This window comes from Girardinichthys multiradiatus, chromosome 19, assembly GCF_021462225.1.
Source record: "Girardinichthys multiradiatus isolate DD_20200921_A chromosome 19, DD_fGirMul_XY1, whole genome shotgun sequence".
NCBI lineage: Eukaryota > Metazoa > Chordata > Actinopteri > Cyprinodontiformes > Goodeidae > Girardinichthys > Girardinichthys multiradiatus.
This window is the reverse complement of record NC_061811.1, coordinates 12,400,551-12,544,729: the sequence shown is the minus strand read 5'-3', so window position 1 is coordinate 12,544,729 and position 144,179 is coordinate 12,400,551. Positions and strand designations below refer to the sequence as shown.

General features: G+C 40.9%; 3 protein-coding genes across 7 annotated transcripts; 2 read left to right on the top strand and 1 right to left on the bottom strand.

Annotated features, from left to right (window-relative positions):
- Positions 1 to 43,359: 43,359 nt before the first annotated feature.
- On the top strand, positions 43,360 to 66,271 carry slc35f4 (solute carrier family 35 member F4). 4 transcript variants are annotated; one of them, XM_047393133.1, is made up of 7 exons: positions 43,360 to 43,747; positions 61,384 to 61,684; positions 62,358 to 62,577; positions 62,653 to 62,778; positions 62,863 to 63,055; positions 64,885 to 64,974; positions 65,537 to 66,271. In XM_047393133.1, exons 1-7 carry the CDS (start codon positions 43,519 to 43,521, stop codon positions 65,776 to 65,778), a joined length of 1,401 nt encoding a protein of 466 aa, XP_047249089.1. In that variant the 5' UTR covers positions 43,360 to 43,518; the 3' UTR covers positions 65,779 to 66,271. The 4 variants fall into 4 exon arrangements, with proteins under 4 accessions (XP_047249089.1, XP_047249088.1, XP_047249091.1 ...); XM_047393132.1 differs by having other exon boundaries at positions 62,358 to 62,778; XM_047393135.1 differs by lacking the exon at positions 43,360 to 43,747 and adding an exon at positions 50,894 to 51,126 and having other exon boundaries at positions 62,358 to 62,778.
- An 8,245-nt stretch (positions 66,272 to 74,516) lies between these two features.
- ap5m1 (adaptor related protein complex 5 subunit mu 1) lies at positions 74,517 to 84,158 on the bottom strand. 2 transcript variants are annotated; one of them, XR_007035217.1, is made up of 9 exons: positions 83,967 to 84,158; positions 83,165 to 83,819; positions 82,078 to 82,305; positions 81,863 to 82,002; positions 81,297 to 81,382; positions 81,084 to 81,196; positions 79,356 to 79,452; positions 79,097 to 79,264; positions 74,517 to 76,044 (listed from the first exon to the last, which is right to left on the bottom strand). XR_007035217.1 is itself a non-coding variant. In XM_047346212.1 (8 exons), the coding sequence occupies exons 1-8, from the start codon at positions 84,032 to 84,034 to the stop codon at positions 79,182 to 79,184; spliced, it is 1,470 nt and encodes a 489-aa protein (XP_047202168.1). In that variant the 5' UTR covers positions 84,035 to 84,158; the 3' UTR covers positions 78,184 to 79,181. The 2 variants fall into 2 exon arrangements, 1 of the variants encoding a protein (XP_047202168.1); XM_047346212.1 differs by lacking the exon at positions 74,517 to 76,044 and having other exon boundaries at positions 78,184 to 79,264.
- Positions 84,159 to 89,341: 5,183 nt separating this feature from the next.
- Positions 89,342 to 108,944, top strand: exoc5 (exocyst complex component 5). The gene is made up of 18 exons (XM_047345940.1): positions 89,342 to 89,561; positions 89,886 to 89,980; positions 92,151 to 92,298; positions 93,715 to 93,909; positions 98,627 to 98,691; positions 99,780 to 99,808; positions 99,899 to 100,008; positions 100,180 to 100,224; positions 100,331 to 100,471; positions 100,549 to 100,631; positions 100,712 to 100,921; positions 101,014 to 101,161; positions 101,255 to 101,363; positions 104,371 to 104,491; positions 104,600 to 104,686; positions 104,805 to 104,913; positions 105,031 to 105,246; positions 106,934 to 108,944. Exons 1-18 carry the CDS (start codon positions 89,535 to 89,537, stop codon positions 107,120 to 107,122), a joined length of 2,127 nt encoding a protein of 708 aa, XP_047201896.1. The 5' UTR covers positions 89,342 to 89,534; the 3' UTR covers positions 107,123 to 108,944.
- Positions 108,945 to 144,179: the final 35,235 nt, after the last annotated feature.

Below are 144,179 nucleotides of genomic sequence, written 5' to 3'. Positions count from 1 at the left end.
CTGTTAAAAGTGCTTAATTCCTGTTGCAACAGCATAACCCAGCTGTTTTCAGTGCACACTCAATCTATTTGAGAGGCAACCTTTGAGTCCTTTAGATGTTCTGCAAGAGCTATCAAGGGAGGGTAAACATTTAGAGATCTTTTTGCAATGCTGACAAGTATGGTATACTCATTGGAAGGAGATTTTCCTCTCTTGCTTTAGTCTTTAGTCAGGTTAACTAAGACAGAGAGGCAGATTCCATGTTGTTCATACATTCAGTTACTCTTCTGTTGGAGACTTTGTGTTTGCAGAAACTCTAAAAGCAGAGAATTCCTTGTGGTCTTCCACACATTCCTTCAGCAGTGCTGAATAGCTGCACGACTCTTTGCTATTGAACAGACCACAATCAGGAGTGTGACATTTCTAAACATCTCAGACACTGGGACACCCCCACTCCATTCCCAGTTTTGCCGGAGCATCAGTCATTAAAGAGTTGGAGATGATTGGAGAGATTTCAGTTATGCTGTCATTTCACAGGTATAACTTACTAAATTCTATTTCTACTTGGCACATGTCAAGGGGCAGAAAAGCAAAAAAACAGATTGAAAAAAATATTAGATTTTCCCTGCCTTGCATTTCTCAGAGTGCTACAACTATCTGCATAAAGTATGTTTCCAAAACTCTTTGTGAAATTGCTGCAATGTTTTATTAATTTATACCTCTGCTTTTAGAAAAATGTTCTAAATGTTTATTTTAGTCAATAGATCGAAAAACCAACAGACTCCATGTGATTGTTATGAAAAAGAAGGATGGCTATATGGGTCAGAAATACTTATTTGTAAATGTTGAGTTGGTTTTTTTTTTTTGTTATTATCATCTTAATAAAATTAAATGAAATGGAAAAACTAATTTTTCTATAGTTGCTTAATAACCCTCATCACTAACAGCTGTTGAATAACTGCGCACACAGATATTCTCTTAAGAAAGCCTAAACCTCACTTTTACATTGTTAAAAATTCAGGTGAAGGTGTATTCACATGTTTTATAGACTGAGAGAGAGCGCTGTAGTTGATTGGTAAAAAAATCTTTTAAAAATTCAATTTGCTTAATAGTTGTGCACACAGTGTATATGGACTCACTTGGTCAGGGCCTCTTTTACACAAATTACTGCATAAATGCAGCTTGGCATGGATGGAGGCGACCTGCCTGTCGCTCTGCTGAGGTGTTAAAGCTCAGGTTGCTTTTATAACGGCCTTCAGGTCGCCTGAATTGCTGGTTCTGGTGTTTCTCATCTTCTCTTGACATTATTCTTTATTAGGTCAGATCACTTCACTGGGAGGAGGGAATGCTGCAAGTCACTGACTGGATGCAATCTGCTGGGTTTCCTTAGACAGAAAAATGTTTTATCCAATTTGAATAAATAACTAACCCTGACTGCACTGTTCAATAGTTAGGATTAATTGGAATGTATGTACCTGACTGTTGTGAAGTGCCTTGAGACAACATGTGTTGTGAATTGGCGCTATATAAATAAAACTGAATTGAACTGAGTTGGCCAATAAAACTCAGTGATATTATGGTTATTAAAGCAGGTATTTGTACTTTTGGCAGTATGGAATGTTGCCAAGTCCTGTTGACAAATTAAATCAGCCTCTCCATAAAGCTTATCGGCAGAAGGAAGCACAAAGTGCTCTAAACCACCTAGTAGACTTTGGACTTGATAAACAGTGGATCAACAGCAGAAAATATCATGGCTACCCAAATATTCCCTGACTGAAACTTTACATTGCAGCTTAAACAGTTTGGATGCTGTGCTTCTCCACTCTTTCTCCAGGATCTGAGACCTTGATTTTCAAATAAAATACAAAATGTGGCAATGCGTCTCAATTGCTTCTGAAGAGGGGAGGATGGCCTGCACTTGTATTTCGCTTTATCAAGTTCCCAGAGACTCCAAAGCTACAATCAGTCATCCACCCATTCATACACTGACAGTGGTGAGCTACAATGTAGCCACAGCTGCCCTGGGGAAGACTGGCAGAAGAGAGGTTGCTGAACATCAGTGCCACCGAGCCCTCTGACCACCATCAGCAGGCAAGGCAAGTGAAGTGTCTTGCCCAAGGACACAACGACTGAGACGGACAGAGCGGGGATTTGAACTGGCAACCCACCGGTTACAGGACCAACTCTTACCACAGTCGCTCCATATTAGGTTGTGAAAGATGGTCAGATGGATTTTCTAGATTGAAGAAGAATAACAGCTTACTGTTTAGGGAGAAAGTAGGCAGCAACAGGACTGGAACCTAGGAGGACAGAAAGAGGAGGTGATCCCAAGGGAGAAATCAGGCAAACAGAGCTTTTCAAAGAAGTCAAAAATGATGAATAGATTCTACTAGATTTACCAGGTTTAGCATCAGGCTTAGACTATTTGTCAAAAAGCTTCTTACATCTCTAGAGATCTGATGACCTGATCATCTTCAGGTGTGCTCTGGAACAAAGATCCTCTATCAGACAGAGATCTCACATACAAACAGTTCACACTCACATCCACCAGGATCATGACAGTGGCCCCCTAGAGGTGTGTTCTCTCCCCACTCCTCCCGGTACACAAATGATGCAGTCAGTGGATCAGTCTGTGAAGCTCCTAAAGTTTGCATATGAAACCACTGTTATTTGTCTGATCCAGGACAGTCTGCATACAGACAGGAAGTGGATCGACTGGTCTACTGGTGCGGTCAGAACCACCTGGAGCTTAACATGCTCAAGACAGTGGAGATTATGGTGGACATCCAGACTAGTCCAATACTGCCTACCCTCAGTATCCTCAACAACACCATGTTTACTGTAGATCAGCTCCAGTTCCAAGGAACCACATATTTCTCAGAACCTTAGGTGTTCCTCACATATAGACACTGCTCAAAAGAAGGCCCAGCAGAGACTGTTCTTCCTGCCGAAACTTAAAAAGTACAACCTGCCACATGACCTGCTAGTCATCTTCTATACTGCCATTATTCAGTCTGTCCTGTGTTCCTCCATCTCTATGTAGTTTGGCTCATCTACAAAACAGGACAGGTCCAAACTGCAAACAATTAGGTCTGCAGAGAGGATAATTGGGGCTGACCTTCCCTCCATCCAGGACCTGTACACCTCTAGGGTCAGGAAAAGGGCAACTAACATCTCTGCAGACCCCACACATCCTGGACACAAACTGCTTAGACTTTAACCTTCAGGTCAGCGCTACAGAGCACTATTTGCAGAAACCAGCTGCCACAGAAACAGTTTCTTCCACCAGGCTGTCTTTCAGATGAACACAATGGACACCTCATGGCCAGTAGTAGTCAGCTACTCTGCTGTGAAACAAAATAAGCATATTTGTACTATTGGATACAGCTGTCTGAACAACCAAAATAAACATCCTTGTTTTTCTTGGTCTTATATAATATTCAGATTTTCCAAGAAACAAAATTTGTGAATTACATTACCTGTAAGCAACAGTATAATCATCAAAATCTATATACAGCACTTGTCCTTAAATTTCTGGAATAACCTTTTTGACCTTTTCTGTACTGGTAAAACTCAACTGGTAATTTTATTTTGTGTAAAGGTATTTTAAATAACAGAGCAAAAAACTGTTAATTCTGCTCTGTCTTACAGGAAACAAACATGATATTTGCCAGCAGCAAACAAGGAAGCAAGACAGACTTTCCCCTCCATCTCGCCATCTGCTCCGTGATCTATCTGTGTTTTCAAAGGTGCACTAGCTGACAGGGTCTAATAAGATCAATCGAATTGTGTGCACTATAAATACATGCAGATAAGACAAGTAAACCTGGGCCTAGCAATAATGTGGGCTTATCCTGTGTTGTTGGGGGGGGTAGATGGATCTCCATGCTGTCAGATTGTGAGACAATTTTCAAGGCGCCTCATTGCTCTTGCTAAAACCAGGAAGCTCGATGGTATTAGCAACATGTCCCTTTGTTTGGTGTCAGAGGGGGAAGGAAAATTGCAATTCCTAATGACATTTATTGTACACACATTTAAAGATTTATTCTATATAAGGGGTCTGGAACCATGTTAGTTGATGAAATCAGTTTTCAGAAAAGAAGTAACCGGCCTTTTTATGAATTCAGATGGAATTTCTGTGATTAAGAACAAAGAACAACAAAAATCATGTTTCATAATTATTTAAGGAAAGATCAACTGGATGAACAAATAAAGTGCACCAGGGTGTGCAGAGTCTCCAAATGCTGTGGAAACTAAATGGGTGACTCTCAGAAGTTGGATTGCAATTGTAGGCAACATTTCCCTTTTGCTGTTGACCCCTCATTTTTTAGGACTGCTGTTTAAAGGTAAGCAGATGAACAACATTAATGATGTCCATTCATCATTGCAAGGTCAGCTTTGGTTTCCTTCACAGTGAGGCCTTTAAGGGGTGCACGGAGACTTTGAAGGATGTCATTAAGAGCTCGAGTGTTCAGTCACGATGTCACAAACAAAGTGTTTGAATCAGCTCATGTTGATCCTATGCGTTGATACCAGGAAGACTCTGGGAAATTATATAATATGATGTGAATCAGGATGGACCACCTGGACAGTGGTACCAAACAGGATAAGGCAGTATTTCACACCCAAACGCTGCTTTCCTGTCATTAATTAGCTCTGACATCCCATGAGAGCCTCAAACATCTAAAGCCAAAGCCTTATAAATAGGAACTAATTGTGCTTTGAGCAAAAAGCTGCATACTTTATAAGGTGATTAGCATTATGTCACAACATGGTGTTGCATTCAAACAGGTGGAATCCTGTTTACATTTCCATAGCATATTTTTATCTCAGACATGTTTTTGTTCCAAAGCTGTCAGATGTCATCCTGTTTTCGTCCATGTTGGCATTGTTTCATATTTCTAAGGAAGTCAGTCAATATGTTAACAGGCAAATAGAAGTTATCTCAGCCTAATGTGTCATAAATTGCTCATTTCCAGACACTGTTTTTATGCAGATGTGTTTCGGACAATGTAAACCACAGACTGGGAAAAAGAAAGAAAAAACAATATTGCTCATTTTATTTTGATTTGAGAGTCAATTAAAGGCACAGAATGGGACATTCAGGCAGATATGAACAACAGCTTCCAGTGGGTAAAACTCCAATATAATAAGAGCTACTCTTGTAGTATTTAATTTTATTCTGAGACTTAGATTAATGCATCAAGAAGACTCTTGAAGCTGGCGGTCAAATAAAGTAGAGAAGACTGTCTCTTTTGGGAAGCAACTGTAGCTTTTTCTTTGTCTAAAGTTCAGCACTACAATTCTGGGCTTAATGGAGTAGCAAGAAAACCATTGTTGAAAGACCAAAACTGATCTAATTGGCCAACATACAAAATGCTATGTGTGACAGAAAACTAACACTGCACATCATCCATCGCCTATGGTGAGACATGGTGCTGGCAGCATCATGCCATGTCATGCATTTCTTCAGCAAGGACAGGATAACTGGCCAGATTTTAAGGGAAGATGTGTGGACTAAAGGACATTCCTGAAAGGAAACCTGTTAAAACCTGCAAAAGACCTGACACTGGTGTAAAGGTTTACCTACGTCACAACAACCATAAACATCCAACCAGAGCTACAAGGGGATGGTTCAGACCACATCATATCTATGTTTTAGAATGGCCCTGCCAATGTTCATATCATATCTGTAAAAAAACTTAAAATTTAATGTTCTCCTTCTCATCTGATTGGTATGTGCTATTTTCTAAAAGGGAAGGAACAGAAATGTCAGTTTCTAGGTGTGCAAAGCTTGTAGAGACATACTCCAAAACTAATGTACAACACTCTTTTCAGATTTCACAGAAAATGCCTACTATAAATGGTAGCTTGTAGATGCAATGTGAAAAAAAATTGAAAAGGCTTAAGTTGCACGAGTCCTTTTAGAAAGTGTTTATTTTCTCTGCCTAGAAAAGAAACCTTGGCTTATATTATTCGTGTTAAGTGGACAAAAAGCAGCAGCACCACCAGCAGCAGCTGGCGGTCAGTTCAGAAAGGAAACAGGGTGTTTGTCTAAGATAAAATTTCATCACCTTCAGAAGTAGCAGGAGACAAAAAAAAGGCCTGTGGCAATATAGAATAGGGGGGAAAAAACAACACGGAGAGTGAGTTATCATGGTTTCTGTCTGTGCCGTTGGTAAAAGCTATTGGGTTTATAAATGAAGAGCAAGCTGTGCAAACTGCGCAGAAGTAGTCTTGCAGTCAGAAAATAGGTTATACTCAGGCCTGCAGTGATACCCTAAACTCCATTAAGAGGTCCCACATGTGGAGCGTGTTCCTAAGTTCATTCATGAAGCTCTGGACAGTTAATAAAATGTTTTCAAAATCTTTATTGCGGTAAAATTCCCACTTTATATAAAATATCCCAAATTAGGTTGAAAATAAATACAAAGTACAAAGCTTTAAACTCAAACAGGTGCACTTCTGCAAGCCTCAACATGTTTCCCTGTAAACTTACAAGATATTTTTGCAATCTGACATGTTATTAAAAGAGATAAAGAAAGCAGAGCCTAATGGAATATACATTTTGATAACTGGCCAAGATTGATTAGCAAGGAGATTACATTCATTTGCAGAAGACGGAGACTCTTGAGTAAACATAAATTCAATCGGCCAGGGAGATTTACAGGACTAAAATCATACTTGAGTGCAGTGGTTTATTTTTTCAGAGAACATAATGTTTTTACAGAACCTCAAATTAGTTTTTCGCCCTCGGAGTCGAAGCAGAAGATTTAAAAGGCCCCCTCAGAAAGCAAACACATCTGCTACATTTAAAAAGTAACCCACAGACAGTAGCTGTGGATTATCTGTAGAACCATCATGAATATAGTGCCTTATAAAAGTATTCCCACCCTTAAATATTTCCACATTTAGTCATGTTACATCCAAAAACATATATATGTTTTACTCTAATCCGATGTGATGGGCAACACAAACTGGTGAATTAAGTGTGTGGCCTGCATTTGTATACAGCCCCCACTACATGATAAATTTATTAAATTCCATCACGATAGCATTCAGAACTCACCTGATCAGTAAACTAAGTCACCTGTGTGCATCTAAGGGTAAAAACAGCCATTCTGGATAGGCCTCAGAGGTCATCTTTTTTAAAGAACATTGGTGAAAAAACTGTATCCTGAAGCTCAAGGATCACAGCAGAAAGGTCAGGTATGAAGTTGAGGAGAAGTTTAAAAACGCATTCTCTGGTCAGATAAGACCAACGTAGAACTTCCGGGGCTACATGTAAAACACGATGTGTGGCAGGAAACTAACAATACACCACGTATGACCCTGAACACACCATTCCCCAAGTGACATGGTGGTGGCAGCATAATGCTGTGGAGATGCGTTTCTTCCAAAAGGACAAGGAAAGTGGTCAGAGCTGATGGGAAGATGGATGAAACTGGAGGGCAGACCCTAAACATACAGCCAGAGGTACAATAACAACAACATTAAAATGGCCCAGCCAAAGTCCAGATCTTACCGCAACTGAGAATCTGTGAAAAAATTCAAAGCTGAAGCTCACAAAAACTTTCCATTCAGTCTGACTGAGCTTGAGCAATTTTCCAAAGACAAATTGGCAAAAAGTTTAGTCCTTGGATCTGCTGAGCTGGTAGAGACACACCCCTAATGACTGTAATTGCAGCAAAAGATGGTTCCACTAATGCAAATACATGTCACACCTTTACATTTTTATAAGCAAAATAATTGAAAACCATGTATCCTTTCCCTTCCTCTCATTATTATGCACTACTTTATGTTAATGATTCCAATTAAAAAGATTGTGAAAAGGAATGTGAAAAAGTTCAAATGTTAGTCCCAGTACAGCTAGCTCCAGTATAGCTGCACATTAGGTAAATAAAAAAAAACAAAAAACTTTCAGATATCTCCAAAAACTGTAACAAAGCAAACATTTTTCCTTCAATATTCAAACTTCACATGATCCTGAACTCTAAATATTTACTTCAGATACAGAGATTATAAAACTTTCATAAATCAGAATCCACCTTTAATCTAATCTAGACTTTCCAAACTAAGTTTAGCATTTGAAAACTCACCAGTTTCTCCTTCTGGTCTTCATCATTTTACTGTTGTGACATTTACACAATTTTCCTCTTTTTTTAATTTATAGCAAAGATTAACACTCAAAGTTTCCAGAATGTTTGTTGCCTATGGCTATTAGGATGCAAAATAAATCCACAACAAATAAGAAAAGCCAATTTGTAGAGGCTTTCACCACTTGTGCTTTCTTTTTTGTGTCCATTTCAGTATATTGACATTTTGGTTCAATAGGCTTGAATGCATTCTTGCAGTAAGATAAGATAAGATGATAAATATTACTTTCATGTATGTAGATAGCAGCATGCCGTCATCAACTAATTATCTTCAATGATCAGAAAGTCTGTAAGCAGAAGGAGCAGCCTATCAGAATCTGTCCAAAGGAGCTAAAATTGATTTGTACAAGAAAAACAGGCAAGAAATCTGAAGAGGATTGGTATATTTTCTGAATGTGTGTTGATGCTATGAGATGGTTTGGATTGTTATTAAAATAAAGAGTAAAACTGACCCATTTTAGTCATCAGGGCAAATAAACCCAGAAAAAAAACTTTTTAAAGGTATATGTAGGAGTATATGACATTGTAATAGAAAGAGGAAACATGCAGAAGCAGGCCTTGGCCTGAACAAGTACTAGGTGAAGTTCATGTGTGTGCAAGTGTTCATGCAAACTCTAACTGCATAAAATTGTCCAAAGAGATTTATTTAATACATTTATTAAAATAGTTTCAGCTTGTAGAACAAGAAACAAGGAAATGAGAGCCGAGCAGTGAGAGGGTGGGTGGAGGTCAAAGAGCAAGGGAAAGTTAATAACTTGAAACAATAAATAAAACATCCGTCGGATGGGAATTTGGCCGCACTGCAGCTTTTTCATCATCGAAGGATCCATTTTGGGGCAGAAAATGTGTTGCGTACCTCGGTGTCCTGTCCCTCCTGAACACATTCTGACAACAGAAGCTTAAATTACTCAAGGCAAGGTGTATATCTGTGCTTCCTCTTGAAGTGGGCCGTCAGGAAGATGGCAGACAACCAATCTCAGATGGTGCTGTGCCTTCAGGGGACAGATAAATGAGGACCACCAGGGTGTGAAAAAACAGCCTGACTTTAGCACCGAGTCTAAAGGCTGAGCATGCTCTTTATATTAATGTAGGTTAAGGCTGAAGCAGGAAGGGAAGTCTTTAGGAAAAAAGACTGCAGGAAAGATTTTCAGCAACTGAAGAGTATTTTCCATTACCCCTCAAAAGAAAATAAGCAAATAAATAAACTAATTCCAGGCTGGTGAAGAAGGGTTGTGAGAAAGAAAGTCTAAAGTAATTTTTCTCACTCTTAAATCAATGAACAAACCAGCAGTGAGTTTGCAGAAATGCATGAAACATTTGGTGATATCTAAACATATTCAAGGATATAATGGTTAACTCATGCAGTTTATTGTGAGGACATTAGATGTTTCAATATATATTTTGTGCTTTATTAAGAGTCCATGTCTGATATGATGTAGCCTTGTAAAACAATTCATTCCCCTTAAATCTTCTCACATTTTGTAACTTTATAACCACTTACTTTAATGAATTTTGGGGGGATTTTATGTGATAGACCAACACTAAGTAGTGCATAACTGTAAAGTGGAAGTAAAATTATATATGGTTTACAACAGTTTTTGCAAATGAAAATCTGAAAGGTGTATTTTCAAAAATCATCTCCATAGAATAATGCTGTTGACAGATTCTCCCACCTAAGCTGTGGATCTCTGCAGCTAATGTTCTCCTTAGCCAGCCCGTCTCTTCAGGTGAACAGCCATGTCTTGGTTGGGCCAAGTTGTTACTAGGTGACTTCTGTCTGAACTAGATTTTAATTTGGTGTACCTGAGTAAAACAGGTCTGAATAAATATGTAATCAACATGTCTAATTTTCCTTCCTCTTCTCTATTATGTACTGTTTTGTGTATATTGTTGTCTGTTACATAAATTCCTTGGTAAAATACATTCTGGCTGGGAAATGACAACATTTTAAAAAGCTTTTAATATTCTGAATAAAAGTTTTTGGGATTTTAGTACCACAACTAACACCAAATCTGAAAACTGTTTAATGTGATGAAAAACAGAAATTTCATCCAGTCTCCAAGAACTTTCCAGAAAAATCAACTTTGATTACTTTCAGACTTGACAAAAATGTTCAGCTGATGCCAAAGGCTTTGATCTCCTCCATGAACCTGTTTGAAAATGATTTAAAAAACAAGCTCAGAATCAGCGGTAAAATCAACACAGTTCAGGTCTTGCCTTTGAGTGCCAGAGCTGATTGGAAAGAGTTGTTAGGAGTCAGAAGGTGTTGTGTTAAGCTGCAAGTGGTTGAAACAAGCGGTGTTGAATGAACACAGACCCATAATGGTTTCCCCACACCCTGGGACGTGAATGAGTGAAAATGTGCAGTCCTAATTAGGTGAAAAGAAACAGAGCTGTGCCCTCCGGGCATCACAGCAGAAAGAAGAATGAATCCAAGATGGTGAGCCGCAGACGTCATCAGACGCAATCACCCAGCATGCATGCCGGATTGGTTTCCTGAATTTACGAGATGTTCACCACATCCTCGCCTAAAATAAGAAGTATTTTAGAGTGTGATCCAAACAGGACAGATTATCACCTAGATTAGTTTTAACAACAGAGGCAGAGGCACACTTGCTGAAATGAATGTATTGAACCAACAAGGCCTGAGGGAGTCTGCTTACAAACTGAAAAGCTCAGAGGATGCAGTGGGCTTTTTCTGGGGAATACCATCCCAATCTCCAAGAAATTTCCCATAGAGATGAGAAGCAGATGTCTTTCTTTATCCCGTCTCACCCACTGGCCGTCACACAGACTCTGCTTCGGAGTCTCTTGATCGTACAGTCGAACCTGGCCCTCCTTCCCCCGAGGGATGGGGGAGGAACATGAGCACCATGGGAAGGGTAGCTGTCCTTGAGCCTCAAACACATGACGGAGGAGTCCTTTTTTTTGTGGGAGGCGCTGCCTTTAGGTACTGAGCTGTGAGCTCCCAACTTTCTCATGGAAAAAGGCAAACAAGCAGATTTGATAAAAACATCATGCTCTGATGATTCCTGCTGGCAAGTTGGCTTTCCTTGGGTGGACTGCAGTTGCTTTGAATTTACTATTTTGTTCCCAGTGTTGATCCAAGGAATGACCCTTGACTTCTTCCAGGAAGAGGAATTACGGAGTTCAGATGGGAGAGACTGGTCAACTCCCCCTCTTCTCATCGCTGATTCGTTCGCATTGAATCCTCTCAGGGATAAAATGCACCTGCAGTTCCCGCGGGCCCTAAATGCAGCTTCCCTAGAGCCCTACTCTTTGGCTCTTGAGGCCCAGCTCTGACGTGAATGCAGTGGCTCACAGAGTAAACAGACAGAGACGATCTGTGGACCACTCACTGGGTGTTTGGTTGTGGTCTGTAAACAGTTTAGGAAAAAAAGAGGAGCAGGAGGAATGATGATCCTGAAGAGACCAAAGGGAAAGATACAAGGCTCATGGGTGTCTGTTGAATGTCTACAATGCCATGCTGTGACATGCAGGATAAGGTTCTGAGGAGTCTGGATAGCCTGGTAGACAAGTCCTCTTTAAATTGAAGCTACCAATTTCTGTATGTAATAAAACAGGATTGGTCTTGGTCTCTCTGTAAGCATCTATGAGACTTATCTTTAATTAACTGTTGTTTGACATTAAAGTGGCAACTGAAGTGCAACCTTTTAATGAGAAAAAGTAATAAACTATGACTATAAACAAATTAGACTGAACTTAAATGTGAAAATCAAAACACAGGGTTATGTGTTCTTAAGAACAAAAGGAGTAAAGTAATTCTAATCTAAAGAGTGTAGAAAAAATATTCATACACCTTTTTTAAAATTTCATGGAAGTAAACTGTCAAACTTCAAATCATATATTGGCCATTTATGTGACAGATCAAAACAAAGAAGTAATTCATAAGGAAGAAAAATAATGCATGATTTTAATTTTTCCTTTTTTTATAAACAGAAATCTGAAAAGTGTGGTGTGCACCCCCGCTCATGGGAAATGCACATGCAGGGACTGATTTTTTTGGCCAAATCTTCTTTGTGAAATAACTAAAGCTCAGTCAGACATGTTAGAGAGCAGTTATGAACATTATCTTTAAGGCGGTGTCACAGAGTCTCAATTGGATTTGGATCTGGTGTTTGTTTGGACTATTCTAACACCTGAATCTACTTTGATCTAAACCAGTCCATTGTAACTCTGGCTGCCTGTTTTGGGTTTTTAACTTGTTGGAAGATGAACTTCTTCTCCAGTTTTAAGTCTTTTGCAGGTTTTCTTGTTAGATAGGGCAGGTATGCTCAAGGTAATGTCCAGTTACTTATTATTTACTATTATTATTATTAGTTATTTTTTTCATTTCAAGTTTTTTTCAAACAGGGGCCAAAGACCTCAGCGTTGGTCTCATTTGACCAGACCACATTCTCCCAGCTGTTTTGCTGTGTCCCTTAAATGGTGTGTGGCAAACTGCAAAAGACTTCTAAAGGCAGTTGGTTTCTGAACAAGGCACAGTACGGTTTCTTAAAACTAGCTATTTAAAAAAATATATTCTTGAGTGGTTAACATCAAAAGGAAAAGTAATGTGGCTGTTAGGCTTTAAATCAGATCTTGCAACAACCACAACAGAAAATTGCCAGATGCAATCTACTATACAGTAGTTTGAGGCAGTTTACCAAGTTTTTCTCACCTTATTTCCATTTCTGTGCACATTCACAGAAAGGGCGCATAATGCTTCTTAAAAAAATCACATAATGTGCCCTCATGTGCATCATCACATTGTAACAGAAAAAAAAACCAGAGAAAACTTTTGTGTTGACTCAGGCCTCTCCTATACCATTATCTCAGGGAGCTTGCAGGGGCCCCTCTTGGTTTTTGAGACAGTGGTGGCAATCCACTTAGTGTCTCTGATGGAGGTTTAATTAGGTTTATAATATACATTATCTTGACAAAATGTGGCCATTGGGGATCCCTTTTTGTGGCATATTTTACCTCTCTCATATTTTATCTCTCACTATTTTGAGGTCCAAGAACAACACGTGGAGTAAAAGTAAACAGTCAAATGAATAGAAGACAGTTCTGGCTCCAGAATATCAGAGGAGGATCAGTTCCTTCATCATCGGTAAGAATGACATATTCAATTGGATATTTGATTAGTCCTCTTATCAAAAATGGTACAGCTCACTTGGTTCTTTTACATCCACCCAGTCCGCTGATGTTGAACAGGGGTGATGTCAGGGCCGTTCCAGAAATCTAACGTTAGCCTTCCTTACCCATTCAAAAACCGCTTTCAATGTGGATTTGGGATCATTGCTCTGTTGAAACCATCTAGCTGTTGATTTCAGGAGATACTAAAGAATTTGGACAGTTCTCCTTCATTACTCTACTCCACTTTGTGAAGCAAAACATACCCTCAGCATGATGATACCACCACCGTACTTGACAGTTGATGCATTGTTCTTAGGTTTAAAAGCATCATATTGACTCATCAAAACGTTAAACTTGTTTTTCTGGTCAAACTGCCCAATCTTTGTCTTGTAAGCACATTTGACTTGTCCATGTTTATTTTGGAGCAGGGGTAGATGTAAAACTCCCTTCACTGTGAACAGTGACACTGGTGTCCAAGCAGTTCCCAGTTTATGATAGGATTGAGTGTTGATGGTTCCTGAGTTGTTTGTGAACATCCTGTCAAATTGTCTTTTATCTAAGGGTATAGCAGTTTGATTCAGATGGTTGAAACATGGACCCAATCATCCTAAACACCCATCAAAACTGTTTAAGGGCAGAAAAAGCAGAGCAATACTAAGGTTCTGGAATGGCATCCCCATAGCTCTGGACTAAGCTGTATTAATATGACACAAACCAATCTAAATGAACTCTACAAGTTCTTCCAAGAAGAGTGATCAAATATCCAGCGAGAATTATGCCAGAAGCTTGCTGATGGATGCAAAATATGTGTGGTTTATATCAACTTGTATAACAGTTAACACAACATTAGTGGGGTCATGCATACATACAGTGTTTGAGCTTGTAGGCATTTATTTGACCCTGTGTTCACTGGAGAAAATCCACATTTTAATTTATAAACCCAATTCTTGCTTTAAAAACTAACTGTGGTTGTTTATTACGTCTAACCAGCATTGACGTGTTCTCTGAGAGGACCTTGGTTCTATTCCATCAAACCGTTGTGTACTGTAATACACTTTGAATACTTGCACACCACTGCGTCAAGACTGTTGAAATCACATTTTAAAAGCTGCTTATGACAGCTTGTTTCTGCGCTGCATGAAAAAGAAATTTGTTGATGCAAATTAGATCTTAGAATGCCATAATGAGCAAAGCACATCTACGGGTAAAAGATCTGGCTATAGCAGGAGGTTTTTGAGATGGATTACAGAGTGTGGCAGGGCTCATAAGGCTGTGTTTATATTCTTTGCTTCACTGTTTAAGTAGGCCTGAATGACCCCGGATTAAAAAGGAGGCTTAATGGCAGACAAGCACACACACTGATAAATACACACATACACAAATGACAGTCTGGGGCCAACAGTGTTTGGATAGTGCAGGTCAAGATGTGCATAGAGCTTCCATATCAGCAGGACTGCTACAGTGTCTCCATCCTCACAGCGGTTCATGTCTCCATCTGCAACAGCTCATTTACTATACTAAAGTTTGAATATGTACAACAAATTCTGCAAAGGTTATGCACAGATGAAAGTGTCTGCAGTAAAAATCTCTATTTATTGCTCTCTATTATGTTACAAGGCATTCAAAGAGCATGTTCAGGTACAGTGTCTTACAAAATTACAAATTCCTCTAATAATTTTTTTACAATTTGCTGTATTACAACCACAAACTTTATTGTATTTCATTTACATTTTATATCACAAAACAACATATAGTAGTGCATGATTGTGATGTGGAAGACAAATGATACAGGGCTTTCAAATGTTTTCTTGCAAACAGCTGAAATGTGTGGAATGAAGTAGTGTTAAGGTTATCCAAGTCTCATATCTTGTAGAACCAACATGTGCTACAAATTCTTAATTTCAGTTTAGTTCATTTAGAACAATTGCCATCTTGGGACAGTTTAAAAGACAAACGGGTGAAATTCATATTCAGAAATTCACAGTATGATGAAATCAGTCCGGTGCAATCCAAACAAATCATTTAAACAGATTTGAATTCAATTACATACGTGGTGGCGCCTGATGCCTTGCAGCAAGAAGGTCCTGGGTTTGACTCCTGGCTGGGGGTCTCTCTGCATGGATAGATTAGCATGTTTTCCCTGTGCGTGTGTGGGTTCTCGGCAGGTCCTCCAGCTTCCTCCAACAGTTAAAAACATGACTGTTAGGTTAATTGGTCTCTCTACATTGCCCTTAGGTGTGAATGGGCGTGTGCAAGTTTGCTTGTCCTGTGTGCCACTGTATTGCCCTTTGATGGACTGATGACCTTTCCAGGGTGTACCCTGCGTCTCGCTGGATAGAGGCACTGTGACCCTGTAAGAAAGAAGCGGGTATAGAAAAGCAAGGAAGGAAGGACTTTCAAGTTTGGTTCTGGTCATGACAAAATGTGATCAATTTCAATTTATAGTGCCGACTCAAAACATTATCTATCTAAGGGAGTCCAGCTGATGGATTTAAGACATTCACTCTGTAGTAAATCTTATAGGCAAGCATGTGGCGACAGAGAAAAGGAATTATGCGTTGACCGAAACCCTTGTTGCTCTGGCTGTACGTTCAGGGTCTTTCCACAGGTTATTCTCCTAGGATTGCCTAGTTCAGCACATCTTCCCATCAACTTCTACCAGCTCAAAGAACCTGCTGGTGAGAGTTGGATTATGTCAGTTATAGCAGGCAGGCATTCATCAGGAGTCTTTGTGATCAGAAAAGAACCGTTTTTTGTTAAAACTTTATTCACTCATCCATCACATTGACATATTTTGGAGCAGGACAACTGCCACTTTGCTATAATGTTCCACAGTAACCTAGGGGGTTTCTCCTCTTCCTCTCTGCTCCACCTGACTGTAAAGCAAAACCAGCAGACAGGCACCTGCACATCCACCAAAGTGCAGATGGAGAGATTGTTTAGACGGCTGATGAAAGCTTGGAATTTATGTGACACTGTGGTCTAAACATGGAAATGTGAATGCGCCAGGAAGCGTGAAGAAATACGGCTCTGGGGCACTAAATGGACTGTTATTGATTGCTAAGATAGAAACCAAAGGGGGTTCCTCCTTTTCCTCAATGGGGGGATGGAGAGAAACCCCACATCTGTCGTTTTTAATGGCGCAATTCCAAGTGGTCCCCACCCCCTTCTTCCTTCTGACGTCCTCCCTGTGGCTTTCCTCCTCCTCCTATTATTCCGGCTTTTTCCTGAGGGGACATATTCCCACAGTGTGACCAGAGGGAATCTTGATCTTGTCTGTCGTAACATCGTCCACTTTCACCGCAGAGATACCCGGCAGTTTTATGGCTCTGCTGAGAGCTGAGGGGGAGGAAGGGTGAAACTTAAGGGACAGGCTTTCTCGAGGGAAAGACCCCGGCCACTGCTGTCCCCTCTATATGCTGCCCTCCGTATAGAAGATAAGATCTGGCACGAGTTCTTGGAAGTGGGTTTTACACACTCACGAGACACAAGGCATTATATATGTGCCCCCCCTCCCTCTGTCCCTCCTGAGAGGGCTCTTATCTATGTGAAGAAGTCACTAAAGGAAATGCCAGCTTAACTGGAGGATCCTGCACAATGACGCTAATGTCGTGTCTTTGGCGACGAGGGATTAGTCCTGTCAGTGCTGAGAATATGAGGCGGCATGTCTTGTAACTATTAGTCAGAATGCCTTGTGGCATTGTGGATGGTGTGCTACAAGACCTGACCTTTGCACTCCCCTTGTGTTCAGGATCGAGTTACAGACCTCACAGACATGGCATGGAAGCAATAGGAACAGGCTGAGCTGTGCAAGCCATAAAAACGTGCTCATGCATCGATGGACCTTCTTTACTCTGAGCAGGAAACACAAATTTGCAGATGTTGAACAGCTGCGAGACATCAGAAACAACAGCATTGGGAATAAGTGATTATGAAATATAGTATTTAGTTCAAGCTGCCGTGTTTTACATCTAATGGCTTGCGAGACTGAACTCTGCTGCATAAATCAGACTGAAATAAAACAAACTAACTTTCTGAATGCAGAGCCACTGCACAGAAAGTTAAACTGAGAATGTTTTATGTTTATACCAGGATACTCTCTATCCCTAACCCTCAACCCAAAACAGACAAAACACAAGAAGAAAAATTATATATTTTTCTGGTGCTGAAATAACGTAGGTAAAGAAAAGGGACCACAGGATCAACTTGCAACATATAGTCCCTGCTGTTCATACCACTTAAAACTTTTCCACGTTGTCATGTTACAGCCACAAACCTCAGTACATTTATTTTATTACATTTTTGGTAGGTTACATACCTTTAAAACCGAAATTATTCCTACACTGGCAGATTTAGATTAAACTGATCTTCATTCAACCAAAACATTGGTCATCTCTCAAAAGATATAAAAATGTGAAATAAGTATTAGTTGTAACTTTGATTTTTTTCCTTATTCTATTAACATTTTATATATGCATTTTGAGATTTAATAATTAACTTCTCAACATTCAGTGGAAAATCGTTATTATTTCTGACCAGCTTTTTGCCTGTTTCCACTTGTATTTTGAAGTGGCATTTATCTTTAAATGATGATCTTTTGGTGATGAGCTCTTTGAGGTTGGAACATTAAAGTTCCCAGTTGCTGTTCATCTAATCTAATATGCAAGACATGTAAGGCTGGATAAACATGTAACCTTCGAGCTGGTCTATCACAAAAAATCTTAACAAAAGCATCGAATCTGTGATTGTAGCGTGAAAAAGTTCAAGGGCTGAAAATACTATTAAGACTTCTTCTAAGCCAGCAATCAAATTTCTGAACGTTTCCTTTCAAGGAAGCAGAAAACGGGAAACATTGCACAATACTCTGGGCAGGAATTTAACAATTGTCATGACAAAATAACAAAAGATGTGTGCAAAACATGAGAGCTTCAGCACTCAAGTAAAAAAAAAAAACAACACATTTTAAATAATTTGTTTAAAAATCAGGACAGAACAAAGAACGTCTGTAATCTTATAGTTTTATTTTGAAAAAAACATTTACAGCTTTAGTAAAATGTAAAGGAAGTAATTCAACATCAATGCCTCATAAATGCAGAAGCAGTAAAGCCATGAAACAGTAAAACTGGCAAACTACTTTTAGGACATTAAAGAAATAATTACACATCTGTTGTTATTTTATTGAGAAGAAAATATAGATTTTTCTACATTCCTTAAACTTGGTTGAACAAATACATCTAAAGTAAGAAACAGCAATAAAAGTTGTATACAGTTTATTTGCTCTAGTTTAAGGTTAGATTTCAGAGTTGGGTGACTATCTATATCTATATAGATAGTCTATATAGATATAGACTATCTATATAGATATAGATAGTCTATATCTATATAGATAGTCTATATAGATATAGACTATCTATATTGGACAGAGCCTTAAGGAGAATATTTGTGCCCTGTCTCTTGGATGAAATTTCAAAGTTTTAAACTACAAAACTAAACAAGCAGATAAGGATTGTGCTACAGAAAACCATCTCATACAACTGCACTAATCTTGACACTGATCCTTCTGCTCCATGTGACCTGCTATATAGTGAGATTTTATCTTCATATAAATTGGAGTTTGGACAGATTTCAGCTCTGGGAGAGTTGGCAATCGCAGCTACATCTGCAATTGCAGCTAATCTCAGTTCCCAGAAAGCAGTTGGGAAATGCTGGAGCAACCTGACTCACTCAGCAAGTAAATAACAAATGTCATGAGGTGCCAATGCGATAACTTTTGGATCACGCTTCGCTGATTCTGGTCATTCTGCGGTGAACTGGCTGAAAAAGGGAGAAGAGAAAATGAAGCCATGAGAATCTTGGGTTGTGCATAAAATAAAAGGTATAGAGGGATTAGTTAATTAACAGGAATAATTAACAGGTGAAAAATAAAGCTGCAGTAAAGAGATGCTTATACAGGTAAGATGTTCAATTTGGGTTCCTTTAATCTGCTCTGTATTACATATATTAATGAATCATCTACAGGTCCTTCTCAAAATATTAGCATATTGTGATAAAGTTCATTATTTTCCATAATGTAATGATGAAAATTTAACATTCGTATATTTTAGATTCATTGCACACTAACTGAAATATTTCAGGTCTTTTATTGTCTTAATACGGATGATTTTGGCATACAGCTCATGAAAACCCAAAATTCCTATCTCACAAAATTAGCATATTTCATCCAACCAATAAAAGAAAAGTGTTTTTAATACAAAAAACGTCAACCTTCAAATAATCATGTACAGTTATGCACTCAATACTTGGTCGGGAATCCTTTGGCAGAAATGACTGCTTCAATGCGGCGTGACATGGAGGCAATCATCCTGTGGCACTGCTGAGGTCTTATGGAGGCCCAGGATGCTTCGATAGCGGCCTTTAGCTCATCCAGAGTGTTGGGTCTTGAGTCTCTCAACGTTCTCTTCACAATATCCCACAGATTCTCTATGGGGTTCAGGTCAGGAGAGTTGGCAGGCCAATTGAGCACAGTGATACCATAGTCAGTAAACCATTTACCAGTGGTTTTGGCACTGTGAGCAGGTGCCAGGTTGTGCTGAAAAATGAAATCTTCATCTCCATGAAGCTTTTCAGCAGATGGAAGCATGAAGTGCTCCAAAATCTCCTGATAGCTAGCTGCATTGACCCTGCCCTTGATAAAACACAGTGGACCAACACCAGCAGCTGACACGACACCCCAGACCATCACTGACTGTGGGTACTTGACACTGGACTTCTGGCATTTTGGCATTTCCTTCTCCCCAGTCTTCCTCCAGACTCTGGCACCTTGATTTCCGAATGACATGCAGAATTTGCTTTCATCCGAAAAAAGTACTTTGGACCACTGAGCAACAGTCCAGTGCTGCTTCTCTGTAGCCCAGGTCAGGCGCTTCTGCCGCTGTTTCTGGTTCAAAAGTGGCTTGACCTGGGGAATGCGGCACCTGTAGCCCATTTCCTGCACACGCCTGTGCACGGTGGCTCTGGATGTTTCTACTCCAGACTCAGTCCACTGCTTCCGCAGGTCCCCCAAGGTCTGGAATCGGCCCTTCTCCACAATCTTCCTCAGGGTCCGGTCACCTCTTCTCGTTGTGCAGCGTTTTCTGCCACACTTTTTCCTTCCCACAAACTTCCCACTGAGGTGCCTTGATACAGCACTCTGGGAACAGCCTATTCGTTCAGAAATGTCTTTCTGTGTCTTACCCTCTTGCTTGAGGGTGTCAATAGTGGCCTTCTGGACAGCAGTCAGGTCGGCAGTCTTACCCATGATTGGGGTTTTGAGTGATGAACCAGGCTGGGAGTTTTAAAGGCCTCAGGAATATTTTGCAGGTGTTTAGAGTTAACTCGTTGATTCAGATGATTAGGTTCATAGCTCGTTTAGAGACCCTTTTAATGATATGCTAATTTTGTGAGATAGGAATTTTGGGTTTTCATGAGCTGTATGCCAAAATCATCCGTATTAAGACAATAAAAGACCTGAAATATTTCAGTTAGTGTGCAATGAATCTAAAATATATTAATGTTAAATTTTCATCATGACATTATGGAAAATAATGAACTTTATCACAATATGCTAATATTTTGAGAAGGACCTGTATATACTGTAGTGTACAAAAAAAGCAATGCAATATCAATGTGCAGTATCGCTATTAAGGACTGCTTTGATCCAATATTTGATAGGCTGTTATACTTCAAGTGACATGCATTCAACTCTAAATGTCAATAATCTATCTGATAATTTGGATGAACTTTGACTGCCCTTGATGCCGACACCTGACATAGAATTTAATGGCTAAGATGCTTAAACCCGTAGAGACCAGTGGAGATGTGAAGTTAACAGGAAAGAAAGAGCAACATAAGAAAACTGTGGGTTAATCATAGTCTAGATTATCAGACACCTACAACAATAACATTGCCTTTTCATGTTTCTTATTATCATACTGCCCTGGTGTGGCGTCTTTTAACCTGTTAAGCCCAAAAGGGTTTTAGAGCAATTTCCACGTGAAATTACATACCTTACTTATAAAAGTATAGATCCACAGTTATAAGGGTCCATGCAAACCTTTGGTACCTGTGTAAAGGTAAGACATAAAACTAAACTTTTCCAGTAGATCCACTATTGCAATTGTTACTATGTCTGATTTATTTGTGATGAAAATAAGAAAACATTATGGGGTAAGAACGCTGTCAAAAACAATGTTTATGTAAAGACGGAAATGTGTGCATATTAGTCAATAGTTGTGCATAAGTAAAATCCAAAAGAGGTATTGTATATTTTCTCTATAAGAATACAAAGTAAAATGTTACAGCTTCAAGAAATTACAAAGTTCAAGTTTACAGTTGTGGTTTATTCTTTATAAATACAATATGCTATAACAGATTGTGAATACGATTTCTTTTCTTTGACAATACGAATTTACATCAGCGACTTGGTGTCACGTGATCTCAGGCTGGTTAGTGGAGCATAGTTAGTCGATTGGCGTTGCGCATGCGCTGTCACACTCCTCACCGCCAGTAAACGTAGTGCCAGAATGGGAGGTAATTCAGTCTAAAATGAATATTAGGAGCAGAGGGGAGATAGGGGGGAAATCAAGAGTATTATAAATAAAGCATTGTTCTTATTTTTATGAAATACAAAACTAAAAAATAGAATACAGTGGGTGGAGTTATACAATGATGTACAGTAGGTGGCGGTATGCACCTCTGAATTTGTTGCGAACCGCCAGCAGAAGAAGATGAAGCAGGGGCACTAGTGCTAAGATGACGGACTTATTTTGTATTCTTATAGAGAAAATATACAATACCTCTTTTGGATTTTACTTATGCACAACTATTGACTAATATGCACACATTTCCGTCTTTACATACACATTGTTTTTGACAGCGTTCTTACCCCATAAAAAATAAACCTTTCTGAGCCTCGCCAAAAGTTTTTTCCAAATGAACATTGCAAAACACTATGGAAATCCTTTGGAATTCCTAGAACCCCCAAGTTGCATCCATCAACATCTTTACTATAATTGCAGCAAATTTGCAGCAAACTCTGCACACATGGAATGAATTCACACAATTTCTTAAAATACAAGAATTTATTAACAAAAATAAGTCAACTCAAACATATTTCAATCAACAAACTCTTTAAATGGTAAATAAACTGAACTTATATAGCACCTTTCCAGTTATAGAGACCGCTCAAAGCGCTTTACACTAGAACCACATTCACCCAATCACATTCACTGACGCTCACACATTCATACACTGATACGCAGATCAGCAGGCAACTTGCCCACATAGAGAAAGCTGGATTGAACCCATAACCTTCTGATTGCAAGACAACTACTCTTCCTACTGAGCCACAGACGCTTTTAGCATGCTAAAGCAATCCAACTAAACTACCAAGCAGCATTAAAGAATAGACTCATGAGCTATGTACAATATAAACAAGTTGATAAGATTATTGAAAACCATGGAAAAAAAAAACATCGAAAGAGTGATGCAACATTACCATGCAATGTTATTTATGTTTGAGAACCAAGGATTATCTTGAAGAATCTGGAAGTAACATGAAGTTAGTCTTGGAATTAACTTAGACAACCATTCACAATGCAAGAACAGATAAAATATTATTTTAATAAAATAATGTTTTAAATAATGATCTGCTGAATAAAACCAACCTTCTGGATGACTAATTCTCAACAGGGTCTCATTAGCTGCCTTCATTAAAATAATATTTAAAGAAATATTATTTAGGGAATATTTTGGAAAAAAGCCAAATCTTTCTGCAGAAATGGGGCTTAATGGTGTTTACTTAGTTATCAAATTTAGTAAAATGATGTTAGTGAAATAGTATTTACTGGATTGAAAACTAAACCTTTCTGGGTACATATTATTTGGCAGCAAGCACGTGTCCTTACCTGTTAGCAGTGAAAGCTAACATAGGAAGCTTATAGCTTAACACCAGAATCAAACACACACCTTTAAAAATACCATCAATAAAAGGGTTAAAATGCATAAGCGCGGACGGCGCGTTATGGCCAATCTGTGTTTAAAATCACCTTTTAAATAAAGTTTGTCTTAACTTTAAAAAACCACAAACACAGAACACAACCTGAACACGTGTGCTGCAGATATTCTGCTAGCACCAAGATAGCTGAATTCAACACAAACAAAACCAAACTTCATAAAATGAAAAACGTTTAGATCATTTCAAACTAAATCCCTTCTATCTCTCTTATTCTGCCCAAACACCAAACCTCGTGTGAACGTGTTGAGTTGTCCGGGCGACGACGGAGTTACGTCCACACTCAACAAAGGGTTAGCTTCCAGCTAACCTCCGGAGCAGTGGCTGGAAGACGGCTCGTTCTGTCCGCTGACCACACTGCACATTCCCGCGGGATGCGGCTCCTGTTGTCGTCTTCTCATACCGGGAAAACCGCTCCAACTGGCTTAGTAGAGACATGGTCTCTACGGGGAATCCTCTGGGACACAGTTTGCTTCTGCAGGCCTCAGAGACAAAGTAAAGCAATGCTTATACCTTAATTTCTTTATGAATGAAATCACCGGATACACAAACAGTAATTCATCAGTACTTGTGGATATGATCGCGTGATCTTATGACACCCTTGGATCCAGTTTGAAGAGTTTATGTCTTTTTGCCAGCAAAGAGACATTAGCGCGCTGGGCCTCCCTTATCCCGGTTCCGCAGTGGAAGAGGCCGTATGTAGCAAGAGCGGTGCTTTTATTTGGGCAGTGACGTCACAGGAAGTCCGCAGTTATCCCGTTTCCTCCTTCTGGAGTTGTGCTGGAAGTCGGTTGTTGGGACCCAGCCATGGATTTCAACATTAAACCATCCTCTCCTCAGCTTTTGAGAGCTCAAGCTTTGCAGCATTCTCTCTTTGAAGAGTCATCTGGTGGTCTGTCTGTAACTGAAGATATCTTTTAGCTTCCAGTTGTGATTTCTGCTGATACAACAAGGTAAGCTGACAAAGAACATCTGAAATCAGAGCATCCCTAGTCAGATACTTAGTGAAGTTTACCAACTCCTGAATCCTCTCATCACATGCAGCAAGGTCAAACTGATTTAAAGCATCCTGCTCATCTGGAGACAAACGGATGAATTCATAATGGAGTTTGATTCCAACATTCTGGCAGACACTACAAAACAACAACAAAGTTATCAGAATATCTCTAAAAGCAACAACATTCAACAAATGTATGTCCAGCTATATATGTATATTTGACTAGACATATATTGGAAACATTTGTATGATTGTAAAAAGGGCACAGAGTTGATCAACCTGTGACTTGTGACAACACTATGCTCTAAGTGTTACAATGCTACTCCTTTCGCTAAGGATATTTTGTGATTTTAGCATTAATTTTTCACCTTTCTTTGGAGGGACTAATGATTAGACACTACTCTTAACATTTAAGGGAATTTTGTTTAAAATGCAAAGGAAAAATAAAATTGCTACACCTCCTAAGGGTAATAATTGCAATTTGGATTTTGATACACCCCCTTTATGGCAGGGTGGATTAGATTAAATTTGAGATTTAATCTGGCAATAAATCATGTTCTTTCAAAACATAAAACAAACTATAAAGTTCCCGAATGGATACATTTGAAAGTTCCAGAAAAGTTTGTACCGGAGTTTTGATGTTGAAATCCATGGCTGTGGGTCCCAACACATTAATGAAAGCAGTTGCTCATTTCATCAAAATGACTTTAATGGTCTGCTTGTTTAATGCAACTCCCTTTTGAGAATTTCTGCATCTGTTTGAACATAGTGAATCATAAGTGTACCAAACCACATCATAACCTTAACATGCCCCAAAACATATGTGCAAATATGCTTCTTTTTGCCGCTGAGAAGTCAGTGCCTCAGGGAGAAGTGCTGGCCACTGAAATTGGCAGGTTGACCACAGGGGGGCGCTCTAGTAGTAACAGTTAGTCATAATAGAGTGATTGTAAAATATAGCACTGTGGTTGTACTTTCATTGTTGAGCTGAAATAGGTACATCATGTATTTGTTAAACTGCAGGATCAGCTGATGCTTTTAAGAAAAAAAATCATCTTCAAAATACAAAATTACATTTTTAAGCAGCATGACTGAGTTTTGTTTAATACCATTAGTAAAAGGGAGAGCTCAGTAAAAATAAATGAAAATAAAAATAAATGTATGACAAATGAGCAACCCATATTCAGTATGTTGTCAACAGCCATTTTAAACATTTCAAACTTCTGTTACCTTAAAAGAGCTGTAAGTTTTAACACAACAGGAAAGGCAAGATATTTCACATTTTGAAAATTCTTTTTGAAGGTCTTTTCCTTCTCTACACAAATCCTGCTCTCAGGTAAAAATGAAAGTAAACTTCTTCTGGAGGCAAAGAGTAATTGTTTGCAGGGTTTTACAGAGAATAAAAGTTCTTCCGCTGTTATGTGGGTGAAGAGATCATATCCAGGGCTTGTGTGAACATGAGTTCAAGTGTCCTGAGTGTGCAAGAGACAAAGCAACAACTGAGCGGATGTGGTGCTTGAAGCCCCTACAGTGTTTAATGATCTACCTCTGCATATTAAACAGGACTAGTCTCTGTTTTTTTCTTTTTTTTAAGTCTCTTTTTAACACCCATATGTTCTTCTTGGGCTTTGACTGTTGATTGTAATTTTACTCAATTTTCTTTTCTTGTATTGCTTTAGTGTTGCAAAAATGTTTTTTTTTGCAACACAAGATAATATAAAAGTTAATATTAAAGATAATATAAAAGTTTTGAAGAGATAATAAATAGCTACAAACTTCAGCTAAAAGCCAGACTTAAGACATGTGTTTTTAGTTTCCTTAAAAAGATTTAAAGTCTCAGCTGCCCTCATGTCTACAGGAAGGCTAGTTCCTTACCTGAGAGCTACAATAAGAATAAGACACCTCACCATATGTTTTATATCTCACTCTAGGTGCCATCAGAAGACCATTTATAATACTTTAATATTGACTGGAAAAAAGGGTGGTTAATAAAAGCCACATACTTGTGTTGCTCCAAGCCTCTTCCACTGAAAAGTGTCCATCTGTGCTGGGGGGCCAAATGTCTTCCATTCTTCAGTTCATGTTTGTGGGCCACTCAAAACCATTCTCAATGCATCAAATGGCCCACAGGCAGCACTTTGGACACCCGTTGTTTAAACCATGAACATAAAATGCATTTTTTGAATTCTTTTGGCCCAGCGATGGACTGGCAACATGTCCAGGGTGTACCCTGCGTCTCACCCAATGACAAGTGGAGGTGAACACAGTCCCCCAATTTGTATCAAAGTCAAGAGTTAATTAAAGCTCGTTCGTACGTTCGTTCGTTCGTTCGTCGTCCGCTTTATCCGGGACCGGGTCGCGGGGGCAGCAGACTCAGCAGACACGCCCAGACGTCCCTCTCCCCAGACACCTCCTCCAGCTCCTCCGGGGGTAGCCCAAGGCGTTCCTAGGCCAGCCGGGAGACATAGTCCCTCCAGCGTGTCCTGGGCCGTCCCCTGGGCCTCCTCCCGCTGGGACGTGCCTGCAACACCTCCTGAGGAAGGCGTCCAGGAGGCATCTGGTATAGATGCCCGAGCCAACTCAACTGGCTCCTCTCGATGTGGAGGAGCAGCGGCTCTACTCCGAGCCCCTCCCGGATGGCCGAGCTCCTCACCCTATCTCTAAGGGAGTGCCCGGCCACCCTACAGAGGAAGATCATTTCAGCCGCTTGTATCCGGGATCTCGTTCTTTCTGTCATGACCCAAAGTTCATGGCCATAGGTGAGGGTAGGAACGTAGCCCGACCGGTAAATCGAGAGCTTCGCTTTTCGGCTCAGCTCTCTCTTCACCCCAACGGACCGGCACAGCGCCCCCATTACTGTGGCAGCCGCACCGATCTGTCTGTTGATCTCCCGCTCCATTCTTCCCTCACTCGTGAACAAGACCCCGAGATACTTAAACTCCTCCACTCGAGGCAGGAACTCTCCTCCAACCTGAAGAAGACAAGCCACCCTTTTCCGGTCGAGAACCGTGGCCTCGGACTTGGAGGAGCTGATCTTCATCCCAGCCACTTCACACTCGGCTGCGAACCGCCACAGTGCATGCTGTAGGTCTTGGCTAGAGAGGGGCCAGCAGGACCACGTCATCTGCAAAAAGAAGAGACGAAATCCTCTGGTCTCCAAACCAGACCCCCTCCGGCCCTTGGCTGTGCCTAGAAATCCTGTCCATAAAAGTTATGAACAGGACCGGTGACAAAGGGCAGCCCTGCCGGAATCCAACATGCACCGGGAACAGGTCCGACTTAGCGCCGGCAATGCGAACCACACTCCTGCTCTGTTTGTACAGAGACCGGATGGCCTCTAATAAAGGGACCCCGATTCCATACTCCTGGAGCACCACCCACAGGGCATCACAAGGGACAAAGTCGAATGCTTTCTCCAGGTCCACAAAACACATGTGAACCGGTTGGGCAAACTCCCATGAACCCTCAAGTACCCTGTAGAGGGTTTAGAGCTGGTCCAGTGTTCCACGGCCGGGACGAAGACCACACTGCTCCTCCTGAAGCCGGGGTTCGACTATCGGCCGGACTCTCCTCTCCAATACCCTGGCGTAGGCCTTACCAGGGAGGCTGAGGAGTGTGATACCCCTATAGTTGGAACACACCCTCCGGTCACCCTTCTTATGTAGGGGGACCACCACCCCAGTCTGCCAATCCAAAGGCAGTGTCCCCGTCCGCCACGCAATGTTGAAGAGGCGTGTCAACCATGACAGCCCCACAACATCCAAAGATTGAGGTACTCAGGGCGGATCTCATCCAACCCCGAAGCCCTGCCACCGCAGAGCTTTTTCAATTCAATTCAATTCAAAGATACTTTAACCACCTCAGTGACTTCAGCCTGGGTGATGAAAGAGTCCAACCCTGAGTCCTCAGCCTCTGTTTCCACCAGGGAATGCGTGATGGCAGGATTGAGGAGATCTTCGAAGTACTCCTTCCACCGCCCGATAATGTCCCCAGTCGAGGTCAGCAGCTCCCCACCCCCAAAGTAAACAGTGTTGGCAAAGCACTGCTTCTCCCTCCTGAGGCGCCGGACAGTTTGCCAGAATCGCTTCGGGGCCAACCGGTAGTCCTTCTCCATGGCCTCGCCGAACTCCTCCCAGGTCCGAGTTTTTGCCTCTGCCACCGCCCGGGCCGCGGCACGCTTGGCCCCACGGTACCCGTCAGCCGCCTCAGGAGTCCCACAAGCCAACCACAGCCGATAGGACTCCTTCTTCAGCTTGACAGCGTCCCTTACTGCCGGTGTCCACCACCGGGTTCGGGGATTGCCGCCGTGACAGGCACCGCCGACCTTACGGCCGCAGCTACGGGCGGCAGCATCGACAATAGATGCGGAGAACATGGTCCACTCGGACTATATGTCTTCAACATCCCTCGGAATCTGGTCAAAGCTCTCCCGGAGGTGTGAGTTGAATACATCCCTGGCCGAGGGGTCCGCCAGACGTTCCCAGCAGACCCTCACTATGCGCTTGGGCCTGCCAAGTCTGTCCGGCTTTCTCCTCCCCCAGCGGATCCAACTCACCACCAGGTGGTGATCAGTGGACAGCTCAGCCCCTCTCTTCACCCGAGTGAATTGATTATATAATTGTCAGCATTATGTTAGAAAGGCTCTTATTTACACTTTAGTTCAATTTAGTGCTAACTTTATCATAAGAGAGAAAAAAAGCACAACAGAACCTCTTTAGAGCCTGTTGGTCAATGTAATGTAGCAAAATGTCATTATGGCCATTATGTCATTAAAACTGTCTGTATAATATGTATTAGAATAATAAATAAAAAAGAGTTAAGAGAGTGTTTTTCAGCAATGTTTATGTCTCCTGGTTGATTTTCACCTGCACCTAAACTCCAGCCAGCCTCCTCATAGCAATACTTTCACCTTTTAAAACATGCAAACTGTTATGTTATCAAGCTTTGTGCAAGTCCAATAGACCATGTTGTTTTATTGAGCTGAGGTCACGTTTATGCTTGACAAAATAAAGTAACAGTGGATGTAAGGCTGACTCAGTATGTTTGCCATTGTAAATGTATCTTTAAAATGCTTAAAACATTATGGATGAATTACAATACTGTGCAAAAGTCTTAAATTATCCCTTTATTTGTAGCCAAACTTTAGGCTTTCTGGAGATCTATCAAACATTTTAGGGTGGATTTTGATTGATTTCAAGGGAAGGAATAACCTGACTATTTTCAGAGTGCTGTGCATTGTTTTTTCTGTGTTATATAAGCCACTTAATTTCCCACTATGAATCATTCAGGGATGAAAACATCAGTTCAGGAGCACATAAAACACAACTTATCAAAGAACTGACATAAAGTTGTGACGTAGTGATTCCCAACAAAGTAACTCCCAAACAACTGGTGTAGTAGTGGGAAACTTGGCACCAGTAGATTAGGGATAATGCATTGCTTTTCAGATACTGTGCATGTACTTTATTCCTGACACTTGTTCTTTTTCTTCTTGTTCTTCTTCTTCTTCTGTTTGAACTTTTTGTCCATCACGACTACAGACTTCATTTTAATGGGATTACATGTGAGGTTGTGTATAGTTAGGTGGAAGCAATACACTCATACAAATTTGTAAAGTGTGGCATAAATATGTATATACACTCCCCTTTGGTCATATGGTGTTTTAAAACATTTGCAGTGGTAATATTTATAAGACCTCAGACCTTTTGCAGGAAGTGAAAAATCTTCTTAACAGATTAGAAATAAAACCCCACTGTATCATGACCTTTCTAATTAAAGTTTCACAAACATGGTGCTTGTTTGGAAATTATATTTAGCCAGGAGGATCAATTGACGAATAGAAAAATATTTACACTAGAGTACACAATAGAAAGGGGTACCTTTTTTCTCATCTGAGAAACCCAAAGGCTGTGGTATAGAGATTGTTGGGACCACAGCCATGGTTACAACGTGAAAACTCTGGTACAGACTTTTCTTGAACTTTCAAAATAAATTGCATTTAACCAACTTCCAGCACAACTTCAGAAGGGGAAAGGGGATAACAGCGGACTTCCCATGATGCCACTGCCCGTATAAAACCCCCACTTCTCCCACAAGTCTTTCTCTTCCACCCGGACTCCGTGCGAGGCTGGCTGGAGAGCAGCGCGCTAATGTCTCTTTGCTGGCAAATAGACATAAACTCTTCAAACTGGATCCGAGGGTGTCATACGATCATCGATCATATGCACTGAGTTAAATACGAATGAATTACTGTTTGTGTACCCGGTATTCACTAACATAAAAGGGAAATTCAGGTATAAGCATTGCTTGATTTTCTCTCTGAGGCCTGCGGAAGCAAACCGTGTTCCAGAGAATTCCCTGTCTCTACGAAGCCGAGTGGAGCGGTTTTCCCAGTCTGGAAAGAGGACAACAGAGACCGCATCACCGTGGTAACGTGCAGCTTGGTCGGCCTGCAGTCTACTGTCGCTCCAGGAACTGTACACCTCCAGGACCCTGAAGCGGGCAGGGAAGATTCTGGCTGATCCCTCCCACCCCGGTCACAGACTCTTTGAGACTCTCCCCTCTGGCAGGAGGCTGCGGTCCATCCGGACCAAAACCTCACGCCATAAGAACAGTTTTTTCCCATCTGCCACCAGCCTGGTTAACAAAGCCCGGAAACCACCCTGACACTCCCCCCCCCCCCCCCCCCCCCCCCCTTTTTTTTTTTGCTGACAGGACACCTGTAACCTGCAACTCCATGCGATACATTAACGCTCAGCTTGGACTCCTGCTTTACTTGCACTGCCATACTTGCACAATGATCACCTGCACTGTTGTATTGCTCTTGCATCTTATACTGCTCTATATTTACTCTCACTCACTTAAAACTGTGCACATATATTTATATTATATTGTAGATATGTTTATACTGTTTAATTTGTATTGTATTGCACCGACTACGCCAAAACAAATTCCTTGTATGTCCAAAAACGTACTTGGCAATAAAGCTTTTCTGATTCTGATTCTGATCAGCTTCTTTTGTTAGCTTTAACTGCTAACAGCTAAGAACATGTGCTTGCATACTTAGGCCCATTTCTCCAGAAAGATTTGGTTTTTTTTCCAAAATACCTCCTTAAATATTTGACCATTTCCTTAATAATATTTATTTAAATATTATTTTAATAAATAAAGGCAGCCAATGAGACACCGTTGAGAATTAATCATCCAGAAGGTTGGTTTTATTCAGCAGATCATTCTTTAAAACATTACTTTATTAAAATAATGTTATCTGATCTTGCATTGTGAATGGTTGTATTGTGAAGGTATGCTGATTATTGCCTAAGTTGATTCCAAGACTAACTTAACTTCACCTCCAGATTCTTCAAGATAATCCTTGGTTCTCAAACATAAACATTACATGGTAATGTTGCATCACTCTTTTTGGTCATGATTTCCAATCATCTTTAATCAACTTGTTTATATTGTACATAGCCCATTAGTCTTCCTTATTCTTTAATTCTGCTTGGTAGTTTAGTTGGATTGTTTTAGCATAGTAAAGAGTTTGTTGATTGAAATATGTTTGACTTTGAGTTGACTTATTCTTGTTAATAAATTCTTGTATTTTAAGAAATTGCATGAATTCATTCCATATATGTGCAGAGTTGTGCTGTTCAATAATGTCAGAGATTGACTCACCTTTTTGATTTTGTCCTATTACCACTGCCTTACTGGGCTGGTATTCACAGGACAACCCTTGACAGACCGAAATATCTGATCAAATATTAAATTATTAATATTAAATAATATTCATATTCATAGTCACAACAGTGACAAAGCATTAATAAGTGATTTACCTAAACCTTAATCAGACTATAATATTGTAAAGACTATACTTCTTTTCTAAGTTAGATGACAACATTTGGATCTTAAAACATGTTTCTGTTGATACCTGCTTGCTGAAACTGCACTGAAATGTCTACAGTCTGATGAGTCAACACATTATTACAATAAACATTACATCATTTTAGAGCAGGTGAGTGTGAGTGGAAGTCTAAGGATAAAAAATCTCTCTGCATGCAGACCGTGCTCCCTGTCACGCTCGAAAACTAATTCATCATCCCGACTACAGAGAGTAGGGCAATGCATGCAGATGAGGGAATTAAACATGCTTCCTCAGGCGACTTTTAATATCTTTCAAAGATCATTCAGCAAAACCCAGAATTGATCCACCCTGATAAAAAGAGCATTAAATACTTTATACCATAAAACTAATGTGACAAAATCTATGGGTGTTGTTTAAAACAGAGAGATGTGGTTTGATGGTGATGTTACACTACATTGATATTTTCTTTTTGAATTTTTTCACATTTCTCCATGTTACAACCACAAACCTTTGTACATTTGTACATTGTACATTTGTAATCAGCCGCCATGAGCCAATACTTTGTAAAACTACCTTTCATTGTAAATTTAGCTAATGAACGAGGTATGTTTTGACCAGCTTTGCACATTTAGACTAAACTTTTTGCCCATTCCTATTTGCAAATTGGCCCCGCTCAGTCAAACTGGATGGAGACACATTCTCAACTGCATTTAGGTCTGAACTTTGACTGGACCATTCTCACACATGGAAATGCTTTGATCTAAACCATTCCATTGCAGCACTGTCAGGCTGTACATTTGGTCCTATATCTAGCTCCATCCATCTTCCCATCAGCTCCAACAATTTTCCCCATCTCTACTGAAGCAGAGCATCCCAGAGCATGAGACTGCCACCACCATGGTTTAGTTTGAAAATGATGTATTTTGGGTCATTTGCAGCGCTTAGTTTTCTTTCACTAAGATCATTTTGCATGTAGGGCAGAGAGTTTCATTTTGCTTTCATCTGACCAGACCACCTTCTTTCACATGCTGGCTGTGCCCTTACATGGCATGTGGCAAACTATAGATGGGATTTTTACTGCTCTCCTTTCTTTGCATGTCAGTTTAGATCACAGGTTTCAAACTCCTGTCCTCGAGAGCCGGTGTCCTGCAATTTTTAGATGCGTCTCTGCTTCAACACACCTGAATTAAAATAATTAGGTAATTAGCAGGACCATTTGATTCAGGCGACTTGGAAGAGGGACATATCTGAAGGTTGCAGGACACCGGCCTTGGAGAACTAGAGTTTGATGGACAACCATCAAACTCGACCGTCTTGATAGTTTTGCCATTTTGTTATTCTTCTTTAATTATCAGATGATGGATTGAACCGTGCTCTGTCAGATGTTCAAAGATTGAGATATTGTTTTCGAATCAAACCCTGCACTAAACTTCACAATTATGCACCACTTTGTGTCAGTCTATCACACAAAATATCAAAACGATACGATGTGTTTGTAATTGCAACATAACTAAATGAAGTGTGAATTCTTATGCAACGAATAGTAGTGCTTCACCTTTATGTTAGCAGTTTATAATAATTTGATTAAGATATAGAAGCCTTTGATTGTTGGCAACACTAACAGTGGCAGTCATTTAGACTGATGTATAGATTGTATTTAACTACAAGGTTAAAAGCCAAGTGCATTCTCCTCCTCGAGCCACATGATAAAGACCAACCATGTTGTGACAGCTTCCTGTCTGAAAACCTTACATCTTGTGTGCCTGCTTCACTGTGCTTGGCTTCATGTGGACAGAACAACCTTCAGTGTGGTGGACACAGATTAGCTAATGAAAATTTCATGTGCAAACATGTCTCGGGTTGAACATATTCCACATGCAGCAGTAAGGAAAACTGCCTGCTGGAGACCACGTGATATTGGTGACAGAATCCACGGCTGAGAGGTACAGTTTGTAGCCTGTAGTCTAAATGCAACACTTAACTAAAAACACATGCTAGCAGGCATAAAAACATACAGGGATAGCAAGTGGATTAATTTTTTCTATTTTTAGAAATGCAGTCATTGCATATTTTATTCATGTGTTGACAGCTTTCCTCAAGTAATAGCAAGGCGACTTGTTCACTTTTCTGAGGCATTTTTTTATTAAAAGAGAAAGTGAGAGGAAACTGAACAGACAATTTAGTGCTTTGTAGGACATCAAAAGTGAAGGAATTGAGTTTTATATGCACAGTAACATCAAAGAAAGGTCATAGGAGGAATCATGGGACATTACATTATTTTAGGAACAACAGTATAGCCCTCACTGATAGCTCGGATTTGATATTTCATCTGCTTTAACTGCTTTTCTCAGGCTGCTTGAGAATGTCCTAAGGTTTTGGTCTCACCAAAATTATCCTCCACGCAGCTGACGTCCTGGAATATTGAAGGTATGAAGGTTTTTATGAGCTCAACAGTAATTAGGCTTAAATAAGGTTTTGTCTGATGGCATGGCAATAAACAATTGAGATCAAATATTTACATACGTTGTATAAAAAGACAATCTTTTTTCTTACAGCCTGACATTAAATGAGAAAAAACATTTCCATGTTTAGCTCAGCTAGGGTGATCAAAATGTATTCGCTGAAAGATTTTATAAAGTTTTTTAAAATTCATAATATTACATACATTTTCTCAGTATTTGGTGGAACTGTAAACTGTCGATGTTTTGTGTATATTTCCACAAGTTTACTGGCCAATTTCTGCAGACAGAACTGGTGCATTTGGGTCTGGTTTGTAGGCCCTCTTGCTCACACACAGGTTTTCAACTCCGCCCAACAATGTTGTGTCACATTTGGATCAGGGCTGTGGGATGGACACTCCAAAGACGTTTTGTCCTTAATCCACTTTGTAACTATTTTGGTGGTATGCTGACTGTCATTTTTCATTTAGAGAACCCATTTCACCCCCAGGTTTAACTATCTGGCTGATGTCCTGAGATGATCTTCCAATATTTCGACATAATGTTCTATCCTTGTGATGCCATCTACTTTGAAGTGCACCAGTCTCTCCTGAAGCAAAACAACTACTCAACATGATCATGCCGCCACCATACTTCACAGTTGTGATGATATTCTCAGATGTGCAAGCTTTCCTTTTTTACCTCAGAATGTATTAATGGTAACGCCTACATTTTAGTTTAATTAGACCACAGAATGTCTCCAAAAGCTTTGGTCATTGTCTCTGAGGTGATTTACAAACTTTAAACTGGCTTTTCATAGTACCTTTGGAGGAATGGCTTCTTCCTCTCTGTATGGCCTTTCAGGCCATGTTTATGCAGGACTTGTTTCACTGTGGATAATGACCAACTTCAGCCAGCTTCCTCACTAGGTCTTGGCCCTCTTGTTCTTAGGTTAATCCGTCTCTGAGACACATAACCCATCTCCTTTTTAAACAGCATGATGGCTGGACCTTCCTATGCTGCTTGTGTGAAGGTAATCATCGGATTTCAGCTCTATGTCAAAGTTTCTCTTGTATATTTAATCTTATTTTGTTTGTTTGATCAATTTTTAATGCTGACTGTCTTATACCTTAAATGTAAACCTGTCCTTTTATTTATTGGAATGATTACATGTTTTAGATAAATATAAATGAATCCCATGTTTTAGGCTCCTGAGAGCCGATAAACTCAATAAACGTTATATCTCCACTCAGCTTAAAAATATTTTTTAAACATTCAGTTCCCTGGTCATAAAATTTCACTCCTTGGTGGTTGATTGTAGACTACAATCAGCATTAGTATCTTTGTTCTTGAGATTTGTTTGTTTCTTGTTTTGCATAATTAAATCACCAGTTAGTAGATCTTAATGGGAATAATAATACAATTAATTCATGTTTACAATGATTAGCAGATCTTCATTGGCTTAATTTTGCTACAACAGAAAAAGAAAACTTTCCCCAAACTGCAGTATGATGAGAAAAATCTGCCCAAAGTTTTACATGTGTTCTAATATGATTATTTACTCAAATTGTGTTCCTGTTCCTTTTCTCTTACATTAAAAGCTCTATATTACCACAAATAACTGACCATCAAATTACTTAAATATTTACAAAGCTATCGGACATGACCTTTGCCTGCAGCTCCAAGCAAACCACAGCTTTTTACTTTCAACAGACACTGCCTGCCAAACAGCCCTCCCCTCTAAACTGCATCGGCCTGGTTATCTTAGTGCACATTGCATATTTATACAGCTAGTGGCTGGGGAGTCGGTCACTGATCTCTAAGGTGACTTGCCGAGCTGCAGAGGGGGGTGAGTTCGGCCTGGGATGATTTTCCACAGGACATATTGTCTCCATGGCCTGTCCTTTTATTCCATTCCAAGGATTATGTTGTGGGTGACAAGGTCTATAACAAGTGAAGAGGAGGAGAGTCAGAGAGCTGTTGCGGCAATACTACTGCAGTTATATAAATGTACAAAAATACTCCCAGCATACATCCCTGAGCATCAAAAATTAGATCGGGTGTCTAAAAATAGAAAACACATTCCATGCACACCTCATCTGTACATGCTGCAAGAAGTAATCGCTGCTGTAGAATAAGAGAAAAATTCCCAGTTGCCCGACAGCTAAAATAAAGAGATGGAAGCTTTCAAGCGTATGTTTTTACATATATAAAGCAGAAAATAAAAGAAGTTGGGGAAATCATGGACAGAGTTCACATCTATGATGATGTGTTCCAAGAGTGAAGAGCCTCACAGAGATGCTTGTATCTAATAGATATATACAGGTCCTTCTCAAAATATTAGCATATTGTGATAAAGTTCATTATTTTCCATAATGTCATGATGAAAATTTAACATTCATATATTTTAGATTCATTGCACACTAACTGAAATATTTCAGGTCTTTTATTGTCTTAATACGGATGATTTTGGCATACAGCTCATGAAAACCCAAAATTCCTATCTCACAAAATTAGCATATTTCATCCGACCAATAAAAGAAAAGTGTTTTTAATACAAACAACGTCAACCTTCAAATCATCATGTACAGTTATGCACTCAATACTTGGTCGGGAATCCTTTGGCAGAAATGACTGCTTCAATGCGGCGTGGCATGGAGGCAATCAGCCTGTGGCACTGCTGAGGTCTTATGGAGGCCCAGGATGCTTCGATAGCGGCCTTTAACTCATCCAGAGTGTTGGGTTTTGAGTCTCTCAACGTTCTCTTCACAATATCCCACAGATTCTCTATGGGGTTCAGGTCAGGAGAGTTGGCAGGCCAATTGAGCACAGTGATACCATGGTCAGTAAACCATTTACCAGTGGTTTTGGCACTGTGAGCAGGTGCCAGGTCGTGCTGAAAAAGGAACTCTTCATCTCCATAAAGCTTTTCAGCAGATGGAAGCATGAAGTGCTCCAAAATCTCCTGATAGCTAGCTGCATTGACCCTGCCCTTGATAAAACACAGTGGACCAACACCAGCAGCTGACACGGCACCCCAGACCATCACTGACTGTGGGTACTTGACACTGGACTTCTGGCATTTTGGCATTTCCTTCTCCCCAGTCTTCCTCCAGACTCTGGCATCTTGATTTCCAAATGACATGCAGAATTTGCTTTCATCCGAAAAAAGTACTTTGGACCACTGAGCAACAGTCCAGTGCTGCTTCTCTGTAGCCCAGGTCAGGCGCTTCTGCCGCTGTTTCTGGTTCAAAAGTGGCTTGACCTGGGGAATGCAGCACCTGTAGCCCATTTCCTGCACACGCCTGTGCACGGTGGCTCTGGATGTTTCTACTCCAGACTCAGTCCACTGCTTCCGCAGGTCCCCCAAGGTCTGGAATCGGCCCTTCTCCACAATCTTCCTCAGGGTCCGGTCACCTCTTCTCGTTGTGCAGCGTTTTCTGCCACACTTTTTCCTTCCCACAGACTTCCCACTGAGGTGCCTTGATACAGCACTCTGGGAACAGCCTATTCGTTCTGAAATTTCTTTCTGTGTCTTACCCTCTTGCTTGAGGGTGTCAATAGTGGCCTTCTGGACAGCAGTCAGGTCGGCAGTCTTACCCATGATTGGGGTTTTGAGTGATGAACCAGGCTGGGAGTTTTAAAGGCCTCAGGAATCTTTTGCAGGTGTTTAGAGTTAACTCGTTGATTCAGATGATTAGGTTCATAGCTCGTTTAGAGACCCTTTTAATAATATGCTAATTTTGTGAGATAGGAATTTTGGGTTTTCATGAGCTGTATGCCAAAATCATCCGTATTAAGACAATAAAAGACCTGAAATATTTCAGTTAGTGTGCAATGAATCTAAAATATATGAATGTTAAATTTTCATCATAACATTATGGAAAATAATGAACTTTATCACAATATGCTAATATTTTGAGAAGGACCTGTAGCTTAAAACAACATGATTGAACAGTGGCTTGCAAAAGCATTCACGCCCTTTAAACCTTTTCACATATAATCATGGTAAAACAAAATTTAATGAATTTAAACGGGGTGTTATGTGATAGATCAACACTAAGTAGTGCATAATTGTAAAGTGGAAGGAAAACAAGGTGTTCAAAACAGTTTATAAGAAGTATTTGTGTTGCTTGTAATTGTATACAACATCTTCTTAGTTGTCATAATTTGAAGGTGTTTTTTTGTTTTGGGTCTTGCTTCTGATCATTGTTTTTGTTTCCCAGGTGGTGCTTTAGTTCCTTACTTATTCTTATCTTTTTTTAGGGTGTATTTGAGTTCTGTCTATCTGTAAGACATTTCCTTAGGTTAAATTGTGTTTCTGTTTTGTTGATTTTAAATCTCTTCCATAGTGATCAGCTTCATTCGGTCCACCTGCTTCACGCCCATCAGTCTCACTGTTTTTATCTGTGTCATGCCCTTTATATACACTTCAGTTTTGTCCTATTTGTTCCTATTAGGTTCATATTGTTCATGTCCTTGACTGTTTGCCATGCTAAACCTGTCCATGAGTGTTTTCTATGCCAAGCCTGCCCATGTTAATGCCTGCCTCTGAAACAGGCACTATATTCTATTGGTTTATCACATTAAATTCTAATCAAATAGATCAAAAGCTGCCTTGTAACATGACAAAATGTGAACATTTTTTACAAAGTCTTAAATCTCAACCAGTCAGAGTATGTTTTTCCATACCTTATGTATGAAAGTGTGAGAATGTGGGCCTGTGTTGAGAGCTTTTTATTCTCTAAGCTGAAAGGTTTCTAATGCCTTTGAAGCCCAAAGAAAATTTTGAGGCTAAACGTAACTTTTCAGAGCTTGCATTGCATGAACTACCCAAAACTGTAACAAAATGAAGGCTTTTTTTTACTGGATTGTAGCTGCAAAGACTTTTAAAAACAGTGTCCAATAATAAACTCACAAATGGCATGGGGAAAAGTTTCTGGGCATTGGCGTTTCATTGTTGCAGCCACATTGTTGTGCATGAACTGAATGTTTGAGATAAGTGCTTTGGAGTGCAAAAATGAAATGAAACAAAAGAATGTGAGATGGAAATTGGTTTAGTAAGTAAGACAGGGGGAGGAAGTGCGTCTGACGTCCAAGGGCATCATAAACCCCCGGCATGCCTCCACACAACAAAGCCAACAGGGGCACAAATTCTCCATGCGCAGGGAATCAATTTCACACAGAGAGGAGAGGACTTGGAAGGAGGAATATCGGAAAAACACTGAATTTCTGCATCTTGTGTTATTGGATTTGGAGCACTGCAAGCTGGGGGATCCAGTCAAGAAGAGCTTTTCCTGAGCCTGGCACAAAAACCTGTGGCCAGCTGAGGAAAAGAGATTGCTCTGGCGGTTACCTTAGAATAAAATTCATAATAGGTGCTTAACAATTGTGAAAAATAACTTTGCATGGCACGCAGAAAAGTGAACAAACTTCATAATCTCTTTATTTAACTTGGAAGAAAACATTTCTAACATAGAGGCCCACTTTCTGAGTGAAAATAGGAACAGCCAAGTTTAAGCTTTTAAATACGTTTATGATCCTCAATGGGTGTCATGTATAATGCAAAATTTAAATCCATCTAATTAAATGGATTTAAGTAATATTAAACTTTTATTTTGATTAACTTAAGTCTTTTCTCATTTTATTGTTTTCAAAGACCTCTGTTGTTCTGTCAAAGTCTTCAGCCAAGAATTTCCCTCTTTTTATGCTGCTTGTCCTTATAAATTTGGAATCAACAACAGAGGAAGGACGAGTGGAGGAGAAAGTTATTAAATTGATCAGTCATTTAAAGGCAGATGTTTCTAGAATACATGTATGTGTTAAAACATGTAATTAGTCTTTTATAGGACCACAACATCCTGAACCTGGAGGTTCCGGGGCACACCCCGAACTCACAGGGGGGACTATATCTATCTTCTGGGTTAAGGGGAACGCCTTGGGATTCCCCAGCACAAACTTGGCAATAAAGCTGATTCTGATTCTGATTCTAATTCTAATTCAAGTAAAGGACATATGCCGTAGCCTTTAACAGCATATGGGTGAATGATAGGAAACATTATCACAACAATGGAGCTCCAAACAATAAAAAATGATTAGAAAGCAATACACCATAGTGTTATGCAATAATATTAAAATTTCTTAAACTTTACCCGTTATGGTACAGTCCCAACTTTTACACGAAAAGGTCCCCTGAGGCATGTTGTTGGCGGCTGATGCCGGAGTACAGGGTACCAGTGATGCTTTTAAAGGCAATCGGGTCCTCGTATACCCAAAGCTCTGCCACTATCCCTGGCACAAAGAAGCTTGTTGTGGAGAGGAAGGTGTGTGGTTTGGGAACCTCAGGGTTTCACCTTTGCTTTTTTGCAGATAATGCAGTCCTTTTTGCAGATCTGATCTGAACCATGCATTGGAGCACTTTGCTGCCCGGATAAGATTCAGTTCCTCTCAGTCTGAGGAAAAATAAGGGTGGCTCCCTCCTGACGGGGAGCTGGTCTCTGCCGCAAGTGGAGGAGTAAATGTTTGTCAGTGTTTTGTTCATGAGTAAGGTATGGGGCAGGAGATAGATAGATAGATAGATAGATAGATAGATAGATAGATAGATAGATTGATAGATAGATAGATAGATAGATAGATAGATAGATAGATAGATAGATAGATAGATAGATAGATAGATAGATAGATAGATAGATAGATAGATAGATAGATAGATAGATAGATAGATAGATAGATAGATAGATAGATAGATAGATAGATAGATAGATAGATAGATAGATAGATAGATAGATAGATAGATAGATAGATAGATAGATAGATAGATAGATAGATAGATAGATAGATAGATAGATAGATAGATAGATAGATAGATAGATAGATAGATAGATAGATAGATAGATAGATAGATAGATAGATAGATAGATAGATAGATAGATAGATAGATAGATAGATAGATAGATAGATAGATAGATTAGGGCTTTATCTTCAGTAATGCTGGCACTGTTGACTGTCATATTAAAGAAAGAACTGAGTCAGAAAGAAAAGGTCTGAATTTTACCAGTCTGTCTATCCTATGACCCACGTCTACTGTATAGTCATAAGATATGGAGTGTGAGCAAGAGAATAAGATCCCAAATAGATGCCTACCTTTGGAGGTTGTCAGGGCACGTCCCACTAACAGGCGGCTGATGGTTATTCACTTTTTAAAAAATCACCAAATTGAGGCCTTTCAAAAAGATCTGGAAAAATTTAAATCTTCTTAAAATGGAAAGTATTAGTTGCAATGCAATGTATTTGTCTTTTTTACCCAAACTTTTAGCTTTTATTTCTATTTAAAGATGTGGTGTTAATAGGACCACAACATCCTGAACCTGAAGGTTCCGGGGCCCACCCAGAACTCACAGGGAGGACTATATCTATCTTCTGGGTTAGGGGGGATCCCAAGGGGAATGCCTTGGGATCCCCAGCAAAAGCTTAAGAATGTCACTGGAATGGGGAATGTCTGGACCTAATCCAAATAAGCAGAAGACTTTTAATGACTCGGAGGTGTTGGTGTATGTTTCTATTGCTTCTTTCTTCCTCTTCTATCCTAGTAGCTCTCCTCCAAGGATGAGACCTTTATGGTGAAGCTGACACTCCTACAGCTAACCTCAAACTCAAAAGTAAAAATAGCACCATCCACAATATACTAACCATTTCTTATCTGAACCATCCAAATCTTCTCCTCTTCAAGTGAGTTTGCTGATCAATGACCTGGAGCTCAAGATCTCTATATTAACCATTAGTATTTTCAATAAACTGTCAAACTTCTATCCAATCTCCTCTCTTTGTCTACTCATAGGTCATGATGCTATAATCATGACAAATACAATGAATGGATAGATAGAAATTGCAATTAGTCATTAGTCCATTCAAAATTGACATCATCCATCACTGGTTATGATTTACCTAAAAGCTTTACCATCACTGTTTGTTCATAAAAAAGTTTCTGCAATAAAGGAAGAAACTTTATTGGACTCTAATCAAAACAATTGTTTTGTAGTTTGGTTAAATTCTGTAGCTGGTTTATTTTTGTTCTGCATGGATTGAATTCGGAACATTATAAAACAACATAAGCTAGTAAAATGGGGCTAATATGTAAGTTAAATGAGAATGGTGATGCTGCTTATGTAGTTCTAAGTAAACTGAATACGGTAAGACCTTTTAAACAATAATAAAGAACAATTGATCAAAACACAAACACATATGCGGGAGATATGATCCTTATCTGACATCCATATACGGTATTACTTTGTCACTTATATATTTCAAGTCTGAATGCATATTGTATAGCTAAGAGGAGATTTAAAAAAACTTTTGAAAGTATATGTTAAAAAAGGGAATTCCTTTGTTCTGACTGAAAAAAAGGGCTTAAGTGAGGTGGTTGTAATTCATACATAAAAGGCTTTATTCTGCCATGCAGCATAGTTTAGGAAATAAATGATATTTTTAAAAAGAAGCCAAAGTAAACAGTTCAAATGGATTTGAAATCCAGTTGTTCATGAAAAGATTGAAATCTGGAAAACTGATCTGTGCAATCAAGTGAAATTTACATGATACAACTAAATTATTTGTATTCTAACAACCGAGTGAAAATTCCACCTACAGAAGTATATTCAAATTTCTTGCCAGGGGTCGTAAACCATCTCAAATTAGGAGATTGTAGTGACACGCCCCCTAGTGCTTCATGTCTGCCAGGCCACAGGAGTTTGATAACCTTGCTCTGCGTCCGGGAGCATCACTGAAGGAATGTGAACGCTGAATGTCATCCTCCTCCTACTAATTGTTGATTCAGCTCCGAGGGATTCTCTCTTGCATGGTGGTCAGGGTTTACTCTGAACAACCCCTCATCTTTCCTCGCGATGTTAAGCGCCGAGGATGTTTTGGAAAGTGGGGACCAGCCTTGCATCCAGCTGGAGCCCCTGAACAGCACGTACCTGCCTGGCAAGGCGACGCCGACCGATAGCAGCCGCGCCGTTTTAGCGGAAAACAGCCCGAAAGGGACCGCCAACGGATTGCAAGATATAGAGGACCGGATTCTTCGGATCACTGGATATTATGGCTACAAGCCGGGCTACTCACCTCATAGAAGTGAGTGGAAAAAACGCAAAAGCAATGGGATGATGAGGGGATGTGACATGTTCACGCATTTATTTGCAAGGAGTGACACGTTGCGCATGTATTTATTTATTTTTTTAAATAGAGAAACAAAATACAGGATAAAACAAGTAATACAAGGTGAATGATTAGTATGTAAACCAGTCTGTGAATTAGTTTTGAATTACAATTGCACAGATTAACCATGCATCCACAGTTAATTGGTTTCAAATTGACCCCATTAAGGAGCTGCTTAACATCGCTGTCTCTGTCAGCTGGAGGCTATTCATCACTGAGATTCAATGCAAGTGAGCAGAAAATAAACTCTGCTTTTTAAATCTAAAGTTAACAGCTTCAAAATGAGATGGCATCAGATGTGCCTACAAACAAGCCTTAAACTGCTGCCTATAATGAATTGTTACATACAAAATGTTAAATCTCTGCAACACTAGAGCTCCCCCAGTGATGCATGTGAGTTGCATGAGCGGTGTAAACCATATGCATGAACTATGGTAGTGTTTCAGCAGCTATTCCATTTTAGGTTGTCAATGTGTGTATGACTTGTGGGCCAATATTTAGATTTCTGCTGACTCTGAGACAATAGCAGGGATTGGATGAGAGAGCTGATTGTGCACTTTGTTCACTCTGTTCTTCAAGAAACCTGTGTCCACTTACGCAAAACTTTTGCCTGAGCCGGTGGGAGAACAATAGGAGAAACGAAGAATTTCTATAATGCTAGATGGAAAGAGTTTGGTGCTAGATATAGATTTCTGATATTGAGGTAATGTGTGCAAAGCAGAACTCTACAAGGCCTGAGGCAATGGACCAGACTGCCTCGAAACCCTGTGCTGCAAAACTGGCAGCATTTCTGAGAATTGTTTAATAAAAACACGAACCAAATGATGTTCTCCTATAGTAAATCCTTAAAAATGTAGCTCAGATGTCTTGAGATTCACAGCCTGATGCAAATTGAGCTTCTCTCACAAGAGTCACAGCTTCTCCCTCAAGCCATTACATCAGAGCTGTGTGCGAATACATGACTTCTAAAATACACAAACACACCAGATATGTAGTCTGTTGGATTTAGCAATTAAAATCTCCTGCTAAAATGTCGAGTTCAGTGACATTATTTATCACGCTGAAAAACCTGTTTAAAATCTCAAAGAGAACGGGGAAAGGGGGTCGAGTCTCGTTTAGTTGAGAATGAATGCAGCTGAGACTTCTTCAGCTGAGTCAGGAGCACCTAAACGGATTTTTTTAATGGAGCTGAGGGAAACTAAATAAACCCTTCTCTCATTAACTGCCTCATGTTTATCAAGGGTGTCAGTTGCAGTAGATTAACCATGAATGTAATCCCACATTTCTTTACAGATATATCTCTACTCTTTTTAGATCGATCCATCCGCACCAGATGGAACCAGATTAAAGAAACCTGAAAAATTTGTGAAACTCTGAACACTGAAAGGAAAACTTTGGTATTCTGCTGTTGTCTGGAAGATCTTTTGAATAAAAATACAGCGCCTTGCAAAAGTTTTCATAACTGATATTGACCATTGGCGGCTGATGGCTATTTATTTTAAAAAATCACAAAATTGAGGCCTTTCAGAAAGATCCGGACAAATTAAAATCTTCTTAAAATTGAAAATATTAGTTGCAACACAAAGTATTTTTACCCAAGCTTTTAGCTTCTATTTTTATTTAAAGATGTGGCGTTAATAACACCACAACATCCTGAACCTTCTATTACACAAATTTGACATTTTTGCTTGTTGTATGAAAATATTGTGTGTTCAGTTTATTGTTGAGGCAGTAAATATGTACAAAAAAATTAAATCAGTAATTTCTTTTTTTTTTTCAAATCAAGTAACAAAGATAAAATGTTTGTGGCCCGTGAGTGCTTCCAACTTTACAATGTTTGGCCCATGTGGAAAAAATCTTTGGATACTTCTGCATTACAAACACAAACTTCAATAAAAATCAAAGTTGTGCATGATTGTGAGACATAATTTTAAGTTTTTTTACAATTAAAAAGGTGGGATGCACCTTTTTATTCAGCTCCCATGAGTCAATACGACTATTGGCTGCAGTTGCAGCTGTAAGCCTTTCAGGACATGTCACTACCAGGTTTGCTCTAGAGATGGTGATTTTTGCCAATTCCTCCTTGCAAAATAGCTCAAACTTTGCCATACTGAAAGAAGATCATATGTAAACATCAATTTTCAACTTTTGTCACATTGTCAATTTGATTTAGGTCTGGACATTGACTGGGCCACTGTAACGCATGAATATGGTTCTAAACTAAACCATTGTAGCTCTGGCTGCATGAATTGGGTCACTGCTCTGCCGAAAGGGGGAAGCTCCACCCCAGCCTCAAGTCTTTTGCCATCTTCTAATAGTTATTTTTTTCCAAGATTGCCCTCTATTTAGCTCCATCTATCTTCCCATCAACTCCAACCAGTCTCCAGATTCCTTTTGAAGAAAAGTGCCTCCACAGCATGATGTTGCTACAACTGTGTTTCACAATTGGGGGTGTGGGTGATGTTTTTGGGTGTTCGGGGGTGTTCAGGGTTATGTGCTATACTAGTTTCCTTCCACAGATAGTGTTTTGCATTTAGGCCACATCATTCAGTTTTGGTCTTATCTGTCCAGAGCACAATTTTCCACAGTTTTGCTGTGTTCCTTGCATGGCTTGTAGCAAACTGCAAATGGGACTTCAAATGGCTTTCTTCTCGACCGATCTTCCAAAAAATGCCATATTTGTGGAATAGATGACTAAAAGATGATTCTCCCACCTGAGCTGTGGATCTCTGCAGCTCCCGGAGTGGGAATGGGTCTCTTGCTGGTATTCTGAATAATGTTGTCCTTACCCGACCTGTCAGTACAGGTGGACGGCCATGTCTTGGTGAGTTGGCAGGGAATGTCACATTAGGGTAACAGAGTAAAGGGTGCTGAATCCAAATTTATTCCACACTTTTTCTGACTTTATCGGTTAAAAACACTGGTATAAAAACCATGTATAATTATTTTTCTACTGCACTACTTTTCATTGATCAATCACATAAATATCACTAAAATATGTTGATTTTTAGGGTTATCATGTGATGATATGGTAATTTTCAGGCAATGTAAATACTTACGTAAGACACTGGATAGAAGCCAGGTGACAGTATTAAAACTGTGTTATAAATACATATATAAATAGGAAAAGTATTAAACACTAACAAAAAAATGTTGATGGCATGATTGTTCATTTTAATATAGATTTACTTGTGCATTTCTGACTATAAATGCAGTCCCTATTTGCATTTGTACTATTTCCTAACAAGACATATTTACAAATGACAGAATGTTACTTACAAAAAGAACAGGGAGTTTCTGAATTCTGCCCTTTTAGTGTTTCTGTGTTTGTATGTTGTGAACCACACTGGGTTAAAATGAAAGATGGGCTGTTACCTGGGATGTAATTTCAGATTCACCAGATGGGACTTGTAAAAACCATTTTATAAGCATAGAAGCTGCTGCATATCAGAGCAGAGGGGCAGAGAGACAACCATTGGCTATTTCTTCAATGCACAGGCTAATTCCTAAAGACAATAAAATATTTTTAGTCAACCTTAAAGAATCGCAGTCAGGCACCTTAGTTTGTTCACTCAAGAATCACATGCCTCTCAACCTGGTGAGTGTCATTTTTCCACCGGGGCTGTAAAACAAAGGAGCACCCAAACAGAACAGAAGGCTCATCCTGCCAGGCCTATGGGGTAATGATATATTTAGTAAGATCTTACTGCCAGTTTGCTGAAATTGCCACCTGCCATCTGTGTTGAATTACAAGATGCCTCAGAGGGAGATAGTGGACTACATTTAGAGATGGTCTTTAAGGGACAACCACATATACAAGGGTTTGTGGCCAGAAGTAACCTATTGTAAGAAAAAGCAACTCGTAATACGTAATATGGGTACAATATTTTGACTTGCTTGTACAGTTAAGACCGGATATTTACATACAGCGTATAAAAAGGCATACATTTTTTTCTCACTGTATGACATTAAATCAAATAAAGATTTTCCTGTTTTAGATCAGTTAGGATTGTCAAAATTATGTCCATTTGCTAAATACCAGAATAAGGAAAGACATATTTGTTTAACTTTCTTCAGATTTAGAAGTTATCATTAATTTCCTTAGTATTTGGTAGAATTCTCTTTAACTTTGGTGAAACGTTTTGAATATTTGCTGTAATTTAGGCCCATTCCTCCTTACAGATCTGGAATTACTGAGATTTTTTGGCCACCATACTCACACGCCATTTCAGCTCTGCCCACTACTGTTCCATGGGAGAAAGACTGAGGGCTTTGTGATGTCTGCTCCAGAACATTGACTTTGTTGTCCTTAAGCCACCTTGTAACTTATTTGGCAGTGTGATTAGTGTCCTAGTCATTTTTGAAGAGCTATTTGTACCATACCTTAACTTCCTAACATTGCTTCAGTATTTCCAGATAAAGTTTTGTCTAATTATTCACTCTACTTTGTTAAGTTCATCAGTCACTCATGCTGCAAAATACCTCAACAACATGATGGTCCCACCCTCATGCTTAACAGTTGGGATGATATTCTCAGGCCTGCAAGCTTCCTCCCTTTTCCTCCAAATGTATAAACTGTCATTCTGGCCACTTTAAGTGGTTTAATAGTTTAATATTTTAAGTTAGTTTAATCAGACTGCAACTGTAATCTGGTGTTTTACAGTAATGGCTTCTTCCTCGCTGAGTGTCTTTTCAGCTCATGTTGGTATAAGACTTGCATAATGACACTCTTTTGCCAGCTTCAGCCAGCATCTTCACAATGTCTTTTGATTTTGTTCTGAGGTTGAATTGCACATTTTACTCAAAAACATGTTAATCTCTGGGACACAGAACCTGTCTCCTTCTTGAGTGGTATGATGGCTGGACATTCTCATGCTGTATACACTTATACTACATAATTCCTTGAGCCGATGAATGTGGCACCTATAGCCAATCAGAAATTGTACCCGACAATGAACCAGACGTGGAGGTCCGCAATCCTTTACCTGCAGTGTTTTGCTTTTAATTACATCCACGGGTGTTCCTCCATTTCATTTAAATGTGACAGTAGTTTACAAAACCACCATATTATCTGGGCTTTCCCAAATTGTTAAAAGTTGTTGCAGTCTTAGTGTATGTAAACTTCTGAATTTGAAGAAAGTAATAAAAAATGTTTGTATTCAGTGTCTGTAAATATCTGGTTTTAACTGTATATGTAAACCTAACTCTGACCCAGAGACAATAACAGAAGTCTCCTTACAAAAGTATATTTGAAAGAAACAACAGTGCACTGAAGCTCCTTGAGACGTGAGTAATTTGCAGCATGGCCTCTATAAAGAAGTTTGTTTTGAAAATATGTCTACTGTGAGCACACACCTTGCTGTGTAAATATGAAGCAGGAAAATGACAGTTGCAGACGTTTTGGTGTTGTTCCCTGGATCATAGCAGGACAGCTGCACATCCTAAACAGAAATTACAATGCAAGGCAACCTGTTATCATTATGTAACAGCTTGTAGAGACAATGTTAAGGAAAGATCTCGAAACACTGACAAAGATATCAAGAGTGAGCTTCAACTAATAGTTGTCATTCTTTTTGCTAGTTTAAAGTTATTTTTAGCTCGTCTCCAAGCAGTTAAACCTTGCTTTTCTTTCTGAAACTTTTTTTGTGCACACAGATGTATTTCGAAGTGTCCTTGTCCCAGGACTGCTCACTTTGTGCTATTTATAACCAGCCCAACGAATGGGATATGAACTTTGCCTGAATGGCTTCAAGGGTGCTGTTAGCCTTAAAGTCTGAGTATATACGAGCAGCACACCGTGCGAGTAGTGGATGCCATTTTTTACTGCAGCAGTTACAGAATAACTGACCCGTGCTGAAGCCACATCACAATAGGTGAGATGTGTTTGTAGTGTCCTTAAGGAGATTTAGTGTTTTTAGCTGATCTGTACAAGTGTGTTCTTTAAAACACTGCTGTAAATTAAGAAAGAAAAAACAAAAACACAATCCAGAAAGCAGTGGTTCTAATTGCTTTTGCATTGCACTGAAGGCTGCTCTGGGGCAGTAGTTGTGTATGAAGAATAACACTGCCCTCTTGTGGTGGATAACTTTAATACCTCAAATAAACAGGTCCTCTATCACTCAATTTTTTCCTGGCTGCTTTGTCCTGCACACAAAGGGCCAGGGCCCTATCCCAGCAGTCAAAAGGTGACAGCCAGAGGAGAACTGGACTGGTCACTGTTCCATCACATGGCCTCAAACCCATCTGTTAAGTACTAAACAGAAAAAAGCGTATCAGTGGTGTCTGTTCTGCAACTTCTTATAGCACATAGCCTCACAGCATGGGATCATTTGGAATATTAGTAGTAACATGATGGCATGTATTGTTTAGGCTCTACGACTGCATGACACAAATTAATCCAAGTGTCATTTACAGATGGGTACAGAAATCCTGAAATGGCAAGTAATAAGTGTGTACACCCTTTGAATAACACTGTGTTAAAGCACTTTGTAATTTCATTTCAGCATTAGGCAAAATATAAATAGAACATAGTAAGAAAATGTGCCTGTGTAATTAATAAATAAGTCTATGAATTCAATGATGGAACAAATAAACTATTACAATTATACACAATAAACAGATGAGTTGATAAAGTTTCATAACAACATTTGCATTTAAAAATATTCTAAGTCTCATCCAATAAAATCCCTCATTTGTCATTATGGATTTATCTTTGGTACATTTTTGTAGATAAGGATTTATAACATGGTCCTGTTTACTAGTTTAATTTGTATAGCTTTCATCTTTTTCACTGAAAATGTGTTTGCCAAAGTTATCAATTGCACACAGCCATGAATCAATGCAATTATTTTTCTTTTTCAATTAAATGTCTTTATTTGTGATAGCATAGCTGAGTATGGCAAAAAGCTTAGGGAAATGATTGTTCTCTGAGCGAATCGTCTCATTTCATAAAAAAGCATCTATGTTACTGCTTGTATTCAATCGTTTTCAGCACTAGGTGTCCTCATCCTCCATTCCTCTTACTTTAGGTTGAGATAATAACACAGAGAATTGGAAACCCACCTGACTGCCTGGCAGAAAAATATGCAGAGGTTTTTGGTCCTGATTTTAGCTAAAATAAGCATCATGTGTCTCTGTTCTTTGCTCCTGGTCCTCGGCAGAACCTGATGAGTGTAACGGAGGACAAAGACCTTTCTACTATAAACTGAGGAGCATTTTGGTTCATCTAAATGACAAAGGAGCCTGAATGGGCTTAATGCGTCAGTGTGCACAGGAGCACCACAGTTGCTATGGAGGTAAAGAGCGAGGATGCCGGACTATATTGTGTTGGGGTTTGTAATGCATGCAGACCACTTTTTTAACTTACACCAAGGCTCCAGCTGATGAGTTTTAATCTCACATTACAGATTGCTTTCATTAAAAAGCTATTTACATACAGTGTCAGTCAGAGCTTTACATTCACTCATAATTGACATGAATGTCATACTTGTTTAAAGAGGGATTTTCCAGGGTGGAACGATTGTACAACAAAGAATTTCAATGATTTAAAAAATAAATATAAAATAAATATAAGTCACATTTCGGAGGATTTTCTCTAATCCAAACATGGCTCATGCATATGAATATGCCCCACCAATATCATAAGCTGGAATATGCTGGCAGACCAGTGTCCCTGCCCACAGTGAAGCATATTGTAAAGCGTTTTAAGGTCAGATAAGTCAAGGATTTAACTAATTGGTCACAACTGCAGGAATTCTGTTTGGAGTACTGAAAATGTGAGGCTTTCAAAGATTACTATTACAAATGTCAAGCATGGTGGTGGTAGCATCATGCTGGGGGTCTGTTTTGCTGCCAGTGACACTCATGCATCACACAAATTGGACAAAATAATGAAGACAGACGATCTTGAAATACCTTCGTCTTAAGCTGAGTCCATAGCTTGATTGTTGAAATCTAAATCTGCATAAATCTAAACTGGCTTTGGAAAGGATGAAGCAAGCTAACATTAAGCTTTGGGAATGGCCCCCATCTCAGTCCTAGTGAAAATTTACAGACTATGCTTAAAAGCTGGGTCAGTGGCAGGTACTAACTAATCCAATGAAGTCCACCATTTCTAATAGGAAGAGTGGACAAATATCCAGCCTGAAATAAACCAGAAGCTTTTTTATGGCTACAAAACTGTGAGATTCCTCTTCACTAAGGGAAATTTAACCAAATGTTATTGGAGGTGTATGTATATATTGAGCCTGTTTGGATGAGAGAAAATGCACAATAAATTAACTTGTGTACTAAATTTTTATTTTTAAAATTCATTGACGATTTACCTTGGATAATAATACCAGCCACTAAAAAAGAACAGTTCAATTACTGTAATTACCTCAGAAACAAATGATGCTTAGGCAGAGCCTATCAGATAGAGTTGGGCCTGTAATGTAACCTTATGGTTGTCGGAAGGGCAGCATAGAAAAGTAAAATAGAGAGAGATACTGTAAGCAATCATCTCCAAATGCTGGATCCCTGATGTACTATTTGAAATTGACCCTTGGCCTCCTGTGGTGTCTTTACTCCAGATATTTCTCTTAATCCGATAGTGATTAGCATCCAGGCCTCTGCTGACTGGCTTGTTTCTCTGCATCCTGACTGTCTGCTTGCTGGCCTATGGAAATCGTTACCATATTTCAAATGAAAAAGCATTTCCAGAAAAGCTTTTTCATTTTAAGAATGTGGCTGCATTATTTGACCCATAAATATAATTAGTAATCAATCATCCTATTTGCATTTTCTTCTTCATGACTGCACATTTTATGCCATAATCAAAAAGAAAACAAAGCAGACATTGCTTTTTCGTTTTCATGGTCTGCCCGCAAAGTCCTGCCCAGAACTCGAAAACGAAAAAGTATTCCGAGCTGCGGGCGCAGCAGAGTGACGTCAGCAGCCGCTCTTCCTCAGCTCCCTGCTGACCGAGCTACCCATCTTGTTCAGTAGGGGGCGCTGTGCACGTCTGCATTGCATTACATTGCAAACGTGCCGAGAAATTGATTGAATTGCAGCAGGGCCGAGCTCAATTTGTGGCAGTGGCAGGAAGAACTGGCAGTTCCAGTGGCAGGCTGTGGCATCCTTGTAGCAGCCTTATGGCCTGGGACATCCAGCGTGTTTTTAAGCATTTATTTATAATTTTCTGTGAGGGACAATTCAGAATAGCCGCTCGTGCTCTATAATAAACCGGCTGTTTGTGCAATAAATCTTCATCATCCTTTCAACACGTCACACATACACATAGTGCTATTTATTTTCCATGTCAAGGAAATACAATCACCTTATGTTATGGGTCTAAAGCTGTTTATTAAATAATAATCAATAATGAAATCATTATTTAAAGGTAACAGGCTATAACAACAATGGCATCCCGTTTGCCGATAATCAGCATCAGCTTCCACAAAAACAGCGGCAACCGCATTGGCAAGTTTTACGGCCGGTGTGGCACCTTCTGGCATCCTCGCGGAATCCCGTGCCACGGTGCGGCAAGCTGTGGCAGTTCCGGTGGCAGGCTGTGGCGGAACTACCAGTTCTTCCTGCCACTGCCACAAATTGAGCTCGGCCCAGCTGCAATTCAATCAATTTCTCGGCACGTTTGCAATGTAATGCAATGCAGACGTGCACAGCGCCCCCTACTGAACAAGATGGGTAGCTCGGTCAGCAGGGAGCTGAGGAAGAGCAGCTGCTGACGTCACTCTGCTGCGCCCGCCGCTCGGAATGCTTTTTCGTTTTCGAGTTCTGGGCAGTACTTTGCGGGCAGACCACGAAAACGAAAAAGCAATGTCTGCTTTGTTTTCTTTTTGATTATGGCATAAAATGTGCAGTCATGAAGAAGAAAATGCAAATAGGATGATTGATTACTAATTTTATTTATGGGTCAAACAATGCAGCCACATTCTTAAAATGAAAAAGCTTTTCTGGAAATGCTTTTTCATTTTCAAATTTTACATTTCAAATTGAATTTTGGTATCTATTTGCTGGGGTACATTTTGAAAAATAAATCTCAAATGTCTTTTTCTTTTTCATTTTAATTAAGTGAAAGAATGAGCAGTCTTGAAGAAGAAAATTAAATTGCAAATAGGATTATTGATTACTAATTTCATGTATGAGTCAAACAATGCAGCCACATTCTTAAAATGAAAAAGCATTTCTGAAAATGCTTTTTCATTTGAAATATGGTAACGATTTGCTTCCATAGCTGGCCGCATTCATCAGCAGAGCTATTTTTATGTTTAACCCTCTGCTGGATCGATAGCTCCAGTTAATCCTCTACTCTGTTCTCACAACAGTTAAATTTTATTGATTTTGTATCAGCTGATCACAGGAATAGATTTTACATACAGTGCATTGCAAAAGTATTTATAGTATCAATACATTTTGGAATTTTGTCACAGTAAAACCACAAACTAAAGTATTTTATTAAGATATGTAAAAACACAAAGTAGTGCATGATTCTAGGGTGGAAGATACAAGGTTACGCTTTATTTTTAACAAATCAAAATTTGTAAAAGGCAACTAATTGTCTTCCGAAGTCATCTTTGTAGTAAATATAGTCCAATGTTGTATAATATTATAAATACAACTGTTATAGAGACGTTCAAAGCAGGGACAGGTTATTAAAAATATCCCAAGACCTTAACACAGAACTTCTCACAGAGCTCTGTTTTACCCTTCATCTGAAAATGGAAAGAGCAAGGCCCAACTATAAACCTACCTAGATATGGCAATTCAGCTAAACTTACAGGCCAGACAAGAAGAGAATAATTCAGAGAAGCTGCCAATAGGTTCATGGTAACTCTGGAGGAGCTACAGAGATCCAAAGCTAAGGTGGGAGAATCTGTCAACAGGATAACTATTAGTTGTGCACTCTACAAATGTGGCCTAAATGGAAGAGAAGCAGGACGAAAATCATTGTTAAAAGAAAACTATGCAAAGTCTCACTTGCAGTTTGCCACAAGCCATTCACTGGAAACAGCATACATGTAGAAGTTGCCCCTCTGGTCAAATGACACCCAAATTGTTCTATCTGCAAAATACTGTGAATCCTGGTGGTGGCACCTTCATGCTTTGGGAATGCTTCTCTTCACTCAGGGCAGTGACCTGGTCACAGCTAATTGGAAGACAGATGGAGCTAAATGCAGTCCAAATTTAGAAGGGAAACCTGTTTGAATGGCTGGGGTTCACCTCCCTGCAGACCCAAACTTACAGCCAAAGCTAGAATGGAGTGGTTTAGATCAAAGCATAGTCATTTGTCAGAATGGCCCAGTCAAAGTCCAGACTTAAATCCAACAATGAGTCTGTGGCAATACTTGATAATGAATGAAAAATGGGTAAAGCTTTCGGTCCATTAATGTAGAAGGGTGGTGAAGACATACCCCAAAAGACTAGCAACTGTAATTGCAGCAATTGTGGTTCTTAAAAGTATTCACTTAGGAGGTTTGAATACAAATTCATGCCACACTTTTATAGACTTTTCTTTGTGAATATTGTTTACTGTATTGTATATTTCTTCCCACTTCATTATGACAAAACATCTAATTTAATACATTAAAGTTTGGAGTTGTAACATAAGATGTGGAAAAACTCAAGGGGTATAAATACTTGTACAAGCCGCTGAATTACAGTACTAAAAATTGACACCATTGAATATTTTTTCCCCTGCATTCAAACACAGAAATGACAATAATATTTCTGTCATGTGATTCACTTTTGGTTTGATTTGGTTTGCAACAAACCACCGAACAGCAGAAGCTGTTGCACTGATCTGTGATGCTCTTTGTAGTTTAATTGATGAACACCCCTTGTTTGTAATACCTATTTTTTTACTTACATTTTATTAGAGATTTAAGGTCAAAGTACCAGTTTTCATTCATGGCATGCTACATAAATGTTTGCTTACCTGCTGCTCAGCTCCATATGTCTGGCACACTTGGCAGTGACATGTTATTAAAATTGAGGCTGAGCCAATACTTCAGTCCATTAAATCTTGAAGCAGATAAACCGCATATAAAGATTGAATGACCAGAGGGCTTTCCTTGAGATGGAAACTTGTGTTTACAATCCCGAGTTGACTCTTAAGATCATATAGCTTCTGATGGGAGGGTTTCCCTTGTGCAAAAATGATGGAATAGATATTGAATTCCTTTGCAGTAGCATCAGCTTCACAAGGATTCTCTGTTAACTGGAAACATTCACTCAGACCTTTCTGCAAATGGATGTAAAGAAACGCCTGTCAAAAGTGTTTAATATGATGCAAGAATGAAATCCAAGCGACTACCTTGATAGAGACATATTCAATAAATTAGAATATGCATTGCTATGATACTCATTTGTCAGATTAAAAGTACCTTTTGAAAATAACAACCTTTAAGCAGGTATTCAGCATACTTTTCATTCAGCCCACATTTCTGTATTAAAAATGTAAGCTGAAAGTCATCATAATGAACCGAAATAATACTTGACTTAGTGAATTGAGTTTCTGAAATATATACATTTTTCAATAATATTTTAATTTACTGAACATGACTGTACATGGTAAATAAGGTCCGTCTGTACCGTCAGTATTATTGTGTGTGAAACCTCTAACTGTAAAGTCTACCTTTCTCCTCACTGTGGTTCAGTTATTTACTAGAGTTGATCACTTGTATCGGCACCCCTGGTAAAGATGTATAAAAAATCCATAAATTAATTAATTTTTTATAGTTGCAGTGAACATGTTAGTAAACTTGAATATTTAAATTTGGAATCTAAATTCCTGGTTAGGCTTCCCCAGGAATACTAATTAATATATTTGGTGCTATAAATGTGTAGAAACGCAGCACATTTAGTATTATTCGTCCTCTCAGCATGAAGGGTGTTTTTATTAAAATCACAATCTCTTTTTTTATCTTGTTGCTCAGCTGATTAGTGTGGTAGAGGCAACTAGAATATGCTCTACAAATACATCTGACTCTCAAGGAGTTGTCAAGAGCAGGAGATGAGTCAAGAAAGAGGGGGGAGACAAAGGACAAGAGTGTAGAAGAAGCCACGGTAGCCTGGTCAGGTGGAAAGATAGGGTGGGTGGAGGAGGACGGAGCGGAGGAAAGGATGGGGCCACAGCTAGCACAGCATAATAAGCCAGGGCTGCTTGGTTACCTTCCAAACAAAGCTGCTGATTTGTTGAAGCCAAAACAAGAGGAGGGGAAACAAGAAACAGATAGGAAAGAGGGGGAGGACAGAAAGAGATGAGGTGAGTGATTGTGCCTTGCCACACTGACTTGAAGTGCATTCTCCCTTGGAGACAGTAGCAATGGTGGAGCTTTGCATACCAGTGCAACTGTAGAGTCTCCACTTCACTGCACTCCCACTGAGCTGTGTAACTACCCGGAGAGAAGGACAGCATCAGGAACCGTGAGGGAGCTGGGCTGGACAGTTCCAGAAAGTCTGGACCAAAGACGAAGAGCTGGTCTGCTGACAGGAAGGGGGCTTTTTAAGAGGAGACGAAGTGTGGAGTCAGCATTCTGAGGATGCACCGAGGTAGCAGAGGGAGCTGCTGAGTGTTCGGCTTCTGTACCCGCATTCACACACCCACACACACCTTCCACGGGAGGACTGTGTGTGGTGTCCCCAGTAGAGGATGAAGAAGCACTCGGCCCGAGTGGCTCCTCTCAGCTCATACAGCACTCAGGTCCTGACCTGCCCCAACTCTGAAGGTAAACTGAACAAACTACAGAGGCCTTGAACACCATTTAGATGTGGCATGACATGGGTTACTGGCAGAAGTAGCTCAGAAAGGTTCTTTGGCACTATAAAACTGCTTTTGTGTTTTAAAAATAAATAGATGAACCACAGACAACAGCTTAAGTCTGTAAATCTAAAATCCTCAACTTTCAGAGGTTATCCTTGTGGCAGAGTTTCATATGAAAGTAAAATGTCCTGATGCATGAAACTAGCATGATACTGTGTGTTGAAGTGGGGGGTGTTCAGCATTTTAAGGCCCAAACGTCACCCATTTTTACATCTTTTCATCATGCTCCATTATCCTCCTCACTTCCAATTAAAAAAACTCTTCTTTTTATCTAAAGACAGCCTCACAGACACGCTCCACCTTCACCTTTTATATCAGAGATTACATAATGTTACATCTAATCAACTTTTCACCCGTTTTATCATATTCATGGCACAGCTTGCAGCCTACTTAGGATAAAGACTTGGTACGTACGTCCCAGAGTCAGGCTCACTAGCGTTGTCGACATTATAGGGAGCTTCTTATTGGATTCAGCAGGGCTCCATCAATCAGTGCTGCTGGCATGCAGCGTTAGTGGTGGGAATAAGACGCAGGATGGATTGAAATGCGAGGTTCCAGCAACACACTGCATCACACAGATTTGATAAGCTGGAGCTGAAAGTGAATGATCCTCTGCTGCAATGATTTCTAGGATAAAATGTTGACACTTTGCTTAGGAACTAACACTGAATGTAGGAAAGAAAACATATTTGCATGTATTTGGAAACACTGTCTATTAATATTACAAAATGCTCATGTTTTCAGGATTTTCCTTTAAATTATTTCTCTGTAATTTAGTTTAATTTTACAGTGCATGTTCTTTGTTACCATTCAAAACTTATCAAGAACTTGTTTTAGTTCATTGTAGGTGCTTTTCTGATGCATGCACATCTTTTTATAAAAGAAAAGAAAAGCTGGTATCCATCAGTAAGCTCCGTTCATTTGGTGGATGGAAAAATAACCTCATATGAATAAAAAGATTAAATCTCCCTCAGTCTTGCAGAAATGTCAGTTCTCAGTTTTCCTACCTAGCACACAGCAGGCTCATTATGGTTGATTAAGAACTTTTGCTGTGAGTGAATGTGATTAGACTAAATCCCCAGATGATCTTGCAGAAATAAACCATGTTGGTGGTGAATTTTCTGCTCTCACATTTAGTGTGGATCCATTCCTGTTACAGAAAAACTGTAAAGTGAAATAGTTTTCCTACCAAAAAATCTGTAGGAAATCAAATCTAGGGCAGCTAACTACATTCAGAAAAGGGCACCTGTGTGTAATTGTACCGTAGTATACAGCTGTTCTATGAAGGCCTCAGAGATTTGTTGGAGAACATTATTGGACAAAAAGAATCATTAAGACCAAGGAACACAGCAGACAAGTCATGAAGGAAGTTGTGGAAAAGTTAAAGCAGGGTTAGATTATAAAACAATGTCCCGAGTTTTACACATCTCACAGAGCTCTGTTCAATCCATCATCTGAACATGGAAATCATTCGACACAACTGCAAAAATACCAAGATATCCATTAAACTGACAGTTTAGACAGAGGGCGAATAATCTCTGGATCTCCAGAGAACCACATCTCAAGTGAGAGAGTCTGTGGACAGGACAACTTTAGGTGTGCAGTCCAGTTTCTGATGGACACAAACTACCTGACTGCAATTTACGGTGCTAAACCGATGCAGCTTTGCACATATTATGGTTTTGACAACTAGTTGCACATGTGTTATATTTTATATCTGTGTTTTAGTTTACATATTACAGCACTAGTTTTCATAATTATATTGTTTTATGTCATTTCTTGAATTTCCCATGAGGGATCAATAGTTTCCACCGCCTTAATGGAACAATGGCAAGAAGAAGAAAGCCATAAGAAGTCTGGTTTGCAGTTTACTACAAGCCATGTAGGAAACACAGCAAACAAGTGAAATAAGGTGCTCTATTAGAGATGAGACCAAAATTAAACCTTCATGCAAAATATCATGTGTGGAGAAAAACTGCACATCACCCTGAACAAATTGTTCCCACCATGAAACATAGTGGTGGTAGCATCATGCTGTGGGGATGCTGTTTTTTCAGGGAAACTGGTCAGAGTTGGTGGGAGGATGGCTGGAGCTAAACACAGGACAAACCTTGAAGAAAACCTGTTAGAGGACTACACAAGACTTGAGACACCGCGCATGACACAACCCTAATCATTCAGACAGATCTACAATGCAATGTTTTCAATCAAAGCATATTCAGCTGTTAGAATGGTCCAGTCAAGGTTCATACCTTAATCCAATTAGGAAACTGTGGCAAGACTTGACAATTGATGTTGATAGAGACTTTCTCTCCAATCTGAGCTGGAGCTAAAAACTAGGTCATTCATTCCATAGATGTATGAAGCTGGAAGTGAGACACCCCAAAATACTAGCAGTGAAAGGTGGTCCTATACAGCATTGACTCTTGGAGCTAAATACAAATGCACACCACATTTTATGTAGAGATTTTTATCTGTAAAGCCGCTTTGTGTTGGACCATCACATAAAATACATTGAAGTTCATGTTTGGAACAAAAAACAATGTGAAAAGATTTAAAGGGATATGGAAACTGGATGTGGATCCCAAGCTTCATTCAGTAGCCTTTTAACTGCATCACAGTCACTTGCATTGAGGTTTGATGTTTTGAGGTTAATAACATCTGAGTCTTTCATTCATCACAGCAGACAAAAACGGGACTCAATCTTTGACTTAAAAATCAGGTATGAGCAGTTACAACCATCTCTTCAATAATCATCAGTATGTTCTAGTGAAAACCTAAGGGATTTCTTAAGGCTATCAACCTAACCAGAGATTTTAAAATAATTTGCCATTTTTTGTTTTTGTTTTTCTTAAACAATGAAACTACATTTAGTACTTTGTACAACTGTTGCGTTCTATTGTTAAACGTTGACAATCTGTACAAGGACTTAAATTGGATTGTAAAACTTGGGTACAAAGCACTCTGATGACACACACCACTGAGACTGCTTGTAGCTTAGTTACTTGTATTGCGGCTGTGGTCTCATTGCAGATAACAAACTTTATCCAAAGCAATAATGATGAAGCATGAGAGGCTGTGGCATCTTTAATCAAGGTGGACACAGCAGAGCTTCATGGGCTGAGTTCACAAAAAGCAAACAGCACCCAGAACATGTCATCTTTTATTCCTGCTCTGGTGTAAATTGATCACACAGCTGAGAGGTAAAAAAAAAAAAAAGAAAGCATTTTACGTAAATGCACACACACACACACACACCACTTCAAGGGTTACAGCAGAGTTAAGGTCCAGGAGCAATTTATTTGTGCAGTCCATTAGGGCTGAAGGCCAAATCTGCATCACTGATGGAAGATTAAAGTATTATCTGAATACTTTAATAAGTCCACCACTCTGTCTTTAAGTATAAACACAGCTGGTCTGCGCCAGCTTGACCACCAAGGTTGGCATGACTTTTTTGTGGAATGTCAGGTGGTTAGATTTACACTTGCTTAATAGGTGACTGTGCACACCTGACCATAGTGGCCAGGAAATGCATGCTGCATCATGAAGTGACAAAGCTATATTTATGACATAAACAGCCACCATGCAAACCCAATCCATTTTAAACAAATTGTTTTGTCAGGCGTTAGTGCCTCTCCAGTGAAAAATGCAGACTGAGATAATGATCAGTGAGGGCAACTGGTCATTGCTGTTTATTAAGAGCTGTCTTCTCTCCTTTTGTTCTCCCCAGGAGAGGATGGTTCAGACTCTCGTCCAGAGACCCCAGGCAGCGGGACCAGCATAGAGAGTTGGTCCTACAACACCTGTGCCAGCACAGCCCTGAAGGTGCTGGGCGGTCTTCTGTTGGTGCTGTGCGTGTCCTCCTCCTGGGTGGGTACCACTCAGGTGGTAAAGCTGACCTTCCAGTCTTTTTCCTGTCCCTTCTTCATCTCCTGGTTCAGCAGCAACTGGAACATCCTCTTCTTTCCCATCTACTACTCTGGACATGTTTTTACCACAGGCGAGAAGCAGACTCCCATTCAGAAATTTAGGTAAACACCCTTTTAGCAACATATTTGCCCAATATTTCTGAAACGTTTTTAGATCAAGATTTACCAATGAATATGTGTTTTTGTCAACTAATAGGGTTTACAAAAGGTTGAAATCTACTACAAAATTTCACACCAAAAAAAGACTTTACTCCAGATCTACCTGAAATCATATTGTTGTTAAACAGAGACAGAATGGACAGTCCTACCTTCTGCCCTAATATAAAATTATGTGGTGTTCACAGAAATATGCCTGTTGATGTTTAAATGTGGCCTGATGGGTGTTGGAGTTGATACATTGACCAAGCCTGACTTTTAACATCCTTGTTAAGGGCTAGATTTGCATGGGACTCATGGGCAAAAAAGGAAGCATTTAAACATCCTTTTCAGCACCAAGCTTAGATATATGTCGATTGATGTCTTGTGTGTGGAGCTTAGATTTTTGCTTCCACTGCTGGAGCAATAGCAGTGTTAAAGATTGTTACCAGACAATCACATATTTCTTGAAAGGTTTGTTTTGCAAGTAACTGAACACAACATGATTGTGATGCATCAGCATCCTGAAATCACTGAGTCTCCACTGGAGCAGAATATAATTAAAACCACCAAGCTGTGGGGAGAAATGGCAAAACAAGCTGACTAAACTCTACTCCAATGCAACGTTTCTCTTCTACAGGGAGTGCAGTAAACTCTTTGGAGAGGATGGAATGAGTCTCAAGCTTTTTGTAAAAAGGACAGCGCCCTTCTCCATCCTGTGGACACTGACTAACTACCTGTACCTCTTAGCCTTGAAGAAACTGACCGCCACCGATGTCTCTGCCCTCTACTGCTGCCACAAAGCCTTTGTCTTTCTCCTCTCATGGATCATCCTCAAGGACCGGTTCATGGGTGTTCGGGTCTGTGTGAAATATAGAGACAGTTTATGCACCTGCATGTGTTTGGCTCTGATGGCTCTTATTCTCTGTCAACAGATTGTTGCAGCCATAATGGCCATCACAGGTATTGTCATGATGGCTTATGCAGATGGTTTTCATGGTGATTCCTTTGTGGGTGTGGCACTGGCTGTGGGCTCCGCCTCGACTTCAGCTCTCTATAAGGTCAGGCTGATGGTTTCATAACAATTGTAACAATAGTTACTTCTTAGTCTGCTTTGGGTGTCTTATTATTTCCTCACCTTCCAGGTTCTTTTTAAGATGTTCCTGGGCAGCGCCAACCTTGGAGAAGTTGCTCATTTTCTTTCAACAATGGGCTTCTTCAACCTTATTTTCATCTCTTGTGTTCCCCTCATACTCTACTTCACCAGGGTGGAGCACCTGGGCTCCTTGTCCTCACTACCCTGGGGTTACCTGTTTGGACTGGCAGGACTGTGGCTCGGTGAGAAAACCATAGAAAACAGATATGAAAACATGTCTTTACCACATTCTTAAATGTAATTGTACAGTGCCTATGGGACAGTACTTATACCAACATTTTATCACCACACAACCACAAACTTTAATATATTTTATTGGGATTTTATGTTATACACTAACAGTAAGTAGCACAATATTCTGGAATTAAAGGACAATGATACAGAGCAGAAATCTTTGAAAATTCTTTGCAAAATAGCTCAAGGACTATCAGACTGGTTGAAAATTGGCTGATTGCATTAATATTCTTGTCTCATAACATTTTCAGTTGGATTTAGGTCTGTACTTTGACTAGGCCCTTCTAAAGCATGAATATACTTTGATCTAAACCCAGGATTCTTAAACTGTGGCACAAGTCCACTGGTGGTTGAAATAAGGAGATGAATGTGAATGACATCATGTCTAACTTAGAAATGGTCTAGTTTCAAATTTGAGAATCTGTGGGATTTGGCAGGGTCTGTTCAGTTGGCAACACAAGATTATAGCAATGTTCACTAAAGTAGGTCACATAGTCCTATGTATATGAAACATTCACAAATGGCCACAGATTCAAATGTTGTTTAAAGAGTTTTTGACTTGAGCTACCAGCAGATTTTAAATGTGTGGCAGCCATATTAGATTTTGAGATCAGTATTGGTGAGACAAATCCAACTTCTGTGTTTTGCATCCTCTACAAAGCTTTCCTTTTGGGTTGTCCTGCATTTATCTCCATCAATCTTCCCATTAACCCTGACCAACTTTTATATTCTTGCTGAAGAAAATCATCACCACAGCATGCTGTTGCCATCACAATGTTTCATGGTATGGAGCAAAGCGTTCCAGCTGAGGAGTGTTAGTTGTTCGTTTGATTGAGTGTTTTGTATGCTAGGTTCTGGTCTCATCTGTCCAATGCACCTTTTTCCACAGGTTTGCTGTATATCCTACAGGGCTTTTGGTCAACTTAAATCAGTAGTTCTTCTTAGGATCTTTTTTCAACAATGGATTGATTCTTGCCATGTTTACATAAAGGCCAGATTTGTAGAGCACGACTGACAGTTTCCTATTGATAGATTCTCCATCTGGAGCTGTTAGGAGTTAGTATCACTGTAGCTCCCCTAGAGTTACCATGTGGCTCTTGACTGGTTCTCTGAATAATGCTCTCCTTGCCTAGCCTGTTTGTGCATGCGGACGCCCATTTCTTGTTAAGTTTCCAGTTGTACAATACTCGAACAATTTCCAGATGATGTTTTGAACAGTGTTCTGCCAGATATTTGGGATATTGTTTTATTATCTAACCCCACTTTAAACTTCTGCATAACTTTAACGTTGCCCTGTCTGCTATGCTCCTTGGTCTTCATGATGCATTGTTCACAAATGTTCCTTAACTAACCTCTGAGGCCTTCACAGAACACCTTCTGAAGGCAATGGGCTTCAGTGGATTTTATCAAGGGGTGTCAGAGAAAAGGAAGCTGAATACAAATGCACAATACTCTTTTCAGAATTCAATTTATAATACATTTTGAAGGACCATGACTGATTTTCCTTCTACTTTGAGGTTATGTGCTACTTTGTGTTGATCTATCACATAAAGTTGGAACACAATACATTGAAGTTGGTGGTTTTAATGTTAAAATGTGAAGTTTTTCAAGGCACTGTATGCTGTGCCAAGAGTTTGAGCATTTAAAGGAAATGCTAGTAGTGAATAAAGGCAGTACCCAATTGGAACACACCAGCATTCCCAGTTTACACAGATTGTTTCATTTTGTTTTAGCTCAACAGATTTGTTCTACTTAACGTTGTCCATGTGTTTTCTAGTCTTTAATATTCTGGTCCATGTGGGAGTGGTGCTGACTTACCCCATCCTCATCTCCATCGGAACACTGCTCAGTGTGCCAGGTAATGCAGGTAAGTGTTTCTTTTATTTTCTCTAACATTACCTCCAATGTTCTGATTCGATCCCCTTGGTTACACTGTTAGTGAACACAGTCATTAAAAAAGACTGAGCGGCCACATATACTGGAGTACTTGTGTTGTGAGGTCAGCACTTAGGCCCACAAGTGCAAACAGATTACACAGCAAGTCTGCCTCTCCGATCCTGGAAATCCAATCATTGGTGCGCCACAACAGACCCTGCAACTATCATCTCACTGAGGGAGGATCAGGTTGCCAAGGCGACACTAAATGCTGCAGTCCACTTCTTTTCTTTAACCACAATGGGCTGGATGAAGGTCAGTCGGTTACGGCAACCTGTCCCGGGGCTCCTGATCGCAAAGATGGAGAGGATAAAGTGGATCACTTGTACTGATTATAAGCCGCATTTGTTACACTCATCCCCCGCAGCCACAGTGTCCTGTGGTTTATCTTACTCAGTGTAATTAATCTTAATTTAATTTTGTTTCTCTGACACCCTCTATGCCCTCTTCCCTGCCCTCTCTGCTTCTTGTCTCCCTCTTTTGTCCATGTCCAGCTGTAGATGTTTTGAAACACGAGGTGATCTTCAGCGTGGTGCGTCTGGCAGCCACCTGCATCATCTGCCTGGGGTTTCTGCTCCTTCTACTGCCGGAGGAGTGGGACTCAGTCATCCTTCGATTCCTCGCCAACATTGCTGACAAGAAGTCAGAGGAACATGGAGAGGAACTGACAGAGTCCAGTGGCCAGACTCGAAGTCGGAGTCAAGCAAACGGCACCATCTCCATTCCCTTGGCATGACACGGCTGGATACACATGTTAACAACAGTTAACAAATCCTTTCTGTTTCATCTCTGTGGCTCTGATAGGAGGCTAAGTCCATGTGGACGTCTAATTCGGGAGGACAGGACTGACTAAATTGAAATGTAATCTTTGCAAATGTAACCCTGTCACTTCACAAGGGAGGAGGAGAACACCAATGGATCATGAAAACCAGAAAAAGGCTGAAAGTGGTATTTACTGTCTGGAAATAGTTGCAAGGCTCCATCTTATGTCCTGCACGCACCAAAAGCAAGAGCTGACTGGCTTCTCCTGACATGCTCTGCAGAATGTATTCTGTGAATATAAATTTTGGCAGGGCCAGTTTGGCTCAAAATATTTATTTTAATTTAAATCTGTTCCAACCAGAGTATTGATTTTAAGTTTGAGCAGTTTCACTGACAAGAATGGCAATTATATTATGCGTAATGCAGAAGCGCTTCTGGTTTTATAATAAAACACTTTACCAATTGAAGAGAGTGCTGAAGTTACATGGTGTTGTTATATTTTGTTGTTACATTCCAAGTCTTAAGTTGGATTCAGACTAAATAAATCATCAAATTGATGAAGATTTTGTAGGTTCTAGCAATGCTGGCAATAATTCCTGTTTCACCACACAGAAAATGTGTTTTAAATGGCAGAGTTAAAAAAAACTGCAGCAAAAATAGCGTCAACTGAAATAAACAGTAACTAATGTAGCTAAAAGCATCAGATGGAACGCTACATAGAGGATACACTCAAATACCTCAAAAGTTTACTTAGGTTTTTATGTGTAGTACAATGTCCTTTATGCGTCCTCTACATGTTGGTAAAACACGAAAGTCTACACAGTAGATCAGCACAAACTTTGCATTCAAATGATCAAGCATGGTGGTGGAGGGGCGATGATATGGGCTTGTTGTGGATACACAGGACTGGGGCACTTTGCAGTCATTGTATTTACCATAAACTCCTCTGTATACCAATGTTTTCAAGCGTAAGATGTGGGGCCAACCTTCTGACATCAGAAGTATTATTTTTGTCTAATTTTTAGCCAACAGAATTGAACTGAACTGCTTTTTAAAATAAGAATGATAACAAATAGCTTATTGGTTTTTATACCTTAAAAATAAGCAAAAGGGGTTTTATTACCATAATTATTATATATTCATTATTACAAAGATGTCTGTAGGTGGTCAAAGCCTGTAGGAGATGTTAATAGGAAGAGAAAAACAATGTGATAATAATGACTTTGAAAAAAAGACTCTCAGGTATTCCCAAAATTGAATGCTTGTCCAAATACCATTTGAGATGATTAGAAAGTGATAGTTTTTGTCACTCCACCATCCTTTCTGTCACATACTCTTCCTCCCAGGAGCAACAGCACAGGCAAAGCACCATGAAGTGCAGTCAGTGAGTTGAGACTCACTGACTCTAATGAGCCATTTGCTGAGATGACAGTTCCAACTAAGCAGTTGTAGTGACATTTTAACATATTAAAATAAATGAGGTAGAAGAGGGTAAGTAATCTATAACGTTCATATGTTAACTACATAATTGCCCATTTTTTTATAAGGCAGGTTTTATTTTGTGAAAATAAAGCAGAGCTTCTGCTCCAACAACAAAAAGTTACCAGACAAAGTAAGCAGAATGTAGGAAATTGGTAAAATCTAATGCAAGGATTGGTAATACAGTCCCTCTTAAAAGGTCCAAATTGTATTTTAAAGAGCCCATGCTATGCTTGTCATATTTGCCTCAGTAGTCCTTGGCAGTGACGCGCCCATCTAGCACAAGTATTGGGCCAAGGGAATGCCATGATATGGCAGCCCAAACCATCACTGATCCACCCCCATGCTTCACTCTGGGCATGCAACAGTCTGGGTGGTACGCTTCTTTTGGGCTTCTCTACACCGTAACTCTCCTGGATGTGGGGAAAACAGTAAAGGTGGACTCATCAGAGAACAATACATGTTTCACATTGTCCACAGCCCAAGGTTTGTGCTCCTTGCACCATTGAAACCGATGTTTGGCATTGGCATGAGTGACCAAAGGTTTGACTTTAGCAGCCCGGCCGTGTATATTGACCTTGTGGAGCTCCTGATGGACAGTTCTGGTGGAAACAGGAGAGTTGAGGTGCACATTTAATTTTGCCGTGATTTGGGCAGCCGTGGTTTTATGTTTTTTGGATACAATTCGGGTTAGCACCCGAACATCCCTTTCAGACAGCTTCCTCTTGCATCCACAGTTAATCCTGTTGGATGTGGTTCATCCTTCTTGGTGGTATGCTGACATTACCCTGGATACCGTGGCTCTTGATACATCACAAAGACTTCCTGTCTTGGTCACAGATGCGCCAGCAAGATGTGCACCAACAATTTGTCCTCTTTTGAACTCTGGTATGTCACCCATAATGTTGTGTGCATTTCAATATTTTGAGCAAAACGGTGCTCTTACCCTGCTAATTGAACCTTCACACTCTGCTCTTACTGGTGCAATGTGCAATCAATGAAGACTGGCTACCAGGCTGGTCCAATATAGCCATGAAACCTCCCACACTAAAATGACAGGTGTTTCAGTTTTATTGTCCAACCCCTGTACATAGTAGCACAGTCAAATAAGGAAAATGACACATGGAAGAGCAGGGTTTGCAGTTTTATTTATCCCCGTTCAATCTAAAAACCCCTAAATAAAACTGAGAGCAATCCAGTTATCTAAGAAGTCACCTAAAAAGAAGCAAGATAAAAGCCATTGTAGAAATGACTTCTAAAAATTAGAAGCCATTTTTGTAGTTTACAAGATGTCATTTAGGAGACGCAGTAAATGTGTGGAAGGGGCTGTGCTAAGATAAGGCCAGAATTTATCTTTTTCTACCCCTATACAAAATGTCATATTTGGTCCAAAACTGACACGGCTCATCACCCTGAACACACTACTCTCACTGTCAAAGATGGTGGTGGCAGTATCATGCTAAGGGGATGTGTTTCTTCAGCATGAAAAGGGGAGTTAGTTGGGAGTTGATGGGTTGATGGGTGAAGATAAATACTGGACATTCCTGGAAGAGAATCTATTATGCAAAAAATAAAGACCCAAGTGGAGATTCAACAACCCTAAACACTGTAGCCAGAGCTACAATGGAAGGGTTTAATCAAAGGCTAATATTATTAACAATTGGTGGAACAACTTGAACATAGCTGTCCAGAGATTATCTTCGTCCCATCTGACAGAGCGTTTTTTTGCAAAGACAAACAAGCATTTAATTGCATCAGAGTGTTGGCTAAGTACATAAACCACACTTCTGAGATTGTTAATTCCACTTTAGTTTACATTGAAGTTTGTAGTTGTATTGTGACAAAATGTGAAAAGCTTCAAGGGGTGGCCTTATGCAAGGCACTGCTTCTTTGGAGACTTCATTTAACAGACACATTGAAAAAATACTACAGCTTGGAAAAAAGTGATTGAAACAGCAAGATGATGAATTACCATCCCTAAAGCTAAGGCGTTATCATGGCAAATAAAGTATTGCAAGAGGTAACACTATTAGAGGCAATTATCCCAAAGTACACCAAACACAGAGACTGCAGAACAGCTCCACATGAAGACTTTGACACACAACCACAACTGTGACTGTATTTTGTGCTTTTATGAACACAACAGGAGCCTTAGTTTACAAAGACTTAACACATTTCTAATGAACCTCATTCCCTGTGGGCTTTCATATTACTAAAGGATGTGCAAGGATATAAGTTTCTCCGAAGCATTAACTTATGAGTTTCAGAGTAATCAACAGGGACAGTTTCCATAGAAACCTAGCTCATTTTAATGACAGAGGTTACTCTTATTAACCAGACCAACACTGTTTGTTTGTTGTATTATTTTGGCAATAGACAATAACAGCCAGATGTTTAGATACTCTGATCATGAGTATGAATGTCATAAATAACTATTTGCACAGTTGTTTTCCCAGGGTAGGTCAATAATAAAACAAAACCTTTTAACATTGTGAAACAAACATTCGGTTTGAATTTACTGGGGATTTTATCTGATCCAGACAGGTTAAAAATTAAACATACAAACTCAAAGATAGACATACACTCCAACTAATATTCTTCTGATATAATTCTGGCTAGACATGTAACCACTATTTCTGGCAGAGTTGGTTTTGTTCATTTAAAATTGTTGGCTTCCTGGAACAAACTGGACTTTAAACCATCCCTAAAATTCAACAGAGATGAGCTCGGGGGCCATTAGTGTGAGCTTTTCTCATCCATTCTAAGATCAGTTTGATGTGTGTTTGAGATCATTGTCAAGTTGGATCAACAAGGTGTGTCCAGTGTTCAACCATCTAACGGCTCATTTGAAGTGAAGCTGAATAAATTACAAGTAGTCCTCCCTATTTTTTATTTGATCCACTTTGTATGATATACTAGCACAAGCAGAGAAACAGATCCTTATCATGATGCTACCACCACCGTGTTTGACAGAAGAGTGAGGTTAGGTCTGAATGCTTCAACTTCACCTTGACCTTCTTCTTGTCACTATGTTCAATTTCAGGCAGTTGTCTTGTCCATGTTGGCAGCTGTAAATTTCAGTCCAGCTGAATGGTTATGATTTTGGAGTAGGTGCTTTTTTCTTGGAGAGCACCATCTCAGTCCATGGAGATGGATAACTCATTTAACTGTGGACAGGATTTCCAGTATCTTCCGGTATATGATTGGACAGAACCTTGATGGTTCCTGGGTTGCTCTTGAACATTATTGTCAATTTAATTTCATCTGAGAGTACCAGTTAGGGTCAGATGGGTATACCTTGACAAAAATGGTGTGTTTTGCAAACACATTCAAATGGTTTTTGGAATGGATAAAGCAGACTAACATAAGCCTTCTGGAATGACCTTAATCTCAACTCTAATGAAAATGAATGAACTTTAAAAACCAAGTCCTGGGCAGGAAACAAACCAATTTAATTATGGTCCGCCAAATCTAAAACATCCAGACAGAATTATACTCAAAGAACGTTGAGGGCCATAAAAAGCTTGTGATGAAGTATCAACTTGCTAAGAGACATTTATCCAAATATTTATGGGGTTGTATGCATATATTTCAGCCAGTATGTATAATTTTGACCCAGTGAAAATCCACTACGTATTTAAGCTTGTGCTTGTTATTGCATCATCATTCCACCCCGAAAAATCATGAAAAGCCGTTAGTATGACATTCATGACCATGATGGGGGTAGGTAAACCTCTGGCTGGCACTTGACTACTAGATGGTAGAATAGATTTATCAAAAATGGTTGCTGATTGTACTTGAAGTAAGGATCTTCTCTCCCAAACAAATCAACAAATTCAGCATAAGTTAAACATCTGGTCAATAAAGTATAATGTGCTGTTTGTTCTGTGGATAATAGCAGATTTCAGTTTTCTTGTTTTTGCATAATGCCAAAATGATGAAATAGGAAGTGTCATGTGCAATCTCAAAATCCAATGCAGTGTTTTTTTTTTGCCGATAGGAGAGAAACTGGACAGATGAGGACACCCTTTGGTTGTTTTTACAGCCCGGACAGCAAAGTAATTCATGTGAAGCATCCTGACAAAGTACAGAAAAGATTAAGTGCATCTAATACATTAATAATTCAAATCATACATTTTTAAATAAAAACCAAAGTTTGCTGTAGTGCTCAATACAAGATATGGAAACAACTGAGTGGAAAGAGATAGCCGTTAGCTAAGACTACGAACCCTTCCTCTACTTTCCCAGTGTATCTGATTTAAGTGCTTGTAGAGTCGAAACTGAGGTTGTCTACAGTCATCACTGATCCTGGATGGGATCTATTTTGAGTAGAAAAGCTCTCATAATTTAGATTCAAACTGGCACACATAGAAAACCAAAGTCTTGTCTGTAAAGTGGCTCTTTATATGAAATTATTCTCCCTCATGCTGCGATGTGGCTTTGGCAAGTATTTCAGGAGGCCACCATTGCTCCCATTTAACATATGCATTCAGATTCAAATTCAGTTACATACATCCCAGTTCAGTCATATACATAATACAATGCAGTGAAATACAATGTCAACTGGTTAGAAAATTATCTATCTACCGAACCCGGTCAACTGACTAACCTGAGCAAGCGTGTGGTGGCAGTGAAAAGGAGCGACTCTCATTTACCAGGAAGAAACCTCAAGCAGCACCTGGCTCCGTATGAGCGGCCATCTGATGCCACCGACTGGTGGGGTGAGTGGACTGACCAGATGCACAACAAAAACATGAAAGCACTGGTTCTGGAGAATTTTCTATGTTGAAGAAATGGTATACAGAGGTAAGGCAGAAATGGCTCTCTCTCATGATTTGTGGGTGTTTTGGGGTTCTTGTTATTATTATTCTTGATAGGTTTTGAATCATGCTTGTTTATTATTTTCCTGGTCATACTTTAGTTTTTGTCTTCTAGTTCATGTTAAGTCAAGTTAGGTTTTTTGGATCTGGTTATGCTTTAGTTTCATGGTTTACTAGTTGTGTTTCTATTAGTTTGTATTCAAGAGACTCTGTTTTGCTTCAGCCACGTTTTGTTCTCTCCTGTCAGTCAATTAACTTTATTCGGATCATGGCACCCTGGTTACGGATCATGCTATGCCTGTCTTGCCTGCCTGTTTATTGTTTTGTTCCTGCCTCCTCTCATGAGTGTGTTTTTCTAAAGATTAAAATCTTCTACTTACCGTCATGCAGCCTGTCCGTCTGCATTCCGGGGTCCTCCGCTACACAAACCCTGACACTGTCAGTGGCTTCATCTAGGAGAGAAACACAGCTAAACAGTTACGCTTAGATAGATAGAAGAACGATTAACAGAAAGGTGGACGGAAATACAAATACTTTCCTTTTCTCTATTTTTTCCAGACCTTGAAAAACACAACTCCTACACATGACATGAAAGTCTAGAAAAAGCTTCAAGCTTTGGTATCCACCACACGAGTTCTGTAACTTATAGTGTTGTTGGGTCCATGTGGGATGGTGTGACGGGTTTTCAAAAATGTGAGTCTGTAAGTAATATCCATGCAAATGCCACGGAGTTTTTTTTACAGGAGACTTTGCAGGTCTATAGGAATCAAGGAGATCACATTCTGTCTTAATTACTTTAGAGATCTAAAACGTTTGTTAAAAGTAGGCTAGATATAAACTTTTAATATGATCCCAACTCTTGAAATTCAGGAAACAGTCCTTGGTATTGCTTTGTAAACTGAGACTATAGTGCCATCTATGGTGGGAAATGATGTACTAAAGCTCTAAATGAAGCCTGTCGTGCTTTATCATCAATAATAATAGCACACCTCTACAATTATAATATACATAACAAGTTCAGATGAACTTCAGAGTTCCTAGTCTACAACTGGAAATCTGTTAGAGAAATTTGCTGGGAGGATCCCTCTAGTGCCTGGAAATAATCTGTAACTTGAAACCAACCAGAAACTGCTTAGATGATAATCAGACTTTAAAATAAAAAATGTCATTCTTGAAGTGCTCTCCCTCAGGCAGGTTCTTATAAGGCTAAGAGGAAATGGGCTCCTACCAAACACCTGATGCCACTGTGGTACCAGAAGTCTGGTCTTCAGGCACAACAAGATCACATCCCAGCAGGACTTCTTAAATCGGCACAGATAATCCGCTTTGGTTGAGCAGAAAGCCCTCAAAGACAAACATGTGCATTAAAATGTATCAAAACAATCTAACATGAGCTTCTATTGTACTCTGCCACAGGGCGTCATCATTGGGCTGAAGGGCAAAAAACAGTGGCTTGCTAAAGTTTTCATCCCTCTTCCATCTTTTAACGTTTTGTCATGTTACAACATTTATTTGATTGAAAATGTATGTCATAGGTCAACACAAAGTATCACATAGGTTGAAGTGGAAGGTAAATTACACAATACCACAGATTCTCAATTGAATTTTGTTCCAGACTTTGACTAGTCCACTCTAACACATAAATATGATCTAATCCAAACCAAACCATTCCATTGTATCTCTGGCTGTATGTTTAGGGTCATTGTCCTGCTTAAGGTTGAACCCATGTCCTCTAAAGTTATTTGCTCTGCCCCTACAGGTTTTCTACTAACATACCTCCATCCATCTTCTCACCAACCCTGACCAGGTTCCCTGTCCTTGCTGAATAAAACGCCTATCATGTCTCATTGTGGGTATAATCAGGGTGATATGCGGTGCTAATCTTCCTCCACACATAAGTTGCATGTAGACCAAAAGGTTACAATTTGGTCTCATCTGACCAGACGACAATCATCCACGTTTGCTGTGATAAACTGCAAACAAGATCGCTTTCTTTTAACAATCGCTTTCTTCTTGTCGCTATTCCATAAAGGCCAGATTTGTGGGCTACATGACTGACGTTTGCCATGTCGACAGATTCCCCCACCTGAGTGTGGATCTCCTCAGCTCCTCCAGAGATACTATAGGCCTCTTGGAAATTGCTCTGAATAATCCTCTCATTGCCTGGCCTGGGAGTTTAGGTGGACAACAGTGTGGTGGTACGTTTGCAGCTTGGCAAACCTTTTGCGATTTTTGGATGATGAATTGAAAAGTGTTCTATGAGAAGCTCAAAACTTGGGAAAATATTTTATAACCTAAAGCGACTTTAAACATCTCACAACTTCATCCTTGACTGATGCTTTTATTGGTCTTCATGATGATCTTTGTTCACTAACATTCTGCATCTATATTCAGATTAAACTACAGATAGACAGACTATTTACCCTTTTTTTATTTTAAAAAAAGAAGAAAAATTGATACATAAAAGAAATTAAAGAGCATCGTTTTCTTTCCACTTGACAATTATGCATTTAATACACTGAAGCTTGTGGTTGTAATGCGACATGTGAAAAATGAAGGAACACTTTGCTAAGGTACTGCAGAAATACAGAAAAAAAAACATCAAGGGTTTAACAGTTGCAGTGTAACAAATGCTTTGACATGGAAAACATTTAAGCATGATATGACACATATTGTTTCATGTTTTAATAACTAACCACCACAATTCAACTTTGCTCTCAGGTTTACTTTGACCTAATTGATATCGACTGACAATAATAGTGAAAATCTTTTTATGCCTTTTCAGAAACACAAAACAAATGGATGATATGAAAGACATTGCAATTAACAGCCCAAAGGTCCTGCTGGATCGAAGGCAGGACTGAGGGCCACATTAAAGAAATCTTGAATCAATAAAGCAAAGTCTGCCAGCAAGAGGCTGCCGCATGTAGACTCAAGGAGCCAGACGGACCACATAGTGCGACGCTGAGGAGATTTAAAGTGGCCCAACTCTTAACAAAAAGAAAGAAGAAAGACTGTCTCTTTTTCCACTTCGCCAACCGCACACACTGAACCTTAAAGCCAAATTGTCGTGGAGGGGGAAGACACATGAGGTCTCGGTGTCTGCCACTCCGTACCGCTACATAAAAAGAAGGTGAAGGACGCCATGTGAGCAATTGGTTCCAATTGACAGAAGATTGGTCATGGTCGGCCTTCTGAGTTGAAATCCACGTGAGAATGTAGCATTTGGACCAGCTAGGGCCACAAGAGGCCAACAGCAGACAATGAGGCCACTCAGCGGAGTCTGGCTGCTGTGGAAATGTGGGAAATTTAACCCTTCATCTTCCAGTTTTTCATTCCACTTAATACACTGAGATATAACCTTTGTAGCAGAAATATCAGAGTAAATTTGCATAGTCCTGGAAGCAAGACAGTGAGTAAAGGTGCTCTGATTTTTGTAACCTTATAAAATAAAATGCAATGTTTCTTTAATGACTGTTAAATAAACAAAGGTCAAGTCACATGCTTGAAGTTGAGCATTAAATACCCTCTTCAACCTCAAGGGCCCACTCAGCAATTACCATCCTTGTGACTTTTTCACCAATTAGGCAGGTCCTGTCCACTGAAAGAGACCGGCTGCTTTTAAGTCTCAGAGGGTCAAAGGGTCAGCGCTCAATCAGCCTACTTGGAGAGGTTGTGTGTTTAAATGAGGCACTAGTTGACAGGCCAAGGATGAGGGGTCAAAAGAGATGTGGAGGGGTGGGGGGAGGAGTGATTGGTATGGGTAAGGGGTCCTGCCAGCCTTTTGAAGCCCAGTCACTGGTCAGGGCAGCTTGGGCTTTCACATCGAGCAGTCCTCTTCTCCAGGCCTACAGCAGCTGACGACAAGGCCCCAGCTGCTAATTATACGGCTGATGGAGTCACCCAAGTGGGACTGTCAGAGCAAGGGATAGCCCTTGTGTCTGCAAACGTGATGGAAAGAACAAGGATGGATCCACCTCTATAAGGATGGCAGTTTTTCTTTTAAAGAAAACAGTCAAAAAAGCTTTTTCTTATTTACAGTATGCCATCAGAACTGTACATCCACTTATTGTTGTGAAGATCCTATTAATTTTAAGGATGCATTTAAACTATTGTGTCTATGGGTGGGGGATGAAAAAAACAACAAATAACAATGAACTTAAAAAAACAGAATTGGGAGGACAAGTTTGAATTTATTGTGGCTTTCCTCAAAATCTACTTAAACCCAGTTATATATACACAGGTTCAAATGAACAGATACACCCCCACAACGGTAAGTTAAATGTTCCTTGGCAAGTTAGAGAAAAACTGCATGTTTATTTTAGCCAACAACAAGGTCATGACATAATTCTAGCTGGCAGGTTGACCACTCTTCTTATCATAAATGGTAGAACTAATTTAAATTGGTTGGTTTCCATAAAGTTTCATTAGTGTTGAGGTCAGGCCACACAGGAAACTTAACACCAACCTGCTTTATTTGTTCCAGGACCAGTCTTGATGATTGTTAGGGATCATTCATGTGCTGGAAAATCCAATCCAATCCAAGTTTCTAAGTTTTATACAGGTCCTTCTCAAAATATTAGCATATTGTGATAAAGTTCATTATTTTCCATAATGTAATGATGAAAATTTAACATTCATATATTTTAGATTCATTGCACACTAACTGAAATATTTCAGGTCTTTTATTGTCTTAATACGGATGATTGTGGCATACAGCTCATGAAAACCCAAAATTCCTATCTCACAAAATTAGCATATTATTAAAAGGGTCTCTAAACGAGCTATGAACCTAATCATCTGAATCAACGAGTTAACTCTAAACACCTGCAAAAGATTCCTGAGGCCTTTAAAACGCCCAGCCTGGTTCATCACTCAAAACCCCAATCATGGGTAAGACTGCCGACCTGACTGCTGTCCAGAAGGCCACTATTGGCACCCTCAAGCAAGAGGGTAAGACACAGAAAGACATTTCTGAATGAATAGGCTGTTCCCAGAGTGCTGTATCAAGGCACCTCAGTGGGAAGTCTGTGGGAAGGAAAAAGTGTGGCAGAAAACGCTGCACAACGAGAAGAGGTGACCGGACCCTGAGGAAGATTGTGGAGAAGGGCCGATTTCAGACCTTGGGGGATCTGCGGAAGCAGTGGACTGAGTCTGGAGTAGAAACATCCATAGCCACCGTGCACAGGCGTGTGCAGGAAATGGGCTACAGGTGCCGCATTCCCCAGGTCAAGACACTTTTGAACCAGAAACAGCGGCAGAAGCGCCTGACCTGGGCTACAGAGAAGCAGCACTGGACTGTTGCTCAGTGGTCTAAAGTACTTTTTCGGATGAAAGCAAATTCTGCATGTCATTCGGAAATCAAGGTGCCAGAGTCTGGAGGAAGACTGGGGAGAAGGAAATGCCAAAATGCCAGACGTCCAGTGTCAAGTACCCACAGACAGTGATGGTCTGGGGTGCCGTGTCAGCTGCTGGTGTTGGTCCACTGTCTTTTATCAAGGGCAGGGTCAATGCAGCTAGCTATCAGGAGATTTTGGAGCACTTCATGCTTCCATCTGCTGAAAAGCTTTATGGAGATGAAGATTACATTTTTCAGCACGACCTGGCACCTGCTCACAGTGCCAAAACCACTGGTAAATGGTTTACTGACCATGGTATCACTGTGCTCAATTGGCCTGCCAACTCTCCTGACCTGAACCCCATAGAGAATCTGTGGGATATTGTGAAGAGAACGTTGAGAGACTCAAGACCCAACACTCTGGATGAGCTAAAGGCCGCTATCGAAGCATCCTGGGCCTCCATAAGACCTCAGCAGTGCCACAGGCTGATTGCCTCCATGCCACGCCGCATTGAAGCAGTCATTTCTGCCAAAGGATTCCCGACCAAGTATTGAGTGCATAACTGTACATGATTATTTGAAGGTTGATGTTTTTTGTATTAAAAACACTTTTCTTTTATTGGTTGGATGAAATATGCTAATTTTGTGAGATAGGAATTTTGGGTTTTCATGAGCTGTATGCCACAATCACCCGTATTAAGACAATAAAAGACCTGAAATATTTCAGTTAGTGTGCAATGAATCTAAAATATATGAATGTTAAATTTTCATCATGACATTATGGAAAATATTGAACTTTATCACAATATGCTAATATTTTGAGAAGGACCTGTACAGTCTTATGTTAGAAAGCTTCTCGTCTAAACTTTCCTCTTGTCGTTGTGGTCAAATGGCTCAATCTTTGTCTTGTCAGACTAAAAGAATTTTCTCCAGAAGGCACTTGGCTAGTCCATCTGTTCACCATTCAAGTCGACGTTGATGTAAAACTCCTTCCACTGTGAAAAGCGACACTGGTGTTCCAGCAGTTTCCAGTTTATTATAGGCTTGAACCTTTGTGGTTTTGTAGGTGGCTCCTAACATCTTAACCAATTTCGTTTCATCCGAGGTGGACAGTTTGGGTCAGATGGTGGAAACTTGGGACACAATTGAGTGTTCCAAGTGGATGATGATGATTGTAACCAAACACACATCATTAAATGGGTCCAAAGGGTTCTGGATCCAAAAAAATACAGACTAACCTTAAGCTTCTGGATGATCCTGAATTCAACACTATTGAACATTTACAACTTATACTTAAAAGAAAGGTCCATGGCTGGAAACCAACCAATATAAATGTACCGTTTCTGATGAGAACTGTATTGTCAAAAATCCAGTTGCTAAGGGACATTTATTAGTAGGGGTATGTGCATATATTTCAGTCTGTGTGTATAATTTTGAAGCTGTGAAGATTAGAGAAAATCTACATTAAATTCAAATTTGTGCACCAAGTTCCGCACTTCATTTTGGTTGTTTGTTGTATCAAAAATCCACCCTAAAAAAAAAAAGTTTGAAAGCCACAAATTAATATGAAATTCTTGCCAACAATGAGTGTTTGTAACCTTATTACTGGCGCTGTACAGAGTAACTTCGATAATTCATTGCAGTTATGGTCATACAAGTCTAAGCTGGCTGGGTTCTCAGTCTCATCAATGCGCAGCACACTGTCCCCCTTTCCTGGATGCTTCCCATGGTGGATCCATGCTACATCATCACCTGACCAGAAGACACGGGGGCAGAACCTGTTGAATTCCAGATGAAGTACTCTTTGGATTGAAGTTCTCGGGCTGAGGACCACACAAGGACACCACTTTCAGTTTCACATAAGGACAGAGCAGGAAGTGTTTCGACAAAAAAAAAAAAAAGGTGTCGGCTTACATGTGACAATCCTTGGTTTGGCAGATGAATAAACTTGCACTGAATGCTGATCCACACAACATCCGGACAGAGTCGTGTCTGGCACCTTTAAGTACAACTGTTAGGAAAAAAAGTTAAACTGTCAAAATTCTACAAAACACACATGACTTATTGATTTAACTGTAAATTCACAGATAATGCAGCTAATCTGAGAAGGCCTCAGCAGTTTGTTAGAGAACACTAGTGAAGAAAAGCCATTATAAAGACCAAGGAACACAGCAGACGGATAAAACTGATGAAAGTATTAGGGTCCAGAAGAGTATTCCAAGATATCCACAGAGCACTACTGAATCCACCATCTAAAAGCAATATGGCATTGACCAGATGCAGCCCAGACGTTCATGGTAACTCTGGAGGAGCTGCAGAGATCCATTTTTTTAAAATTTTTTTTTAATGTATGAGGATCTGCGGACAGGAACAATTAGTTATGAATACCACAAATTTGGCCATTTTTAGAAGATTGTCAAGAAGAAAGCCATGTCCTGTTTGCAGTTTGTCACAAGCCATGTAACTGACGCAGCACACACTCTGCTTTGATAAGATCAGATTTAAAGTTGCCGGCCAACATGCAAAATGCTATGTGTGGGGAAACATGATAACTGGACATTTCCCTGAATGCCCATAGCGAAGCATGGTTATGGCAGCATCATTCTGTGGGTATGCTTTTGTTCAGGGAAGCTGGTCAGAATGGAAGGGAATTTTAATGGAGCTTTAATACCAGGCCATCCTGGAGGACGACCTGTTAGATGAGCAACAGATCTGAGACTAGGGGGTTTGAATACCTTTGCAAGGTAATGAATCTACATTAGATTAAATATTTTTAGCTTTTCCTTACAAATGTTGCAGTTAACAGCTTTACAAATGTAAAATGTAAAATGTTGAAATAAGAATGAAAATTAATAAACATAGGAGCAAAGGGAACAAATATATTCTTTGACATTATCACGTTTAAGTGGAATGAATAAACCCAAAACAACCAGTTTTCATAAATATAAAAGTATTAACATTTATAACTTCCTGCATGTCACACTTAAATCAAATACCAAAGGATTATGGGAGGCATGCAATGACAATTATTAAATGTAACATGGTTTAAATGAAAAGTAACATACAAGGAAATATTGGCAGCATATATCTAGTCTCTCAATGAATGCAGGCAGATAACTGAAATGATTAAAAGGAAATTGTTTCCTCAAGCAAGCCTGAAATGGTTTTCTGTATTTCTCATTGGAGTGCATCATATCATGACATATGAAAGACTGTTTGTAAAGCAGGAGCAGCTATTATGTTTTTTTAAGTCACATGTGCTCAGTGGACCGTTAGAGGAGGCTCAAACACAACAACATGCATCGCAGAAATCCCACCCTGGCCTGTATCTGAGCCAGCATGGAGACCATGCACCCTTGCAAACATTAAAATGTGTTTGCAGGGAGAATGAGTCAGAAATTCGGACCTGAAACACTTTGCCATGTGGTTCTATCAAAGCCAGAACTTCTTATATTTTCTGAGTAGAAATAGTAGTGTTAAAACATTAACAAACTTTCTGTGTAGCTTCTGTAACATCTGAAATCCAGTAATCAATGTATGTTAGTATAGCACTATATTTTTCTTATCTAGGGAAGGAGTTTATTAGCAACCTTTTAATATATACTTTTTATTAAGTTGTTATTGGAAAACGTAACACTTCACCTTAATGTAGGCTGTAAGTCCTGTGCAGAGAGGGTCAGAAGGTCCATTGGAGGATCCAGTAAAACTTATTTTGCCATCAAACGTAACCTCACGAGACTTTGGAAACTTTTGCCCTTTAATTTAGTGAAAGACAGAAGCAGTATTAGTTTTAGTTTTTAAAATCTCTTAAAATTCTGTAAAATCTATTTTTTTTAAATAGAAAACAACATGTACCCAGACCCCAGACCAGCAGATTCTTCTCCTTTGAAACGTCTACTTGTCCAGAGCTCACCTTCACATCTACTACACCCATTTGATTTCTGGACAACATACACAAATGTGTAAAAAGCGTGAGAATCACACCTCTATTTCACACCAGAAAACAGGAAACTACTCATCTGATTGTTTCCAGTTTTCAGAAGACAGACAATATGGTAAGGTATTATATTTTATGTATACATTATATAAATTCTTCAGTTTTGTCTCATGGCTCTGAAATAAAAATGTTATTTCTCCTAGTTTTGAAATCTAAAAAAAGAAATACATTGTGGCTTCATAATTACCCAATCAGACAAATTATATCCAGTATTTATTTACAGAACATGTTAAGTAAAGTAGGTTTTGCAGCTGTAGATAAACTGTACTTAGTAGGAGTGAAACCTAAATTATATACCGATCAGTTACCAGTCTCCTTGATAACTAGTAATTGCTAACTTAATAAATAAAAAAAACATCTTCAATACAATCTCTCAGCAGAGGTCCCTTTCTGAAGGCATCAGAATCTATTTTCTGCTGTTTACCTGTTGAAGAACGGCAGGTGTGCTTCACAGTACTCAAAACTGTTCCTCACAGACTCATGGAGTTTGAGGGATACACTCACACGAAGGTTATTCTCTTCTTCCTTCAGCTGATATGAGCCAAGGATGGGGGGAACAGGGACCTGGAAGGAAGGTTCAACAGTTACCCATCCTCTGCATGCTTCGTAAAGTCATTGGTCTTCGTCTGAAACGTATACCTGTGAGGTGTAGCTGCAAAGTCTAAATGGCTCCAGAGGAGGGGAGAAGGGAAACTTGTAGGGCCCAGAAAAAGCTGAGCCATCTGCATTATCAACACTGCTGGCGGTCAGGATACTGGAATCCAGCGAGGTTACACAGGGATGGACCAGGATGTCCTGCAGTGGAGAACCATTGGGTGGCAGTGAGAGGGTCACAGTGACGTTTGGTAGCGCTCCCTCTACTTCACACTGTTGAAAGAAGTGCAGAATAATGAAAAAGGCACAAACAAAAAGTTATGAAGGTATGAAGTATTTCACAAAAGTATTCACACCCTTGAACATTTTCACATTTTGTGACATCACAACCACAAACTCTGGTGTATTGTATTGGCATTCAATAGGCCAGACCAACACATAGTGGAACATAACTGTGAAGTGGAAGGAGGGACGCCGTTTTTAAATGTTTTTACAAATACATTTCCGAAAAATGTGGCAAGCATGTGTATTCAGTCCCTTTTACTCTGAGACTTGTAATTAAAATGTATCGTGAGCATTTTTCATTGAGAGCACTTAACAGAGAAGCAGCCAAGAGGCCCACATCATCTCTGGAGGAGCTGCACAGATCCACAGCTCAGGTAGGAGAACATCTTGTCCCAATAACTGTTGGCTGTACACACCACATATCTGGACTTTATGAAGGAGTAGCAAGAATAAAGTTAATGATAAAGAAATCTAAAAAAAAATAATAATGTTTGCAGTTTCATACAAGCCTTGTAGAGGAAACAGTAAACTTGTGGAAGGTGTTATGGTCAGAACAAAAGTAAAACGTTTTGGTCGTTATGCAAACGTCTGTGTGGCAGGAAAAAAACTGCACATTATGCAACACAGAACTTACCCACGGTGAACTGGTGGTGGCAGCATCATGATGTGGGGGATGCCTTTTTTCAACAAGGACAGATGAAACAATTAAGTAATACTTTGTGTTGGACTATAAGATGAAATCCCAATAAATTACATTGACGTTTGTGGATGTGATATAAGAAAATGTTCATGGATATGGATACTTTTTAAGGGCACTTTACCCACTTTCCTTACATCGCACACTTACTTTGCAGGTCACAGTCCCATAAACATCCCACAGGTCCTGTCTGCTCTGGTTCCCATACTGCATGGAGCGTACTGTTTCAACCACTGCTACATTCACCGTGGCTCGACCGCGATATACGCCCGTCTTCCAGGCTGGCTGCTTCTGGGTGACAGTGGATGTGGGCACCGTGGATGCAGTAGGTGTTCCCGCCAGTGGTGTATCAAGGGGTGTGCCAAGAGGGCAAACCTGCAAGAGTAGAGATGGCAGCGTTGCCACACGAGAGGCCAGTCCTGCACTATCAAGCTTAACCCCTGAGCCTAGGAGAAAGGTCTGGAGGCCAGCTAGAAGTGTGACCCCCTGTGACACAGACAGCAGGTTGGCAAGAGGTGGCCGCGGCTCTGAGAGGATATCAACTAATGGGAGGCAAGCCAGGATGAGTGGCCCCTGAGAGAGGACCAGCACAGGCCACAGTGTTCCTTTTCCGTTTAAACGCAGCTCCACAGCTGGTGACCGTGGACGGTAAAGACAGTCATCTCTATCAGCTACATAGGACTTGTCAGAGTTGGAAAGCCCCAGCTCAGTGAGCAGGCGCTGCAGGAAGTCACTGTCTTCTGGGACTGCTACATAGGAGGAACCGGCCAGGTTTCTAGCGCGATGTTCCACGGTGGAAAACCTCCTGTTACAGGAAGACACAAGACATTCAAACGCATTTAATAACTAATAGAAGTCAGATTAGAATAATATCATTTAAAGCCAGTGATCTTTATCATCTATACGAACAAGGAGTGTATGAAGAAAGGAAAAACAGAAGGTAGTTACAGACTTTGAAAACCGTATTGATGCCTTTTGGCCTTTTTCATTAGAAATAATCCACAAAGCTCGTAAACTCATCTGTCCGGCTGTAATAACTTCCCTAACATGCACAAATTAATATCTGCATGCTTTAGAGCACGTTAAAATTCCTCTCGATGCAACGGTCAACTTCCTGTTGTTATCTCACGTGACAACCAAGGCCAATCAGCTGACACAAGCGCATGCGCAATATGAAGTGTTGGAATTGGGAATTCCGACTGTTCTCTGAGATCGGGGTTATTTGGCTCAGTTCCCCACCAAAACCAGATCTTTATGATCCAAAGTAACTATTGAGTAACTTTTAAACTTAAGACTGATTTGGCTATCAAATAATGTAGAATATGCTTACTGTTTGAAGTATTTAGCGTACAGTTTCAGTTTCAGTACAATAATTACACCAAGGTTTTATGTAAAATACAACACCGCTGCACACAAACTACAATATTACCCTATAGATGTTGCACAGCACATCACTTTGTTTTTACTGTGTATTTCAAAAGTATTCACACCAATTTACCCTTTTCACAGTTTGTCACGTTGCAACCACAAACCTCAAAATATTTTAATGGAGTTTATGTGATAGACCAACACATATTGGTGCATAATTTTAAAGTGGTAGGAAAAAGAAGTGTTGCCTGCTTTTTTAACAAATAAAAATGTGAAAATTCTGCCATGTATTTTTATTCAGTTCCCTTTACTCTGATACCACTAAATGAAATTAAATGCAAACAACTGCCTTGAGAAATGACCTGTTTAATAAAAAGAGTATACCTGCATGACATTTAATCTCAGTATAAATACAACTGTTCTGTGAAGGCCTCAGAGGTTTGTTAGAGAACATTCGCATATAAACAGCATCACAAGAACCAAGGAACACAGCAGATTGATCAGGGATGAAGTTGGGGAGAAGTTTAAATCTGATTTTATTATACAATAAAAAGTGTATTGCATAACTGCAAACCAATCAAGACACCCACCTAAACATCAGAGAAGCAGCCAAGATACCAAAGGTCACACTGGAGGAGCTGCAAATATCTAGAGCTTAGGTGGGAGAATCTGTTGATACCGCAACTATTGTTTTAAACTTAAGAATCAGAATCAGTTTTATTGCCAAGTTTGTGTTGTGACATACACTTTGCTCCGAGTGAAGATATATAGTCAGTCAGTCATTTTCTACCGCTTATTCCATAGTGGGTCACGGGGGAGCTGGTGCCTATCTCCAGCAGTTTATGGGCAACAGGCAGGGTACACCCTGGACGGATTGCCAGTCCATCGCAGGGCAACACACAAACAACCATGCACACACTCATTCATACACCTAAGGTCAATTTAGAGTGACCAATTAACCTAACAGGCATGTCTTTGGACTGTGGGAGGAAGCCGGAGTACCCGGTGAGAACCCACACATGCACAGGGAGAACATGCAAACTCAATGCAGAAAGACCCCAGGCTGGGAATCGAACCCAGGACCTTCTTGCTGCAAGGCAACAGTGCTACCAACTGCGCCACCATGCAATTGGTATATATATATCCCACCCTGGAGCCAGGCCTGGGGTCGGGACTTGTCGGAGAGCACCTGGTGGCCGGGTTGCTCCTCGCGGGACCCGGCCGGGCCAAGCCCGAACGAGAGACGCGAGGCCATCCCCCAGTGGACCCACCACCTGCAGGGGGAACCGTGAGGGACTGGTGCAAAGAGGATTGGGTGGCGGACGAAGGTGGAGACCTCAGCGGCCCGATCCCTGGATGTTTAGGCTGGCTCTAGGGACATGCAATGTCACCTCGCTGGGGGGGGAAGGAGCCTGAGCTTGTGCGGGAGGTCGAGAGATATCGACTAGAAATAGTCGGGCTCGCCTCCACGCACAGCGTGGGCTCTGGAACCCATCTCCTTGAGAGGGGTTGGACTCTCTTCTACTCTGGAGTGGCCCACGGGGAGAGGCAGCAGGCTGGTTTGGGTTTGCTTGTTGCCCCCCAGCTCAGCCGTCTCGTGTTGGGGTTTACCCCAGTGGATGAGAGGGTCGTATCCCTGCGCCTTCGGGTTGGGGACAGGTCTCTGACTATCATTTCAGCCTACGGGCCAAGTGGTAGTGCAGAGTACCCGGCCTTCTTGGCGTCCCTGTCGGGGGTGCTGGATAGTGCCCCTCCTGGGGACTCCATTATTCTGCTGGGGGATTTCAACGCCTACGTGGGGAATGACAGTGACACCTGGAGAGGCGTGATCGGGAGGAATGGCCTCCCCAATCTGAATCCGAGTGGTGTTTTGTTATTGGATTTCTGTGCTAGTCACGGATTGTCCATAACGAACACCATGTTCAAACATAAGGGTGTCCATCAGTGCACTTGGCACCAGGACACCCTAGGCAGGAGGTCGATGATCGACTTTGTTGTCGTATCATCAGACCTTCGGCCGCATGTTTTGGACACTCGGGTGAAGAGAGGGGCTGAGCTGTCCACTGATCACCACCTGGTGGTGAGTTGGATCCGCTGGAGGACGAGAAAGCCGGACAGGCTTGGCAGGCCCAAGCGCATAGTGAGGGTCTGCGGGGAACGCCTGGCGGAGCCCTTGGCCAGGGATGTATTCAGCTCCCACTTCCGGGAGAGCTTCGACCAGATCCCGGGGGATGTTGGAGACATAGAGTCCGAGTGGACCATGTTCTCCGCATTTATTGTCGATGCTGCTGCCCGTAGCTGCGGCCGTAAGGTCTGCGGTGCCTGTCGCGGCAGCAATCCCAGAACCCGGTGGTGGACACCGGCAGTAAGGGATGCTGTCAAGCTGAAGAAGGAGTCCTATCGGCTGTGGTTGGCTTGTGGGACTCCTGAGGCGGCTGACGGTACCGTGAGGCCAAGCGTGCTGCGGCCCGGGCTGTGGCAGAGGAAAAAACGTGGGCCTGGGAGGAGTTCAGTGAGGCCATGGAGAAGGACTACCGGTTGGCCTCGAAGCGATTCTGGCAAACCGTCCGGCGCCTCAGGAGGGGGAAGCAGTGCTTCGCCAACACTGTTTATAGTGGGGGTGGGAGACTGCTGACCTCGACTGAGGACATTATCGGGCGGTGGAAGGAGTACTTTGAAGATCTCCTCAATCCTGCCATCACGTATTCTGTGGTGGAAACAGAGGCTGGGGACTCAGAGTTGGACTCTTTCATCTCCCAGGATGAAGTCACCGAGGTTGTTAAAAAGCTCCGCGGTGGCAAGGCTTCGGGGGTGGATGAGATCCGCCCTGAGTACCTCAAGTCTCTGGATGTTGTAGGGCTGTCATGGTTGACACGCCTCTTCAACATTGCGTGGTGGTCAGGGACAGTGCCTCTGGACTGGCAGACTGGGGTGGTGGTCCCCCTTCATAAGAAGGGGGACCGGAGTGTGTGTTCCAACTACAGGGAGATCACACTCCTCAGCCTCCCTGGTAAGGCATACGCCAGGGTATTGGAGAGGAGAGTCCGACCGATAGTCGAACCTCGGCTTCAGGAGGAGCAGTGTGGTTTTTGTCCCGGCCGTGGAACACTGGACCAGCTCTATACCCTCTACAGGGTGCTCGAGGGTTCATGGGAGTTTGTCCAAACGGTTCACATGTGTTTTGTGGACCTGGAGAAGGCATTCGACTGTGTCCCTCGTGATGCCCTGTGGGGGGTGCTCCAGGAGTATGGAATCGGGGGCCCTTTATTAGGGGCCATCCGGTCCCTGTACGAGCGGAGCAGGAGTTTGGTCCGCATTTCCGGCACTAAGTCGGACCTGTTCCCGGTGCATGTTGGACTCCGGCAGGGCTGCCCTTTGTCACCGGTCCTGTTCATAACTTTTATGGACAGGATTTCTAGACGTAGCCAAGGGCCGGAGGGGGTCTGGTTTGGGGACCAGTGGATTTCGTCTCTTCTTTTTGCGGATGACGTGGTCCTGCTGGTCCCCTCTAGCCAAGACCTACAGCATGCGCTGTGGCGGTTCGCAGCTGAGTGAGAAGCGGCTAGAATGAGGACCAGCTCCTCCAAGTCCGAGGCCATGGTTCTCGACCGGAAAAGGGTGGCTTGTCCTCTTCAGGTTGGAGGGGAGTTCCTGCCTCAAGTGGAGGAGTTTAAGTATCTCGGGGTCTTGTTCACGAGTGAGGGAAGAATGGAGCGGGAGATCGACAGACGGATCGGTGCGGCTGCCACAGTAATAGGGGCGCTGTGCCGGTCCGTTGTGGTGAAGAGAGAGCTGAGCCGAAAAGCAAAGCTCTCAATTTACCGGTCGGTCTACGTTCCTACCCTCACCTATGGCCATGAACTTTGGGTCATGACCGAAAGAACGAGATCCCGGATACAAGCGGCTGAAATGAGCTTCCTTCGTAGGGTGGCAGGGCACTCCCTTAGAGATAGGGTGAGGAGCTCGGCCATCCGGGAGGCGCTCGGAGTAGAGCCGCTGCTCCTCCACATCGAGAGGAGCCAGTTGAGGTGGCTCGGGCATCTATACCGGATGCCTCCTGGACGCCTTCCTTGGGAGGTGTTCCAGGCACGTCCCACCGGGAGGAGGCCCAGGGGATGGCCCAGGACACGCTGGAGGGACTATGTCTCTCGGCTGGCCTGGGAATGCCTTGGGCTCCCCCTGGAGGAACTGGAGGAGGTGTCTGGAGAGAGGGACGTCTGGGCGTCTCTGCTGAGTCTGCTGCCCCCGCGACCCGGTCCCGGATAAGCGGAAGACGACAAGTACGAGTACGAGTATATATATATATATATATATATATATATACATTTATATATATGTAGAAGAAGTCCTCTGGTCAGGTGGAGCAAGTTTTTGGCCTCCATGCTAAATGCTATCAGTCAAGCAAAATGAACACAGCACAACACTGAACCCATTCTCTCCAGGGTGAAACATGGTGGTGGCAGAATCATGCTGTGGGGATGCTTGCCCTCAGCAGGGATAGGGAAGCTGGACAGGGTTGATGGGAAGATGGATGAAGATAAATTTACAAGTTGCAAAAGACTTCAGGTTGGGGCAGAGGTTCATCATTCAGCTGGGCAATGACCATAAACATTCAGAAGGAATTACACATGTGTTAAATTGACCCAGTCATACACACTCTCCATCCATAGGCTTGAGTTATTTTGTAAAAAAGAGTTGACAAAATGTCAATCTCTGATAGAGGCAAACCTCAAAAGACTTGCAGCTGAAGGTGGTTCTGCGAAGTATTGATTGAAGGAGCTAAATACTGCATGTCACACTTTTCCAACATTATTTTAATTAAATAAATCTTTAAAACCATGCTTGAATCTCCTTGAGTATTAATATTTTAGCAAGGCATTGTAGTTTGTTTTCCTCTTGTACATCAGCAGGTCTAAGGCGGGAGCTGACAACCTAAACGAACCGGTACACTGAGTCGGCTCAGCCTCGGACAGCCCTTATCTGTCCCACCCTTCCCTGCCATACAGGAAACTGCATTTCTAACAAGCTAGCTGTCAACAAAGGGTAAAACTGAGAGGAGAAAACAAACCCCAGCAAAAGTCGTCGTGGTAGCTGGCTGTTGATTGGGTGTCCTAAAACTTAATTTTACGGGTCTGTCAGGGGAAGCGTGAATATGGCGACCACCGCTCAGTTGTTCGAGGTAAAAACAACTGCTGCAAGCTGTGTTAGCTAGCAGGCTAACTAATGGTTAACCGCTAAACGGTGCTGACTTTACCTTTTTAGTGTGTAAAGAAAGGTTTGCGACGACGTCGGCAGTTGAAATATGCTACTTTCATTCAGTAAAATGCAGAAGAAAACGAACGACTTTACATCTTCCTGGAGATGTCACTGTGACTGTGTGCAGGAGAATCACAGCTGGGATTTAATATTTGATGGGATATTTATGTCTGCTCTCTGGGAATCTTATGATTTGCTCATGCTATGTTCTAGTCAGTATTTCACTTTGTTTTCTGTCCCCATGTAGGAGCCTTTTGACGCAGATGAGTACATTGAGAGGTTGGCCTGGAGGACTCCTGGAGGAGGCTCCAAAGGAGGAGCTGAGGCATTTGACCCCAAAAGGTAGTAAATAGATGCTTGTTAGTCACCTCTGCAACACACTGCACTGAAATACGAGAAATTCCCCTATATGGCATCCTATTATTGTTAACTTTATCTTTTTTTTTTAAGTTTCTGAAAGCAACCATTTGTTGACCAGCAGGTGTGTATCAATTTCCAGTTAGAGATGCACAGATCACACCGATTCTCAGTTTTTCTTCCGGTGTGAACTAGTTTTAAAAACAATTAATGGGATTAATTGATTATTAAAATAATGTCAACTAATTTAGTAATCTAATAATCGTTAACTGGAGTATACAGACTATATAACATGCCATTTGCTGAAAGAACAGCCCACTCAGAGCAGTAATTAGGCCAGAATTGTTCAAAAAATATCTAAATTTTGCATATAAAGTGAAAATCCTTTGTCAGTAAATATGCTCTAATCAGAACTCCTCATATGGCATAGCTTTAGCTTCACCTGGTTCAAATTCTGTAAAAAATCTCCTATAAAGCACCTTTTGCTATCTGATGATTAATCAGTTAATCCAAAAAAATAGTCGACAGATTAATCGATTAGCAAATTAATCATTAGTAGTAGCCCTAATATGAAACGGCAATTTCAGATTTGACGAATTAGGTTTTTTCATGATTTTTGTTGAAACAAAAAAGTCCTGAAAGTTATTTTATGGAGATGGTAAATTTGATATAATATATCTAAATATTTTCAAGAAAAGTTGCATAATTATTACAAAGAGTTTCCTTATGTTGTTTTGAATTTTGGTAATTAAAACTGTTGAGTCATTTACACAAACAGATGTTGTTCTAATTGAAATGTTCCCATTTGCAAAGTGTTGTAGCTGTTTATGTGATCCATGTGGATTAGTCATTTTTAAGCCGTTTTCAAATCGAGACGTTGCTCGAGGTTCTTTGCACAACCAAAATTTAACCGCAAAACTAAATGCTCATGCATTACTAATTAAAATTTGCTTAGAAATGATCTACAGATTCAAATGCAAAAACAGGTCAATTGAGATTTAAAAATGGACCAAAAGAAGTGAAGAAAAGACACATTTGTCACATTACAATTGAAAATCTTCTGTTCTTGGCTGTGTATCAGAGTGTCTTTAACTGATCAGGGCACAACACTTTGCCTAAGATTGCTATTAATGGGGGTTGGTTGAAAATGAGAGAATTTTTCACCAAAATGCTATTTAACATCATCACTAAGTTACGGCCTTTAGTTCGTCAGTTATCTCCTTTTTTTGTTTATTATAAATTTTCATATTAGTGCATTTATATTCATGCAGTTTTCTGGCAGCGTTTAATTAAAATATTATTAACATACAACCTTTAATTTGAGCAGGTTTGTTGAAATGTTTAAAAATGTTATTTTTATTGCCCCTTTTTTAGTTAATTCGACTTTGTATTTTTTTTTTTTTCCAATTCAAAAATAATAACTGTTTTTTATGTATTGCAACTAATAATTGTGACAACGTCTAAGAGTGGTAATCCTCAATACGGCACATCTCTGCTTCCTTTGCGCAGATTTAGACTTCTTGATGGCTTGGAGAAATTTAGAAATAAATATGTTTACAAATCCTTTGCATGCTTTTCTCCCCACTTCTGTGATGTTTACACTTGGGGACAGAGTTGCATCTCGTAAGCAAAAATGCCACACCAGTTTAACTTTACTGTAGATCCGTCCCGCTTTATCTGCTTCAACCACAAATTGTTGCCAGCACCTCCTCGGAAGCTCTTAGCGAAGAGTCAGCGACAACATATCTGAGGAGGCCACCGTACTGTGAGTCACCAGCTGGGGAAGCGAGCGTCTGTTTGGAGAGGATGGAAGATGACTTTAAGCTGCAGCCACTGCTGAAGGAATTAGTCAGAAGATTATACACTCATCATTTTGGGATATTTCCTACTCCTTGAAATGTGGTGCTGACTTAGAACATTTGCTCTGTAGTCCTAATGGCACTTAAAATGCAGCTGACGAAGCTGCTAGTTGTCTGAGCTTTTTAAGCCAAGGGACCCAGGAATTAGACACTCAACACTGTCCTGTAACTATTTACTGTATCTTTGAGGTCAGTGGGACAGATCTAACCTTGTTGTAATCAATTATTCCTTCATCTAAAGAGTTTAAAATGTATTGTTTAGACCAATGGGACCTTCTGCTTGTCTTCTGAAATAGACTGTTGGATGAATTTAAGTGCCACATCGAGGAGCTGAAGCAACTGGATGAGAAAATCCAGCGGAAGGTGGAGAAGCTCGAGCAACAGTGTCATCGTGAGGCAAAGGAATTTGCCCACAAAGTTCAAGACTTGCAAAGAAGCAACCAGGTATGTTGTTTGCTTGAAAACATCATTATCCTTGATGTTGGCCCTGTCCACACTAGAACAGATGCTTTGCAAAACGCAGGTTTTGTGCTCCTAATGCACCCCTGAAATACACATAAACAGAATCTTTGGTGAGAAAACCTTTAAAAGGCGACTGTGACTCAGTAGGAAGAGTAGTCGTCTTGCAATCAGAAGGTTGCGGGTTCGATTCCAACTTCCTCCTGCCATATGTCGATGTGCCCCTGGGCAAGGCACTTAACCTCAAGTTGCCTACCGATCTGCGTATCGTTGTATGAATGTGTGAGCGTTAGTGAGTGCGAATGGGTGAATGTGGTGCTAGTGTAAAGCGCTTTGAGTGGTTTGTATGACTGGAAAGGCGCTATATAAGTTCAGTCCATTTACCATTTAAAATGTTTCCATGTAGGCTGGATTTCTGGAGGTGTGCAATGTCACAGTTTTTGTGGGTTATTCCACATCTGTCTCACTTTGTCCTGACTGAGTAACGTGATCTATTTTCAGTGATTACATTGTTATTTAAAATTGAAGAGTATATATAAAAAAACAAGGCATACAAATATAACATGGAAACGCGCCCCCTTTTCAGTGGATTGGGTTTCCTATAGCTACCCCAGTTTTTGGGTATGCATTTCCAAATCAAGTTTCTGGCACAAAACATAAGATTAACATTTGAGAACAATATTTTAGTCCAAATGTTTATTAGCAAATGCATTAAGAAAAAGGAGAAATCATGTATATCTCTCTCTCTCTCTCTCTCTCTCTCTCTCTCTCTTTATATATATATATATAAATAATATAAACTGATTTGAAACTTGAAAAGCCCAACAACTCTTTACTGAAATAGACGCATCCCCAACCAACATGTGTATGTGGGCCCCATATGGTTTTTCTCCAGCTAGATGGGTACTACGTTAGCATGGGCTCACAACAGGCCTCCTGTATGGGGCCCATGGAGCTTAACCAAATGCAATCTTTATAAGCAAAAACAAATCGGGCTCCCTAGTATGTGCTAGATGGGCCTCAACCGTTTATTAGGACAGATTTATAGAAATTAGCAACACCTATAGGGCTGATTTAGGTCTCATTTGACACAGAGTTTTTCTGGATCAGTATAGGCAAAGAACATAGCGACACTAAGCAACCCGCAGACAATCCCATCTGCTGCCCATTTTTTAGCCAATTTCCTGCCTGTGTGCACCCTATATGTACATGCTAGCTGGGTCTGGACAGTGATTGACCCATTCATTTAATTTGCACGGTAAATAACTACTCCTCCTATGACGCAGTATGGTGCAGAATGCAGTAGGAATCCGACAGACCGTTTAAAACAAAAGCAGCTTATTGTGTGATGTATCAAATTTCCAATTTATACAACCTTCTTTTTGGATTTTTTCCATTCAGGTGGCCTTTCAGCATTTCCAAGAGCTTGATGAGCACATCAGCTACGTAGCCACCAAGGTTTGTCACCTTGGCGACCAGCTCGAAGGGGTGAACACACCTCGCCAAAGGGCTGTGGAAGCCCAACGACTAATGACCTACTTCAACGAGTTCTTGGATGGAGACCTCCGCAGTGATGTCTTTAATAACCCAGACAAGGTAAAGTAGCAGCAAAATGCTCCTTTATCAGAATCAGAATCAGAATCAGAATCAGAATCAGAAAAGCTTTATTGCCAAGTACGTTTTTGGACATACAAGGAATTTGTTTTGGCGTAGTCGGTGCAATACAATACAAGTTAAACAGTACAAACATATCTACAATATAATATAATATAAGTGCACAGTTTTAAGTGAGTGAGAGTAAATATAGAGCAGTATAAGATGCAAGAGCAATACAACAGTGCAGGTGATCATTGTGCAAGTAAAGCAGTGCAAGTAAAGCAGGAGTCCAAGCTGAGCGTTAATGTAACGCATAGAGTTACAGGTTACAGGTGTCCTGTCAGCAAAAAAAGGGGGGGTGTGGGGGAAAGGGGGAATGTCAGGGTGGTTTCCGGGCTTTGTTAACCAGGCTGGTGGCAGATGGGAAAAAACTGTTCTTGTGGCGTGAGGTTTTGGTCCGGATGGACCGCAGCCTCCTGCCAGAGGGGAGAGTCTCAAAGAGTCTGTGACCGGGGTGGGAGGGATCAGCCAGAATCTTCCCTGCCCGCTTCAGGGTCCTGGAGGTGTACAGTTCCTGGAGCGACAGTAGACTGCAGCCAATCACCTTCTCAGCAGACCGAATGACACGCTGCAGCCTGCCCTTATCCTTGGCTGTAGCAGCGGCGTACCAGATGGTGATGGAGGAGGTGAGGATGGACTCAATGATGGCTGTGTAGAAGTGCACCATCATAGTCTTTGGCAGGTTGAATTTCTTCAGCTGCCGCAGGAAGAACATCCTCTGCTGGGCTTTCTTGATGAGGGAGCTGATGTTTGGCTCCCACTTGAGATCCTGGGAGATGATGGTTCCCAGGAAGCGGAAAGATTCCACAGTGTCAATTGTGGAGTCACAGAGGGTGATGGGGGCAGGTGGGGCTGGGTTCTGCCTGAAGTTCACAACCATCTCCACTGTCTTTAGAGCGTTGAGCTCAAGGCTGTTCTGGCTGCACCAGTCCAACAGATGGTCCACTTCCCATCTGTACGCGGACTCGTCACCATCAGAGATGAGTCCGATCAGGGTGGTGTCGTCCGCAAACTTCAGAAGCTTGACAGACTGGTGACTGGAGGTGCAGCTGTTGGTGTACAGGGAGAAGAGCAGAGGAGAGAGAACACAGCCTTGGGGGGAACCGGTGCTGATGGTCAGGGAGTCAGAGACATGCTTCCCCAGCCTCACGCGCTGCTTCCTGTCAGACAGGAAGTCAGTGATCCACCTGCAGGTGGAGTCGGGCACACTCAGCTGGGAGAGCTTCTCCTGGAGCAGAGCTGGGACGATGGTGTTGAAGGCAGAGCTGAAATCCACAAACAGGATCCTGGCGTAGGTTCCTGTGGAGTCCAGGTGCCGGAGGATGAAGTGAAGGGCTAGGTTGACTGCATCATCTACAGACCTGTTGGCTCTGTAGGCAAACTGCAGGGGGTCCAGGAGGGGGTCGGTGATGACTTTTAGGTGTGAGAGCACAAGGCGCTCAAAGGACTTCATCACCACAGAGGTCAGGGCGACGGGTCTGAAGTCATTAAGCCCTGTGGTCCTTGGCTTCTTGGGAACAGGGACGATGGTGGAGGACTTGAAGCAGGCTGGCACATGACATGTCTCCAGTGAGGTGTTAAAAATGTCTGTGAAGACTGGAGACAGCTGATCAGCGCAGTGCTTCAGGCTGGCTGGTGAGACAGAATCCGGTCCAGCAGCTTTCCGGGGGTTCTGTCTCCTGAAGAGTTTGTTGACGTCCCTCTCCTGGATGGAAAGAGCCGTCCTCGGCGTGGGTAGGGGGCTGGTGGGGGTTGGAGGTGCCAAGGCCCCTCTTGAGGTTGGGGAGGTGGGGGTGGTGGATTGTGGCTGCAGCTGTTGGGGGGCGTCGTGGGAGATGGTTGCAGGACTGTCCCTTTGTCTTTCAAAGCGGCAGTAGAACTCGTTCAGGTCGTTGGCGAGGCGTCGGTCGTTGATGGAGTGGGGGGCTTTCGGCTTGTAGTTGGTGATTTGCTTGAGCCCTTTCCAGACAGACGCAGAGTCGTTGGCTGAGAACTGGATTTGGAGCTTCTCAGAGTACAGTCGTTTGGCCTCTTTCACTGCCTTGCCAAACTTGTACTTGGCCTCTCTGTATATGTCTTTGTCTCCACTCCTGAAGGCCTCTTCCTTATCCAGTCTTAACCTTCTGAGTTTAGCTGTGAACCAGGGTTTGTCGTTGTTGTAACTCACCCTGGTGCATGATGGTACACAGCTGTCCTCACAGAAGCTGATGTAGGAAGTCACAGCCTCTGTGTACTCGTCCAGACTGTTGGTAGTAGTCCTGAACACATCCCAGTCTGTACAGCCTAAACATGCCTGGAGATTCTCCACAGCCTCACTGCTCCACTTCCTTGTCGTCCTCACAACAGGTTTGCAGAGCTTTAGTTTCTGCCTGTATGCAGGAATCAGGTGGACCATGATGTGGTCGGATTGGCCCAGTGCAGCACGTGGGACGGCGTGATAAGCGTCTCTGATGGTGGTGTAACAGTGATCCAGAATGTTGTCCTCTCTGGTCGGACATTTTATAAACTGTCTGTATTTGGGAAGTTCGTGGGTCAGATTACCTTTGTTAAAGTCACCAACGACGATAACTAAGGAGTCCGGGTTGGTCCGCTCCACACTCAGTATCTGGTCGGCGAGCATGCGCTGTGCGACCTGCACGTTAGCTTGCGGTGGGATGTAAACACCGACCAGGATGAACGAAGCGAACTCACGGGGGGAATAGAAAGGCTTACAGTTTATGATGAAGGATTCCAGGTCTGGAGAACAGTGCTGCTGAATCACTGTCACGTCGTTGCACCAACCACTGTTGAGGTAAAAACAGATTCCTCCACCTTTCGCTTTGCCGGAGAGTTCCGTGTCTCTGTCCGCTCTGTAGAGCTGGAATCCTGCCAGCTGCAGCGCAGAGTCCGGTATTAATCCACACAGCCACGTCTCCGTGAAGCACAAAACTGCCGATGAATAAAAGTCCCTGTTTTTCCCCAACAACAGTTGTAGTTCCTCCATTTTGTTGGGAAGTGAGCGCACGTTAGAGAGAAATATTCCAGGTAACGGTGTTCGTAGTCCACGCTGTCGAAGACGTACCAGCACCCCAGCCCGTTTCCCTCTCTTCCGGCGTTTCACCGCGTGAACAAAGGTGAGCGCACCTTTGACCAGAATGTCCAAATATTCCAGAGCAGTAGGTAGAAATGTTGGAAATAACTCCTCTGGTGTAGTAGCCCTGATGTTCATGAGTTCTTCTCTGGTGAGAGAGCTCCGGGTACCATCACAGAAGACCGTTTTAAAGCAAAAAACAAAACAAAACAATGCGCACCAACACGCCGAGGCGACCATCTGCGGCGCCATCTTGTTGTTATCTTCCTATTTATCTCACAAATAGGAAGATTTAGGGTATGTACGTGTGTGTGAGACCACTGTTGAAGGCCCTTGCTGTGATACTGCTGGAGGTGAGTATGAACAGGATTATGAGGTAACCCACCCTTGTTAATTTGTCAAGTTTATCCCCTTGGTTGGATCCCTCAGCTAATTTGGATTAATGAAACTGTCTGACAATAGCTGGTTGATTGATGAGCATGGATGTCAAGATGTGGATGTCAAAACTAATTGCATTTACAGTAAGTTGTCTTAGAGGGAGAATTTGACTGGTCTACAGCTTTGTGGTATGTTTCCGTGAAGAAGCTTGAAGCCAGATGGTACATATAGGGGCAATAAAAACCACACATGTTGCACAGTGGCATGTTGGTGTGAAAGAAGTGACTCATAAAAGTTTGATTTTGTAGTTTTGTCATGATAGTCGACTTTAGATTTTATAGAAACATGATTGGATGTAGTGAGGGGAGTATAGGGTCAATCCTATAGACTGAAGGTTGAGATGGAGCTGGTATACCAATAGGCATACAGAAATATCTGTCCAGATTCCTTTTCCTGAGCATACCTCTATATGAGGGGGGAAAGAGAAAAGCTGCAAGTGAATAGCTGAAGGGGGATGGCTTTGCTAATCCTTCTGAAAGGGAGGGCTGGGCCGCCAGCGTGGAGACAAGTGCTGCTAAACCCTGACTGCAGGGAGACGGCTACATTACTTACATGGGATTTAGCTAATCTTAGCTGGGGGACAGATACTTAGAAAACCTTCGCCGAGCAGAAAGGCTGGATCCTCCTCACGGGAGCAGAGTAATGATGTTAGCTGAGGCAGGCATCTGCAGGAACAGAGGAGTTGCGGACGGCGGGCCTTTCGTAGGTCTGGGGCTTTTTCAGCCGATGTGTGCGGAAGGGCGGGGGGTGTTCTCGATAGGGCCTCCTTTTTTTCACAGATATCCCTGGCCGGACAGATTATTGAAAGCGATTTAGCCTCCTGTGGGATTACAGCCCATTCAGAAAAGACGTGCCAGTAAAGAGCTGGATGTGCTGCTAAGTCAGGACTGCTGCTGCTGTTGCTGTCAATGCCCAGGTGAGCGCAGCCTGTCTGTTATCAGCTTCCTGTTTAACACGGGAAGGTGGAGGGAGGCTGCTCAAAGATGATGATCCCTCAACTGGAGACACCGCCGGCGGCCTGCCCACTTTCTGTCTGAGTGTCCACCTCACATGGTTCTGTTGTGCTATCTCATTTCTTCCTCCTCACCTGACATCTCCTCCTCTCTCACGCCAACACTCACACATGCGCTCTCTCTCTGTAACCCTCAGATTAAAGAGGCTGCTGATATCATTCAGAAGCTGCATCTCATTGCCCAGGAGCTGCCTTTCGACAGGTGAGTCAGACCTCCTGGAGGCAGCTTTAGACAAGAGTGCTGTCCAACAAGAAGAAGGTGTTGTGTTATTCACAGTGCTATGCAAAAGTATTCACCCCCTTTTTTTTTTACTTTTTTGTCACAGACATTATATATTTTTTTGAATTTTATGTGGTAGACCAACACACAGGATTATTGTGAAGTGAATGAGGAAAACGTTTTCAATATCCTTTACAAGTAAAACCTTAAAAAAAGTTTTATATTCATTTACTAATACTACCACATTTCTCTGCAACTACAGCTCCAGGTCTTCTGTACCAGCTTCAAACATCTAAAAACTGAATAGTTTTTTTTGCTCATTCTTCTGTGCAAACTAGCTCAAGCTCAATCAGATTGAACTGAGAACACCAGAACATAAATTTCCAGGTCTTGCCACAGATTCTCGATTTGATTCAGGTCTGGATGTTGGCTGGTGCAATGTAACACATCTAAGTCATTCCATTGTAGCTCTGGCTGTACGTCTCGGGTTGTTGTTCTGCTGGAAGGTGAACATCCACCCTGGACCCTAGTCTTTTGCAGCCTCTTACACGATGCTCCAGTATTTAGCTCCATCAACCTAACCATCAACTCTGACCAGCTTTGCTGCTGAAGAGACAAATCCATACAGCATGATGCTGCCACCACCATTGTTTACCGTAGATATTGTGTTTACAAGGACGTGCCAAGTTAGTTTTTCCTACATAGTATTTTTGCATGTTGACCAACAAGTTAAGTTTTGGTGTCATCTGACTGAAGCCCGTTCTTCTACGTGTTTGCTGTGCCCCCCCATGGCTTGTGGCTCAGTATGTTTGCAGTTGTAAAATTATGTATCAGTTTTCTTCCTCTTCAAAACTATGTGCAACCTTATGTTGGTCCATCTCATAACATTTCAATAAAATACATAAAAACCTGTAATGTGACCAGATTGGGAATGTTCAAAGAGTATGTACACGTATGCCCTGTTTTCCTGTCATTGTAATCATATCTTTAAAGAATTACACGATTCAAACTGCATCATTAAAAAAGATATTCTCACTTATGAACATCTTTTATGCTACTCTGTGTGGCAGGTTTGCAGATGTCAAGGCAAAAATAGCAAGTACGTTTCTGATAAATACTCAATCTCTACCATCTTTTGAGACTAGCAAAAGGTTGATGTATCTTTGTGTTTGTTTTTATTGGTGCCTAGGTAAATACCACGACCTGGAGCGGCAGTTGATCCAGGAGTTCACTGCAGCCCAGCGCAGAGGGGAAATTGGTCGCATGCGAGAGGTCGCAGCAGTTCTTCTACATTTCAAGGTGACCTAGAAAGACGTTTGTTCTGTTGTCTTTCTTTGTGGGAATTATTTAATTGGTACTTCATTTGTATACTCCAAGAGTTTGCTAATAAGTATTTTAGTGCCGTGTTCAAAGACTGCATTGATGCACATTAATGTTGCTGGAAGGGTAACGTCTGTCTTTCTTTTGAAGGGTTATGCACACTGTGTGGACGTCTATATTAAGCAGTGTCAAGAAGTAAGAGTTTGATCGTCTTTTAACATGTTATTCCATTTGTTTCCACACCAGATAAAAACATTTTTGTGCTCTTTTCTGTTCTGTTCTTACTGTCTGTCCATCTTAGGGCGCCTACATAAGGAATGATGTGTTTGAAGACACAGCAGCCCTGTGCCAGAGGGTCAACAAGCAGGTGGGTGAGGTCTTCAGCAGTCCAGAGACAGTCATGGCCAAACTCATCCAGAACATCTTTGAGAACAAACTTCAGGTACTTTAACAGTGATTCTTTTATCCATTCATTCATTTTTCGGCTTGTTTCTAACTTCTTATCCTATGTCCCATCAGGCTCATGTTAGGGAAAAACTGGATGGCACTCGACATTCAGATGTAGAACAGTACCTAAGGAACCTCTATGACCTTTACACCAGGTAGTAAATTGTTCACTTGCTGTTTCATGGACTTCACTAATTTGCATAATCATACTTATTTTATGTCTCAACATTTCCAGGACCACAGCTTTAGCCACAAAGCTCACAGAGTTCAACCTGGGCTCAGATAAGCACACATTCCTGTCCAAGCTGATAAAGAGCATATTTTCCTCTTATTTGGAAAGTTACATTGACATAGAAAGGGAATACCTTCGCACTCGAGGCGCCATGATTCTGCAACGATACTATGATTCAAAGAACCACCAGAAGCGCTCAATCGGCACGGGCAGGTCAGATTTTCACCTTCAGTTTGAAACATTTGTACAAACTTTAATTATTCTCTGTTGTGGTGAACATGAGAACTGTTGTTGTCTTTGTGCAGTATTCAAGAGCTAAAGGAGCGGATCAGACAGCGCACCAATCTTACACTGGGTCCAAGCATTGACACCCACGGGGAGACCTTTCTGTCCCCAGAACTGGTTGTTAACCTGTTACAGGAGACACGTCATGCCTTTGAGAGATGTCACAAGGTGAATCTTTTCCGCTTTTTCCAGAAGCGCATTTAACTAATGCATACATGTTTTCAAATTAAATTAAACTATTGTTCTTTTAATGCTCCACAGCTTTCAGATCCTTCTGATCTGCCCAAGAATGCCTTCTCAATCTTCCTCCTGCTGGTTGAACATCTCTGTGTGGATCACATCGACTATGCCTTGGAGATTGGCCTGGCAGGTACTTCTATCTGTCTTCATTAGAACCACAGTGTCTGTTTGCTTCTACATACAGCAAAAAGTTTAAATACACTCATCACTGGGATCAGTGTCATATAAATTCAGGGCTTTTACAGACTAATGTAAACCGTTTTTTGTAATACAACAAATAACGTTAAGGATTTAAAGAAAACCTAGAATTGGTGGCTAAAATTTAGATTTACTACAAGGTTTTATAGTCCACATAGGATAGAAATTATACAGACAGGCTCAAATACATGCATACAACACCTGTTTATTTGGATAAAAGTCCAAATGGAAATTGCAGAAAAAGCAACACCGTTTTTGAAGCCAACAACGGATTCTGACATTGTTCTGGTGGGATTTTTGACCGCTCTTTTTACCAGAAAGGGTAGAGCTCGTTTTAGTTGGTGGTTTCCTGGTTTAAGCACAACCCATATATTTTTTAATAGAGTTTGATGCTTCCGGGTTGCAGCTTCTGAAACTTAATGTTTGGCTGCTTCATCTCCTTTTAAACCAGTTTTGGTGTCTGTTTGGTTCATTGTTGAGGTGGAAAACACAATTGTGTGCAACTTTTAACCATCTAGCTGTTGACATGAGGTGAAGTTGAAGACTTAGGAGCAAGTTGTCATCCACTTTGTGCAAAGCACCAGGATCACTGGCAGTAAACTAGACCCACAACAAGATGCTACCACCACCATGTTCTACAGCTGGCAAGGTTCTCTTTGGTTTGTGACTCCTCCCGACGTGCTTCATTATTGAAGCCAAATTACTCAGTCTTTGTCTCTTCTCACCCTAAAAATGTTCTGCAGAAGTTATTTAGATGATCTGTGTATAATTGTGTAATTTTGTATCCTGCGTAATATATTCAAACTTGTCCATAAAGTTGTAGTTTTATTTTAATCTCTTGGAGTTGTTTAATCATTCCACCAATATAAAAACAATTGGAATAAATCTTTTAACTAATGACTTTTATGCCCTGAGGAGTGTGTGTAAACCTCTAACCAGCACTGTAGTCTAACTAATACTCCTTTGCTGTTTGGTGATTCCTTTCAACTTACAATGAATACTTTGAAGAAGTATCATGATGTTTTATATTTCTTCTTCTTATTTTGATCCAATATTGACAACATATCCAGGGATCTTTAATTGTCCATCAGTCCAGAACAGTGTTAGGAGCTGGAGCGAACCCCTTCATATCCTTTTACAAGGCAGGCCCATACTGAGATCAGCATTAATATTCTATATTGAAATTAGCCATTCCCTAATGTTAAACCATATATGAAGTGCATTCAATAACACTTTTACCTTTTTATTTATGTATAAGGGGAGACATAGCAATTTTGTCAGTTGATTAGCTTTTAGCAGGCAACGTTTCTTACCAGCTTCATCAAAACACTTAAAAGCTCTCTGACAGAATTTAGGTATTCAGATCGTGTATGTTATAATTAGCTTTTGTGGTATAATGTGCAGCCCCAGTTGATATCGATTGCGTAGAATCCAGTTTGGTCAAAACTCACTTAATTCCACCCATTCCTGTACAATATAGCCATATAGTCGGATTCAGATGCACCTACATACAATTGAAATCGGTACAAATGTATAAAAAACGACTTGTAAAAACGTATCTATCTCACCTAGCTTTGTCAGAAAAAGAGAGTTTTCTGTTTAACATAGAAGTACGAAGATAAATAAAAATAGAGACAACAGAAAGTGGATCATGACAAACTAATAAAATGTCAGATTTTTATAATTGAAAATGAGAATTATTTTTAAACTTTTTTTTTATAGTAGAAACAAAAGATAACATTTCTTTCTCTGAGATGTCTAAATTATTTTCTTCAAATCTTGGAATTTAAAAGGGACCTATAATGCAAATTCACTTTTTGTTCGTTTTTATTCTTCCATTTTGGTCTCTAATGCTTCTACAAACAGTCCAAATGCAAAAAAAAAAGGCTATAAATGAATGTTTTATTTTTTTCTAGAAAACTTGTGCTTTCAAAAGTTGTGTAATTGTGACGTCACAATTACACTGGCACCTAGCTTTGTTACCTGACTCCTGCCCCTGACTAGCAACTGAAGCAGAGCTCCACCCACTTGATTTTCAGTAGAGGATCACGTCTCGCCCGGCTGGTTTTACCTTACACATGTTTTACATTGGCTACATTCAAAGGCAGATATTGTTGGCTGCAAAGACCCACATGTGTCCATGCACATTCTCCCGCTGTCGGATAACAGAGATTAATGGTTGTTCTGGAGGCTCCACTTCTTCTTCTTCTGGGTCTGACTCAGGGCCAAAGATATATGACTGTACTGTTGCACATCTCCTGGCAGCCATTTTCAGGTGTACGACGTGTTGGGCGTGACCCCCAACATTGAGTTAGGGGGCGTGGCAGATACAGCTAATTTGCATAAAGGTGACAGAGCCCTAAAACAGCTCATTCTGACAGGAGCTCAAAAAAAGGGGGAACTGAGGAGGTGACTACTCATTATCTGAGAATGATGAGTGAAAAATGTAATTAACATGTTTTGTATAGCCCATAGACCTATCCCAAATGTTTAAAAGGAAGTATAATAGGTCACATTTAAGTAATTATCGAGGAATATATATTACCAAGTTGATGTTAATTTTTTTTTGCCAATATTGACCTAACTAAATATTTAACTGTAAAAACAGAGGATTACTAGCTATTTTCTCAAGTGAATGTAAATTCAGCATGGTGGGAAGTTGTGGATGAAGATAAAGATAATTTTAGCCTGAGCTGCAGATTTCATGTAACATGATCCTGCTTACTAACCACTATTTTTACGCTGAGGCAGCTCCAGACAAGCTGAAGAGGCTGTGTTGCATTCTTGCCAGTCATCTGAGAGTCTAAGCAATAAGCTGTACTGTGGGAAATTACAGATATTATGCCTGTATTTTGTGAAAAATACCTTTTCTTTTTTTTTTTATGATGTTTTTCTGTTTTTATCTGCCCTTTCCTATGATTTCACTGCTTTCCCTTCAGCAATTCCCTCATCTGATGCAAAAAATGCCAACTTGTACTTCCTGGATGTTGTTCAGCAGGCAAACTCTATCTTCCACTTGTTTGACAAACAGTTTAACGACCAGCTCATGCCTTTAATAAGGTCAGTTGCAACTGAAAGATAACATCTTAGAAATTACTTTCGTTTAGTTATTAGACCAGAATTATTTTCAATTCACCCTAAAATGAGCTTCATGTAATCTGTCTGCAGCTCCTCTCCAAAGTTGGCAGAGTGTTTGCACAAGAAGAAGGAGGTGATAGAGCAGATGGAAGTGAAGCTAGACACGGGCATTGACAGGTCGGTGTGTTTAGTAGCAAATTTAAAAATAAATTTTCCTCTTTGTGACAATGAAACCCAATTACTAATATTCGGCCCTTATTAAAAATGTTCTGATCTGTTCTGCTTCTACATTCAGAACATTGAACTGCATGGTGGGTCAGATGAAGCACATCCTGACCACAGAGCAGAAGAAGACCGATTTCAGGCCAGAGGATGAGAACAATGTCATGATCCAGTATACTACTGTAAGAGATACTGAACTCACATGCAAAATGGAACATATGCACCTACTTATACACACCCTGTTGTTCCTAAAACATCGGAAGATTTTCATTTGTCCCTGTTTTTTATTTCTCTGGCAGGCCTGCTCCAAGGTTTGCGCCTACGTCAGCCGACAGGTAGATCACGTTCGGAAGTCCATGGATGGGAAAAACGTGGACACGGTGCTGACGGAACTGGGCATTCGTTTTCACAGACTCATCCACGAGCATTTACAGCAATTCAGCTACAGCTCGATGGGAGGCATGCTGGCCATCTGCGACGTGGCTGAATACCGACGGTGCGCCAAGGATTTCAGGGTGAGTGAAGGGACACAGGTCTGAAATACTCTGATCACCGGGCAAACACGGCTCTGCCCACTTGGACCCTAACTATTATTTCTGTAATATTCAGAACTTTGCCAAAAGTACTGTTGTGGTAAACTGTTACAGAGCAATGACATTGAACTGGTCTATAAACATTTTAATTTCTGTCGATGGCTGTCATAGGAACATTGCATCAGATCATTGAAAAAATCCTTTTCAATACATATATATATGCCTACTTAAGGTATGTCTATGCACTGTACAATATGCTTGATCTGGGGTCCTTTTGCATGAATTACTACAGCAGTGCAGCGTGGCATGGAGGCAATCAGGCTGTGGCTCTGCTGAAGTGTTAAAGAAGCTCCGGTTGCATCAGCAACTCTGTGGATTTTCAATGGGAAATACAGCCATACCAAGGTCATTAAAGCAAGTATTGGTAGCTTTGGAAGTGTGGGCAGGTCCCTCCTGCTGGAAAATTAAATCAGCATCTCCATCATGGTTGTCAGCAGAGGGAAACATGAAGTGCTCTAAGATTGCCTGGTAGACGGCTGCTCTGACTTCAACTTGATAAAACACATTGTTTAAACTCTGGACCTCAAGCAATGTGGATTCTCTTCCTCACCTCTTCCTCCATATCATTGGTCTTTGATTTCCACATTCATCATATTTTTTCAACTGAAAAAAAGACTGTGAACCACAGAGCAACAGTCCAATCCCGTTTTACCTTTGGTTCAGGAGTGGCTTAACACGAGGAATGCGGAACGTTGCAGCCCATGTCCTGGATACATCTGTGTGTGGTGGCTCATAATGTCCATGCCTTGTAAATCTGCCTCAGACTCTTGACTAGGCTTTGATTCACAATCTTTTCTACATTTTTCCACCACACTTTTTCCTTCCACTCAACCTTCCATTCATATGTTTAGATCCAGCTCTCTGTGAACAGCCAGCTTCTGAAGCTGAGTTGTAGTCACTGCTGGACACTTGCCAGACAGCAGTCTTAACGTAATATTTCTATGTTAAAAGTCTGTCTATATTGGTCGTATATGATATTACGATTTTTTAGGAAACATAACTTTGTGGGCTGCACGGTGGCGCAGTTGGTAGCACTGTTGCCTTGCAGCAAGAAGGTCCTGGGTTCGATTCCCGGCCGGGGGTCTTTCTGCATGGAGTTTGCATGTTCTCCCCGTGCATGCGTGGGTTCTCACCAGGTACTCCGGCTTCCTCCCACAGTCCAAAGACATGCCTGTTAGGTTAATTGGTAGCTCTAAATTGCCCTTAGGTGTGTGTGCATGGTTGTTTGTGTGTTGCCCTGCGACGGACTGGCGCCCTGTCCATGGTGTACCCCGCTTCTCGCCCGTAGACTGCTGGAGATAGGCACCAGCTCCCTGCGACCCACTATGGAATAAGCGGTAGAAAATGACTGACTGACTGACATAATTTTGTTTTAGGTTTTCATTAGGTGTTATCCATAATCAGCAACAATAAGAGAAACAAACATCTAAAATTACTAAACCAAATCCACTTTTTGTTCTTATTTTAATTTATCAAGATGCACCTGTGAAAGACATGTTTTTTAATATTAAAAGAGCTAAAAATTGCAAAATGTAATCTCAGCTTTGCCTCATTGTGAACTTCCATTGAAAAAGTGTTTTCTGAGAAGTTTCTGTCTGTCTGCCCTCAGGTCCCTCTTGTGCTGCAGCTCTTTGACACACTCCATGCCCTCTGTAACCTTCTGGTGGTTGCTCCTGATAACCTGAAACAGGTCTGTTCAGGTGAGCATCTGACCAATCTGGATCGGAACCTCCTGCACGCCTTCGTCCAGCTCAGAGTGGACTACCGTTCAGCCAGACTGGGCCGACATTTCAGTTAATGACTCTTTGGAGACTTGCTGTCCAGGGGAAAAAAATAATGTTGCATTCTGAAGATACTAATTGCCATTCGATCTGTCTCCAACAAATAGATCAACGGTTGGAAGGCCAATACTCCTTGAATGTGGGAATTTTACCTTTTTTTTTCATTATTTCTGTAAAAGGATGAAATTTAAGTATTCATTGATCTTGAATGTCTTTTGTTTTTAAATACTAATCTATGACAAATTTATGTGATAAGTGAATTACTTATGTCTGTGCTTGCTTAAAAAAAAACACCTTTTTGCTTGTGCCAAATATTTAAGTTCTTCAGTAGGACTTGTGCACAGGAACTGACTCTGAATCAGCTTTAAAGGGAGAATCTGATCGGTTTGGCTAACAAGTCGGACCTTATCTTCGCAGTTTTCACTTCATATGGTGAAAATTTACTCCTTTTAAAGAAATGTTGGAAATCAGAAAGTCTGACCAAACTTACGAAGGAGCAGTGGCTGATTCTTGTGCTCTAAAATGGACGTCCAGGACCAGGAGCAACTGCATTCCTAATCTGGTGCTTCTCCTTATGTGCTGGGTTCTGAGGTAAAACTAAAACATTGCAAAGATAACCCAGAACTCCAACACACGGTCTCCAACTGCACCTTACATTGCAGTAAAGAATAAAGTGCAGAGTTTTCAGTAAGGCGTTAATCATCATTATTTCAGTTTTTAGTTGTCAGTATAGTTCAAACTCAGGTATGTGTCTCTAAAACCTGCATTTCAGTTTAAACTAACACGCCGTGGATTATTTTGTTCTTTTAATAAACATTCAAGCTTTATTTATCAAAAGTAATGCAGTCAAAGTTACTAACATATAACAAAGTAGGGATGGGTGAGATTTACTTTAATTATATTTTGTTGTATTTATTGCAGTTGTGGTAAAATGTATTTTACGCATTCATTACATTCAAAAACGTGTCTTTGCATACAGGCATGGCTTCACAAAGACTGCTCAAAAATTAAAGCTTCTTAAACTCATTGTCATATAGGCTACTTCGGTGCCGTGGTTGTACATCCAAACAGTACCTAATAATGAGTTTCAGCCGTATTTCAGATATATTAATATTTATTGATGCTTTCATGAAACTAACAATGAGAAAAAATCCAGGAATGGCAAAAGTATCGATCCCACTGAAAATGTCAGTTTTAGGGGTTTACAAACATTATCAATTTATTCTAAATCATTTAATTACAATAATTTTTTACTCATATAAAAATGCAATAGTTGCCCATCCCTACTACTGAGCAAGCAGTGCTTTGCACACTGAGCAGACTAGCCAGGCAGACTTTCCAGATGCTGGTGTGTAGCGGGTGGAGAAGAGTCACATGACCACCTTCTGACCCCTCGGTCTCAAAGGAGAAGTCAAGAGGCCATCATAGAAGCAGTGTGATCTGAGCTACAATCATGACTGAGAATCCCTCTCTAGAGGTTTTGGGTGGTCCGCTCACAGATTACGGCGCAGATTGGTGTGATGGGTCACTGAGTATGTGTCTCAGAAATTGCACGGATCAACACTTGCTCATTCAGCAGTGTGCAAAGTCCAAGACATTGTTCATCTGATCTGCAGTGTTTCTGGGTCAGAGGAGGCTGAAATGTTGATCTCCTGTGATTAGAGAAACAAACTAAACTTAAAAGGGACTTCTTTACACACGGCTTAGTGGAGGTCCACGTTAACTGCCCTCTGCATAAGAAAAAGCTCGAGCTCCTGATGCCTGAAACTATTTGCTGCTGCCATTGCACCGCTGTTTACCATAATTATTGATTCAATAAAGATGCATTTTATTATTCAACTCTGTGCCATACTTTGAGAGCTGTGAATAGAAAGTTTGCCTCGGCCTCTCTCTGTGAATGTCACTTTCAAAGTGAGATGAAACACTCCTCCTTTCTGTAGAAGTCATCATGTATTCATAGGAATTCTTGCCACCAGAGTAAAGTTCTTTCTCAGACTTCAGGAAGTGAGCAGAGCCGGAGGGGATTAGATCTGTACGAGCTGATGAATTGTGTGCAGTAGTCATGAACTGGGGGAGAGCTGGGGAGATAGAGACGGCTCAGAGCTCAGCTCCAGTGCCGGCTGGTTAGTGTTGTGTAGAAGGTACACACAGAGCTGTGGAAGTTCAAACAACATAATTAATTAGGCTAATATTAATATTATCAATGCCACATAAATTCAATTCTCTCAGTCCTAATCACAGCTAGATAGCTTGTAAAAATTATTTTGTTAGGCCCTGATGCAAACAGTGGGGATTTTCCAAACATTTGGAAATTATTTGTTTTTGTGGCGATTAATGTGCGTGACTCAGGAAGAGGTTGGGGGAGCGCAGCCCGGCCAGCGACGATAACTGGCGTGCAGACGGAGGCAGCGGCGCAGCTTGGCCCCGGGGACTCCCAGCCTGGGCACATGGAAGAGGTGCAGGGATGTGTTTTTTTTTTTTAGGTGGGAGGGTGGATGTTTGAGCAGGTGGAGGGGATTAGTAATATTGTCAACACTGTAGAGGTGGATAAGACTGTACCCTCTTAATCATCAGTTTGAGCAAATCTTGCATACATGTTCAGAAACATAAAGACTTCAGTGCAACTTAGCGGTGGACTGATTCTGATCAAAATGCTGCGGCTTGTGATATTTCATTTCATTTGACAGACTAAAGCATCACATAACTGAAGTGGAACAAAAAATAATTTTCACAATTTTGTTTGCTAACAATCTAAAAGGTGTGGCCTTCAGAAGTCATCTAATTAGTACATAGAGTCCTGAGTATAATTCATCCTTGCTATGAATATAACTATTCTGTGAAGGCCTGAGAGGTTTTTTAGAGAACATTCGAGAACAAACAGCATCATGAAGACCAAGCAGGGTTAGGTTATAAAAAAGACTGGCAAGCTTAAGCCTTCTCACTGTGAATTACCTTATCCAGTGATCCGAAAATGATGAGTATGGAGCAACTGCAAAACCTATCAAGATCAATTAAGATTAGTCCAATCCACAAATCTGCTCTTTGTGGAAGAGTTGCAGGAAGACAGCCACTGAAGGAAAACCATAAGATGTTTTCACTTGACCACAAGCCATGTTGGAAACACTGCTTGTTGATGAAGGTGCTCTGGTCAGATCTGACCAAAATGCAACTTTTTGGCCTACATGCGAAAACACATTAAAAGTACACTGCACAAATCTGGCCTTTATGGAAAAGTGGCAAGAAGAAAGCCATTTCTCAAAGATATCCATAAAAGGTCTCGTTTTAAGTTTGCCACAAGCCACCTGGGAGATACACCAAACATGTGGAAGAAGGTGCTCTGGTCAGATGAAACCAAAATCAAACTGTTTGGCCACAATGCAAAACGATATGTTTGACGTAAAAGCAACACAGCTCATCACCCTGAACACACCATCCCCACTGTCAAACATGGTGGTGGCAGCATCATGGTTTGGGCCTGCTTTTCGTCAGGAGGGACAGGGAAGATGGATGGGGCCAAATACAGGACCATTCTGGAAGAAAACCTGTTGGAGTCTCCAAGAGACCTGAGACTGGGACGGAGATTTATCTTCCAACAAGACAATGATCCAAAACATGAAGCCAAATCTACAATGGAATGGTTCACAAATAAACGTATTCAGGTGTTGGAATGGCCTAGTCAAAGTCCAGACCTGAATCCAATCGAGAATCTGTGGAAAGAGCTGAAGACTGCTGTTCACGAACGCTCTCCATCCAACCTCACTGAGCTTGAGCTGTTTTGCAAGGAAGAATGGGCAAGAATTTCAGTCTCTCAATGTGCAAAACTGATAGAGACAAACCCCAAGTGACTTGCAGCTGTAATTGCATCAAAGGGTGGCGCTACAAAGTATTAACGCAAGGGGGTCGAATAATATTGCACGCCCCACTTTTCAGTTTTTTATTTGTTAAAAAAGTTTGACACATCCAATAAATTTCATTCCACTTCACGATTGTGTCCCACTTGTTGTTGATTCTTCACAAAAAATAAGAATTTTATGTCTTTATGTTTGAAGCCTGAAATGTAGCAAGAGGTTGAAAAGTTCAAGGGGGCCGAATATTTTCGCAAGGCACTGTGGCACAAACGAGTTGCCCCAAAGTGTTGCAAAGCAAGAACAAAATAAATGATGGGAGTAGTTTAAAAAATATATAAAGAAACATACAGAAGACATTAACAAAATAATTCATAAGTTATAAAAACAAAAATAATGTAAAAATAGAAATGGATAAAATCTCAAGGTCTATTTAATACAAAAGTCAAGGTGTAGAGATAGGTCTTTAAAAGAACCAAAGTCTCAAGGTTATGAGCAGCTCTTTCATGGATAGATTTTCCCACACTTTTGGGGACGCAACAGAGAAGATTGGACCTCGAAACATCTAAGAGCAACTAGTTGTTTGACCTTAGGGTTCTTTTTGATGTATTCAGTTTTATAAGATCCTTTAAATACGATTGAGCAAGGCCATTAAGACCTTTTAAAAACCAGTAGCAAATTCTTAAAATAAATCCTGTACAATACAATTGAGAATATGTGCTAAATCCTAAATATTGATGTTCACAGACACTCTCCATCTAATCTGACTGAACTTGAGTTATTTTGGGCAAAATATCCCCTCTACATGTACTTGCAGCTGTAAAAGCAGTAAGAGGTTGTTCTACAAAGCACTGAGTCAGGGGGGCTCAATACAAATGCATGCACCACTTTTCAGGTGTTTATATAAAAATTTGAAAACCATGTATGAATTTTCTTCCACTTTTCAGTTACCTACCACCACCAATAAAATACAGTGAAGTGTGTGTTTGAAATGTGACAAAAAGTGAAAAGGTTCAAGCGGTCTGAGTGCTTTTGATGGACACTGTAGTTCCAAGAAAAAGACCCATAAAAGCATATTTATTTATTTATTTATTCTGGACAGTAAGAATTTTGCCTGTAGGAAATATGTAAGGTAAGCTAAACTTTTAAGGTTTATTTGGCAAACAGTGTGTGTGAATTGTACATTTGACCCGCAAAGCTTGAGATTCTTGTGTGTTCTGTATTGATAAAATAATGTAAATACATTTATTCTATTGTTTGAAATACCAGCAGTATAGTTCAGCTATCATAGCTAGAAAGAAACACTATCTGTAGGCTGTTGTCAAGTACTAACTGTTCAACAGCTTGTAGCTCAAAAGAAACTTATTTAATAATGAAGCATCCTTTTATCACCGGCATCTGTTTACTACTGTATCTCTTGGTGCAATAAATCATCAATCGTCACTTCCTGTTTGTCCACTCCTGCACATCCAGTTATTCCTCCCAACATCCCATAAATCCTTGCTTTCGGCACATATTTGCTTCCCCATCCGAGCTGGGCCGCTCTGCCTCCTGGAGCACTGACAATGAAGCATTACAGCAGTCAATCCATGTCAACAGCAGCTTTGCTTAATTCCTGCTAAACACGTTTAAACTAAATCTTCACCTAATGATGCATAATGATTTGCTCTTCACTGTGCTGGTGGCTCATATCTGTTTTGGTGGTTTATTTACCCACTCTACTAGAAAGGAGGATTCAGGTGGACTTGTTGTGGAAGGCAGTCGGGATCATTCACAGTGCCTTGAAAAAGTTACATGTTAGGTTACATCCAGAAACTTCAATGTTTTTCATTCTGGGTTTTTTTTTTCCTAGACCGATACAAAGTAATTCATCATTGTACAGTGGAAGGAAAGGATGCATGGTTTTTACTTTTTATTCTTACAAATGGAAATATCAAAAGTGTGGCATGTATTTGCATGTATTTCCTCTACAAATTAGGTCAGGATCAGTCAGATTGGAGGGGTGTGGACATTAATTTTCTTTGTTTCATCACAGATTTTTAGCTGGATTTTAGTTTGTACAGAGCTACATTCCATTGTAGTTCTGGCTGCATGTTTTGGGTCGTTGTTCTGCTGAAAGGTGAACCTCCACCTCTGTGTCAAACCTTTAGCAGCCATTAATTGGTTGGGTTGCCCTGTATCTGTATTTGGTTCCATCCATCTTCCCATGAACTCTGAACAACATCTCTGTCCCTGCTGAAGAAAAGCATCCTCTTGGCATGATGCTGCCATTGTCACGTTTTGTGGTGGAGAAGGTGTGTTCAGAGTGATCTTCATTGTTAGTTTTCCACCACACATATCCCCTAAAGTGTTTGGTTTGATATGAACAGAGCACCATCTTCCTCATGGTTACTTAGTGGAGTGCATGTTCAATACTTCTGTCAATAGATTCTCTCACCTGAGCTATGGATCTTTGCAGCTCCTCCATAGTCACAACACGTGACTGCTGCTTCTCCAATAAATCTTCCCTTGCTCAGCCTGTCAGTTCAGGTGGTCACCCATGTCTTTGTAAGTTTGTAGTTGTGCAATATTCTTTCCATTTTCAGATGAAGGATTAGGCAGATCTCCACAACTTTCTCCCTGACCTGTCTGCTGTGTTCCTTGGTCTTCATGATAATGTTCTCTAACAAATCTCTGTAGTGCTCACAGATCAGCTGGATTTATACAGAAATTTATTTAAACACAGATAGGCTCTTTTTATTATTTAGGTGACTTTTGAAGACACTTTATTTTATTTGCGGGTATCAAATTAAAGGGGGTTGAATGCATTTACTACTTCACAGTTATGCACCACTTTGTCCATTAAAATACCATTAACATACATTGAGATTTAGGGTTTAACATGAATAATGACAATGTTCAAGGTGTATGAATGTTTTTCCAACACAGTGTAGGTGTAAGAGTTTGCAGCATATCATACAGATAAAAAAAACAATGTAATTGCACTTTTCAGTTAAGGCCTGCTTTGATTTTTAAAACTATACCTTAGCATTGCTATGTGAGAGATTTTCATAGTGTGGGCACTCAGCCAGGCTCTCTGATGCGATGCAGATGTTGCCCTGGCCTTGCCCTTCTGCAAGACACAGGTGCCACGCCACCCTCAGTCTTATAGCCGGGAGCTTCGCTGTGCAGGATGCAAACTGTGCCAGCTCTCCTCCTTCCCTCGCTTTTCTATTCAAAGTCTTGTCTTAGAGAGCTGAAGAATCCTCCCCTTTCTTTGTCATAATTATTCACAACAGTAGTTTTGGTGGCTAGCTTGGTTGTCCTTTCCATCCCACCCCACTCCCAGCCTTATGTCTTATAAAAACACCAGCACTGTTCTTTGCCGGTAGTGGAGTGTTTTCCAGGGTTATTTCCTGGCGCTGTGCCTGTGCCTTGCTGTCTCTTGGCTGAGTTCGTCTGGATGACGGCTCCACAGGAACAGACTGGCACTCTAGCTGAGGGCTCCAGGGCCTGCATGCACAATCCGCTAAACATGGCTGTGTTCAGAGCTGCACTCTACTGATTTACATCAAAATTAACCACATTTATTCAGAAATAATTCTATTTTTTAATGCAGTACCACAAGATGTATTGCAGATCTAATTAATTGTTGTAGATAATGCTCCAGCAATGCATTGAACCTATTTTTTTTTGTTTTCTTTTAGCATGCAAGCCCAAGTGCAGATAGAACAACTTAACTTAGACTGTGCATTAAAATCACTCTTTATAAATTGAAACTTATATTCACTTAAGGGATCTCAGTGCTGGACGCTCTGATAAATGAACACCAGTCAGATTTGTGAGGCCCATGGACCTCCTAACCCACCGATGTCAACCCAAGGTTTCACACACACTGGAGAAGCAAATGAGGTCTCTCTCTACTCCACTGAAGATGAAACACTGCATCACCAAAGCATGTGCAATTTGTCTAATCAAGCTTTTGCCTGCGGCTTCGTCAAATGTAAATGAATAGGCTTGAGTGTGCCAGCCTGTATTTTTGTTTTGCCTTACTTGTGTTTGATGAAACGGCACAGTGAGCTTCAGACAGAAGGGGGCACTGGTGCTCCAGTGTTGCTCTCTTCCCCCTTGTGGAGCCCTTTCCTTCCTCAGAGCTTTGCACAATGGGAATCTGCCTGAGGGGGGAAATGTTGCTTTTTTAGGTCTGTGAGCCCATATCCCTTAATCCCCAGCCATGATTGACAATCATGATTTAGGGTATATGGTGTCCCATTCTAATCCATGAGCAGTGATTTCATTTGCATACCTTCCGTACGTGGCCTCATTTTGGAAGAAACGGCTGCCTTTGTAAGTAATACAGAAAGAGAGAGGGGTGCAAAAGATAGAGAATAAGGAGGAGAAAGAGAAAGGATGGGGTAATGTCTGTGTTTTTTTGTTTTCTCTTTTTGCCAAAAGAAAGATGAGAGCATACCTGAGCAAACATTCCAGTATTTATACCTTTGCCTCTGCAGCCCTTTCACCTGAAATACACACAAAGAATACATGTGCATTTGAAAACTCGCATGCACCAAGTATATTTAGCAACGTAAGGATGTAAAAAAGACACAGAGGAACACACAGATGCTCCCTCACACGATGCAAAACTAAATTGCTATTTGCTCATTTTATAACCAAGTCAGGCTTAATTATAATCATGGGAGTTTGGGAGTTACCGTATAATCTCTGGAAGGTATTAAGAATTTCCCAGTGCTCATCACAGTGCAAAAAGAAACAAATACAAATACTTACAATTATTTCCCCCATCATAACACTCAGGGGACTATGAATCAAATACTGCTGCTCAGTGTTTCTGGTGCCCGCAGAGACCGTTCATCTTCACTTTTATCTGCTGATGAAGGAGAGCAGAACTGACACGTTGGATAAAAGGTCAAAACAATCACATTTCTCTGTAGGGCCAAAGGAGAAATCTGTAAACCAACACTCATAAAGTTAGTTTTCAGAAACAACAGAATAAATTATGTTGTTTTATATGAATTATTGTTCATAATGGCTATAGTATTTGTTTGTATTTTAAATTAATGGGTTGTAATTAGTGGATTTAGCCCTGTAATGACAATCAAATTTCTTTGAATATTGTTCGTTTTAATATTTAAAAGCTTATTTAGAATTAAAAATTACATGATTTACATGAGTCAGGAAATAACCCCAAAGTTAAACAAACATAAAAGTAAATTAAAATTAAGTATATCAGTATAAGGCTCCAGCTGGTTTTAATTGTATTTTAATTTAATTGGTTATTTACAAATTAAAAGAAAAACAGAAATGAAATAAATGTTTTTTTTTGTTCATAAACTGTTCTTTAACCATCAAATATAGTGTAACAATTTAATATCTTTGTATATGGTTTAATATTTCTGAGTCAAATAAATAAAGTTTAACAGCTAAAAGACTGAAACAAATCAGTGCAATTCCAGACACTTTTTTAAATGGACTAACTTCAACAAAAACAGTTAAAGTCTAACTAATATCTAGGTACATTTTACTCAGATCTATTTATTTAAATTTATTTTTTGTTTTATATTGATTTAAACTTTAGACACAACAGGCAGCACTTATATTAATCAACGTAAAATGGAAGTACAAATATCTGCATAATAAATCAGTATTAATAACACATATATGCATCTAAAATCATCTTCCAAAATATGTATTTAAACAAGCTTAGATCAATCAACACCTGTAGGGCTGCAAAATATTAGCAGGATATTAAATTCCAATATTATCATTGAATATTGCGATGACAATACTGATTGTGAATAACTCACATTTCACTCTTCATTTTTCTTTTTTCCCATCATCATGATAACCCCCTGATGTACTGGGACAAAAACAGGTTTCATGGTTGCACCTCTGCGGGGTCGTCCTTGGCGGGATAATTATGACTAACAAGCACCTTCACTGATTCTTTCATGAAGTCATCTGTTTTTTTCCATGTTACTGAAATGAAAACATTTTAAAAAGGACATAAAAGTTAAGTATAAATGTATTCTAACAAGGCTTTATGTAAACCTTTTCCCTCACAACAATGCCTAAGACCAATGGCAACAACCACCCCAGGGTTAAATAGCTCAGCTTGCTAAGAAATTTGACTTTAGCATTAGCTTTGTTGCTAAACCAACTAAAGCTGGATATAAACTTAAATTCTTGCTCCAACACAAACACTGTGATGGTTCTCATTTTTACCACGTTTTTATTTATTCATAATAAAACTTGCCAATTTAAACAGTTTTGTTTTTTTAAATGTGTGAAATGGCTTCTTGTCCAGAGTGCCATGGACTATGATAGAATTTACTTTAACTTTAATGACAAACTTAATCTAAATTCAATTAGTACAAACTAAACTTCCTGATAAGATTTTATGCAAATTCTACTGGCTAAAATGTGATTATTTTAACTTCTCATTTTCTAAAAGCAAATCAGTAATGCAGCCTACAGTAGATTGGAAATACGAAGGAAATAAAAGGTGTATGATCCTCCTGCTTTTAAAGCTTCACTCGCAGAAAGAGCAGCAGTAATACACATAACACCGATCCACTCTGACAGTGGAGTCCACTTTGGATCAATGACCTGTTAATCTCATCTCTAGCATGTTTAGTGCCTGGTAAACAGACTGTTTGATGGGTGGTCTCTTTATGCCTCTGCTTTGTAAGAAAGACCAAGAACTTTAAAAAAAAAAAAAAAGGAATCATCCTGGTGATGAAAGAAGACCACGATTGTTGTCATTTCTTAACAATCAATTTGATAAGATTTTCACATCTTTCTTTTATAGACTGTAACAATAAAAATTGGTCAAATACATCACAAGTTTTCACATCCCTCTGCTACAGTCCAATTAGTGTTGGAGGTGCTGTGATATTAAGCCACTTTAAGGTGTGAACACTTCATCCCACCTCCATGGGCCATCCCACCCTATCAACAGTTAGCACTATTTACTAACGTTGGCCTAATTGATTCAGTTTCTTTATCTTTTTACCTCCTTAATTTTGTTATTAAGTATGAGGGAGAGGTGCAAAAAGCTCCTCCACTTCCCCGTTTTGAGAAATTACACTTTTGTACTTGATCCAGCTAACAGGATTTTCTTAAATTACTTTATAAAAGACCATCTTTTAACTTTCTTCTTTCTCTCTCTATCCATTCATTAGCAGGTCTGCCTCAAGGCCTACTCACATCAATTTCTTGGGTTAAACTTACAAACTTAGGCAGCTCAGCTCAACGCTCGCGGTGGTTTTTCATGGACGTGAGGAGGGTGGCTGTGGGAGGAATGGGGACAAATTATTAATTTCTGATGTATTAGAAAAATAAAGAGATTGAATTAAGAGTATTGGTCCTCTGTTATCCAGCATGACTTGCCTCAGGGACTTACTGTGGTGGAGGACATTATGCAAATGATCATCGCTCACTCGCTGCTATCTTTCCCTCTCTCTTTCTTGCTCCCTACTTCCACCTTTTCTTTCTCTCTCTGTTTCTATGAGTCAATCTCTGCGTCTCCATAATCTGTCCTTCTCTGTCTCTTTAATCTCCATCCGTCAGCAGAAGCAGAAACAGAGCAGAGGGAGCGTCTTCTGTCAAGACACATGGATTTTCTGTTTGTTTTTCCTGTCGTTGGCCTTTTCCGTCATGATGAGCTGACTCCTAAAATCGTCAAAACCAAAATGATCAGGGAAAAAAGCTATCTATAGCTAAAGATGCACATTTTTTAATGTAGATTAAATATGCATTTCTTGTATACATACAGCTTAGTTCAATTTTGATTCCGTTTATTTATATTGTATTGATTCACAACAAATATCATCTCAAGACACTAAACAAACAGACCCGGTTTGTGTACAGAAATACATAGTTGATTCAATCCAGTCATACAGGCAGATTCTAATTCAGTTATATTTAGTACAATTTCATCCTTGTTATAAAACACTGCAGTCATGTTCAGTTTACTATGCCAAATGGTAAAAAGTTTTATATGGAATGAAACCCAGAATTGCTGATTTTGCAGCAATCCCCCCCCCTCCTCCTGAATAAACATGTGGCAACCATGGATGGTTGATTATACAGGGTGGTTAATCCTACAGAAATCCCTCATACTGAGCATGCATGTGGCGACAGTGGAAACAAAAACAACATTTTAAAAGGAAAACACCTCCAGTAAACCTTAGTTTGAATGACCATCTGCTGCTACCATGCACGCACACACTCATGCCTAAGGACATCTGCTGCTACTGAATGGGGGGTTGAGAGGACTGAGCAGACAGATGAAACACAAAAGTATTGGCAAAGAAGTTTTTTCTATGTTCTTTGAGAAAGTAAAGACTCAATGGCAGCAGTAGCTTTATCTAATAATCTATAGAGAGAAAACATGATGGTTTTGGCAGCTGTAGCTCAGGCAATGAGAGCCTTTTGGAAGTTAGCACAGCTTAAAAGAAATCCGGGGCTAGGTGTAACTTCTGGGAAGAGAAAAGAGAGAGAGAACATAAAGTTAATGACAGTAATGACCGCCGATGAAGTTATTACTGTCAATGTACTGAAAAGTGGTCAGAGAAGCATATCTACTTTCCAATCTTCTGTCTGCCCATCCATTGTCTATACCAGCTAAACCCTGCAGGATTGCTGATGACTGCTGGTGACTATCTCCAGCAGTTATTGGGCAGGAGGCGGGGTACATCCTGGACTGGTGACCAGTCCATCACAGTACAAATAACCATGCATGTAGACACAACAAAGGACAATATAGAAAGACTAATTAGCCTAACAGTCATGTTTTTGGACTGTGGGACGAAGCCAGAGTACCCAGAGAGATCCCATGCCTGCACGAGGAGAGCATGCCAACTCAATGCAGAAAGACCCCAGGCTGGGATTCATACCCAGAACCCTTTTGCTGCAAGGAAACATTGCTACCAACTGCAACCACTGCTTTCCAACCCACCTTTGAAATTTGGTTTCAAATAAAAAATAAATAGAAGTGAGTAATAGTACTTTCAGATAAATGTTTTCTTCTATTAGTTCAGTCATTTAACACTAAAGTACAATGCCAGTGAGAAGTTTGGATACACTCACCATGAGCATGAAGATAATATTATCTCTTGGCCTTTATGGATGTATTGAAGTGTTCTTTTCTCAGTGTTAAGTTATTGTACAACAATCGACTTCAAATTAAATTCCATTTATTCAAATGTTTGCACATAATCTTTGTTTTTCTCTAATTCATTAAAGCTATATGTTGTACAGTTAAAAGCCCAAAATGAATTGTTATCATATTGATGATGATTGTATGTAAACTCCAGGAGCTGCACAGTGGCGCAGTTGGTAGCACTGTTGCCTTGCAGCAAGAAGGTCCTGGGTTTGATTCCCGACCGGGGGTCTTTCTGCATGGAGTTTGCATGTTCTCCCCGTGCATGCGTGGGTTCTCACCAGGTACTCTGGCTTCCTCCCACAGTCCAAAGACATGCCTGTTAGGTTAATTGGTAACTCTAAATTGCCCTTAGGTGTATGAATGAGTGTGTGTGTGGTTGTTTGTGTGTTGCTCTGCGATGGACTGGAAACCTGTCCAGAGTGTACCCCGCCTCTCGCCCATAGACTGCTGGAGATAGGCACCAGCTTCCCCGTGACCCACTATGGAATAAGGGTAGAAAATGACTGACTGACTATATATCTTCACGTGGAGCAAAGTGTACCAGTGTATATATATATATATATATATATATAGCACCAGCTCCCCTGCGACTCACTATGGAATAAGCGGTAGAAAATGACTGTATGTAAACGTCTGGCCAGCACTTCAGATTTCAGCCGTAATTCTGTTCCTTATTTAAGTCTGTTGACATTTAAACCAAAATTCAACGGGGTCTAAACTAACAAAGGTGTTTTCCAATTGGAGACAGCATCTTTTGTAGATTAACGATTCTACTTGTACTTAAAACTGATGGGAGCTAGTTAACGATTCAATAATAATGTTGCTAACTGCATGAAGCACACGTAAGTTGTATAAAAATATTAAAACGTAATATAAATGAATCTCTACAAGCCTCAGTAAGGTAAAGCAATGTTGCAAAGGAAAGAACAAGGTCAAAAGGCCTCCAGAGTGAAACTGAAATACAAAAGTCAAATAGAAAACCATCACACCAGGTTATTAATGGTAAAGATGTTTGTAGAAGCTATTTAGTCATTAGATTAGCTTACCTTGTTATGCATTGCTTGTATATTTAGTCTGTTTCTTGTCGAATTGCAGAGTGTACTGTTTTCACGTTGCCACATTATAACCACAGACCTCAGTGTCTTTAATTTTTATTGAATCTCGTGATAACCCAAAACAAAGTAGAGCATTGAACTAGAATAAAAAAGATAGTATCAGAAGATGAATGCAGCTAAATTATTTATAAATAAAAATCTGAAAAGTGTGGCTGGCATGTTTTAACTTCCTTTGCTCCGATAACCTGAATGGAAATCCAGTCCAATATTTAGCTTTCAGAAACCCCCTAGTTAACAAATATCATCCATCTGTGTGTAATTTACTCTCAGTATAAATCCAGCTGTTCTGAAGGCCTTAGAGGTTTGTCACATTAGTGAACAAAAACCATCATGAAAATCAAGTAACACACAACAGGGATAAAGGTGTAGAGACGTTTAAAGCTTAGGGTTAGGTTAGGTTATAAAATATCTTTTTGCTTTGAACATTTCACAGAGCACTGATGAGTCCATCATCTGGGAATGGGAAGAATATGGCACAACTGTAAACCTACCAAAAAGGAAATCATGAGAAGTCCCATTTACAGTTTCCCACAAGCACTGTATGGAACACAGCTTCTCTGGTCAGATGAGACCAAAATGTTCCTCGTTAGCCTACATGGGAAGAGTAAAACCATCACTACACCTAAGCTTATTCCTTTAGCATGGTGGCGGCAGTATCATGCTGTGGGGATAGTTTTTATTGCAGGGAAAGGGAAGCTCATAAGAGTTGACTGGAAAATAGATAGAGCTAAAATACAATGCAATCCTAGAAGAAGACTTGTTAGAGGTTGATAAAGACTGGAGACGGTGGCGAAGGGTCACCTTCCAACAGGAAAACAACCCTTAAACATACAGCCAGAGCAATAATAGTATGGATCTGAGCATATTAATGTGATGTTCTCCCTCCAGTATGATTGATGCTGAGCCAAGAATAATTTGCAAAAATTCTCCAGCAGACTATAGTAGTAGCTATACATGCAGCACAAAGTAGCTTTACAAAGTACACAGCTCAAAAAGATAAAGGCAACACTTAAACAACACAATATAACTCCAAGTAAATCAAACTTCTGTGAAATCACTTAGGAAGCAACACTGATTGACAATCAATTTCACAGCTGTTGCGCAAATGGAATAGACAACAGGGGGAAATCTTTGGCGATTAGCAAGACAAACTGAATAAAGGAGTGGTTCTGCAGGTGGGGACCACAGACCACTTCTCAGTGCTTATGCTTTCTGGCTGATGTTTTGGTCACTTTTGAATGTTGGTGGTGCTTTCACACTCGTGGTAGCATGAGACGGACTCTACAACCCACACAATTGGCTCAGGTAGTGCAGCTCACCCAGGATGGCACATCAATGCGAGCTGTGGCAAGAAGGTTTGCTGTGTCTGTCAGCGTAGTGTCCAGAGCCTGGAGGCGCTACCAGGAGACAGGCCAGTACACCAGGAGACATGGAGGAGGCCGTAGGAGGGCAACAACCCAGCAGCAGGACCGCTACATCCGCCTTTGTGCAAGGAGGAACAGGAGAAGCATTGCCAGAGCCCCGCAAAATGACCTCCAGCAGGCCACAAATGTGCATGTGTCTGCACAAACGGTTAGAAACCGACTCCATGAGGATGGTATGAGGGCCCGACGTCCACAAATGGGAGTTGTGCTCACAGCCCAACACCGTGCAGGACGCTTGGCATTTGCCAGAGAACACCAGGATTGGTAAATTCGCCACTGGTGCCCTGTGCTCTTCACAGATGAAAGCAGGTTCACACTGAGCACATGTGACAGACGTGACACAGTCTGGAGACACCGTGGAGAGCGATCTGCTGCCTGCAACATCCTTCAGCATGACTGGTTTGGCAGTGGATCAGTAATGGCGTGGGGTGGCATTTCTTTGGAGGGCCACACAACCCTCGATGTCCTCGCCAGAGGTAGCCTGACTGCCATTAGGTACCGAGATGAGATCCTCAGACCCCTTGTGGGACCATATGCTGGTGCGGTTGGCCCTGGGTTCCTCCTAATGCAGGACAATGCTAGACCTCATGTGGCTGGAGTGTGTCAGCAGTTCCTGCAAGATGAAGACATTGAAGCTATGGACTGGCCTGCCCGTCTGGGACATCATGTCTCGCTGCATCCACAAACGTCACGTTGCACCACAAACTGTCCAGGAATTGGCAGATGCTTTAGTCCAGGTCTGTGAGGAGATCCCTCAGGACACCATCCGCCGTCTCATCAGGAGCATGCCCATGCATTGTAGGGACTTTAATTTTGTGTGTGACTCCAAATCCAGCGCCTCCACTCGTACTTGTACTCGGCATCTTCCGCTTATTCGGGACCGGGTCGCGGGGGCAGCAGACTCAGTAGAGACACCCAGACGTCCCTCTCCCCAGACACCTCCTCCAGTTCCTGTGGGGGGAGCCCAAGGCGTTCCCAGGCCAGCCGAGAGACATAGTCCCTCCAGCGTGTCCTGGGCCGTCCCCTAGGCCTCCTCCCAGTGGGACGTGCCTGGAACACCTCCCGAGGAAGGCGTCCAGGAGGCATCTGGTATGCATGCCCAAGCCACCTCAACTGGCTCCTCTTGATGTGGAGGAGCAGCGGCTCTACTCCTATAAATGTACTACATTCATAGGACCATTATAGGATCACAAATGTATAGATATCTGTAGTCTCTCTCTCTCTCTCTCTCTCTCTCTCTCTCTCTATCTATCTATCTATCTATCTATCTATCTATCTATCTATCTATCTATCTATCTATCTATCTATCTATCTATCTATCTATCTATCTATCTATCTATCTATCTATCTATCTATCTATCTATCTATCTATCTATCTATCTATCTATCTATCTATCTATCTATCTATCTATCTATCTATCTATCTATCTATCTATAAAATGATGATATATTAGTTTATCTAATAACAACACACTAGCTCAACAAACGTAGATCGACTTCTCCGAAACACGATGTTTGAGCTTTCAGGGTTACCGTAGTTCCCCTGTGGTGCGAGCAGAGTGACGGTTCCGAGCCTGCAACAAGCATGCGCCTTTTTTGCCGCGTGAGCGGCAAGGAGACGCTGGGGAAACCGTATCTGATGGGGAAACACGAATCGACGTAACACCGGCAATGCGGACCAAACTCCTAATCTGCTTGTACCGGATTGGACCGGATTGCCCCTAATAAAGGGAACCCGATTCCATACTCCTGGAGCACCCCCCACAGGGCTTCACGAGGGACACAGTCGAATGCTTTCTCCAGGTCCACAAAACACGTGTGGACCGGTTGAGCAAACTCCCATGAACCCTCAAGGACCCTGTAGAGGGTATAGAGCTGGTCCAGTGTTCCATGGCCGGGACAAAAACCACACTGCTCCTCCTGAAGCCGAGGTTCGACTATCGGCCGGACTCTCCTCTCCAATACCCTGGCATAGGCCTTACCAGGGAGGCTGAGGAGTGTGATCGTCCTGTAGTTGCAACAAACACTCCAGTCACCCTTCTTATGAAGGGGGACCACCACCCCAGTCTGCCAGTCCAGAGGCACTGTCCCCAACTTCCACGCAATGTTGAAGAGGCGTGTCAAACATGACAGCCCCACAACATCCAGAGACTTGAGGTACTCAGGGTGGATCTCATCCACCCCTGAAGCCTTGCCACCATGGAGCTTTTTAACCACCTCAGTGACTTCAGCCTGGGTGATGAAAGAGTCCAACCCCGAGTCCCCAGCCTCTGTTTCTGCCAGGGAATGCGTGATGGCAGGATTGAGGAGATCCTCAAAGTACTCCTTCCCCCACCCAATAAAGTCCCCAGTTGAGGTCAGCAGCCTCCCAGCACCACTGTAAACAGTGTTGGCGAAGCACTGCTTCCCCCTCCTGAGGCGCCGGAATTGCAAGGTCAACCAGTAGTCTCCGTGGCCTCACCGAACTCCTCCCAGGTCCGAGTTTTTGCCTCTGCCACCGCCCAGGCCGCGGCACGCTTGGCCTCACGGTACCCGTCAGCCACCTCAGGAGTCCCACAAGCCAACCACAGCCGATAGGACTCCTTCTTCAGCTTGACAGGGTCCCTTACTGCTGGTGTCCACCACCGGGTTTTGGGATTGCTGCCACGACAGGCACTGCAGACCTTACGGCCAAAGCTACGGGCAGCAGCATTGACAATAGATGCGGAGAACATGGTCCACTCGGACTCTATGTCTCCAACATCCCCCGGAATCTGGTCAAAGCTCTCCCGGAGGTGGGAGTTGAATACATCCCCGGCCGAGGGCTCCGCCAGACGTTCCCAGCAGACCCTCACTATGCGTTGGGCCTGCCAAGTCTGTCCTGCTTTTTCCTTCTCCATCAAATCCAACTCACCACCACGTGGTGATCAGAGGACAGCTCCGCCCCTCTCTTCACCCGAGTGTCCAAAACATGTGGCCGAAGGTCTGATGATACGACCAAAAAGTCGATCATTAACCTCCTGCCTAGGGTGTCCTGGTGCCAAGTGCACTGATGGACACCCTTATGTTTGAACATGGTGTTCATTATGGACAATCCGTGAACAGCACAGAAGTTCAATAACAAAGCACCACTCGGATTCAGATCGGAGAGGCCATTCCTCCCGATCATGCCTCTCCAGGTGTCACTGTCATTTCCTATGTGGCCGTTGAAGACCCCCAGCCGAATAATGGAGTCCCCGGGAGGGGCACTATCTAGCTCCCCCGACAGGGACGCCAAGAAGGCCGGGTACTCCGCACTACTGCTCGGTCCGTAGGCCAAATCGACAGTCAGAGACCTGTCCCCAACCCGAAGGCGCAGGGATGCGACCCTCTCATCCACTGGGGTAAACCCCAACATGAGATGGCTGAGCTGGGGGCAACAAGCAAACCCGCCTCTCCCCGTGGGCCACTCCAGAGTAGAAGAGAGTCCAGTCCCTCTTGAGGAGATGGGTTCAAGAACCCACGCTGTGTGTGGAGGTGAGCCCGACTATTTCTAGTCGATATCTCTCGACCTTCTGCACAAATTCAGGCTCCTTCCCCCCCCAGCGAGGTAACATTCCACGTCCCTAGAGCCAGCCTAAGCATCCAGGGATCGGACCGCTGAGGTCTCCACCTTTGTCCGCCGCCCAATCCTCTTTGCAACGATCTCTCACGGTTCCCCCTGCAGGTGGTGGGCCCACTGGTTACTCTCGCGAGGAGTAACCCAGCCACCAGACGCTCTCCGGCGAGTCCCGACCCCAGGCCTGGCTCCAGGGTGGGACCCCGCCTCCGCCGTACCGGGCGATGTCACGTGCCTTGATCTACTAGTCCTTGTGAAGGATTCTGGAACCGCTCTTTGTCTGACCCGTCACCTAGAACCTGTTTGCCATGGGAGACCCTACCAGGGGCATTTAAGCCCCAGACAACATAGCCTCTACGATCATTCGAGCACTCAAACCCCTCCACCACATTAAGGTGGCGGTTCAAGGAGGGGCCACCTTTGGTTAATAAATTTGATTTCCATTGATGATTTTTGTGTGATTTTGTTGTCAACACCTTCAATCATTCAGATCTAGGATGTGTTATTTGAGTGTTCCCACTGTTTTTTGAGCACTGTATTTACTTAGGCTGAATATATACATACACCACATTTTGTTCATCCAGATTAAATACAGAAATACAAGCAGAGATTTATATGTTTATAATATATATATATTTTAAACTTTTTAAAAAACTGTTTACAGTTATACTAGAACATAAAATAATTTATAGGTTATAAATGTCTTTGCCGAAATACTGTAGTTGCTAAATCTACTATAATGATAAGAAACAGATTACTTATTATGTAAAACGCTACACCAGACAAAGCTAGTATTACTCCTCATAATGAACACGTACCTGCTTGAAACATCCGAATAAAAAAAAATCTGTGCAACTACGGCTGTTATCTAATCTAATTTGTCAATTGGTTTTAGGACTCTGCTGCACAAGAATAAAACATTTCTCATAAAAACACACACGTGAAGACAGGTTAAATGTGCTCATTATCTGTGATCCATTGAAATCTAGATATCCTAAGCTGACATGTAAAACTTAAGTCAATATTGATATTTATTTAAGAAGGCTTTAAAGGGCAAATGAGCCCAAGTCCAGTTAATTAAGTCTTAATAGAGAAGGAAGGAAGAAGACGAAAGGGCTAGATGATAAGTGGAGGGCGAGCGCGAGAGGGAGGAGGATAGCAGCGAGGCGTGGTGTCAGTAACAAGGCCAGTAATCTTACAGCAGGAGGGGGAGAGGATCCCAGCAGCACCAGTCTCATTCAGCTCACTACTTGTGGCAGAACAGACAGGTTTGATGTTGGTAAATATTAGCCTTGTGTTGACAACTCATTGTATATTCAGAGATAGATGTTTCTGAGGAGGTGGGTGGTAGAATAAAAGGCCTGAGATGGCACGTTGCTCTCGGAGGAGCAAGTAATTGGCCCCTCGATGGTGTCGCTGCGACCAAGAGAGGCTTTGATACACAAGCTCTCTCTCTTGCACACACCTTTTCCCCTTCTCTCAGCTCCTCTGCCTCTCTTCTCTGATCTGATAAAGGTAAACGTGTAGCAAATTTGCCATTTGATGAGGGAGGATTTCCACAAACAGAGCTGACATGATGAGCCTGTGATCTGCCTGTATGAGAGTCAGCAGGGGCCCAGGCAGGCAGAGATCTCAATCCTCCCTCCCTCCCTCCCTCCCTCCACTCAGTCTGTGCTTCTCTTCTCCTCACATACTGTCACACACAGACTCACACTTGGCTGTGCTCGCATGGAGCTTCAGTCTCAGTAATTGCTGCCTACCATCCATATCTTCCCCTCTGTCTGTCTCCGAGTCCCTCCCTCTGCTGCTGTCTATCTCTCCCCCTCAGAGACGTCCACCTCTCCTTTTTCTCTATTTCCTCTTTTCTCCATCAAATAAAGGGCCCGGCCCTCGCCTCAGCATCACACTCGATTTCTCACTCCTTCACTTATCTCTGAGCTCCAAGACTGCAGACTGCTCAATTATCCACTTTCACCTTGCTTCTGCGCTCTTCCTCGTCTTCTTCATGTCCACTCAGTTAAATCCAAAAAGTTAAGCATTTTCGGTGCTGTATAGACAAGTGAAAGGGTCAAGAGCTCAGCCAAAAAATAGAGGAAATATGCAGGTGAAAACAAGCCTTTCTGTGAGCCTGTTATTGGGGGGTTTATCTGTTAGCTAGGCTGCATCAAATGAGGTGCTTTGATCATGGCCCATACAAGCTTCTCAGCCACAAATTGATCCCCATAACCACAATTATTCTCAGTGCAGTAACTCGTTCAGAACTCACACATTCAAAGTGATCACAAGCCTTCCTTTTGTCCATAAAACCAGAGCTTCACCATCCCACCACACCTAATTGCTCAGCTCTTTTGCAGTCCCTTTTCAGAATGGTACCGAACAACCACTCCATTGCCTATATCACTCTGTCTACATCTTCTTTTTAGTCTTTTTCTCACCATCTGATTTAAGAAGAAGTTACTGGGTTTGAGCCTTTTCACCCAGGGGTAATGGTCCTGTCTTTGTCTAGTCTCATAACTCTAATCCTTGGACCCGAGCTACTGCTCTCATCCGACCTGCTTATTCTATGCATCTGCTGAGTTTAACCCTTTGGAGGAGGCTATGAACAGCTCAACACTTTAACAAGCTTAAAAGGCTGAAACTCATTATGCAGAAAATAATCTACATTTATTGTGCTATCAAATTATTATTAGCGTTATTTAAGTTATTAGGTTGGCCTCGAAGCCATTCTGGCAAACAGTCGGGCACCTCAGGAGAGGGAAGCAGTGCTTCGCCAACACTGTTTACAGTGGGGGTGGGAGGCTGCTCACCTCGACTGGGGACTTCATTGGGTGGTGGAAGGAGTACTTTGAGGATCTCCTCAATCCTGCCATCACGCATTCACTGGTGGAAACAGAGGCCGGGAACTCGGGGTTGGACTCTTTCATCACCCAGGCTGAAGTCACCAAGGTGGTTAAAAAGCTCCGCGGCGGCAGGGCTTCGGGGGTGGATGAGATCCACCCTGAGTACCTCAAGTCTCTGGGTGTTGTGGGGCCTTCATGGTTTACACGCCTCTTCAACATTGCGTGGCGATCGGGGACAGTGCCTCTGGACTGGCAGTCCCCCTTCATAAGAAGGGGGACCAGAGGGTGTGTTCCAACTACAGGGGGATCACACTCCTCAGCCTCCCTGGTAAGGTCTACGCCAGGGTATTGGAGAGGAGAGTCCAGCCGATAGTCGAACCTTAGCTTCAGGAGGAGCAGTGTGGTTTTCGTCCTGGCCGTGGAACACTGGACCAGCTCTATACCCTCTACAGGGTACTCGAGGGTTCATTGGAGTTTGCCCAACTGGTCCACATGTGTTTTGTGGACCTGGAGAAGGCATTCGACTGTGTCCCTCATGATGCCCTGTGGGGGGTGCTCCACAAGTATGGAATCAAGGGCCCTTTATTAGGGGCCATCCGGTCCCTGTACGAGCAGAGCAGGAGTTTGGTCCGCATTGAAAGCCCTAAGTCGGACCTGTTCCTGGTGCATGTTGGACTCCAGCAGGGCTGCCCTTTGTCACCGGTCCTGTTCATAACTTTTATGGACAGGATTTCTAGACGCAGCCAAGGGACGGAGGGTGTCTGGTTTGGGGACCAGAGGATTTCGTCTCTTCTTTTTGCAGATGACGTGGTCCTGCTGGCCCCCTCTAGTCAAGACCTACAGCATGCACTGGGGCCGTTCGCAGACAAGTGTGAAGCGGCTGGGATGAACATCAGCTCCTCCAAGTCCGAGGCCATGGTTCTCGACCAGAAAAGGGTGGCTTGTCCTCTTCAGGTTGGAGGGGAGTTCCTGCCTCAAGTGGTGGTGTTTAAGTATCTCGGGGTCTTGTTCACGAGTGAGGGAAGAATGGAGCGGGAGATCGACAGATGGATCGGTGCGGCTGCTGCAGTAATGGGGGCACTGTGCCGGTCCGTTGTGGTGAAGAGAGAGCTGAGCCGAAAAGCGAAGCTCTGGATTTATCGGTTGGTCTACGTTCCTACCCTCACCTATGGCCATGAACTTTGGGTCATGACCGAAAGAACGAGATCCCGGATACAAGCGGCTGAAATGAGCTTCCTTCGTAGGGTGGCCGGGCGCTCCCTTAGAGATAGGGTGAGGAGCTCGGCCATCCGGGAGGGGCTCGGAGTAGAGCCGCTGCTCCTCCACATCGAGAGGAGCCAGTTGAGTTGGCTCGGGCATCTATACCAGATGCCTCCTGGACGCCTTCCTCAGGAGGTGTTGCAGGCACGTCCCAGCGGGACGGCCCAGGACACGCTGGAGGGACTATGTCTCTCGGCTGGCCTGGGAACGCCTTGGGCGCCCCCCGGAGGAGCTGGAGGAGGTGTCTGGGGAGAGGGACGTCTGGGTGTCTCTGCTGAGTCTGCTGCCCCCGCGACCCGGTCCTGGATAAAGCGAGTACGAGTACGAAAAGTTATTAGGTCACTTATCAAAATCATACCTAGTGTGTCTCTACCAGCTTTGCACATCAAGAGACTGAAAGTTTCAAAAAAATTGTTCTTTCTTTTCTAAAAAAGAAAAGAAGAGTGCATGATAACATCAGTAATCAAGTCATGCAACATATTCTCAACCAGATTTAGCTCTGGACTATGGCTTGGTCGTTTGAGCACATGCTTTGATTGTGTGTTTAATGTTAGTTTCATGTTACACATACTCTCATCTGACCAGACTTTGTCTGATGTGGCTTTGCATGGTGTGTGGCAAACTGCAAATGATGCTTTTCATTATTTTCTTTTATCAGATGCTTTTTTCCTATAGAGTTGTTGTTCTGTCATCAGATTCTTTCTGCATGGAGCTTTCATGTTCTCATCAAACACTTCCTGGGTTCCCCGGGTACTCCAGTGTCCTACTACAGTCAAAAAACATGACTGTTAGGTTAATTGGTCTCTATAAATTGCCCTTAGGTATGAGTGTGCACAAGGTTGTCTTTTGTGTGTGTCTCTGTCTATCCCCGTGATGGACCGGAGACCTGTTCAGGCAACCTGTACCTCAACCCTTGCCTAATGATCCTGCAAGGATCAGGGGGTATAGTCAATGGGCATTAGATGTCCATTGCTCAGGATATTGTGATAATTTAGTTTTAAACTTCTCTATAACTGTATTCCTGACCAATCTGCTGTGTTCCTTGGTCTTCATGATGTTGTTTGTTCATTAATGTCCTCCAACCTCCTCTGAGGTCTTCAGAGAACAGCTGGATTACTGCTGAGGTTACATTTTACACAGGTGGACTTTGTTGACGTAGTTAGGGGGCTTCTGAAAGCAACTGGTCTCACTCAGTTTTATGTAGGAGTATCAGACTAAGAGGGGTTAAAACAAATGCACATCACCCTTTTCCGATGTTTTTCTTTAAATTCAAAACCACAAATTAGTTTGTTTTCACTTGACAATTATGCCCTGCCTATCACACTCACAGTTGTAAACTGACAAAATGTTCAAATGATGTGAATACAAGGTCCTAAAAATAAAGCTAGAGGTTCACTAGGCATGAGGGCTGGAAACAGCTGAAACTGTGCTTAGTGCTGCTCCAAACAAACATCAAAAATTCACGGTCAATGTGTTGAATTACAATGGTTTTTTGATCCAAGGGAAAAACTTTTATTTTACTGTGGATAATTAATAAGAAATATATTTTAGCCAAATTCAGGGAGATCAATAGAATTATTGTCTCTATCCCAGATCAAGCCCTCTGTGTTCATTGTAAAATGATCCAATGCCAGGTCAGAAACTATGACCTGAATGTAAAGTTCCCATTTGGAAAGAATGAAGCATGATTCATTTCACTTCAGTTTGCCAAAATCTTCCTAAAATCCTTTTCAAAATAATACAATCAATAATTAAATATAAGCACGAGAAGAATGGATTTCTACAAGAGATTTTTTTAAAACACATTTATTGACAAGTTTATCAAATTATATAAAAAACAAACAACATGCAACTATGCTTTATTCTAAGTATATTAGTCTCAGGCTTGTTCATATTACGTTCACATTCAAATGAAGTGCTGTGGATTAGGAATGCACTGTATTAATTTTATAAGAGATAAAGAAAAAAAACATGAGGACAGGTGCTTTTCTAACATTTTAATTTCTAAATCAGTATATCATATGACTCTTCTGTTATATCTTGTGTGCCTCTAAAAATGGATAGTACATCTGTGTAAACACTATTATTTATATTTAACTGACCTTTTTCTTTTAAATATGTGCTATTAAAAACAAACAAAACATTTTTTTAACCTGAATAATATGTTCTGACATGATCACTTAATTCAGCTCTGCTAAATGCTAACAGATCATTTAATTATTTTTGTCAGATTTTGCCTACTGTTCTTGTGTGATTGCATGGGCTGTGACTGTGAGTATAAACTTTTAATTATTTTTAGTGGTCTAAAGAGGCCTGAAGCCTCCTCTGTCATGTTTGCTCTCGTTCTCAGATTCTTGATGTCTATGATGTTGTTACCCCCTGAAATATCTTTAGAAATATAAAAAAAGAAGCTGTGCTACCACTGAGAGGTCTTCAGTGTTGGGGGAGAGGGGGTGAGGCTCGGAGGAGAGCTGAACTTTGTTAATGGAGTGTTTCTCTATGCAAGTCACTGCAGCTTTGAAAGCCAAGCCCCCCGGGTGAGGACTCCGAAGCGCAGGAATCAGACATGCACAATCAGTTCCACTCCTTAAATCTTCTTCAGAATCATATCTATTTGAGCAGCCTCTCCTTAATTTATTTCTCTATCAGTTAGTGGGTTGTGATCTGGCGAAGTGCTTCGGGAATAGGACGCACCGCTGAAATGTGAAATGGAGAAGGTTCCTCTCCTTCTTTCTCTCTCTGTTTTCTGCTCCCTCTCTCTGATTTCCACACATACTCCCGTCTCTTCCCCACCACAGCCCCCCCCTGTGCCCTCACCAACCATTTAGGCAGCGCCTCTGACTAATTTGCCCATCACGCTCGCTGTCTGGTCCTTTACGGTTGGAGATGTTTTGACGTGTCTCTCTCAGCTCGCTCTCTTCACTGGCGCTGTCTGTACTATGATTAAGAGTATTCTGATAATAAGCAAAATGCCAAGAGTCGCAGAATGGTTGAGGAATCTGGAGTGTGAGAGAGTGTGCTCCTGTGCATCAGTGGAAAAAAGGTTTAGAGCAAGTGGTGCGTGCACAACAGTTCCACTCAAGAGAAATGTAATCCAAACTGCAGAAAAGGAGAGGCTTCTTGAAGGCAGCTTCTTTATCCTTAACATAAAAGACTCACAATTCTTATTTAAACCAGTTCAGATCAGTGACAATATTAGTCATGTCTCATATAAATCAGTTTTTATTGTGGTGAATTTGTAAGCTTTAGCATGACCTTGATCTGTCTCAACATTTCCGCCCACTCTTGAGGTTGTGGTGTTTGGCTCCTTCCAAGTAGACCAAGGAGGTCATAATGTGTGACCCAACAGGGACCAAATTTGTTTTGACTTATCAAGCAATTCTTAAGTCACAGCTTGAGTTTAGAACTGTAACTGACTTTTACAGATAGTTTACAAATACTATTTAAATTGTTTCTTTATTAATTTGTCATCACACATTGTTGGTTCAGGATTGTTTAGGAGCCGTTTTGTACCTAGAATCAGAATTGAATGACTAAACAAAGACGCAAAAACATTCCTCTGACAATGATCAGGTGCTGGACTTAAAATGAATAAACAAGCAAAAGTCCAAAGATCAACGTATAAAATCCATTTCAAAGACTGAAACAATATTGCCCAAAACCCCTTCAAAAGATAAAAAAAAAATGTTTCTCTCCTTGAAGGTAAAATATATATGACACAGACCTTTTTCACAGTAAGAGTGTGCATTGATAACGATTATAAAATGCTACATTAACAACAATATCAACCTGATCAGGGTTCAGGATTCCTTGATCTTCATGTTCCTAATTATTACCAGAAGAATTTGATCCACTGACAGTGTGATGCATAACATCTAATATATCTAAAGCCTCTCATACATTTTCACTGTACTGTCTGTTTAAAAGCAATTTACAAACACATTTTCTAAGATTCTATATAAAGTGCTGAATGAAAGGAAAATGGGCTGAAGTTGCCAAGTCCTTTATTACCCTTCAGAGCCAAACAACATGCACCCCTGAGGACTCTCCCCACTCAGCAAATTAAGAGCAGGCTCTGTGGCTAGCGCCGTCCATCTCAGCAGCTTCTAGCTCCCCGCCGACCAATTCAACCTGCACTGCCACCGCAGAGCATTCAGCTCAGCTCTGTGCACACTCTTGTTATTCCTTTATTATGAGTCCTGGGCACTAACTCAAGGGGCTAATATTGTTTTGCTTCCGACAGTCATTTGGCAGTGAGTGCTCTTAGTTTCTTTAGCCCCCTCTCTCCATCCTACCTTTTCTTTGAGGCCTGTGAGGGCGAGGCAGATGAAGGATGTCGGCAAAATGCAAAGGTTTAATTACTTTCTGTTGAATTAATTAAGGAGGAAAAACTTGTTGTTGGAGAACAAAAGTGAGGCTGGATGGAAGCAGTGGTGGGGAATGGGTTTGCAGTAAAGGGAAAGCACCATTGTAGCCTGGCAGCCTCTGAAGATTTAATTTAGAGTGGATCTCCTGGAGAGTCCATCTTCTAGAGACCTGGGCCCCAAATCGACCACTTGGAGGTTCTTATTGATACCAAGCTTACAGCTATCCATCATTGTCACACCACCCTCTGAAGTCCAAGGCTTATTGTGGAGAAACTGCCTCAATACCTTTGACTTTATGACTCTAGAAGTGACTCTCAGTAAGATAGATGCGTTAAAGGTTTGTTGAAGTAAAAACAAAGGCTGGTGTTTATCAATTAACCAACCCATTTTTGGTATTTACTTTTATTCATTGTACACTCTGATCAACATGTTGGTGCCTTTTTATTTTAAAAATGATATACCTGTTTTTGCACAAAAACAGACTATTTCATACATCATGAGCAAACAATCTACAGGTTCAGTGTGTAACATTGAGGATGATCAAGCAGAAATGTAGTCTAATACTCATTATTTGCGCAAACCCCTGTTCCCCTTTTTGCAAATGCTGTCCCACAATCTTAAGAATCATTCACAGAGGATTAAAACTGTGCTGTGATGTCAAAACTGAGCGCAAACCTGGATGATTTTTGCATAGTCATGGCACGATCTTCTATTAGGAGCGCAGTGGGTTTTCCACTCATGATTGAGCGTGAGCGTTCCCCAACATTTTTGAGGAAGAACAGGTTGTGGTGGCAGCATATTCACGTTGTGAGAGCCTTGCACCCAGTATGGCTTGATCAATATTCATGCAATGACAAAAGCCATGTCATGCCTAGGCCCCTTCCGTACAAAAACTGGTAATGTGAAGCCGAAATTTGAATGCAGTGAGTGTTTTATCAACTGCACCATATGAACTTTACCATTTAACTGCCTAAACCGTCAGAGGTTTAGTATTGGGTTGTTTGAAGTTTTTACCAGCATTGTGTGCTCTGACCACATTGAGAATGTTTTTCTCTATTCCTGAAAAGGCTGAGAGCCCTCTGAAAGGTTCTTCCCTTGTGAATGATTATTCTCTCTGTATATGTCATATTTACAGGATGGTGTGTAGGTTTGTGTGTGTGTGCCTCACCTTCTCTGATTGGAGGGTGTGACTGGCAGGAGTGAGTCCCACAGCTGGAGCTCATTCAGGCCTATCAGGAGGAGCATAAACAGGAGTGGATCCCCTGATGCACATACCAGATTGTTCTTCACAGAGTGATAGTAAGGCCTCTTGGTACTTTGGTGCACTATAACCAATGTTTCATAGCTAACTCCTTGTTTCCTCCTGCTGGGAAGAAACCTGTTCTCCAGAGGTTAGTCCTTGGTCTGGTCTTCAGTCCTCTGCCTCCTTCTATTCTGGATTTCGCTGGTAAACTCACCTCTGGATACCCTCCGTAGAATCTCCTTGGAGCCTGAACTCTCCCACACACCAACACCGTTACGCACCTGCATATCCACTCTCCAACACTCCACCGATCTGTCATGATCTACATCTTCCTCCTGAATATACTCATCTCTCTCCCCGGCTCATCTTCATCTCCGCCAACAGTAAGACTCAGCGTCTTCACACTCCCCTTCATATTAATATAACTTGCTTCATATTATAACCACCTACCTCTCCTCTTCAGTGCTGTATGTGGTTGTAGAAACCAGATGGGCTGCTTTGAGTATTTTTGCAGAGTTCTGATCTATTGGGATTTTTTTTTAACTACAACCATCTCTCAGGTTTACAGAGAAGGATCCAAAATAGAGAAAATATCCAGGGGGCAGCAGTTGTGTAGACAAAAATACCTCGTTGATGTTAGAGGAGAACGGACAGATTGGTTCTAGATAATAGAACTCCAGCAATAGCTCAAATAACCACTCATTACAACCAAGGTGTGTGGAATAAATTAAACCTTTAAGCAAACGGGCTACAGCAGCAGAAGACCACTCCAGGTGCCACTCCTGTCAATAAGAATGGAAAACTGAGGCAATTTGCAAAGTGAAATCAGATTTAGACAGTAGCAGTTTGGAAAAACGTTTTTTCCTTTGACTAGATAGGGAATTTCAGCAGATTGTGATAAGATCATGTGGGTGGGGGGCACAGACAAGCACAAGAAGAAAGATATTGTTGAAAGGAAGTCAGAGCTTGTTTATTTTGCCGTTTGCCATTGGCCATGTAAGACACACAAAGATGTGGAATAAGGTGCAAAATGTAATGGATAACTTGCTAAATACAAAAACCAACACTACAGAACACTCTAAACACACCTATTATGAAACAAGGTGGTGGAACCGTCCTTTTGTGGGGCAGCTTTTCTTCAGCAGTTAGAGAGAGAAACTCATCAGAGTTGAAGGGGAGGTGGATGGACCTAAACGCAGGACAATCTTGTAATAAATCCTATAATATGCTACAGAACAATTCAGACTGAGGCAGAGTTTTACCTTGTTAACAACCCTAAACACAATAAATTACCCTATAAATTATTGGCTCAAAGGGGCTGAATACTAATGTCCAGATACAAATGAATAAACATTTTTATTTTTATTTATAAATAATAAATGTAAAAACCATTTAATATTTTCCTCTCACTTCACAATTATGGATTAGTTTTAGTTGTTCAATCACATAAATCACAATAAAATACATTGACGCTTGTAATTGTAACATGACGATTTGTGAGAGGAGGTAGAGCTTTTAAAAAGCCACCCCAAATGTTAATTAAATAATTTCTTTGCAGACATTATAATTGGTTGTGTTTATACAAACTTAAAGAAAACATGTTACTCTAGAAGGGCTCAGATAGAGGTATTTGCATATTTAAGGCTGTTGACACCAAAATATTGTTGTGTAGGTGTCGACTTGACTTCTTGTGGCTTCACAAACATATATGTATATGAAGATATGTATATATATACATATATATATGTATATATATATATATATATATACATCCTCAAGTTGTGTCTTTTTAGTAACCTATCAAGCAAACAATGTGTGAATTTGACCTTAATAACTCTAGGTAGATTATCTAAGTCAGTTTTTTTTGCTCCTCTTTTTCATTCTTGATTCTATAGCAAACATATTTGCTCCAGTTTGTGTCTGAACACATATTTGAATTTAGAAATTTGCCTTCCAATTTCTTTTTTCTGTTTCTGTCCCTATTTTGAACCCTTGTGTGCATTTCACAATACAACAAGGATGCCCAACAAGGATAGGCTTTTAAAACCACTCAAAAATGCAAGAGGATACTTAGCTTGGCAAGAGAAATAACTGCACAATATGTACAGTTTGTTCTATTTGATTGTGTGTGATTGTGCGAGTGCATGTATATGTGTGTGTGTGTGTGTATGTGTGTGTGTGTGAGAGAGAAAGAGAGAGAGAGAGAGAGAGAGGTAGTTTGTGCTTGTGGCAAAGAGGGAGGGGGTGACTGCACAAATACCACATCCACAGAGTGCATGGTAGGAATATCACCAAATTAGATGTCTCTAATCCCTCGGGAATATGAATTAGCCTGGAATGAATCAGTCCTCAAATGAGTAGGTGTTTTGAGGAAACAGAGGCACAGATATGAAGCACTGAAGCTGGTAAACAACAAGCCACAATGACAAAAATACAAAAAAGAAAGAATGATGCTGCCAGAGGAAGATGCCAGTGAGATCTGAGATGCCACATTCAGCATTTCAAACAAAGAAATGGTCCCATTGTATGATGATGGTTTTTTTGTTTCTTACCTTTTGGCTTAATGTGTAAGAAATCTAAGCAAAGTGTGGCATAGTCTTTGCTCAGTTACTTGCTGATGGATTTTCTTTTGTTTGATTTGTCACGGCATCTAATCTGCACGTTCAAAAATAGACAGGCAATGAAAAATAGTTTGTCTTTTCCTTTTGTTGATCTATGGTATTTAGTTTGAAGTTTTTGAAATTTGTGGAAGTGACCTAAATGGGTCGAATAGACAGAACCACTAACGAGTGGTTCTGTGTATCGGTGTGTGAATGTGTGTCATTTGAGGAATGAATATGGCTCTAGTGTAACTGCTTTGAGTGGTCAGTATGACTAGTAACGTGCTATATATAAAGTCAGTACATTCACCTTCTTCCAAGTTATGTGTTTAATTAGTTAATTCATGATTTAAAAGGGGGACGATTACTTTTCACATGCAGCCAGGTTGATTTAGGTAGGCTTTTTCCCTTTTATAAAATGAAGCAATTGAAAACTGCTTTTTTTATTTACTGGGGTTATTTTTGTCTAATGTTAAAACTTGTTTGATGATGTAAAACATTTATGTGTGACAGAAAACCAAAACTGCAGAAATCAGTAAGACGGCAAATACGTTTTCAGAGCACTATGTAGTTAAGCTTAAAATTTGTATCTTGAAAAGGTTCCTTATTTGAACTTTACCCTCTAACACCCTGATTATTGTTTTAGTGAAAGACACCATAGACCCAGTCTATGTTCTTCAGCTCTGCCCGATTAACAGTGCTAACATTGTAACCTGTAATCTAAAAGTGTGCACTTTTTAGAGGCTCCGTCTTCTCCCTTAATCACACTATCAAGCCTTAAGATCAATACAGCTTAGTGCCTAAGCTCTGTTTTATTTTATGAGAGAAAACGGAGCCGGTGTGCTCTGTAAATGTTCTGACTGGCACATGTGAATTTATTTGAGCTCAAATTAAGCAGGATTAAGAAGTGTGTCTGAGGAAACAAAGAAAGACACAGAGGGACAAAGAGGGGGAGCACTGGTGTTTTTGAACTGCAGATCATGTGACAACAGCTGACTGTGGTCAGTCAGGCTGTCTGTGTTAATCAGTGGGCAGAAATTCTGCACTCTGTCAGAACGCTGATCCACAAAATAACCTGGAGAGATGATCGATAAACCTAAAGAAGGTGTTTTTCTGAAGTTTCTAGCCAACCTGAGCCAGAAAGGAATAAACAATATTTATTAATTATAAATTAAGTATTATTTATATTTATAATTAAACTTGACATTGCATTTAGGTTAGATGACATGAAAGCTACGGGAGCCAATAAGATAAATTTAGTCATAAATGTCTCCAAAAGTGTTGATTTATTTCTCTAATGTAAAGAATAATATGACTTACACTCTCTACATAAACAGAAAAATAGGCAACAGGACTCCCCTTTATATCTGCGACACATATCATGAAGCATTGAAAAATTGTTCTCAATTGTTTTACCTATTTATTACTTATTTAATTATTTGAACAATATTGAAGCAGGAAAGACCCTTAAAATTTAAAACTCATTTACAGGGGCATCCTGGCCAGGTTGACAGCAGCTCAAAACAGCACTGGAATACAACACGCATAAAAATACACATTAAAAATATAAAAGGTCATTGAAATTTTAAATAATGAAACAAAGAAGTCGGAAGATATATTTCCTGTCCAATCATTAGCAAATTCATCAGTGAAAACATTTAGATCTGCATCTTCAAATGTTATAAAATGTTTAAAGGTAGCTTATACTCCGTTTTGCTCTGGGTTTTTAAGTCTGAAGGTTCTTCACTTTGGATTTGGAACCAGGTTTTGTACTTGTCAGTAATTAATGCTAAAAGCAGCAGAGGTGTGCAGGGAAAAATAAAGTAAAACTCTGCAGAGACTTCACTCGAAAGATAAACAAATGATGCAAAACAACCATTTATTCTTAATGCAGACTGGCCAGGTCCGTTTGACTCAGTTGGTTTGGTTTATTGATTGGATGGATGCTTTTGGTCTTTCTTTCTGGTTCAGATATCAAACTCAGAAAATAAACTCCCTCACATCGATTGGATCCATGTGGGGCCAACCAATCATAAGTGGACTTTTAGGCAATGTGAAAGCTAACTCATAAAATCCAGCCCAAGTGTAAAAGCGAACCTGAGATTAGCCAATCACAAGAGAGCTTCACAGATATCTGATTTTAGGAAAACCATTTTCCTTTTTTACTAAATCAAACTCTTTGCTTAGAGTTACTTTGCACATTAAATAAATTTTACACACAAAATGTCACTGGATAAAAGCAGTATCATACTCAGGACAATTAACATTCAGTATTGAACCCTATAATGACTAATTATGGATTATTGTAATTAAAAGGAAATAAAACAGTTAACCTTCCTGATTCTATGCTTAATCTAACATTGAAATGCACCTGCAGATGACTTTCATATAAGTAGAACAGTAAATCAACTCTTCAGGAAAACATTGCTGTATTCAGGCTAATTTAAGAATTAATTTTCTTTTATATAATAAAAGTCTAGTCAGGCATTTCAAGTGAGCAGGAGAGCAGACATTTTTTTTGTGGTTGAAAAACTCGTGAAAATTAAAGCAGATGTTTCAGCTTTAACATGGAGCAGTTCAGTCATGCCGGATGTGCTGATAATTCAAGAAGGCACATGAGATAGTAGTAATAGAAATAAATTACTGCATAGTGGGTATGTATCGATGATGATGAATGACATCTCCACATTAATTGGCAGCCCTGGCAAAGATGGGTTGAAAGCCATATAAATAAATGAATCAATTATTGCAGTAATATGATCTTACACTGAAATAATAGCTGAAGTTCTCTACCAATGAGCTGCAGAGATTTGTATTTACCTCCATAACCATCCATCATACTGTGCATATTTTAGCTTTAGTTGATGATATGGGCAACCTTAGGAGAGTAGCTGTTCATTCGTAGTTTTCTAGTCAGCAAACATCATAACTCATCTGCCACACTTGAGTCTGTTCTTTTGTCTTTCCCATTTTGAAGAGAGTCTAAGGGGAGTGGGCCTCAGTGTTAAACTGAATCTGTACTTCAGGAAAACTGAAAATCATAGAATACTGATTAAGAAAGTTCCTTAGCAATCTGACCTAAGAAATTAAAATATGCATTAAACAATGCTCCAGTTACATTTAGGTTATAGAAGTTCTTCTGGCAAGTTTGTAAGAAAACAATATTTCTAAAAGTGGGATTATTTCCCCAATAAAAGATTTGTTTTAAGTGTGACATTGTGCTTCAACTAGAAAATATTTTATTTATTTTCAGGCTTGGAGAATGTGGGGGACATAATAATTTGATACAAAACTGGATCATTTTCTGCATATAAAAAAAACAAACATTTTGTAGGGTCCAAAACTAACAAAACAAAAGTCAAACTCAAGTTAAAAGAGTTATCTGTTATGCTACTGATATTTACACACTCAGAATAGAAACTCAAATTCAACTTTATTTAGTCCTTAATTTTGTTGTACATTATTGATTTTCTGCTAAAACATGAACTGTAATTACACAAATATGAAAAGTGACAAATTTACAACACAATTTTAAAGCAAGTTTGTCTCTTTAGAAATTATTATGTTTACAGCATTTATTGACTAAATAGTTATCTAGTTATTTGACAAAACTGCCAAACTTCAGTAATGTCAAATTAAACAATTACACTGAATCTGTGCCGGCAATGATTAGATTAACAAATTCATCAGACTGTTTTTTAACTTCTTTCTTCCTGTATTTCTTTTTCTCTTCCTCTCACCCATACAAATGCTGACCATGTTGACCATGGCCAAATAAAAGGAGGCTCAGACAGAGAATAGATGAGGCTTTGGCCACAGTGTGCTGAAATAGCTCAGGCTCTAAAAGAAATGAGATCCAGGCACTTATTTGTCAGAATGTCTGCCCGCTTTTTTCCCCGTCTCTGCACGGTGTGAATATGCATGAGGATTTGAGAGGTATAAATAGCAGAGGTGTCCATATTGCCACTGCGTTTTCCATCAGCTCAAAGAAAAAGCTTTAATGGGCTTATTAGGAGCTGCATTACATCACCAATGGGCAATTTACGATTCCTTTAATGGAATAAGAGAATTTACTATAAGACAAACTTTACAGTGACTTATGAAGCATTCATACCCCCTGAACTTTTTCACATTTTGTCACAAATACAAACTTTCATTGGGATTTTATGTAACAAGCCAACAGAAAGTAGTGCATAATGATGAAGAGGAAAAAATCATGTAGGCTTAGCAACATCTTTCACAAATAAAAAACTTTAATGCTCTCCCTTTACTCTGATACCGCAAAATAAAATCCACTCCAACTAAGACCCTTCAAAAAGTCACGCGATTAGAAAACAGAGATAACCTGTGTGTAAGGTAGAGAAAACCATAAGAAGGTCCATTTAAAGTTTGCCACAAACTGTGTAGGGGACACTGCAAACATGTGGGACCGGGTGCCCTGGTTATAACATAAAAATGTTATAAGGAGGCTATTAAATATTAGCCATAAAACGTATTACAAGTTTATACAATTAGTTTGTAAATGTCATTTTCAATAATATTACAATTCTATCTCTATTACCATTTCAAAAACATAAGATGTTGGTTTCATCAGCTGTTATGGTGGGGCTGATATGTTTACATGGGTTTTGTTAAGAAGAATGTAACAATTTAGTAAAATTTCAGAACTATAGGCGATGTTATTGAGAATTTTTCTAAGTTTGAACCAGAATTTAGGTTTCTTACAGCTTTTAACAGCACTAAAGTCTTACTTGATGGGACCAAAATTAACCCTAATGCAAACTCTATGCGGCGGAAGACAAACACTGCACATTACTTTTAACACACCATCCCCACAGTGACACATGGTAGTGGCAGCATCATGCTGTGGGGATACTTTTTTTCAGCAATGACAGGGAATTTGGTCAGAGTAGATGGATGGAGCCAAATACTGCGTAATGTTAAAAGAAATGTTAGCAGCTGCAAAAGACTTGAGAGTGCGACGGAGGTCTTTCTTCCGCCGGTACAATGTCCCTTGCAGCCTGAGCTTCAACAGTTTAAAGTATATTGATGTGTAAGAATGGCCCAGTCAAAGTCCACACCCAATTCCAGTTTAGGATCTATAGGAATTGATGTTCTAAGATGTTCATCCACCCTGACTGAACTTTGACTTTAATTTAAAGGTGGTTATACAAAGTATTAACTAAGGGGTACTAACTACCTACATTTGTTTTGGGGAATTACAGGTAAAACCTCAATAACCCATTGAACACAGATTATGGGCATGTCATGTCCATCTTTGCCTTAAAGCAGCTGATTAAAGGAAATTTCCTCCATGATGTTTAGTGTGGTTGAAAGTGACCATTTAAATTGCTCAAAGAGGAGCATTTGCAAACTCTCCACTTTGTATCCAAAAACATGCATGCTAGGCTAAAATAGTGAAAGAATTGGCTTTTTGAGGGTTAGTGAGCATGCAGATGACTGTCTTATGTATTTTTTCCATGTTGACCCTATGACAGAGTGTTTCCAAAGATTCAGCTTAACACTAGATGGATTTTACCGCTCGACTTTTGAGAATCAAATCCCCCTCTGCGCTTGTCAATGTAGTTCTTGCATACGCTGTTTGAATTTGTTTATCAGCATGCTCCATGGCCCACT

Coding starts and splice junctions, on each gene's coding strand:
- exoc5 (XM_047345940.1), top strand. CDS start 89,535: ATGGCGACCACCGCTCAGTTGTTCGAG. Junction 92,299..93,714: donor ACTTGCAAAGAAGCAACCAG/GTATGTTGTTTG, acceptor TTTTCCATTCAG/GTGGCCTTTCAGCATTTCCA. Junction 101,364..104,370: donor CTTGGAGATTGGCCTGGCAG/GTACTTCTATCT, acceptor CTTTCCCTTCAG/CAATTCCCTCATCTGATGCA.
- slc35f4 (XM_047393132.1), top strand. CDS start 43,519: ATGTTAAGCGCCGAGGATGTTTTGGAAAGTGGGGACCAGCCTTGCATC. Junction 43,748..61,383: donor GGGCTACTCACCTCATAGAA/GTGAGTGGAAAA, acceptor TGTTCTCCCCAG/GAGAGGATGGTTCAGACTCT. Junction 64,975..65,536: donor CAGTGTGCCAGGTAATGCAG/GTAAGTGTTTCT, acceptor GTCCATGTCCAG/CTGTAGATGTTTTGAAACAC.
- ap5m1 (XM_047346212.1), bottom strand. CDS start 84,034: ATGAGTTTACGAGCTTTGTGGATTATTTCTAATGAAAAAGGCCAAAAG. Junction 82,003..82,077: donor TTTGCAGCTACACCTCACAG/GTATACGTTTCA, acceptor CCTTCCTTCCAG/GTCCCTGTTCCCCCCATCCT. Junction 79,265..79,355: donor CAAACCAAGGATTGTCACAT/GTAAGCCGACAC, acceptor TGTGGTCCTCAG/CCCGAGAACTTCAATCCAAA.